At 44.2% G+C, this 144,179-nt stretch overlaps 1 long non-coding RNA gene across 2 annotated transcripts; it reads right to left on the reverse strand.

The window, feature by feature from the left end:
• Positions 1 to 4,425: 4,425 nt before the first annotated feature.
• On the reverse strand, positions 4,426 to 108,745 carry LOC138782997 (uncharacterized). 2 transcript variants are annotated; one of them, XR_011361610.1, is made up of 5 exons: positions 108,516 to 108,745; positions 78,913 to 79,019; positions 37,279 to 37,667; positions 7,709 to 7,872; positions 4,426 to 6,488 (listed from the first exon to the last, which is right to left on the reverse strand). It is a non-coding gene; the product is annotated as an uncharacterized lncRNA (long non-coding RNA). The 2 variants fall into 2 exon arrangements; XR_011361609.1 differs by having other exon boundaries at positions 7,739 to 7,872; positions 108,516 to 108,743.
• Positions 108,746 to 144,179: the final 35,434 nt, after the last annotated feature.

The raw sequence follows: 144,179 nt of genomic DNA on the forward strand, positions 1-144,179 counted from the left end.
GCACAATCCCTCCCTTGTGTTATAGACTTAGGAGGTCAATGCTCTGAGAATAAGAGGGATCTATACTATAGGGTAGAGATGGGGAACCGTCCACCCTCCAGCTGTTGCAAAACTACAATTCCCATCATGCTTGGACAGGCATGATGGGAATTGTAGTTTTGTAACAGCTGCAGGGCCGAAGGTTCCCAACCATGATAACGCTGGAGGCGTTATCATACTATTATAGTATAAGCATAAATAATGCCGCCATATAGTGTCTCTCCCAGAATTTCACATATTTGCTATATACAATGCTCATATATTAAAGGGGTACTCCGGTGAAAATCTTTTTTTTTTTTTTTTTTTTTTTTTTTTAAACAACTGGTTTCAGAAAGTTATATGGCTGCTTTATGTCCTGCAGGAAGTGGTGTATTCTTTCCAGTCTCTCTGCTGCCACCTCTGTCCATGTCAGGAACTATCCACAGCAGTAACAAATCCCCATGGAAAACCTCTCCTGCTCTGGACAGTTCCTGACATGGACAGAGGTGGCAGCAGAGAGCCTTGAGTCAGACTGAAAAGAATACAGCACTTCCTGCAGGACATGCAGCAGCTGATAAGTACTGGAAGACTGGAGATTTTTAAATAGAAGTAAAGTACAATTCTATATAACTTTCTGAAACCAGTTAAATTGAAAGAAAAATATTCTTGCCAGAGTACCCCCTTTAAACTATTATACATTAGGGGCCTTTTCCATTACTGTCCAGAGCAGGAGAGGTTTCCTATGGGGATTTGCTGCTGCTCTGGACAGTTCCTGACATGGACAGAGGTGGCAGCAGAGAGCACTGTGTCAGACTGCAGAGAATACACCATTTCCTGCAGAACATACAGCAGCTGATAAGTACTGGAATATTTTTTTTTTATAGAAGTAAATTACAAATCTATATAACTTTCTGAAACCAGTTGATTTGAAAGAAAAAGATTTGCCCCTTTAATGTTATGGCTGATCTCTGTATAGTCTATTTCCCTCATATAGAAGCATGTACACCCAGCCTAATACATACTGTGCGGGGTTTGCATTACACAGTATAGACAGTAAAGCCGTCTGCACTTATATCACCACCCAAAGTGAGGGAGATGTTAATAAAGTAACGCCCCCCCCTCCCCCTCCCCCGCTATGAATGCTACACTTTTCAACTTCATTAAAATATGATAAAGGGGCCACCTTGTGATTCTAATCCCTTCTGTCTGGGAACGTGAAGTTTAAGACGTCGACATGTAAAGGCCATTACATAATCTCTTCATTCAACAGTAAAAAGGCATTAAAAAGCAGCAGTAATCTGTACAGTAAATATTAAGGAGGAAGAATATCGCCAATTTCCCATCCCGCCACATAAAAGCCGCCTTTCATTCTCAGACTAAATAACAACTTTAATAAAGCGCTCTCTACCCTGACAGCCATTGCTGCTGGATGAACACGGAGCAGCCGGCAAAGACGAGATTGTATCAAGGTCGAGCAGTTACAAGGTTAGGAAACAGACGTTGTCCTCCGCCTCTCATGGATACCAGCGCCAAAGACCATGTCTACAGCGCTCCGAAAATGTACACGTGCTGTAGGTAATGGGAAGGGCAACCATGGACTCACATACTGGCTAAATACACTATACTATTATAGTGTAAGCATAAATAATGCCGCCATATAGTGCCTCTCCCAGACCTATACATATTTACTGTATACAATGCTCATATATTAAAGGGTTACTCCGGCAAAAATCTTTTTTTTTTATTTCAAATCAACTGGTTTTAGAAAGTCATATAGATTTGTAATTTACTTCTATATATATATAAAAAAAAAAAACTTCAGTCTTCCAGTACTTATCAGCTGCTGTATGTCCTGCAGGAAGTGGTGTATTCTTTCCAGTCTGACACAGTGCTCTCTGCTGCCACCTCTGTCCATGTCAGGAACTGTCCAGAGCAGCAGCAAATCCCCATAGAAAACCTCTCCTGCTCTGGACAGTCCCTGACATGGACAGAGGCGGCAGCAGCGAGCACTGTGTTAGACTGGAAGTAATACCAATAATAATGGAAGGAAAGTGAATACCATACAATATGGATAAATAATGCTACGACCTGGCACTTCTTATAGACTCACACATACAAGCTATATACAGTTTTGCCTCATGGGAAGGAGAATAAATGATACTACTACACTAAAAATAAAAAATATAGTCATGAACTGAACATGAACTGAACATGAACTGAATGAAATTATTTTTGGTTGAAATAACAGAATTCCGGAACTTTAGTGAGGACGGACACTGACACAGGCCGAGATGTGGCCGTTATTCTCCATATTAGGGGGCAGTATCATAGAGGTAGCAGCTGAAGGCAGCCCGTCATGGCGTCATTTACCAGAACTAGGGGCGACTATTGATATATTTAGTCTGAACACCTTCTAATCTGCAGCAGATGTCCGTCGCATCGATAGAGAAATCTGCTACAAGGCTGTGACTATAAGGTGTCATTTCCTCTATTAGTAATGAGAACTATGAGGAGGTGTAAAAATATAGTGCCAGGAGAGAGGAGGGTGACGGACTGGCCGTGCCCGGGTCACATGGCCAGACAAGGCTGCAGAAGTCATTAGGGTCTATATAATTTTTAAAGACATTATCCAGTATAGAAACTCTATTTCCATAGACCCATACACCTTATAAAGATTTAGTCCAGCATATGTTACAAAGAGTGTCTCTCTCCCTGGAGGACCTGTCCTGTCCGTCTCATCTTAGATAACAATTGATCTGAATGGACACTGTGTAATACCTAATTTGCCCTGTGTTGGCGCTGCAGGAAAAGTGAACACTTGCTGACAGGTTCCCTACAGGTTACTGGGGGGGCACATTGTGAGTAGATTGTTTTGGACTCTTTAAACAAGTAGATATTGTCCGTTGTGGAGATCTGCCTGATGATAGTCGATGACTTAGACTATGGGGTCTGAGCCCTGGAGCGCCCGTATATCTGACCCGTGACCACTCTTGTCCTTATAGTACTGCCTGGTAACACGGCTCGGCTCTGTGAGGTGTCAGCCACAGCAGTGAAGGGGTACAGATCCTTTCTTGTTCTGCTGAATCTTGAGGGTCTCGGGGTCACATATAGAGGGCTTATTCTAAAATAGTATTTGTATTAAAACGTAGGTACCCCCTCTACCTTGAACTTCTGTACAACTGGCTGATCAAAAAGTCCCCCTGCCCTCGCTATTATTGGGATTGGCAGGGGTCGTGGTAGTCGGACCACCAGCAATCACCTTCTTATCTCCCATCCTAGGGGGTAACAAGCTGAGATGTGAGTACCCCTTTAAGAAGCTCCTTTACTTCTTATATTACGTTTACATCATAAAACCAATTATGTTACATCATGTACTATACACCACTACCTACCTATAACCTATAAATCTTCCACTTATGTACCCAATGATTCTCTTATAGGGTGGAGTGACTTTCTAACACTTTTAACTCTTACCATTTCAGATCACAGAGATCCTACTACATCTCCTACCAACACTTCCTTCTTTGAAGGGGTAAAACATTATTTTTAAATCAACTGGTGTCAGAAAGTTATACATATGTGTAAATTACTTCTATTTAGAAATCTCCAGTCTTCCATTACTTATCAGCTGCTGTATGTTCTGCAGAAAGTGGTGTATCCTCTCCAGTCTGACACAGTGCTCTCTGCTGACACCTCTGTCCATGTCAGGAACTGTCCAGAGCAGTAACAATTCCCCATAGAAAACCTCTGCTTCTCTGGACAGTTCCTGACATGGACAGAGGTGGCAGCAGAGAGCACTGTGTTAGACTGGAAAGAAAACACCATTTCCTGCAGGACATACAGCAGCTGATAAGTACTGAAAGAATGGAGATGTTTTTTTTTAAATAGAAGCAATTTAAAAATCTATATAACTTTTTGACACCAGTCAATTTGAAAACATTTTTTTTTCACCACAGTACCCCTTTAATCTGACATACTCGCAAACTCAGCCTCACATTTAGGCTGCGTTTACACTACGTATATTTCAGTCAGTATATGTATATTTCAGTCAGTATTGCAATCAAAACCAGGAGTGGATTGAATACACAGAAAGGATCTGTTCACACAATGTTGAAATTGAGTGGATGGCCGCCATTTAATGGCAAATATTTGCTGTTATTTTAGAACAACGGCTGTTATATTGAAATAATGGCCGTTATTTACTGTTATATGGCGGCCATCCACTCAATTTCACCATTGTGTGAACAGATCCTTTCTGTGTTTTTAATCCACTCCTGGTTTTGGTTGCAATACTGACTGAAATATACATAGTGTGAACGCAGCCTAACAAGATTGTTTGGATAAGTTACAAGAAGGTGGAGATTAAAAAAAATAGACAAGAAATGATCCAGAATGAAGTGACTGGAGTGGAGCAGACACGTTTATTTTAGGCCTTTTAGAGGGATTAGCTTGGCAATGTTAGTAAACTTTGTAACCTGAGGTTTGAGGTCACAGGAACTGCCCTGATTTGCCCCTTATCTCGCTGGGTTCTTGTAAATGGGATGCGGACTGGCAGGTGTCCCATGTCACAGGAGACAGGAGATCCGGGAAGTTCATCCCCTCAGTAAGAGGATGAGTTCCTGGACGTGTCGGCTGTCATCTCCACCACCGCTCGCATACACCAGCTAGGCTGAAAGGTTTTCCGAGTGCAGCACCATCAAAGTGCACAGAGCGACCATGTTCTCCTGAACGTTGGTTTATTTTGTCTCCAGTTTCCAACAGTCCTTAAACAGTGGAAGGAAAGTATTTATACAATGCCCCGTGTTTATTTAACATCCAGCCGGAGCGCGTAATATCCCACACACCAAGAGCGCCGAGCGGGGGCTGGCCAGGCCCTCAACTTCTACACCTTGTAGTGCAAAACTTTGCAACCTCTGTTACAAGCTAAGACTAAAGATTCTTTTAGAGTCGGTGATCTTGTTGGTCAGTGCTCACTTAAAGTGCCTCTACAAGGCCCAATAGTGGTCCTGATGTCGCTGGGACATTTGTGCAGGACAAGCTGATTGTTGGGGGTCCAACCACGAGACACCCTCAATACTAAGATGTAATGAACGGAGCGCTAACTGTACTTGCACGGCCACTGTTTCATTTCTTGTCTATGTTGTCACTAAATGTTTCCGAGTATTTCATCAGGTTATCTCAACGGGGAACAAGATCGGATGTTGGGAAAATAGTCCAGCTCTTGGTGGAGAGGAGATAACATGTTGTTGGAATAGTCCAGCTCTTGGTGGTGAGGAGATAACATGTTATTGGAATAGTCCAGCTCTTGGTGGAGAGGAGATAACATGTTATTGGAATAGTCCAGCTCTTGGTGGTGAGGAGGTAAGACTTTGGAGGAATAGTCCAGCTCTTGGTGGTGAGGAGGTAAGACTTTGGAGGAATAGTCCAGCTCTTGGTGGTGAGGACGTCATACTTTGGAGGAATAGTCCAGCTCTTTGTGGTAAGGACGTCATACTTTGGAGGAATAGTCCATCTCTTTAGGGTGAGGAGGTCATACTTTGGAGGAATAGTCCAGCTCTTGGTGTTGAGGAGGTCATACTTTGGAGGAATAGTCCAGCTCTTGGTGGAGAGGTGGTCACACTATGGGGAAATAGTTCAGTTTTTGGTGGAGAGGGGGTCACATGTTGGGGGAATAGTCCAGCTCTTGGTGGAGAGGTCACATGTTGGGGGAATAGTCCAGCTCTTGGTGGAGAGGAGGTCACATGTTGGGGGAATAGTCTAGCTCCTGGTGGAGGGAAGGTCACATGTTGGGGGAATAGTCTAGCTCCTGGTGGAGGGAAGGTCACATGTTGGGGGAATAGTCTAGCTCCTGGTGGAGGGAAGGTCACATGTTGGGGGAATAGTCTAGCTCCTGGTGGAGGGAAGGTCACATGTTGGGGGAATAGATCAGCTCTCGGAGGGGAGGTCACACGTTGGGGGAATAGATCAGCTCTTGGTGGAGAGGGGGTCACACGTTGGGGAAATAATCCAGCTTTTGGTGGAGAAGAGGTCACATGCTGGGGGAATAGTTTAGATCTTGGTGGAAAGAAGGTCACACTTTGAAGGAATAGTCCAGCTCTTGGTGGAGAGGAGGTTACATTTTGTTGAAATAATCCAGCTCTTGGTGGTAAGGAGATCACATGTTGGGGGAATAGTCCAGCTCTTGGTGGAGAGAAGGTGACATGTTGGGGGAATAGTTTAGATCTTGGTGGAGAGAAGGTGACATGTTGGGGGAATAGATCAGCTCTTTGAGAATAGGAGGTCACACATTTGAGGAACATTCCAGCTTTTGGTGATGAGAAGGTCACACTTAAAATAAATAGTCCAGCTCTTGGTGGGGAGGAGGTCACACATTGAAAAAATAGTCCAGCGCTTGGTGAAGAGGAGGTCACACGCTGGAGGAATAGGCCAGCTTTTGGTGGAGGGGAGGTCACATGTGTTACTTTCCTTATCTGTTCAGGAACAATAACAAAGGACATAGTCAATGAACATGCTGCAAAACACAAGTGATCACTACTAGAAAGGATATCGCTTGTTGACACCTCTTGACTAGTGGTCATTGGTGGTGACAGATTGCTGAAGTCCTGGCTGTCCGCACGGGAAATCAAGTATTTTCTAGGTTGCCCAATGTGACATAGGAAACAGTAACACCAACTACTATGTTTCACTGATAATTCCACTGATCTGGAAAAAAAAACATTTAAATCTACCCCTAAAGAGTATCTCTCACTTTGGAGGACCCATCATCCCCTGCTTTACATAGACAAACCACCGATTTTAATAGAAAATGTGTAGATTGACCTCATTACTGAGTCCTGTATGCCAAGCTGTCAAGGCAGGAAGGCGGTAGGGGAGGGAGGAGGCATGCATACTGCAGCTTGGCAATGCCTCCATGACACTTGAGCTCTGAACATGATATAGATTTCACAGGATTCTTTTAGGACTGTTCTGTAACCACCAAGTTATTGTGCTACTTTATGGGGGACATTTATCAAGACTGGCATAGACATGCCTCCCCACCTTGCCCATCTGGTTATCTGGGGATATGGCTTGCATACGCCACAGAAAAGTGGCAATTCTGCCCCTTTTCCATGGCATAAACCAGGGGTGCATCTTGATAAATGCCTTCCCTTGTGTCTGCAACTATCAAGATTCTGTACCACTGAGTGAAATGAAAATCAGTCAAATCTTTTATGGTTCTGTAACCATCAAGCGTCTTATACTGCTCTTTGTGTCTGCAACTATCAATGTATGTGAAAAAGACAGTAAGGTAAGGTCCCTTAAGGCTGTTTTGCAAACACCAAGCCTATTGTGCCTCTCTTTGTATCTGCAACCATCAAGCTTTTGTACCACTGTAACAGAAAAGTATGTAAATTCATGTGAGGTGTGATTTATTCTTCCTCAGGATCCATAGAGAATGTATATAAGTGGAGCAGAGTAACAAGTGTCTGCCCGGGGGCCGCTGCGGTGCATTCCTGTGCATGAGAATAGTAGGAAATAGGTTACAACTGGTTAATCCTGATGGCGGCCTGTACTAACCAGCTGCTCTCTGGAGAAGGAGCCATTGTGCGCCACCACTAAAGAGAGATTTATGAATTGGGCCTGACAAAAAGAACGTCACATAAGACAAGTGAAAGTAGCTCGGCGGCTTCTCCCATCTCACTCCTCTCACCCATTCTAATTCCCCTTTCGCTCTGCATACTTCTCTTTTTCGGCAGACTCCTCCTCTCCGGTAGCCGGCTATTGTGCAAGCTTCTTTGTCTTCACATCTGTCCACCGGCGGCCATAGTGTATGATATCAGATCGCTGGGATATGATACATGGCCCTCCCTCAACCTGCAAGCAAAAAGTCCATTTATTAAAGGAAATGTCCACTTAAAGGGGTTGTCTGGGTTAGAGAATTCATGGTCAGGACTCGCGTTCAGTGGATGGAGCAGAGGACGGGGCACCTTCATACATTACAGCACAGTGATGTCAGTGCATGCCTATGAATTGGTTGTCTCATATTTTATCGAATCGTACTCATCATCCACCAAATCAGGGATGGCCATCATATCACATCCATCATTCAGTATTATCCATCATAACTTACCCATCATCCAGTATTATCCATCAGACCTTACCCATCATTCAGTATCATCCATCAGACCTTACCCATCATTCAGTATCATCCATCATATCACACCCATCATCCAGTATCACCCATCATATCTTACCCATCATCCAGTATCATCCATCATATCTTACCCATCATCTAATATCATCCATCATATCTTACCCATCATCCAATATCATCCATCATATCACACCCATCATCCAGTATCATCCAGTGTTATCCATCATATCTTACCCATCATCCACTATCACCCATCAGGTCTTACCTGTCATCCAGTATCATCATCAACTCTTACCCATCATCCAATATGATTCATCAAATTTTTCCCATGATCTAATATGATTCATCAAATCTTTCCCATCATCCATCAAATCTTACCCATCATCCAACATCATTCAACTGTTACCCATCATCCAATATGATCCATCATACAGTATCTTACTTTTCATCCATACTATCCATATAATCTTTCCTATTATCTGCCATCCTTGATCAACTCTGACCCATCATCCAATATCATTGATCAACTCTTACCCATCATCCAGTTGCATAACTTAAGAGCCAGGAAGTAGACTCATCCCATCACACAGCATGACACAGGGAACCAGGGGAGTTACGTCAATCTTATTCCATCATGAAGGGTGATCAGGTTACGGAGGGGTCTGTATGATGATTCTGTGTATGATCGGCTCTCTGTACGGCTGGAGATCATTTCTGCATATTACTCATCACTTATTGCTGGTAATGACATCTCCCCAGCATCTGCAAGGACCTGATTGTCCGCTCTAATTCTTACAATTATACAGAGATGCCTCATTGCCTTATGTCTGCAATATCACTATGTATGACTCAGCGCATAGATTTTATATATATATATATATATATAATAACAAAAAATCCGCAGCACTCGTGAAAAATAGTATAAGGTTGGTGCACACCGCGTACCCCGATCCAGGCGTACTCCAATATAAGTTCAAAGATGCAGCAGCACTCCGGCAATTCCAAATCAAAGTGAATTTATTAACACACCATGCAAATACAGCGACGTTTCTGACTGCACACCACAGTCTTTTTTCAAGCATAAGTGAACACACTACCATTGCTGGTTTAAATACGTGATACAAATCATGTGACCTCACTCAATTGTGAACAGGTGATATGATTGACATATCGGCATAAATGTCAAAAATAATCTAGGAAGGATATTCTCCTAAAAAGAATAACATCAAATACTGCTATATAATAAAAGTGTCATCAGTGTAATCAGAGTAATCAGTGTAGTATTAAAATAAATATAATCATTATCAATTTTTACACACATAAAGAAATCAGGATTGCTCGCTCACCACTACTATACAACAGCCATGTATTGGTAAGGGATGTGGAACGCACGCCTAAATGGAACGCAACCGTAGTGCGTGTACGTATAGGCTGCGCATGCGCAATAAGCATTGTATTGTGCCCACCCCTATGACGACAGAAACCGGTGGATGGGACTGCACCATAAGACATGAATATATATAACTCAATAGTAATAACAGGTATGACCATAAGCGCACGGTGTCTTCCCGATGCAAAAGTGGTTGATTCCCAAATTCACGGGGGGTGAGATAAAGGCAAAGTAACCTTCGACTAAATCACTCCACTATCTTGGCGGAAGATAGTGGAGTGATTTAGTCGAAGGTTACTTTGCCTTTATCTCACCCCCCGTGAATTTGGGAATCAACCACTTTTGCATCGGGAAGACACCGTGCGCTTATGGTCATACCTGTTATTACTATTGAGTTATATATATTCATGTCTTATGGGGCAGTCCCATCCACCGGTTTCTGTCGTCATAGGGGTGGGCACAATACAATGCTTATTGCGCATGCGCAGCCTATACGTACACGCACTACGGTTGCGTTCCATTTAGGCGTGCGTTCCACATCCCTTACCAATACATGGCTGTTGTATAGTAGTGGTGAGCGAGCAATCCTGATTTCTTTATGTGTGTAAAAATTGATAATGATTATATTTATTTTAATACTACACTGATTACTCTGATTACACTGATGACACTTTTATTATATAGCAGTATTTGATGTTATTCTTTTTAGGAGAATATCCTTCCTAGATTATTTTTGACATTTATGCCGATATGTCAATCATATCACCTGTTCACAATTGAGTGAGGTCACATGATTTGTATCACGTATTTAAACCAGCAATGGTAGTGTGTTCACTTATGCTTGAAAAAAGACTGTGGTGTGCAGTCAGAAACGTCGCTGTATTTGCATGGTGTGTTAATAAATTCACTTTGATTTGGAATTGCCGGAGTGCTGCCGCATCTTTGAACTTATATATATATATATATATATATATATATACTATGAGCAGGATCAAACTATGAGCAGGATCACTCAGCACATAGATTTTATATATATATATATATATATATATATATATATATATATTCACTATGAGCAGGATCACACTACTTACTTATGAGTTTAACTATTTTTGTGCTTTTTCCTCATTCTCTCTCTGTTATTATAGCATTATCTATTGTGTTATATATTGGAGCCGTATGCTTGGCGCTTCTTTCTCTGCTTTTCATCCACCATTCTATAATATTACTATGTATGACATAATAATTCTTGCTCGCCATCTGTTACAGCAGGAACAATGAGCCTGTAAACGTTATAAGATACAGACTACTTTATAGCTTTCACTGTCTTCTCAGCTTTTTTTTTTTTTTTTTTGTTATTAAGAAAAATAACTATGTACACTTGCGATCTTATTGCTCTGCTTATATAACACATTTATATTATATATTTATTCCAGATATAGATACCCAGTGGAGTCCCATTATTAGGACCACTTCCTACTTCCATCGTTGGCTGCTGATGGCAGTCAGGTGTGGTGGGCGACGTGGTGGCATATGAGGTGTGGTGAGTGGTCAGCACACATACCCCTCATTGCTGCTATTATAGCGGGATGATTATCGGCTGGGCCCGCCTCCAGTGCACCGATATCTCCTCCCATCAGTGACATGTCAGGCCAGGGACATCACTGGGCCCAACTCCAGTGCACCGATATCTCCTCCCCTCAATGATGCGTCTGGCCAGGGACAGCACTGGGCCCGCCTCCAGTGCACCCATATCTCCTCCCCTCAGTGATGCGTCAGGCCAGGGACAGCGCTGGGCCCAACTCCAGTGCACCGATATCTCCTCCCCTCAATGATGCGTCTGGCCAGGGACAGCACTGGGCCCGCCTCCAGTGCACCCATATCTCCTCCCCTCAGTGATGCGTCAGGCCAGGGACAGCACTGGGCCCGCCTCCAGTGCACCGATATCTCCTCCCATCAGTGACGTGTCAGGCCAGGGACAGTGCTGGGCCCGCCTCCAGTGCACCGATATCTCCTCCCCTCAGTGATGCATCAGGCCAGGGACAGCGCTGAGCCCGCCTCCAGTGCACCGATATCTCCTCCCTTCAGTGACGCGTCAGGCCAAGGACAGGGCTGGGCCCGCCTCTAGTGCACCAAATCGGACATCTGCCTAACAACAAACCGAAGAAGACCTCAGGAACCGGGTGGTGATTGGAGGAACAGACGGCACCATTACTTTAGCTTTGGCTGTCCAAGAATGATGGGATTTGTAGTTTTGCATTAGCTGGAGGGCTGAAGGTTCCCCATCCCTGCTTTATAAGAACACATTTGTCCTGTCCTTTATTTCTGTATATTTTACCTTCTTTCTGTGCTTTTGAGCAACTCTGCTGCCATTGAGTAAAATTCTGACTATCGAATGCGGTGAACACCCATCCCACCCGCCTCCTTTGTTTACGTCAGTCGATTTCCCCTCGGAGACCTGGACTGACCCGCTCAGCTATTACACAGTGTACTTTCAGCCTCCTCCATAAATAATCATATTTTATATTAAAGTTTTCACTTCTGCTTTTCACTAAACACTCATCCGCCAAACCTTACATTCATTTAGTTTACTTTTTTGTAAATTTATTGGAGTCAACGCGTCTAACACCTGAACCCAGCAGAGTCCTAACTAAAGTTACAAATCTACAACCCCCAACTACAGATACAGTGTGACACAGTTCTCTCTGCTGCCACCTCTGTCCATGTCAGGAACTGTCCAGATTAGCAGCAAATCCCCATAGAAAACCTTTCCTGCTCTGGACAGTTCCTGACATGGACAGAGGTGGCAGCAGAGAACACTGTGTCAGACTGGAAAGAATACCCCACTTCCTGCAAGACATACAGCAGCTGATAAGTACTGGAAGACTTGAGATTTTTTAATAGAAGTAAACTATAAATCTATATAACTTTAAGAAACCGGTTGATTTTAAAAGAACTGATTTTCCCCCTTAACTTAGCACTAAGCCGTTTACTCTGATCATACAGGGAAGGGAGGGGTGGTGGAGGGAGGAGGTGTGCATGCTGCTGCTCAGCCCTGGCCTCTATGACCTTTTGAGCTTAGAAGTAAAACCTGATTTTAAAACTTTGCAGTCAGGTAGTGGACACGTATCATTTCTTTAATCCCCCTTTCAGCTATCTGTCCACGTCTGCACCTCTCAGCATGATGCAGAGCTTATTCCCTTTAATAATAAGGTGCAGAGTTCTATCGCTTTTTTTCTCACACCCCTGCAAATTCTTTACATGTCAGATGCTTGGAGCAGCCCGAAGTTCCAGGAGCTCCACGTACGATGCCGCCAGATGACAATACAGAATGTGCTGCTCCACCATGTGCGGCCTCTCTCAATGACTTTTATCTGTGATACAGTAGTTAGATGGGGGCGGGGGGCTAGGATGGTAGCACAGACCCTCCGGACCATCTGAGCCGTCCCTCATCTTTACTTGATTAGGACTCATAGACACAAATTGCAGATGCATCGGTATTAATGGTTCCCGTCTGGTTTCGGCTCCGGAGATGCGGTGGGCGTGCTCAGGTGACATACAGGTATGCGCCACGTCCATTCCCTCTTGTGAATATTTTTCTCATGCTTCCTGCAGAGGAACATTCTCTCAGATCAAAGGACATTCCTATAGTTTTGACTCTTTTGTTTCCATTTAAAGGGACGGATACATAAATATAGAATAAATCACAGATTCACTTTAATAATATACAGCTCTATATTTTTCTTTTCTGTTTTTGTACTTTTTAATCTATTGTCTTAGAGGCGGTTGCCAAGCTGTGAAGAACGCTTTCAGAAGTTTGCTTTATAGAAGGCACCTGGACATAAGAAAACTAAGTGTAACTTCTACAGGAGAGTATTGTGGGCATGCTCTGTAACATATTTAATTGTCTGTAGACAGAGGGAAGAAGAAGGGGAGCCGAGGCAATTGCCATGGGGGAAGAGGAAGGAACTCTATTATTTTCATAACTCATTACTTGATGACCCTGCATTATTATTTATATGGGAGAGTGTTATGGGCATGCTCTGTAACATAGGAGGAGCAGGAGAAGGTAAAGCTAAACTGCTTCCATTAATCGGTGCTAGTGAAGAATCTTGCATTATTAACCTGGGAGTGTGATGTGGGCATGCTTTGTATCATATGCAGGGAGTGGGTAGAGGGGTGTGGGGTTGAATTATTTTCATTACTTATTCTCAGTGGTGAATCTTATTTTATTAACTTCTATGAAAAAGTGTTTTGGGCATGCTCTCTAATATATACAAGGAAGGGAGGGGGGGGTGATGGTGACTGTTTCCATTACTGGTGGATACTTTGTTATTCATTTCTAAGAGATAGTGTTGTGGTCATGCTCTGTAACATATACAGGGAGGGGGAAGTGGGAGGTGAAGCTGCACAGTTTCCATTACTCATTGTGAATATAATATCCTGCATTTTCTTTCCTCCTTACCCCAGTGAAGTGATTGCTGGATATAATGACTGGATAGTCACTGGGTTTCTATGTAGAGGATGCCCCGTCTGTCTGTACAATTGTATGGCCAATCCCTCAAATGCATCACATTGCGGAGGTGCAAGGTCATCATCTTGTACACATGGCGACACAATTGATACGTTTTATGATCTGCACATTACACATTTCATTACATAACGTCCATACAAACCCGGCAGTGACCTTTGACCTCTACGCGTGACCTTCCACTAAATATAGACGTAACCTCCTCCGATACACAAGGGATCCATGAAGTTGGATGATGGACGTGCTCAACCGTGTAAAAAAGCTTTCAAGAAAATTAAGTTGTGGAGAAAGGAGATGAAAGAGACAGAATCATGGATGGATCCGGAAACAACTGGCCCCTCATCACTGTATACACGCCTGTAACATCAGCATCTATGGGGGTATACAGCGTCCTCCATATACACTGGGGACCAGGATACAGCGCTGGGTACATGACAGCACAGAGAGAGAGAGAGAGAGAGAGAGAGAGAAGACAGACAGACAGACAGACAGATAGATAGATAGATAGATAGATAGATAGATAGATAGATAGATAGGAGACAGATAGATAGATAGATAGATAGATAGATAGATAGATAGATAGGAGATAGATAGATAGATAGATAGATAGATAGATAGATAGATAGATAGATAGGAGATAGATAGATAGATAGATAGATAGATAGGAGATAGATAGATAGATAGATAGATAGATAGGAGATAGATAGATAGATAGATAGATAGATAGATAGATAGATAGGAGATAGATAGATAGATAGGAGACAGATAGATAGATAGATAGATAGATAGATAGATAGATAGATAGATAGATAGATAGGAGATAGATAGATAGGAGATAGATAGATAGATAGATAGATAGATAAATAAGATAGATAGATAGATAGATAGATAGATAGATAGATAGATAGACAGATAGATAGATAGATTTTTGTGTATGGAAGCAAACCCAGAAACACAGGGACAACATACAATCTCTGGGCAGATTTGATCCCAGGGCTCCAGTGTTACAAGGTAATAGCGCCAACCACTGGGCAGCCATACGCGGCTATAATACCCCACCTAAGAAAAGAGTGTAATACGACAACATGACCCATTACAATCCTATTCCTCCTAATCCCTAACACCTCTCAGGCATCTGCCGCACAATGTACCCCCCAAAATCATCCAACCCCCCTGCCCCGGTCTCAGGTTCCCCTGAGCTCACACTGCGCCATTTGTCGGCCTGTTTGTGTTAAGTTCAGATCAAAGCGCAGCATTAAAAGACTCCACATAAAAGTCCCGGGAGGCGCAGGATTCCTGGAAGCAGCGCTTAGTGCCGTAAGCGTGCGAGCGACACAAAGAGTGAGACAGGTGATAGATGTTCCTGTTACCTGCCGGAGGAAACCCGAGACGCCATCATGGCTGAATTAACTACACAAGTGATATAAGTGGCGGCAATGAATGGACGGCTCCTGGGGGGGGGGGGGATAGGCCCGGACCGCCGCTCATCCAATACACAGTATGGGGACAAAACAAAAAAAAAATAACACACAAGACAAAAAGCTAAGAATGGCTTTGATATCCGAGATTAAAGAGTCGGGTTCGGAGTGGAGGAGTTTGTGGATAATGATCCCGGCTTTCATCAGTGAAACCCAAATTACCGACTCCACTCACAACCCTATCATATCCTCTGCGGCGGCGGTGGTGGCGCGGCACAAGTTACTTATTACAGAGCCCTCCATACCGTCATCTAACTTTCAGGGAAATGAGGGAAACCAGATCCTGGCTTTTCAATCTTTTTTTTTTTTTTTACTTTTCGCCTTTTTTTTTTCCCTCTTCTTCTTCTCCTGGGAGGGATCAGCTGTCGGAAACACATGCCTTGCCATAGACAAAAACAGAGAGCGCCATGAAGGCAGTGACCATCTGCTGTAGAACGCTGAGTAATAAGATCTAATGAAATCTTCAGCCCCGGCCCACCAGTCTGACGGTTTTCGACTTGGCCACAGCCGGGAAGTAGGAGCTGCCAAGAGCCAATTTAAAGGAGTGCTGTGTTTTGGAAGAACTCCGTCCAAGAAGAACACAAGCCGAGATTTAGAAACCACAGCTGATTTCCTCTAACCCCCCTCAAGGGCGCATTCCTTGTCTCCAGTCTATTGAACATGTCAATGAGGAAGTAGACAATGCTCGCTCATACTCACCGTATGGTTCCCATTTATATTAGTTGGCATCAGTTCCATCTCTCCAGCAGACTTCACCTACGAGTCACTTTACTTGCTTTCGAGAAGAGAAGAAGGAGGGGGGGGGGGGTTGTTACATATTGGAAAGGGAGAAGCAGTTTTTGGCCGGATGTGGATTCCTGAGAAAGTAACGGAGGAGCGAGGAGATTAAAAGAAACTTGTGAGATAACCATGGCTTGAATCATTTCCTTCTTCTGTGTGGTATTTGTGGGTGAAGAATTCTTGCTTGCATGGAGATACGCAGACATTCCTGGTCCTGTGGGATCCTGCACTGACCATAGTACATGAGGAACATTACAAATTGATGTGGTCACTCACTAAGTATAAATCCTAAGAGAGTCCTAATTGGTTTCATACAGAGAAAGTCAACTGTAAGTGGAATTTTAAGGAGATGAAGTGGCGGGTTATCTCCAATGAGCTTTATTACCATGCTGTAAGGAATTGGTGTAATTCTGTGGTTACTGTATAGAATGAATTGGAATGCCCCGCCCATGAGGAGCCTTTGATATTTCTATACTAGCTCATAAGAACATGCAACTTATAACATAGGTTATCTTCCATGATACTATATCACAAGTGCAACACTGTATACAATCCCAGACCTGTGGGATTCTACAAGGACTATGGTACACGACTTTACAAATTTATGTAATCAATGATTACATAAATTTGTAATGCTCCTAATGCATTATGGTCATTGTAGAATCCCACAGGACTGGGATTGTATACAGTGTTGCACTTGTAATATAGTATGTTATAAGTTGAGTGTTCCGATGAGCTAGAATAAAAATATCAAAGGCTCCTCATGGGCGGGGCATTCCAATTCCTTCTATAAAGGAACCACATAATTACACAAATTCATTCTATAAATATAAATCTTAAGAGATTCTTAATTGGCTTTGTAGAGAGAAAGCCAGACATAAGTGGGATTTCCTATAGATTTAGAGGGATATTCATGCCATCTTCTATACACTCTATTATCATACTACAAAGAATTTATACGACTCTGTGGTTCCAGTATAGAAGGGGAGGTCTGCATTGGATAGTCCCACCCATGAGGAGCACTTTCCACTCCTCTACTACCTCACTGGAACATACAACTTATCACATAGATTATCTTCCATAGTGCAATGTCATCAATGCAACACTATAAACATTCCTGGTCCTTCACTGACCACAGTATACTGAACAGTACAAACTGATGTGGTCACTAAACATTAAGAGGGTCTCTACTGGCTTCATAGAGAGCAAGCTATAAGTGGAATTTAAAGAAGATGAAGCCCCTTGTGGCCATTTCCAATGCATTGTATAAGCATCCTGTAAAGAATAAGTATGACTTTATGGTTGTTGTTTAGAAGGTTAGCTCTGCACCAGGTGATCCCACCCATGAGGATCCCTATCCACTTCTCTACTACCTAATAGGGATGTACAATTTACAATACCACTATTGCAACACTGTATACAATCTTTGTCCTGTGGGAATCTATACTGACCACAGTACATGAGAAACAGTGCAAATTGATGTTGTCACAAATCCTTAGAGAGTCTCAGGTTTTATAGAAAGCGAAAGTAGACCATAAGTAAAATCTCAAAAACTTGATGATGTCACTTTGATAAAAGTCGTTAATACCATCTCCAATGCACTTCATTGGCATCCTATAAAAGATCAGTATGACTTTGTGGTCTCTTTTTGAGAGGGAAGTTTTGCAACAAGTTGCCCCGCCCACGCGGATCCCTATCTACTAGAGATGAAGAAGTTGGATAAAGCCCTAGGGAGTCTGGGAAAACACGGATACAGCCATAGCCTGTAACAATCCTGCAGTCGTGTTACTTTACTCCACTTTAGTTCTCATACCGTTAACCTACAGACAGTAGAACGGGGGCAATTGGAAGAGAATAAAACTAGCCCCACATTTATATAGCTGTAGGTCTAACATTCTGACAGCTCTCTTTCCCGATCCCCCATGCACCTGTACACTCAGCTCAGCGGAGCATGCATGTATTCTGTAAGTGACATGTGCCCTTCTAGTACCATAAACCAGAACATTGTACTGAAACCTCATGCAGCCATTTATTGTTGCAGCTCCGCTATCATACAGTGATGGCAATGCTCTGAGAGGAGACGATGACTTGTGGCTAAGCCGCTGTTGGCAGGAGAAGGGGGGGACGGGGACATCAAATTCATTGTAATTCTTTATAACCCAGTCACAGATCCTTAATTCAACCTCAGTAGGATGCACATTCCTCTACGCTGAGGCACAGTTCAAGCCAGATATAAAAAAAAAATATATAAAAAATTCCTAACGTATCAACAGCAATATCCTAACTGAAGTGGAATTTCCCTTATTAGTCACTCGCAGCGAGCAGATCTGACTAAGAAAGCTGGATGCCGTTACTGTGTTATGGGAGGGGGGCGGCTACGCTTTACTAACATTGGTGTCATAGGGGTTGTCAAGGGCTGCCTGCCATGTGTTCTAGATAGCCAAGCTGCAAGGGGAGGCCTGTGGCTCTCCAGCTAGTGCAAAACTACTATTCCCATCATGCCCGGACAGCCGAAGGCTGTCAGGGCATGGTGGGAGTTGTAGTTTTGCAATGGCTGTCAAGGCAAGATGGGAGTTGTAGTTTTGCAGTGGCTGTTGGGGCATGATGAGAGTTGTTGTTTTGCAATGGCTGTCAGGGTATGAAGGGGTTGTAGTTTTGCAATGACTATCAGGGCACAATAGGAGTTGTAGTTTTGCAGATGCTGTCAGGGCATGATGGGAGTTGTAGTTTTGCAGTGGTTATCAGGGCACAAAGGGAGTTGTTGTTTTGCAATGGCTGTCAGGGCACGATAGGACTTGTAGTTTTGCAGATGCAGTCAGGGCATGATGGGAGTTGTAGTTTTGCAGATGCAGTCAGGGCATGATGGGAGTTGTAGTTTTGCAGATGCAGTCAGGGCATGATGTGAGTTGTAGTTTTGTGGTGGTTATCGGGGCATGATGGTAGTTGTAGCTTTAAATTGACTGTCAGGGCATGAGGGGAGTTGTAGTTTTGCAGTGGTTATCATGGCATGATGGGAGTTGTAGTATTGCATTGGCTGTCAGGGCAAAATGGTAGTTGTAGTTTTGCAACAGCTGTCAATGTGACACCTGTTTAATGCGTTGGATCCTCCAGACAGTATCCTGAATTCTGTAATAGGGTATCTAAAATCAGGTTTTCTAACGCAGACAATCCTTTAAAGTATTATGTACAAGCAAATCCCTATTAACCCGGTACCAGTCACTGGGTTAGGCCTAGTAAAGCCGGATTACAGGGCACAATTACATAGGCATGTCTGACCCCAAGGATCTTTAAGGGTGCGTTCACACCTACAGGATCTGCAGCAGATTTGATGCTGTGTTCAGTTATTTAAATGAAATCTGCTGCAGAAAATCAGCTGCAGATCCTGTAGGTGTGAACACAACATAAAGAAGAATTAGTAAAACTGGACAGAGAATACTCTCTCAGGACCAGGATACATTGTATCATTTAGTGACCTCAATTATTGACCATAAGGCTGCGTTCACACTTTCCCACCATGGATGTTACTTGAGTTTTGTGTTATTCAGACTTTTCTGTGGATTCATTGCAGATTTCACCCCCATACACTGAAGGGTATAAGTCTGCGGCATAAATTTACAGCATGCCAAAAAAAGATTCGGAAATCATGGGAGGGAAGGACCAGACATATTGGATTTCAACTGCCCAATCCTTTTGTTCTTAGGAAGATAAAAAAAGGAGTCTGGCAGCAGCTTAAACCCTCCCCCTTCCATTCATGTTTATGGAGGACACTCACCATCACTATTCCTGCAGTGTCATCTGCTTCATCCCTGCTCTGCTGCATCTATATATTTCATGACTGTATAAGGGTCATGTGATCTCTGATCATCCACCATCTAGACTTTCAGATCTCAAACTGCATCCTCTCCCTTTCAAATCTGTTATCAATCCCATGATGCATCAGCACAACATCACACAGGTAGCTTAAAGGGGTATTCTACTCTTAACTAACATAGTTATACTGGTAGGACTCGTCAATTTATATATTTTTGCAAATACATTCATTTAGCGAACGTTCCTCCTTCTCCGGATGTGCTGCTCTTGATCAGCCCTACAAGTTTAACTACATAAGTACATTAGGAATAGCCCTTTAAGCCGGTAACCAACTTTGTACCGGCTTCATCTCTGTTTTTATAACGAAGGTAAGAGAATATACGTATACAGTCAGGGAGGCGGAGAGTCTGTGCTGGTTGAGATGATGATCCCATCGAAGGCACAGAAACACATTTAATTTCCAGAGGGTCACCATGAGATCACATGACCCAAATGAGGGAAGGGAAATAATTCCACAAAATTTTAGATAAAAGGGAACAACTAATTTAGATAATGGTAGCTGAATTATATATATTGTAGTTCTTTAAAAGAGAACTCCGTTCTAGGAAGATTTTAGGCAGAGTGCTGGGGAGGGGGAGGAGGAAAGAAGTAACATGCTCTCAAATCCCCCGCTCCATCGCTGGTGCCGGTATCCTGCCGCTCCAGTCCCGAGTAAGGGCTTGGGATGTGACGTGTTAGGCCCGTTCAGCCAGTCAGCGACCGAGGAGAGACCCTGCCAAGGCCGCTGACTGGCTGAGCAGGCCTGGCACTACCCCACTCAGACCGAGAAGCATCCGGGACTGGGGGACTGGAGCGGCGGCGACTGAAACCGGCACCAGCGCTGAAGCGGGGGAGGTGAGAGCTTCTTTCATTCTCCTCTTTCCCAGCACCCTGCCAAAAAATACCCCAGACTGGAGTTCTCCTTTAAATTTGGCCACACCTTAAAATGGCTATGAGCATAATACACACAGAAATAGTCATGGCCGCGGCTGTTGTGTTGCTTACCCTCCAAAAATAAGGCTTGGTTTTTCTTTAAGTTTTTGTAGGATTTTTAAGATCTTTTTGCAGTTTGTTGCTTTTTTTCAGTTAAGTTTTTGAACTTTTTACTTTCAGTAGAACAGGGCGGAGCTTGAGCCAAGAAAATAACTTTACCACAATAGATGATTCCTGGGAAGAAGTCCACAGTAACGTAGAGAACCGCAAAGTTTCCAAGACATCTTTATTTTTTGGGGTTATTGAGTATATTGGAAGAATTTTTGAAAAAAGGGAAACTTTTTTGTGTAAACCTTTAGGATTCCAATTGTCTAAAACTTTTGATTGAATATGGGTTCTATCAACTTGAATGGATTCACATCTGCACCAATGAGCAGTGGCTTATAATGAACGCGGCCAAATGTGAAGAAGTTGTAGGAGAGTCTGGGAAAGTGGCATGGGGGGGGGGGGAGAATCCCTTGGTGTTTGATGCATTATTTCTTCTAGGGGCAGCTGGTAATCGGGAGCGCCAAGCACCGGGAGCCTCATCATTAGTATGATACACACTGCATATGGCGGGGGAAAGGTAACAGAGACTTACGCCTGAGGATACGATTGCTGGTGAATGTGATATGAGGCTGCGAGGAACAGAGGGAGATGCGCTAATTAAATGTTGATAGCTGAAGGAGAGATCTGATTGAGGATGGAAAGTTAAATCACTTCTGTGCATAGGAAAACCTGCCTGGGAAAATTAGCAAATCACCAGTGGCTGTCAGCGGAAAGCATCGTCTGCAAATAAATTAAACACTGGTATTAAAGAAAAATCAACAACGATGCATAATAAATTCTGAAGCCGTACGACAGACCTACCAGGAGATTCAGTGGAGCGGCTATGGGGGGGTGTGGGTATACGAGAGTGCCCAAAGGCTCCTCTTCCACATCACCGATACTGTAAATGTCATATGATGACTGAAGGGTCGGGAGTTAGCATCGGAACTGAGGACCTCAAGCTACGTCTCAAGGTTTTACGTGGGACTCATGGTTGGCATTACCCATCTCATCAGTGCTCATCCTCTATTGGCTATGCCCACCCTAATCAGATAGGTTTCAGGGTTGCAATTCTGGAGCTAGAGGAAGGAGAAGTGGGATGGAGGGTTAGGAAAGGTGTACAAGAACCAATTGCGAAATGCTTGGAAGTAGACATGATGATAACTGGTGACTTGAGATGGCTCTTTTCATGTCACTTCATATCTGGACCAGCATTGAACCTACAATGGTGCCTTCTGTGGTGTGGACAAGTGCTTTACTCCAGTCCTATAGTGATTCACTGTGAATGTCAGATGGGCTTTTGAGTTAGCATGGGACCCAAGAACTTCAAACCACATTTTAAGGTTTTACAGCAAAACCAGTGCCACCAATGCTCATCCTCTAATGGCCATTCCCAACCTAACCAGGTAGGTTGCAGTGTCATAACTCTGGAGTGAGAAGAGGCCTGAGTGGGATGGAGGGGGGGGGGGGGGGGTTAAGAAATAGTACGTAATTGTGAAATGCATAGGAGAAGAGTGGATCATAATTGGTGACTCGAAAGTTTATACAGCTCTTTTCATATCAGTTCATATCTGGACCAGCATTGAACCTACAATGGTTCCTTCAGTGGTGTGGACTGGTGCTATATTCCAGTCCTGTTGTGGCCCCACTGATGATGATTTACAGGTTGGGAGTTATTATGAGACCCAAGAACTTCAAGCTATGTTTAAAGGTTTTATGATGGAACTTATGGTTGGCATCACCCATCCCACCAACGCTCACTCTTCAATTGCCATTCCTATCCCAACCACACAGGTTGTAGGGTTGCAATACTGGAGCTTAAGGAAGAGCGAGTTTGGATTGAGGGAAAGTCATACAAGAACCAAATGTAAAATGCATGGGAGTAGACTGAATCATAACTGGTGACTCAAAAGTTGAGATGGCTCTGTCCATGCCAGTTCAAATCTGAAACATTGTGTCTAGAATGGTGCTTTATGTGGTGTGGACCGGTGCTATACTCCAGTCCTGTCCTGACTACATGACAGATACCCTACACTAGGTACCCAACAGCCTAAGCACAGTAAGGTGGAGAAGAACGCAACCTTTTGATAAATCGGGCATTGTCGGATAGCCAGAAAAAGGAGATAATGATGAACCCCTTTTTGGAGCCACCAGTACTGGAGGAATTAGGCAATACACAATGTCCATTCAGATTAATGTGTTGTCTATGAGGAGCAGGAAAAGGACAGGTCCTCCAAAGCAAGTGACACTCGTTGTAGCCACTCTCTGGCCAAGAGATGAGGATCCTGAACATAGAACCCCCCTCTACTAACTCAAAATTAACTAAGAGGGTGATGGAAAATTGCTCTTATAGTCAGGACGCCCGCTATAATGGAGCCAAGAGCGTTCTATAATTACTTGGAGTGGGGGGAATATGTGACACCTCTGATGGTGTTTCTCATAGAATAACTAGAGATATGCAATGTCTGACTATAACTAGGAGTCAGTCCCACACCCATAGTCGCTGACAGCCTGCGATTGCTGCTCGCCTGCCAAAATAACTGACATAACTCAGATACAATACAGACACTGAGGGGAAATGACTGCAAAAGACCGAGAACAATTCCGATAGCCGCAGGTGCTCAGCTGTAAGTGACCCTTCAGCTGCTGCAGGAAACCACACTGGTGGAAGGTTTTATATTTATATCATGTTTATACAGTAACTTAGAGCGAGAACTTGAGTATCATCTGTAGCAGAAGCTACCAAAACCTAACCATCCCTGAGTGGTCAATACAAGTAGCAGATGACCCGATTAGGTTAAGGGTCCATACCATTTCCATTTCATTAGGAGAATCCGAGAGGCCATAAGATCATCATTTCCCTAGAACTGTAACCAGTCATACTCCGCGGACAGTAGATTGTTGGGCTGTAAGGTCTATGGCTACTTTCAGCATGGGAAGAATCCAAAAGAGACACCACACAAACATGTGAAGAACATATAAACTTCATGCATGCATTGTACTAAACTACTAAAAGAGATGAGCGTAAATTGAACATGCTCGAGTCTAATCGCTCGGCATTGGAATACCAGTGCCTGAAAGAGCTGTAAGGAGTCCTGGAAAACATAGAAACCGCCCATGGCCTATGGCTGTATCCATGTTTTGATGGACTCCTTATTGCTACATCCAACTTCTTCAGCCACCGGTATTCAAATGCCGAATGATCGGACTCCAGCATGCTCGATTTACACTCATTCCTAATGACTAACCATGGAGACCACTTCTGGTTACTGAAACTCGCAAAAACATCATAGTTCAATAATGGCAACAACTCGAAATCACACCTTTTACCGCAACATCCTGCCATAGATTCTTATTAATACATAGACAAAAATCACCGTAAAAGTTTACCAACTGAGGTCATTTGAGATACAAAGGAATCCAGATATTTAGGGTGTGCACAAATATATGTTAGGGGCGATATGGGACCAACACCATTGCCGGTTGTCTTACTGCCATGGATTCCAATAACTTTTTTCCAAGTTGCCCCTCTGTTAAAATGTGTTGTCCCTGCATTGCTATACATTTGAAAGAACCCCCCCTCCCCCCTTTAGCCAGCTGACCTCACTGCGGTTAAAGCTCTCAGCCGGGCTGTTCCATCCGTGTGTGTCCGCACAGGGCACTAAAGGATTAACCGTTTTGTGAGATCAAGCTGTGAGTCAGTGTTGTAATGTGTCTGCAATGTGCCAACACGGTTTTTTCATGTTCACGCAATCATGTGTAATTCTGCACTGGCACACAGTCTCCCATATTGTTGTTGTAATCCTAAGATCAACTGTGCGCCTTTACAGCTCGCCGGGAAAAATACGTGAAAAAAAAAAAAGGTCTGCTTTATTAAAAACACAACGCCTCGCTCTCCTCAGGTCGCCTTTGACCTTCTTTTGTTGAACACCGGCCATGTAAAAACAATTCATGAGGGTCAGTGATTATGATAGGAGTTTGCTAACTTGCTGGGATGTAACAGCACTGGGTACAGAGGAGGCCCGGTATACACACATACAAGGGCATGCTGGGAGACACTGGTCAGTTAGTCATACCGATTGGTTTACGAGCCCTTATCCTTCTCTACTAATCATTGGGATCGGGTGCTCAGTTTTTCTTCTTCTGCTGGCTGATTCTGCTGATTGTGGCCAAGGGCAGAGGAAGACTTGGGCAGGAAAGGATCGGGCACGTTCCACTTTTATTACCATGGGTAGGCTTTCCTGCCACTTGGTGGTTTGGTTTACTTGCCCATTCCAATGACATGTTGGGTCAACACATGACTTCAGCCATCAACCACAAGCTTTAGTGGTTGCATGTGTGGATCCATCACTATTGGAGCTAAAAGTACAGAAGCTAGCTGGGGATCCAGTGTAAACAGCCTCCAAGCCAGGTAGGTATATATATTTTTTAATATCAACATTTCAACTGCTTCTTCCCCGCCCTTCTTACATCATTCACAGTAATCATTAGGCCCCATTAGTTGCTGGAACCCATAAAAGTTGCTATACTAGCTACACGGGCTGTTGCACCCAAGGGCCCAGATATGCCCATTCTTGGCATTGGTGAAGGACCTATCACTAAGAAAAACACTGAATGGATTGGATTTACTTTGGATCCAGGATATGGAAGAGTCTTGAAGACTTGAAAAATCTGTAAAAAGTTTTGGTGCCTTTGAACGTTTGTTTTGTGAAGACTTTGGAGCAGACACCAGCTCTTACACCTACCTAGAGCCAACTTTCCACTCGAAGCCCAAAGGACTACGATAAAACCAGTGCGCACTTATACTAACTTGTACTACAGAAGTAGACAGGCGACATAACCATAACATAACTTTTCACAGGAAATACAAAGGAATATGCTGAAAGTTTATGTCATCCTAGAAACTAGGCTGCACTCACGGAGGCCAATGAATATGTTGGTATATTGGTGTGTACCATGGTGCCCAACCAGTGTGCACCTACACTACCCTGAAAATTCCAATGGTGACCACAAAAACACACAGGCAAGCCATCACACCTCTGGCCATTGTGTCAACCTGGTCATTCGATATTCTGGAGCATCTCTTGGCCAACAATTACCATGTTTTGTGCCATGTGGCCAATGAAGCACGTTTTTTCTATAACTGGGCTAGTAAGCATTCCAGACACCCTCCTGCCATGGTGTCCATTTTGGGAAACTGGTATCTGTATTAAAAAAAAAAAAAAAAACATCCAACATGGTCAACCCCTCCTAACCAAATATCAAGCCAGCAAAAAAATGTAGATCATAGGAGGCTCTCAATCTTCTGTTCTCCATTTGTCTGGCATCTCTCTAGATATAAGACAGAGGGCTCGGGATCTGCTGCTCAGCCTGTACACAGGACAAACTATTTTGGGGAATAGAGACATCTATGAGTGACTGTTATACAATCTTGGCAGTGAATGGCCGGTGTTCCTACGGGTGTCTAGGAGCCACAGAATTAGTGAGAAGTAATCATGTCAGATGGAAGAGAGGTCATTCAGAGTATAATTTTTTTATTGCAACATTAACCACAAGCTGTTCGGGATGACCTTTTATTATACTATTAAATAAAAAAAAGACGACATTGATATTTCCATAGATGAGCATAGAATGAATGGCGAGGTGTCGTCCCTAAGGCCGGTTTTATTATTGTTTACATAAAAGTCCTTTATAATAAATGGAAAGGTGACGAGAATGGAAACCCACCAGTAACGGGACACCCCAGCACTGTAGGGGCCCTATAAGTTACATTTGTAAGCTGGCCCTATACATCCGTTTAGTGTTGGTCAACTCCACCAATTTCAACGGGAAAGGCCAACAGATTTTAACTACCCGATCCTTTTATCCTTTGGGATAAAATTTGCCTCATCGGGAGAGGCCAAGTAGGTTTTTGGTCGTCATATATCATATGTGTATACCCGGCTTGCATCACTATATAAAGTGTATGGGGGTCTCTCGAGACTCCACTGACAGCAGACGTCAGATTTTAACTACCTGACCCTTTTATCCTTTGGGAGAATATCGCATCTGAAGACATAAGCTGTTGACCAAGTAAGTTTTTGGTCATCAGATATAATGTGTAAATCCGGAATAAAGGTCCCCATATACACCACTTGAGTCAGTATAAAGTATATGGGGCCTCCCAAAACTCCATCCACAGATGATACAGGTGGAAATAGTGATTGGGTTTCACTGCCCGACCCTCTTTGTTCTTGAAGAGATAAGCCACCGCCAGAGCAGTTTGGCTGCAGCTTACCCTTCCCCATAGGGAATACAGAAATGTTTGGCCGTGCCATGTCTATGGGTACATTGGAGAGTGGTGGGGTGTCGAATTCTTGCAGTTTGCAGCGGTGGATGTAGATGAAACCTTGACAGGTGCTGGCCAACAGTAGATACTACTAAAAACACATTTATTTGTCTCAAGGGTCTCTTATGGGTACATTGGGGAAGATTATTTGGCTTACTGTAGATGTATGGTCACCTTAAGATATTAGATGCAACAATTCAACCTCAGCCAACTAGTTTAGGAGCCCATTATTTTCTGGATAAAAGTCAAAGAATACTGCACAATGGCATCCATAAATATGGATACATGACACATATACAATATCTGTACGGAACTTATACAGTAAAAGGATCATGAAAAATACACTACCATACGGGACTTCACCATAGAGACCCATGGTGATGAGGTCACGGGCAGCCATTGACTTCAATGGCTTTCCTTCAGAGTAATCATAGTTCTTGTGATCATCAAATTTGCCAATCGACCATACAGTATATAGGAGCGATGTCTTATATACTCCTCTAAAATCATACAGCTTTGATCCCCCCCCCTCCCTCGCGCTGATCTCGCCACAGTCATCCTCTTTCGATAAGCTGGGTGTTAACATCTAGTTGGATCCACCACAGGAAATGGAGCGCGACGTAACCCGAGACCGTGATAATTCTTTCCTCTTAATTTTCCTAGTTACAAATAAAAGGTGATAATAAGGTCTCGTCCTGAACCGTGATGGAAACGCATATTTGTGATCTAATAACACTGTACAAAGGCGACCTGGAATTACCTCCAACGCTCTCCGCTCCTGTGATCCGTGTCTGTCTGTGTTCAGATGCTGTTTATCGGCTTTAGCGGTCAGATGTATGGCACATTGGCATAAGACAATGACTGACAGGGACCTCAAAGGGTGACGGACATGTTATTGATCACAGCGGGGGTCACTGCTGAGACCCACTATGATCAGGGGATATAATCAGGGACAGAGCGTGATCCACTACAAGGCCGTCTATGTCACCTCATAGACTTACATTAATAGAATTAGCCAATCAGGAGATACAGCCGGGAAGCGGTAATTGACAGAAAAACGATAATCACCATAGCAACCAATGACTGCACAATTAGGAAAAATGCTGCACTGTTGCTATGGAAAACAACAACACAAATCTCCCCAACTGATTGAAAAAGGATTAATGGTGTCCATAGCAACCAATCAGAACCCAGCTTATAACTTTGGCAAAATGAAAGCTCTATTTTAATTGGCTGCTAAGGGTGACCGAATTGCTATTGGTTTTTTTTCTTCTTTCTTCTGGAGTCCTTCGCCGCTCGTTTTATTATCACATTATGTATCCAGTGTTACAAAAACATGGCCACTTTCTTCCAGAGACAGCACTAATCTTGTCTCCAGTTCAGGTGTGGTTTGCAATTAAAGGGATAGTTCACCCCCCAAAAAAAATTCTTTCGAATCAACTGGTGCCAGAAAGTGCCAGAGATTTATAATTTACTTTAAATAAAAAAAAAAACTCAAATCTTCCAGTACTTGTCAGCTGCTGTATGTCCTCTAGGAAGTGGTGCATTCTCTCAGTCCGGAGAGCAGGAGAGGTTTTCTATGTGGATTTTCTGCTGCTCTGCAATGTTCCTGACCTGGACAGAGGTGGCAGCAGAAAGCACTTTGTCAGACTGGAGAGAATACACCACTTCCTGTAGGACATACAGCAGCTGATAGGTACTGGAAGTCTGGAAATATCTTAATATACGTAAATTACAAATTTCTGGCACTTTCTGGAACCAGTTGATTTTAAAGAAAACCAATTTTTGTGAACAACCCCTTTAAGCTCCATTCACTACAATGCAACGGGCAAAATCCCATCCAAACCGGACACAAGAACGGTGCTCTCTCCCCCTTTAATTTTTTCCGTTTTGGAGACAACGGTAAAAACAAGAAGTCCTAGCTAAGACTACCAGAGAAGACGTTACCCTTCATGTATTATATCATTCTATCCATCTATTCGATGGAACCTCTGAGAATCCTTGCTGGGAGCGAGGAAATAAACTTCTGTAGACTCAGCTGTGTTGTCTCAAAGTTTTCTCTGACATCACTGGGGGCCATTTGTCGCTATTCCAGTGTCGGTTGGGGGGGGGGGGGTAGACAACCCTTTCATCATCTATATGCGATCCTTTAGGTCCTTGATGGCTAGCCACACACGTCAGATAGCTATCTCTTCCAAATCTCCTGAATACTTGCATGCTCTGCTCAGAGCAAGCAGGAAGAAAACTGCCGACAGACTCATTTAGCGGTGGCTTATGTCCCCGAGTACAGAGTAATTGGCCATATTGGAACTCACTGCACTGATTCCGCAGGTGTGGTCCTTTTTTCAATACGCCCCCTGGTTTCCGAAAATTGCACCATCTTTTAAATATGCAAATGAGGTTGCTCTGTGCACTGGGGGCGGGCCCAGCATCCCCAGTGCACCAATAACCCCTTCCCTGGGTGACATGCACATTCGCTTTAAAGTGTCACTGTCAAAAATTTTTTTTTGCTGAAATCAATAGTACAGGCGATTTTAGGAAACTTTGTAATTGGTTTTTTTTAGCCGAAAAATGAATTTTTGTCATGAAAAAGCAGTTTGAAGCTCTCTCCCCCTGTCTTCATGGTTTTCCTATGGAGAGAGTAGGATGAGGCACCAAAACAGGACAAGAAAGAGTTAAGTTACAGCTACATGACCAGGCTCTCTCCTCTGATGTCACCATCGACCTATCTGACCTCTAAATAGCTCCCCCGGGGTGTAATCCTTTGTTCTCTGCTGCCGACATTTCTCCTCCGTCTCTCCTCCCCCCTCCCCTCTCCATAGCACAGACATTCCTGATTTTGAGCAGTGGATGACAGAAAGGAGGGGGGGGGGGACCTGGGGAAAGTCTTTTTGAATGCAGATAATGGCATGTTTGCCTAATAAACCCAATTACAAAGTTTCTTAAAATTGTATTGATTTCTGCAAAAAAAAAATTTAATGACAGTGACACTTTAAGGCCCAAATTTAGGTTGAACTAGACAACTGTCTAATGTGGCCTCCAGCTCAAACAACCAAAGGACAGAAGGGATAGGCATGCTAAATATCAACTGCCCGATCATTTTGTTCTCAGAGAGATAAGCCACCAGCAAAGGAGTCTGACAGCAGCTTGCCTTCATCTCTCTAATTAGAACATGTGGCCTAGCCAAGCTGAGCATTCATATGTATAGAGGATCGGGAGAAATAGCTGACCCACATGTATGGCCCCCATTACACAGTAGATGATCCTCTGCTCCTGAGAACTTTAAAACATACGGGCAGATGTGACTAATTTTTCTTTTGCATCTTCTGGTGAAGTACTGAGATATTTTAACTGACAGAAGTTTTCATCTCTCACACTACAATCCCCAATCTCCCGATTCCCAGGTTATAATTCCGTGTTGTGGACGGCCATTACCACGGACCCAGGACACCAACCTGAAGAGCCTGACTGATCCTCTCACTTCTATCCATAAAGAACAGAAATCTCTATTTAGGAAACAGGTGAAACTTGAAGAAAACTTTTATAGAGAAGCAAAAAGAGTTCTGAAGCAGAGATAAAAGACTCCACCACATCCTGCTCTATAATCAACGCTACCTCGTAACCACCAGGAGGGTTCAGCTACACGCGAAAGTTTGGGTTTTAGTTTAAAATTCTTAGAAATTCTGCAGACTACTTTAACGGCAACAACAAAAATACGGTAGTATATGGACGTGGGGTGGCTATAAGGGACGACGTGGTAGCAGTTACAGCTGGGCCTTGGTTCCTAGGAGAACCCAAAGGTCCCTGTGCCACATAGGACACCAGTATTATACAGGATACATGGTAAGCAGGGCCCCTGCTGCATTGGTGCCTAAGAGCATCAAGTGCATGTCCCTATAGAAATAAATGTATAATTAGAGATTGGGCATGGAACTGGAGGCACACTCTATGATCTTCTAGAAGCAACAATACTGCATCGGTCAAATCTAATGCATGTGAACATAGCCTTAGCATGTGAAATATATTATTTGCCTCTGGTTACAGGAAGCATTGCGAACACTTAGAATAATTTCTAGTAGATGCCTTCTCGAAAGGATATCTCCATAGACTAGTAAAGGTCTCGTATTTGCATCTACTATGACATTTAACCATATGTGGGGTGTTTAGTTTTGTGGTGTCTATAGGAAGAGCACTGCATAGGTTTACACCACCAATGAGAAGGAGGTGACCACCCCTGAGGATGAGAGAGTGTTGAAGGGTTTCCCTATTGGTGTTCCATGGGATGGGGCAACAAGCCACGATATGTTAGCAGATAACTTCAAGTCCCTGGGCCAAAATAAAATATCAGCCATAACAGGGGTCTACCCTACTATGGGATATGTAAAATATTAGGTATGTTTCTGGATACCAAACCAAAATTTATAACACCTCACCCCCATCTACCATTACAATAGTACTAGGGAACTCTTATATGGCTGAGGGGCTTTAGGACCCTCATAGGCTCCAGACCAGGGTGCCACTGCTACCTCAGCACCTACTATAGCATCGTTCCCCAACCTATCTCTCAGGAGTCAGCCGAGCTCCATATAACACACAGGCGAGTCCCTCTTTGAACTTATGGACTTGCATTACATAATCTATTCTGCATAAAAAAAGGAACCACAATGGGAGGATAATGAGGGCTCCCGCACTGTGGGAACGCAGCCGCATCACCCAAACAAAGCTACGTACTTAATGTCATCCTCTCCCTGACGGTTGTGTAACAAGATTATTATCTATGATGACTTGGGAGGGTCAGATATATAATTATACCAATGTCTGTTCAGGCTACAGGCAATAAAGCTTACAATACGAGGACTACAGACAGAGGTGGAGACAGTCAGCAGACATCACGCAATAAGAGAGCAGCGTGAAGGTGCAAGCAAAGTCCATTCAAATAAACTACTTTCCATGACAGGTGCCTCCTATAGCGTAAGGCTATGTATAGTCACAGTATGTGTTTCCCTGTACGGTACAGAACACATTCTTAGCAGTTCCAGAGTACGTATCTTACTTTCTAAGAATATGTACTTTCCAGCTAAGGGTCTACACTTTGAGCTCTCAGCTGAGGGTCTATGTACATGTTCCAGTTGAAGGTCTAAGTGGACTTCCATGGATCTATCAGCTGAGGGTCTACATAGACTTTTAAACTAGGGGTCTATGTAGATCTTCCAGCTTAAGATTTAAGTGGACCTTCCATAAACTACTTAAACCCTCAACTGGCACATGTATGGAGACCCTTAGATAGAGGGTGTCCAGTGAAGATCTACTTAGACCTTTAAGGTGAAAGATCCTCAAAGACCTTTTGTTGGAAAGTCTATGTACTGAAGATCCTTAACCAGATTGTTTACACAGAACCATGGAAGTCAACATAGACCCTCAGCTGGCACAAAGATCTTCTAACCAATAGTCTAAGTGGACTTCCATGGATCTGCCAGCTGTGAGTCTAAATAGACCTTCAAACTAGGGGTCTATGTAGATCTTCCAGTTAGAGATCTTCATGGCCGTTTCAGCTAAGAGTCTATGAGCATCTCCCAGTTGAGGCTCTACATAGTCATAAACACTCAACTATAACATGTATGTAGAGACTTAGAGGATCTACATAGATTTTTAACTGGGAGATCAATCTAGACCTTACGCTGAAAGATCCTAGGAGACCATTATCTGGAAGGTTCCTTTACATCCCTAATGAAAGAGTAAGAAGATTGTCAACTGAGAGATCTATGAAGGTCAACTTGGATACTCAACTAACATGTCCATAGCTAGACGATCTAAATGGACTTGCATGGATCGACTAAGTGAGGGTCAACATAGATCTTCCAGTTGAAGATCAAAGTGGATCTTCCAGCTGCCAGTTTATATAGTTCTTCCAGCTGAGGGTCTACATAGCTGTTCCCTTTAAAGGTCTACATGGACCTTCAAGCTTAAGATCTAACAAACGGGAACCATTCTGTACACTGCTCATCTAGGCTTCATGTTGGGAGTTCAGCCAAGTCTGTATAGATCCCTCTCGTTTCCCGAACTCAATCCAAAACAATGTTCCTAGAAAGTCTGTCTAGAAGACATGGTTTATAAATCTATACATAAGGTGTCACAACAAGGGTGGAGTGGGGTGTGGATCAGGTGACACCAGCTGTGAGTGGGAAGGGCAGGTCCACGGCTTCATGACCTCTGGTGTCGCTGCCTGTTTAGTTTCCTGTATTTGCTTTTTAGTTTATTTTTGCTGTATTGTTCTTTTGTACCCAGCTGAGCTGCTTTATAAACATTATCGAAAACATATGTACTGTCACATTGTGCTTTTGTTCATCATAAAGACACATACATCACAGTCACCAGAAGAAAGAGTAGATCATGACTGTGTGGAGTCATTCACCAAACAGGGCAGCCATAGCGTTCACTTATCGGTTTCATCACTCCAGATGCCCCATAAACACCCTCACCCTCCCGAGCGTCCATGCCTTCTAAAGCCACCATCAGTCCCCTAGCCACAAGTCATGTCCCTGACAACAACAGAACCAGGTAGGTTGAAATCCAACATGTCTATCTGGTCTATCATCCAACATCCTCTGCCATCATATACATTCGGTAATTGGCCAATCACACCAAAACTTGCAGGTTTGGTCAACTGTAAATGTCTATGGCCAATTTTAGACGTCTTAGCAACAGGCAATGGGACTATGATGTCATAGACATGAAGTGGTCTACAAGGTCTGTAGGCAGCAGAACTACACCAGGCCTCCAGTCAACCTCCAATGCGGCCATTACAATCTAGGGCTCTGTTCACATCCACACTGGAACTATCAATGCAGATTCCATCATATTTAATGGGAAATACACAACAGGGTTCTTCCTGTCAAAATGAAGGACACAACAAACAACCCAATATACTGCGAGTCAATAAGGTCCATTGGGAGCTATTGGAGTCTACATCCACGCTCAAACACAGACAATGCAGGTGAATATAGCCTATAGGATATATATAGTCACATACATTACTATGGGTCCACCAATCCTAGAGGGCCCTGACATCACTGGCCCTGGTTCGCCTAGTACTGTTTTAGCCGTCTGATTTGCAATGACTATCTAGCGCAGGGATAGGGAACCTTCAGCCTTCCAGCTGTTGCAAAACTACAATTCCCATCATGCTTTGGCTGTCAAGGGCCGAAGGTTCCTCATCCCTGATCTAGCATGTAAAAAGCTGGCAGAAAACCAACTAAAATGCAAAAATTCTCTATGCAGCCACCTAGATCTCCGCTTCCTGAACCACCTTCACCATACAGTGCCCAGGGGTGGTGTTGAGTGCCCATTATTTCCAAGCCAGTCCATAGTTGTGATGGGTGATACGTCCTGGCTGGAGATGTTCTTCATAGAAGAGAGGTCTATGTATTTATTATTATGCAAACTATATTTTTTTTAATGCATTTTATGTTTTCGTGTTTTACTACAAACAGCTAGGAAGCTTTGCCAGTTTCTTCTCCGACAATCACGATGTTTATCTCCCGTAATGATTCTATATAAGACAGTAAAGTTTTTCTAAGGAAACGGTGCAGACATACCGCAACCTACCACCACCAGCCCCCGGTTTCGCTTACACGTTGCACAATGGTCCGGGACCTGTTACTCCATCTGAAAATGATTGTACAAACCTGCACAGATGACTCTCCACGTCTGCTGTTAGTTTTGCTATGATATAAGCCGTATGTATCATCCCTGTCTGCAACCACCGATATTACCGATAATCTAACGGTCTGGAAGATCTGGTAACTGAATGATCGGGTTCCACAACTATGTCATTCTGCTACGGAGTTTCCGTTACTGAAGAGGCGACTTATATGTAAGCGTTACAGATATGTGACCAACGCAGACCGGAAATCTCTATTTATTATCATGGAGGTTATTGTTCCATCTAGGAAGCCCAGGAGTTGCAGAGTCTGCAGAAGCACCTTATCCTTAAAGGGGAACTTTGGCAAATTATTATTAGTTTTTTTGTTTGTTTTTTCAAATTAACTGGTGGCAAAAAAATATAAACATTTGTATTTTTTTTTCTATTTAAAAATCTCCAGTCTTCCAGTACTTATCAGCTGCTGTATGTCCTGCAGGAAGTGGAGTATTCTTTCCAGTCTGACACAGTGCTCTCTGCTGCTACCTCTGTCCATGTCAGGAACTGTCCAGAGCAGGAGAGGTTTTCTATGGGGATTTGCTGCTGCTCTGGACAGTTCCTGACATGGACAGAGGTGGCAGCAGAGAGCACTGTGTCAGACTTGAAAGAATACATTACTTCCCGCAGGGCATACAGCAGCTGGTAGGTATTGGAAGACTGGAGATTTTGAAATAGAAGTTACAAATCTGTACCTGCCAGAAGTTGAATTAAAAATATTAACAAATATAATAATAATAATAATAATAATAATAATAATTCCCGCTGGAGTTCCCCTTTAAACAGCAAAAAAAAATAAATAAAATCAAAACGTTTGCAAAGCATCCCCCATAGGATGTTTCTTACCTAGTTCAATTGTGGATTCAGGGGAAATTCACACCCTGCAGATTTTCTGCATCTGAATCATAGCTAATCCGCAGTGCGTGCACGTCCTCTTAATGTTCAGAAAACTAACATGAGTAACCCACCCTGAGCAACTTTCTTTTTTTTATTGATCAGATACCTTATTACTGTCTGATCAATTACACTAGCTGATCAAGAAGTAGTTGTTATAACCAAAAGAACCACTAAAATCAATATAATTGAGCACTGTATACACACCATTGATCCTGGAGACAGAGAGACCCTCTTAATGGCTCTCTGCTTAGACTAATAAATCTAATCAAAACAACAGGTGTCAGAAAGTTACATAGATTTGTAATTTATTTCTATCTAAAAACATCAAGACTTATCAGCTGCTGTATGTCCTGCAGGAAGTGTTGTACTCTTTCCAGTCTGACACAGTGCTCTCTGCTGCCACCTCTGTCCATCTCAGGAACTGTCCAGTGCAGGAGATGTTTTCTATGGGGATTTAATACTGCTCTGGACACTTCCTGACATGGAGAGTGCTGTGTCAGACTGGAAAGAATATACCACTTCCTGCAGCAGCTGATAAGTACTGGAAGATTAGAAATTTTTTTTTTTTATAATCAAAGTAAGTAATAAATCTATATAACTTTCTGCCATCAGTTAATTTTAAAGAAAAAAGATTATTTTTTTGCAGGGGTTCCCCTTTAATTACCAGGCACAGCACCATACATCATGCAGTGGCCATATCTGGTACTGCAGCTTCTGAATGGGACAGAGGAGCAGCGCCAGGCCCCTCTAAAATTCAGGGAGAGAGCCTGGTAATCAATGCAGAGGCTGGAACAATCAGTCAGAAACCCTTTAACTCCATGTGACCTAATAAATCATATAAAGGAGGAATGAGTCAAATATGGACAAGCCCTTTAAGGCAACTCAAACTCTGTCAATGTCCCATCAATCACAGATAGGACACAAAACAGACATCTCTGCAATTCAAGACAGGTAAATCTTTATAAAAATATAACTTTAATTCTGTACAATAGGTTCGGTATATAGACGACGTATTTCCAATATACAGATATAGCGACTACGGTAAATGGGACAATTCCCCGTTACTATCTCCATATAAATACAGCAGACATGACATTTCTGGGATCAGAACTTGATCTATCATCGTCCATTGTAAAGTGAATGTATGAGCACCGTACCTGCGGGCTGCAGATCTGCGCACACGTGTCCAGTGAGACAAGAAACATTAGATTTATTGTGAACTATCCAGCAATTTATGAGTAAGGCAGAAGGGGAAAAAAAATAGTTTCCGGATGAGTGAATGCGGTTACTCGGCAAAACGTTTTCAATTCCAATCCTATTTATCCATGATGGAGGGGGGGTGGGGGAGGGGCAGGGGGAGGCGGGTTTGTAGCCGCTGTGAAGAGATACTCGCTCCAAATATATCCTCAGAACTCGAAGCCAAGATTCCAGTTTCTTCCCAAGACGATGACATCCACAGATGTTTATTATTGTCATATTGTAAATCCAGGGATACAAAAAAAAAAAATCCACAAGTGTCACCCGGGGAGCGTTGGTAAATAGAGTCCTGAAAAACAAAAAGAGACGACAGCTGATTGAAGGAATTCTGCATGATAAAAGCAACACTCATTGATGATTTGAGGAGGAGGAGACAGAAAATTTTGTTTAAAAAAATTGTTACATTGTATTTTAGGTTTAAAGTGTGCTCTGCAGGGGCGGAGCCTGAAAAGAAGAATCTCCATAGGCTTAGGGAGTGCTCTGCAGGGGCGGAGCCTGAAAAGAATCTCTATAGGCTTATTATCGGGCCCCCATCGACTGTAAACGAGCACCGTTTTGCTAGATCGGCGCTCTTTTACTGGGCCTATTACACGGCCCAATAATTGTTTAACAAAGGCTGCAGGGACATCGTTACTGATGTCGTTGCAGCCCTTGCTTTAACTCTATACATTACCTATCCAGGCTGCAGGGCTAATCTTACGGTCTTCTCCCGGTCCCACGTGCTGCAGCTCCAGAGCGGCCTGTCTCAGCTGACAGGCCGCTCAGCCAATCACTGGCCGCGACAGTCCCGGACAGTGATTGGCTGAGCGGCCTGTCAGTTCACACAGGCTATTCTGAAGCTGGAGCGTGCGGGACCTGGGGAGAAGCAGAGCGCAAGAGGAGCCCTGCAGCCTGGATAGGTAATGTATAGAGTTTGGAAATCATCAGCCGCGCACCACTATTACACATAGCGATGTGCGGTCAGCGCCCAATAATTATGGGTCCAAACCTATATCAACGATCTGCTGATGATCGTTGTCATCGGCTGATCGTTGTGTTTATTATACGGAGCGATAATCGGACGGATAGGGCCAATTTGACCGATTATTGTTCCGTGTAATGGTATCCTTAGGGTGTGCTCTGAAGGGGCGGAGCCTGAAAAGCAGGATCTCCATAGGCTTAGGGTGTGCTCTGCAGGGGCGGGGCCTTAAAAGAAGAATCTCCATAGGCTTAGGGTGTGCTCTGCAGGGGCGGGGCCTGAATAGGAGAATGTCTGGAATACTCTGCAGTTATAACGTTACTTCATCATGTCATAGACTTTGATTAGAGTAGTTGGGCACATGACAGCCGCTCCATTCAAGTTCCTCCTAGTCTGGGAGGAGCAGGGATCAGGTCCCTATTGTGGTGGTGTTCCCCACTCATCAAGCATTTATCTCCTATACAGAGTACAGAAAGGAATTGTTGCAGGCCAAAATAACCCTTAAAATAAAATTTAGATTGGCAAAATTCTCTTAAAGGGCCAGTCACACATATTTAAATGTAGAGACTCAAAAACTAAAAGTAGTCACTAAGGGGGGTATTCTGGACTCATTTATTCTTTGCACAGCCAACCATTCAATCTAGCATGATTGATAACAAAGAACAATACAACTTTAATGGTGCGTTCACACCTACAGGATCTGCAGCAGATTTTCTGCAGCAGATTTCATTTAAATAACTGAACACAGCATCAAATCTGCTGCAGATCTGCTGCAGATCCTGTAGGTGTGAACGCACCCTAAAGGGGAACTCCGGCTAAAAAAAATTCTTCCAAATCAATTGTTGTCAGAAAGTTATACAGATTTGTCATTTACTTTTATTTAAAAATCCCCAGTCTTCCAGTACTTATCAGCTGCTGTATTTCCTGCAGAAAGTGGTGTATGCTTGAGTCTGCCACAGCGCTCTCTGCTGCCACCTCTGTCCATGTCAGGAACTGTCCAGAGCAGCAGCAAATGCCCACAGAAAACCTCTCCTGCTCTGGACAGGTTCCGAAATGGACAGAGGTGGCAGCATATATTATACATATAGCTACAATGTATCTATGCTGAGACTGGATACAATACAAACAACAGCAACAAAGGTATACAGGTCCTTAGCCAGTGACGGGGAACAAGTCTGCTCCTATTCACTGACAGCAAGCAGAGATCTTAAAGCTACAGGGCTGTCATGCCACATATAGACATATATAGACATATATATATATATATATATATACATACACACACACACATCCTGGGCCCAGAGCGCACCCATCAGGACAAGGTCCTCTGTCACTAGGTTAGAAGACGTTTGGCCTCTGGCGGGATCGGATGTTTTTCTTAGGGGCATACATCCAACGTAAAGCTACAATAAAGAACCAAAGATGTTCGGGAAAAGACTATATATGGCAAGAAGTCTGAGAGGAGAAGGATAAATGGCTGTAAGGACGGAGACGCTTCCCCCGATAGACCAGAGGGAACGTCATTTTCATGAGAACGGCCACGGAAGATTTTATAGACAGATAATCTGTCGAGGACAAAATGAGGACAAACCGGACGGGAAGAAGTTAATTTTTCACTCGGCATGGTACAGATGCAGCAGAGCTGAGTGTGCGGTGTGGTACAGATGCAGCAGAGCTGAGTGTGCGGTGTGGTACAGATGCAGCAGAGCTGAGGGTGCGGTGTGGTACAGGTGCAGCAGAGCTTAGTGTGCGGTGTGGTACAGATGCAGCAGAGCTGAGTGTGCGGGGTGGTAGAGATGCAGCAGAGCTGAGTGTGCGGAGTGGTAGAGATGCAGCAGAGCTGAGTGTGCGGTGTGGTACAGATGCAGCAGAGCTGAGTGTGCGGTGTGGTACGGATGCAGCAGAGCTGAGTGTGCGGTGTGGTGCGGATGCAGCAGAGCTGAGTGTGCGGTGTGGTATGGGTGCAGCAGAGCTGAGTGTGCGGTGTGGTACGGATGCAGCAGAGCTGAGTGTGCGGTGTGGTACGGGTGCAGAAGAGCTGAGTGTGCGGTGTGGTACGGATGCAGCAGAGCTGAGTGTGCGGGGTGGTACGGATGCAGCACAGCTGAGTGTGGGGGGTAGTACGGGTGCAGCAGAGCTGAGTGTGCGGGGTGGTACAGATGCAGCAGAGATGAGTGTGCGGTGTGGTACAGATGCAGCAGAGCTGAGTGTACGGTGTGGTGAAGATGCAGCAGAGACGAGTAGGCGGTGTGGTACGGATGCAGCAGAGCTGAGTGTGCGGTGTGGTACGGGTGCAGCAGAGCTGAGTGTGCGGTGTGGTACGGATGCAGCAGAGCTGAGTGTGCGGTGTGGTACGGGTGCAGCAGAGCTGAGTGTGCGGTGTGGTACGGATGCAGCAGAGCTGAGTGTGCGGGGTGGTACGGATGCAGCAGAGCTGAGTGTGCGGGGTGGTACGGATGCAGCACAGCTGAGTGTGGGGGGTAGTACGGGTGCAGCAGAGCTGAGTGTGCGGGGTGGTACAGATGCAGCAGAGCTGAGTGTGCGGGGTGGTACAGATGCAGTAGAGCTGAGTGTGCAGGGTGGTACAGATGCAGCAGAGCTGAGGGTGCGGTGTGGTACAGGTGCAGCAGAGCTTAGTGTGCGGTGTGGTACAGATGCAGAAGAGCTGAGTGTGCGGGGTGGTAGAGATGCAGAAGAGCTGAGTGTGCGGGGTGGTAGAGATGCAGCAGAGACGAGTAGGCGGTGTGGTACGGATGCAGCAGAGCTGAGTGTGGGGGGTAGTACGGGTGCAGCAGAGCTGAGTGTGCGGGGTGGTACAGATGCAGCAGAGCTGAGTGTGCGGTGTGGTACAGATGCAGCAGAGCTGAGTGTGCGGGGTGGTACAGATGCAGCAGAGCTGAGGGTGCGGTGTGGTACAGGTGCAGCAGAGCTTAGTGTGCGGTGTGGTACAGATGCAGCAGAGCTGAGTGTGCGGGGTGGTAGAGATGCAGCAGAGCTGAGTGTGCGGAGTGGTAGAGATGCAGCAGAGCTGAGTGTGCGGTGTGGTACGGATGCAGCAGAGCTGAGTGTGCGGTATGGTACGGATGCAGCAGAGCTGAGTGTGCGGTGTGGTACGGATGCAGCAGAGCTGAGTGTGCGGTGTGGTACGGATGCAGCAGAGCTGAGTGTACGGTGTGGTACGGATGTAGCAGACCTGAGTGTGTGAAGTGGTAAAGCTCATGGTGAGAGGGCGGATGATAGGATATGAAAGTCAAATGTCAAACTCAGCTCTGCAGCATCTACATCTATGGTTCATGCAGGACTGTGGAGACCCTGAGAATAAATTCACTGCACTCACTGGAGAGCTAAACATATCCACCACAACAGGCAATACTACAACCCATACACACTGTGCAATGTGAAAAATGCTTCCCAGAGGTCAGCGGGGTCCAGGGCCTGTGCATGGTCATTCTCACGCCCCACAGTCCAGTGGCCAATTCTATTCTCAGTGGGTCATCAAGGGGCTCAATTACAGCTACAATATCCCAGAATTCCTACAAGACCTCTCACTTACAGGTCATGTCCACAGCGGGAATATCACAGTTATTACATTCTAATCCATAGGGGGCAGTATTATAGTAGTTATATTGTTGTATATAGGAGCAGTATTATAGTAGTTATATTGTTGTATATAGGAGCAGTATTATAGTAGTTATATTCTTGTATATAGGAGGCAGTATTATAGTAGTTATATTCTACATACGGGCAGTATTATAGTAGTTATATTCTTGTATATAGAGAGCAGTATTATAGTAGTTATATTCTTGTATATAGGAGCAGTATTATAGTAGTTATATTCTTGTATATAGGAGCAGTATATAGTAGTTATATTCTTGTATATATGAGCAGTATTATAGTAGTTATATTCCTGTATATAGGGGGCAGTATTATAGTAGTTATATTCCTGTATATAGGGGCAGTATTATAGTAGTTATATTCTTGTATATAGGAGCAGTATTATAGTAGTTATATTCTTGTATATAGGGAGCAGTATTATAGTAGTTATATTCTTGTATATAGGAGCAGTATTATAGTAGTTATATTCTTGTATATAGGGAGCAGTATTATAGTAGTTATATTCCAGTATATAGGAGCCGTATTATAGTAGTTATATTCTTGTATATAGGAGCAGTATTATAGTAGTTATATTCCTGTATATAGGAGCAGTATTATAGTAGTTATCACTAGTCAATAGTGAGATATAGAAGCCTGCACCGCTCCAGAACTGTGCACTGTCTAGATGAGCACCAGGGAACAGTCTTGAAGCCGAACTTAAGCTGTGAATATGGCTGCTGTAAAGGGGGTGCACACTACGGAGGTGAGAAGTACTTGAGTGGTAGAGGAGAAAAACGCAGTAGCACTCACCCTTAGACTATTCAGCTAGCGGCTTTATTTCAATTCACATGCTGTGGGGAGGGAGAGGGTTCAGGTGTGTACGCGTCCTCCCCACAGCATGTGAATTGAAATAAAGCCGCTAGCTGAATAGTCTAAGGGTGAGTGCTACTGCGTTTTTCTCCTCTACCATTATAGTAGTTATATTCTTGTATATAGGAGCAGTATTATAGTAGTTATATTCCTGTATATAGGAGCAGTATTATAGTAGTTATACGAACTGGAGAGAATGGAACGGCTGCACATCCCATCTATGGCTGATACTAATGCCGCTAGGCCTATATTAAAAATCAACACCAGAGTGTCTGTATATGAATTGATCAAGCCATATTGCCCCGTGTACCACCGCGCAGGTCCACTGGTCCACACGGGTCCCTACGCTAACTCCACACCGTGACGGTCAGCGACCGCCAACACCGCAAAGCGTGCACGTGCAGGGAAGGGAGGCCATGGAATGGCCCTGCAACCCCAATGTCACAGGACCAGACCCAAAAAGCCCCACCAAAACCCGGCCAGCACCACCGGCGGGGAAGGCTGCCCCCAAACGACACAAGTATGGATATGGTATTACACTTACCATTGCTGCTCTCACAGAATGGGGAAGACATAGGGTCCAGACATGTGAGCACAGGCATATCCTGCTAATTTTGGTCATGGAGCTCGCACTCCTTCATAAGACCAAAATGACCAAAATTAGCAGGATATGTCTGTGCTCACATGTCTGGACCCTATGTCTTCCCCATTCTGTGAGAGCAGCAATGGTAAGTGTAATACCATATCCATACTTGTGTCGTTTGGGGGCAGCCTTCCCCGCCGGTGGTGCTGGCCGGGTTTTGGTGGGGCTTTTTGGGTCTGGTCCTGTGACATTGGGGTTGCAGGGCCATTCCATGGCCTCCCTTCCCTGCACGTGCTCGCTTTGCGGTGTTGGCGGTCGCTGACCGTCACGGTGTGGAGTTAGCGTAGGGACCCGTGTTGACCAGAGGACCTGCGCGGTGGTACACGGGGCAATATGGCTTGATCAATTCATATACAGACACTCTGGTGTTGATTTTTAATATAGGCCTAGCGGCATTAGTGTCAGCCATGGATGGGATGTGCAGCCGTTCCATTCTCTCCAGTTCGTATTATAGTAGTTATATTCTTGTATATAGGAGCAGTATTATAGTAGTTATATTCTTGTATATAGGAGCAGTATTATAGTAGTTATATTCTTGTATATAGGAGCAGTATTATAGCAGTTAAATTCTTGTATATAGGAGCAGTATTATAGTAGTTATATTCCTGTATATAGGGGCAGTATTATAGTAGTTATATTCTTGTATATAGGGAGCAGTATTATAGTAGTTATATTCTTGTATATAGGAGCAGTATTATAGTAGTTATATTCTTGTATATAGGAGCAGTATTATAGTAGTTATATTCTTGTATATAGGGGCAGTATTATAGTAGTTATATTCTTGTATATAGGAGCAGTATTATAGTAGTTATATTCCTGTATATAGGAGCAGTATTATAGTAGTTATATTCTTGTATATAGGAGCAGTATTATAATACAGACATTAAATAGAAGCCGAGGGCCCAGATACTAGCAGTCCTGACCCTATCTGTCCAGCTCAGAAGTCTCTGTAGTAAATGACCATGGTTGTCCCTATGGCCGGGCCTGGGGGCTGAGCTGTATGTTATTATTGTGTCTGACAGCTGTTTGAGCAGAATCTCCTGTACCAGGAAGCAGATTGTAAGCACAATTCCCTGTGTAATGGGACTGGAATTGGTGACTCAGCGAGTGCAGCATTATCCACCTCATCTAACAATAGGCCAGGAAAAAAACATCAGGGCGACCCGGCCCTCGCATGTGCATGGACCATTTTCCCCCTGGAAATCAGTGCGATTCGTCCGTCCTCAAATCCTAATCCGAGGTTTATTTATGTATCCTACTGTCTAATAGCAGTGAACTGCAGAGCAGAATGTCACCGCCGCTTCCTGAACATCTGCCGGGCACACGACGGCGACCTAAAGAATGGCTCACCCCCCGGGTAACTTTCACTGCAGACTTCGGAGGAGACAGGGTCATGCCAACGGCGGAGCACAATGCCTCAGAGTCTTCCTATGCACAATCGGGACAATGCATTGCCAGAATTATATGGGAAATGCCCTTTACTCCATGGAGACAGTCAGTCTTAGTGAGCAAAGTAAACACAGAGCAATACAAAGACACCGCCATTGAACTAGTCCAAAAAATAAAGGAAAAACAACCTAGGAATCCCATGGACTACAATACAGAGAAAGTCAGTGCAGCAGGGATATGGCTTAAAGGAATATTTTATCCCAACTTTGTTAATTTAGAAGAACATAACTTTATTTTTCCAGTAACAGCGCCACCTTTCTCCTCAGTTTGTGTCAGGTATTGCAGCTCAGTTCCATTGAAATCAATAGGGGTTGCAATACCAAACACAAGCTGAGGACAGGGGGTAGGGCTTTTTTTTTGGACAAAAGCAGCTATGTTCTTTTAGCCCCTTTAAATCAAAGTAAATGGCTTAAAGTGACTCTGTACCGGCATGAAGCGGCCCCTCAACTGCCAGTAGCGCATTGTAGAGGTCCTCACGCCACGTCCAGTTTGGGAGTCGGACTTTATCCTGGCCGACAACAGTGGTCAGTATCGGCAGAATACGCCCGATAATCGCTTTGTGTAGCAGGGCCTTTATTCTGTAATCCCAAGCTGTACATTGGCTTTAATGACAATTTCCACTCTGCTACATCTGCAGTCTCATAGTTATACTGTAATAACAGCTCCTAGACACCAAGATAGTCCTAGCAACCAGTCAGCAGCGCTAAATGGGTCCTATCTTCCTCATCCTAAAAGGAGATTTTCCACGATAAAAAAAAAAACATAGTTTCATTCTTTGAGAAACAGCACCACCCCTGTCCTCAGGCTGTGTCTGGTATTGCAGCTTAGTTTGAGTAAAGTGAATAGAGTTGTAATACCACACGGAACCGGATGAGAGGAGAGTGGCTGCAAAAGGCGTCTCTTACTCTGGAGGACCTGTCCTGTATTACACAGGTGAATGGACAGAGTGTAATGCTTCTAATGTCCAGTGGTGGCGCTGCAGAGAAACGATCGCTGGGGGTCGCAGCAGCACAAAGCTTTGTAATCACTTTATTATTCAAAATGGAGAACCCCTCGAAGGATAAACACTTAATCATCTTCATTTTATTCTCTGGAGAGTTCCGGAAGCATCCAGTTCTCTCTCAGCTTCTTAAACTGGTGGAGTTGACTTCTTTTTCGCGCTGCAGCAGCCGCGGCCTTCGGGGCCACATACCGAGAGAACTGCTGACTGCTAGATGCCTTGTATCTTTGGACAATTTCCCAAATACGACACAACCCTCGCACCTGCCCCGGGGGAACGTCCAGGGGTCCAAGCACTTGATGGGATTAAAAAAATACCAAGCGATAGTGTATCTGTCAGTTACTGGCGACGTCGTACCTAGTGCTTAATGGTGGAGAGGACCATGGCGGCCCTCTAATCCTCTGTGATGGTATGACGGACTGGACGCTACCTGCCCTGGGGCTAGGAGTGGGGGGGGGGGGGGGGGGGGGGAGATTTGGATTCCATTCTGCAATTATGTCATTGCCGCCCCTAAGTGTCATGACTTTTCAGGAAATTCAACTGAAAAAAAAAGTGACAAAGCTTTGCGGGCTCTTGTCTCTTTAGGCTCAGGGACACAAGGTAATTTGGGTAATGTAGAGAGCACTTAAAGGGGTTGTCCACTTTTGAAAATCCCCATTTGTTAGAAGGGTCACTTAAGAAAAACCATGAAATCATCCCTCATAAAATTCAATGCAGCGCCACCACAGGAGGGACAAAGAATTACACAGTATCCATTCACATGAATAGGTTGTCTGTGTAACACAGGGCATTGAAAGACGCTCTTTGTAGCTGCTTCACTCTCTATTCAAGGGTCCTGGATACAGAGACCCCCTACTTACGTACTAGGATATATAAAATTGGGTTTAGAACCCTTTAAAAGGGAACTCCAGCAAAAAATGTTTTCTTATGCAGATTAGTAATTTACTTTTATTTAAAATCTCCAGTCTTCCAGTATTTATCAGCTGCTGTATGTCCTGCAAGAAGTGATGTATTCTTTACACTCTGACAAAGTGCTCACTGCTGCCACATCTGTCCATGTCAGGAACTGCCCAGATCAGTAGCAAATCCCTATAGAAAACCTCTCCTGCTCTGGACAGTTCCTGACATGGACAGAGGTGGCAGCAGAGAGCACTGTATCAAACTGGAAAGAATACACCACTTCCTGCAGGACACACAGCAGCTGATAAGTACTGGAAGACTGGAGATTTTTAAATAGTAGCAAACTACAGATTTGTATAACTTTCTGACACCAGTTGATATGAAAGAAAAATCTTTTTGCCGAAGTACCCCTTTAACCCTCGCAATGCAAAAGGGTCAGGTGCTTTAAGTCCAGTAAACCCGATGCTTCTCTCCTCTAATATCATCTGTTTGAAAGTCGGCAGGCCACTATATCCCTTAGAAAATTAAACCGATGTGAGTATAAAAAATTCTGTCCTACCAGACCCCAACGTAATCAACATTATGGAACGATTATAAACGGCAAGATCACCATGCAACTACCACACCTATCAGTCTTGGTATATGGAATTACCCATTTAAAGGGATAGTTTAACCCTTCAAAAATTCATTTAAATCAACTGGTGCCACTAATTTGTAATTTAACTTTATTAAAAAATCTCCAGTCTTCCAGTACTTATCAGCTGCTGTATGTCCTGCAGGAAGTGGTGTATCCTTTCCAGTCTGACACAGTGCTCTCTACTGCCACCTCTGTCCAGAACAGGACAGGTTTTCTATGGGGATTTGCTATTGCTCTGGACAGTTCCTGAAATGGACAGAGGTGGCTGCAGAGAGCATTGTGTCAGATTGGAAAGAATACACCACTTCCTGCAGGACATACAGCAGCTGATAAGTACTGGAAGACTAATAGAAGTAAATTACAATTCTCTGGCACTTGCTGGGCCAGGCTGATTTTTTTTGTGAACTACCCCTTTAAACAAGTATACAATCCCTTTAAGTGCGGATCACAAGAAACTGTGGCGTCATAACCCTACGAGTCGGTGATTTCAGCGATTTCCCTTTTATGAGCCGAGGCCAGAAAAACATGGATTTTAACAGTGACGGCCTCTCGGCGCTCTCACATGGATGGAATGTAATCGCTTGAGCTGGAAAACCATTAGTTACTGGAGAGAGCGCGGCGGCCGTGTGTAATGCATACATAGTAAGGGGGGGGGGGGCTGCCTATATATAACATGTACTGTACACACTGTAGTTCTGGGAATACAATGTACTGACATTCTCAGAACGCGTGCTTGTGAGCGCTGACTGAACAAAGGTCTCAGGCAATGGGCTGACAGGCCGGCACATTCATTCTCAGGATCCCGGCACACCTCCCGACCCCGAGACGTCTACAGACCTGCAGTCTTACCATTTTCTTAGAGAGTTTTTTTTTATATATCGCATAACTTCAGGATCAAACTTCATAGTAAATATAGAAGCGGGGGGAGGGGGGGGGGGCACATGTGCACATAGTAGTGAGAGGAAAACAGGATTTCTAGAAATACTTTAATAAAATATATAAGAGTCATCTAGGTTTCAGCAGTTACCAAGAGTGTCCTTCCCTTTGGAAGACCTGCCCTGTATTACCTAGACAAACCATTGAGTTGAATGAGCGCTGGGTATTGTTAAATTTCTCCTGCGGAGGCGCTGCTGGCAAATGAAACACTAATGGCGCGTTTACACAGAGAGATTTATCGGAAAGATCTTTGAAGACAAAGCCAGGAACAGACTATACACAAGGAACAGGTCATAAAGCACCTGGAGGGCGGGGGGAGGGCTGTGGTAAGAATCCTATTCTCCTGCATATTAGGAGAACGGCAAAGCAAATCCATTCTGGCTTTGGCTTAAAAATTAGGAGAACTAAGAAGCAAATCCATTCTGGCTTTGGCTTAAAAAATCTGTCGGATAAATCTTTCTGTGTAAACGCACAGTTACTGTTTTCCCACAAACTAAAGCTGGAAGACGCTTTGTGATTTCCTTAGGGGTTCTTAAAGGGAATCTGTCGCTAGGTGTATGGTGCCTTAAATGAGGGCAGCATAAACTAGTGACAGAAATGCTAAACAGATAGGTGTATTACTTACATCATTCTGTTCAGCCGTTCTCCTAATATGCAGGAGAATAGGATTGTTGCCACACACACCCTCCCCCCGCCCTCCAGCTGCTGATTGACAGGTGACTGCCTATACACAGCATGGATATATAACTGCCAATCAGCAGCTGGTGGGCGGAGTTTTCTGCTTCTCATGAATATCCAGGACTACTGAGCTCATGCACATAATGGAGAAGACTACATATTGTCCATGTTATCCAGGAGGAGATCTCTGGATCAGCTGCAGAGAACAATGTAAGTGATACATCATTCTGCTCAGCTTTTCCATCAATAGTTTATGCTACACTGAGATAGGACACCATAAACCTAGACCATCCCGTCCGTATTAAATATTAGGGAAGTTGGGAGCCCCCAATGGGGCCCTTTATCTGCCAGACTCATTGGATAGTGCTATACCAAGTGGCTCCTACTCTATAACCCTCAGCAGCGGCAAAGGTATAACGCAGTCACCCCACTAATTGAAGAGCACATCATGTAATATTACATTTGTGCAACACCATTTATAACACAGACTGGGAGGGTTAATCTGAGGTCAAGCTGCTAATGAACTCACTGTGATTATCCCTCCCAGCATTACAAAGAAGCTACAATGTTACAGATAAAGCCTGCCAGGTACTTGTTTACATCAGCCATCTAGGAAGGGAGGAGACAGAGAGAAAATCTCACACAAAGATTTTTGTGTTTTCAGCAGAAAGCAGCAGATCAGGACTGGGGGAAGGAGACTGAATAGATAATAACAAGTATGGAAGGACTTGTTAGACTCACCATGGGCAGCAACATATCAAAAGTTGTGTAACAGTAAAGGAAAAGAGTCAAGCACTCACCGGGTTTATTGTACAGACACCGAAGACATGAGGCGGGGAGGGGGAAGGTGTGGAGCAGGTGCGTTCACATGAGGAGCAACTAATGTTTCACGCCTACCACGGCGCTTCTTCTGGCTCGGAACGGTTTCGGTTCCAAGCCAGACGAAGCGCCGTGTAGTAAACCAGTACCGGCAGCTGTACAGGCGGCCATATTGGTTATCATTCAATGTTTTTCAAACCACAAAAACAGCCTGAAAGATTTTAGGATAGAAGACGAGTCAAGGACGTCTATTTACAGGCGACCTGAATAGAAATGAGACCGATCTACGTAAATAATAATATTACGAGGCACCGGGACTTGGCTCGCGTCTCCTTTGTTTTTGGAAAAGAGATAATGACAAAGCGTTGGTTTCATCGGAGCGGACTGACCTTACGGAGGCCATCCTCCGCACATGACGGCTCAGGTAAAGACAAACCCATTAATCATCTCCACCTCGGCGTAACGCAAGTTATCTCAACCTCTCAAATATCAGCAAAAAAATACAACCAAAGCAAAAAAAAAAAAGAAGACATTTATAGGGCTGAACTGTTCTCATCCTCTGGAAAGGTTATTCCACCTGCAAACCAACGCCGCCGTAATCCCAAAGAAATCCCCGCTGTTCGCTCTCCCTATAATTAGCATTAAAGACGCATTAACATTTCCAGATCCTCAGAGGGGAAAGCAATAAAAGGAGACAAGTCGCTGGTTTGTGATGTTATCAGGAGCGGCGAAATAAAACAAAAAGATTAAGAAAAAAGACAAAAAAAAAGGTAAAACAATGTAAAAAGGGGGATTTATTGGGTATAATTATAGTCAGAGTCATGACTGAGGGAGTCACGGATGATTAAGAAGAACAATTGGAGTTGCGCAATACAGGTAGGAATGTTCTGACGCGGAAATTCGGAGAAATCAAGAAGTCTGCCGTACAGGAGAGGCTTATCCGCACACCTTCTAGGAAAGGACGCCGAGGCGGCTCAGGGGTATAGGCGTACTAGGGTTATTACACAACGGTTGTCCGTCTTTGGACACTTTTGGTCAGTACTAACCACTACAAATTGGGAACACCCCACAAGACCGGCCACTCTGGAGATGTTCCGACCCCAACGTCTACACACGACTCTATAGCCCCTGTCACAGTCACTCAGATCCTGACATTTGTTAATTTTTCCTGCTTGAGGCTATGTTCACACTAAGTAAAAGTACGGCCGTTGTTGCCATCATTTCTATAGGATCCCGGCCGGAGCGTATACACATCGTATGCGCTCCAGCCGGGATCCTGTGCGGACCCGCAAATAACTGACATGTCAGTTTTCTGCGGCCGAAATTCAAGGAATTGCGGCCGTAGGAAACCCTGTCAGTTCACACAATGAAGTGAGCGGCTCCGGCCGCTTGCTTCATTGTGTGCTGTGGGAGGTCCTGATGTGGGCGCGCTGATGCGCCTGCATCAGAACCCTGCGGCCGGACAGGAGAAGTAAGCACAATGGCAAGGTTGCCTAGAACAAAGGGGCCAGGCCCCGTCAGTGTGCTTGCATCGCTTCAGGGCACAACAGCATATGCGCTGGATTCTGTTAGCACCCAAAATGTTGATCCTGCCCGATAGTAGGAGAGTAAGAACCAAGAGACAACGCAGGCCAAGTGCCCAGAAAATCTAGGCCCTGCCTCTTGGACACTGGGCTGCCAGAATAAAAGATGGCAAGAGACCGGTGACGTATAGATTCTGTATTATGTTCCCCACCCAGTGTCCTCCCGGGATCTTTTCCGATTTGACCAGAGTTCTCCTTTAACTTCATGGACTGACTGGTCCCCAATATATCCCACCACGTTGTGTGCCGCTATTACCACACATTCTACATTTTAATTTCACCTCTTAATGTTCCGCCTGATCGGTGTACATCAGATGAGATTTATCCAAACATTTTAGGCCTAGCCGCGTTGCCGAACCAAGACTCCTGGGGCTTGAGAGAATTGTGGTCCTACCAGGTGACGCTGGGTGACTTTCACTTGTCACTGCACTCCGTACTAGTCGCGGCAACACGTAATGAAGTCTATAGGTTGCGTCCGCCGAGACTGTCTTCAAGACATTGTTTAACCAAGCAAATAATTACAGAAGAAGAAGTGAACACGAGATGCTCCTTCAGGGTATACCGCTCAATGACACAATCTGATTGTCTTTCTACCTCATGACCTACTTTATGAATTGTGACTCACGCTTAAGTGTGTGAACGTTGTAAATCAAACATGTCCGCGAGTAACAGAGGACATTGTTCTCGGTGGTGCAGGCAGGGGACGGCCTCTCCCTTACTTGGCATACACTGTGTAACGGGAGATCACCATGTGCTACCACTGGCATCACCCAAAACACACGGAAGGTCAATGAATGACTCAATTCCCGCTGGTACACACAATAATTACTAAGGGAATGAGGGTGATAGGATTTAGGAACAACTTTTCTCTTAATGCCCAAAAATACTACGATACTCCCCAATCTCCGACATTACTAAATAGCTGGACAGGTTTACTATCCAGGTATATAAAAGTGCCCATGGACTGGCGGGTTTGGCCAACTGTTTAAAGTTTATGGCTAGTGCTGGGCAAACCTGTCAAAACCTGCTCAATTTATCAGCTGCTGTATGTCCTGCAGGAAGTGGTGTATTCCCTCCAGTCTGACACATTGCTCTCTGCTGCCACTTCTGTCCATGTCAGGAACTGTCCAGAGCAGGAGAGATTTTCTATAGGGATTTGCTGCTTCTCTGGACAGTTCCTGACATGGACAGAGGTGGCAGCAGAGAGCACTGTGTCAGACTGGAAAGAACAGATCACTTCCTGCAGAGCATACTGGAAGCCTTCAGTTTTTTTAACTAAAAGTAAATTACAAGTTTAAATAACTCTCTGACACCAGTTGATTTAAAAGAAAACAAAAAATTTGCAATTTTGCCCTTTAATATTAACTTAATATTACATTTTTTTTCAAGGTACACGTAAGCGGTAAAAGGGGTGTGGCTTATTGTGGGTGTGGTCTCGGTGGGGTGTGACCTATCATGGGTGTGGGTTTAAAATTTTACAGTTAGAATTTACAGTCAGAACAACACAAAAGGAGCAGTATTAGGTCCAGAGTATATTACACACCCAAGTTTCAGGTCTCCAGTATATTACACACCCCACTCAAAGCAGGCTGAGACTCAGAGATAGCATTCTACTGACTGACTGTATATACTGGTAAATTGTCCCCATAAGATGCAGCTGCACCCCATATCATCATACTACTACCCCCTTTATCCTCCTGCCCCTCCATCATCATACTACTACCTCCTTCATCCTCCTGCCCCTCCATCATCATACTACTACCCCCTTCATCCTCCTGCCCCTCCATCATCATACTACTACCCCATTCATCCTCCTGCCCCTCCATCTGTATTTAAAACAAAAAAAAGGTATACTTACCTCACCAGCATTGTTCCTCTAGTCCCCCAGGGACTCCTATCCCTGCTCTGCATAAGTGACATCACTCGCGCCGGAAGGGGCTTATCGAGGCGGGGGCGGAGCTTCCAGGACATACCCGAGACATGGTTTTGCCGGGGCTGTCTCCTCAGAATCGGGACAGTGCCCGCAAAACCAGGACTGTTGGCAACTATAGTATAGTAGTTCTATGACGAATTTACCTATGCACTGGTGGTAAATGTTAGGTAGGTGGGACCCCCATAAAATGCTAAATTGACTGACCCCCTACATTGTTCCCAACCGGCCCTTAATGTGTGTGTGTTTTTTTTTTTTTTTTACAGAAACACTTAAATTTGAAAAGCAGAATCTCCTGAACTATAGCACTTCTTTAGTTAAACTCCTCAGACATGAGTTAAGCGTCAGAGCGGGAGGTCACGGTGATCCCATGACGAGCTCTGTACGGTAAATATAATAGTATCACATGGTGTCCCGAGCAAGGAAAACAGCGCAGTGGCCTCTGTTGACTGGAAACAACGCTGTGTCACACAGACAGCTTCGCCTCTGTGATGGTTGCACCGTCATCCTCCGCCGATCACGCTCACGTGGGGCTTCTGGCCCTGAGCTGATACAAACATAATATTTATCTGGGAAAAATCCTTGGCTCTCACCTTCCCGTCCAGGGGCCTCACAACTCATGAAATATTCAGGCTAATGCGATGAGAGCTTATTACGCAGCCACCAGGCCCCTGGATGTCTTCTGGAGCCGCCGTATACCGGGCTTGGAAAGAAACACTCACTCAGTGAGCTCTCAGTTCTATCAGTGTTTGCTTTCTAGGAAAAGAAAATTACAAAAATCGCCATACAGCGAGATTACAAACATAAACAGAGTGTCGCCAACATGAATGGCGTCTTTGATGGAATGTGTTATGTTGTGGATAGGAAGGATGTGGCACAAAAAATAAAAAAAATTGTATCACTATGTAGGTAGTCAAGGTTGCAGCCGTATCCAGGCCTGAAGCCTGAGAGGAATACACATTAATCCAGTTCTAGAATGCAGAAGATGGTCCAACTACCCATGAGAAGAGTAAAGAAGATGCATGCACAGTGAAACAACCACTCCAACTCCACTTCCTCTCTAACAAGTAAAGATGCGCACGCACAGTAAAACAAGTGCCCATGATCTGCTTCCCCTCTGACAAGGAGAGAAGATGCACACACAGTAAAACAAGTGCCCATGATCTGCTTCCCCTCTGACAAGGAGAGAAGATGCACACACAGTAAAACAAGTGCCCATGATCTGCTTCCCCTCTGACAAGGAGAGAAGATGCACACACAGTAAAACAAGTGCCCATGATCTGCTTCCCCTCTGACAAGGAGAGAAGATGCACACACAGTAAAACAAGTGCCCATGATCTGCTTCCCCTCTGACAAGGAGAGAAGATGCACACACAGTAAAACAACTGCTCATGCGCCACTTCCCCTCTGACAAGGAGAGAAGACACATGGGCAGAATGACATTACACATGCACCACCTCCTCTATGCCAAGTAGAGAATCATATACACAGAACGCAATTGCATCTCTTTCACTTTCCAAGATGCAAATGCAGAACACAACGGAACATTCATTTCTCCTCTGACAAGTAGAGAAGACAATTAAAATATCGGATTAAGGCGGTACTCCCACCTCCACTTATATAGTTATACTTCTAGGAGTCGTCAAGTTAAATATTTTTGCAAATGCATTAATTTAGCAGACTTGTCTCCTCCTCCTGATATACCGCTCTATGCTTGTTGTCTAGGTCACCAACCACCACTCTGCTCTATAAAACAGTGAACTGGATGGTGTGTGTATATAAGCCCACTGGTATGCTTTTAGAGCAGAGTGATGGTTTATATCCTAGACAATGAGCTTTTAACAACGGGAGGTAAAGAGCAGCGATGAGACAAGTTCGCTAAACTAATGTATTTGCTAAATATATATATATATATATATATACACATACATACATTTGACGAGTCCTACATGTATAACTACATTAGTTGTTTCATGTACAGCACATACGAGTCCACTCCAGCTTTATATATTAGGTGGACACAATTTTCCTCAGAGGAGGAAAAAAGCAAAAACAAAACAAAAACTACCATTGCTATAGTATCTCCTATATAACCAGGTAGATATTCCATTCTGGAGTCTAGGAAAGCTGAATCCTAACCTCTGCAATGACAAATGTATCTGCAAACAGACAACTCAGGCATTTGGAACTTTTTGTATTTTTGTATTTTTTTTTTATTAAAAGGTAAACTTTTTGGATTTTTTTTTGAATAACAGATTATTTTGAACTGGTTGGGCGTCTGGTCGCAGGCTGCCTGATGGCTTCTGTCCGTCCGGCCATCATCACGTTCTCACTTAGGTGTAAGTGTGGCACATCCTGTTTGGGAGGCAGGAAGAGGAAGAGGTTTGTTGGGACAGTGGCCAGAAGAATGGCTGGCTTTCATCACTAGGATGTGACACCCCCTGATGGCAGCGGCAGAGCTGGAGGGCTTCTTTTTTTTGTTACTTTGTCACCTTCGTGTCACATGGCCTTGTTTTGATCCTGACTCTCTGTAATGGTTTTCTCTGCTAATAAAATATTGACAACCCCAAGCCCCGAATATAGGAGAATGACAATGAGCTGCAGGGAGTCCATAGATAATCTTTGGAGAGGGCTTGTGTTTGATCAGGGTCAGAGACCCCCTAATCCCCCCCGCTCTCAAACAATCTTCTAATCCTCTCTTGGAGCCTATAGGATTCAGTATAATTGAAATTTCTCAAATAAGGGCCCAGTCCAAACGGTCAATGGGGATTGGAAACTTTCCTATTACCCTGATCAATAGGGACACTTGTAAACCCAATAACAATGGCCGTCAATAGACCCGGAGCTCAGGGCTTTGTTCTAAGCTCAATAGGACGTCAACGTAGCCGATTAGCTTTTGTTTTGTTGCCATTTACTATTATCTAGATGAGTGGTCTCCAGGGGTAGCTGCCCGGCCGTCATGACTACAACTCCTAGCATTATCCTGATGGCCGTTAGGAGTTGTAGTTTTGCAGCAGCTGGAGACCACTCATCTACAGCATATTAGGGGGGTCTTGGCCTGAAAATGTCAAGATTTGTAGAAAAATTGAGAACACCGAATTCTTCTATGTGGCGATATAGCTCATCAGCTACTGTTTTTGAGGTGTAAACTATGGTAACGTGAACAAACGTAAGACATAGGGTCAATATAACAGTACCCAACTTAGAGGTACTAGGGTAGAGCCATGTATATTGCCAGTAACATCCCAAATGGGGTTATATATAAAAGCCAAAAATAGGACCACATATACTGTATAAAAAAAAAAAAATCATATATATATATATATATATATTTTTTTTTTTTTAATACCACCAAATTAGCCAGATGCAAAATGATATTTCTAGATCTAGTACTGATATGATAGTGTCTGCCAATTTCATGGTGCTAGACATAAAGCCGATGGATTACCATATCATAGTACTAAATATAATGCTATGCGTAAAGTAAATAGTACCAGACATATAGGTCAATACAACCGTAGCAAAAAAACAAGACCATCACAAAAGTACTGGACAAAACACCAATAGCATAGTGCCATATAATATCAATATAAAAGTAACGGGCTAGCAATATAATACTACCAGACATAACATCAATATAACTGTACCAGAATTAGACATAATACCAATATAATAGTACTTGACACAATGCCAATATAAAAGAACTAGAGTGTCAATATAATCGTTCCAGTAATAGCACAGATATATTAGAACGTGTTACAGAGGAGGCAAAAATCTATCACCAGCCAAAATAATACCAGATAGGGCCACTATGACAGTGCCAGATGTGCTGGTATAAAAGAAGCATTGCATTGGAGCCCAGGAACATGTATCTCTGCATCCACATACCTATTTATCAGGACTGTTCTAGAACAATGACTTTTACCTGTAAAACCAGGCTTAAAGGGGTACTCCGGTAAAAAAAAATACTGTCAAATCAACTGGTTTCAGAAAGTTAGATAGATTTTTAATTTACTTCTGTTTACAAAACTGAAATCTTCCAGTATTTATCAGCTGCTGTATGTCCTGCAGGAAGTGGTGTATTCTTTCCAGTCTGACACAGTGCTCTCTGCTGCCACCTCTGTCCATGTCAGGAACTGTCCAGAGCAGGAGAGGTTTTCTATGGGGATTTGCTGCTGCTCTGGACAATTCCTGACACGGACAGAGGTGGCAGCAGAGAGCACTGTGTCAGACTGGAGAGAATATCTCACTTTCTGCAGGACATACAGCAGCTGAAGACTTCAGTTTTTTTTAACTAGAATTAAATTACAAATCTATATAACTTTCTTTCTGGCACCAGTTGATTTAAAAGAAAACATTTTTTTTTGCTGGAGTGCCCCTTTAATACTAACATGTTAAATAGGAGTGCCCGGTTGCATACAGTATATCGATGACAAATGATGACAATCAATGGTTTCTCAACAACCAAAGATCCATTGAATCAATAAAAGAGAAATGTTGAGAAACATCCGGGCAGTAGCTGGTAGATGGCACTGGGCCGAAATGCTAAAAACAATTCATCCTTTGTGCTGGTGTATGTAAATAAACCAGCTACAACCCGATAACTGATCCAGATCCCGTGATGAGGAAGTATCTAAGTCGGAAAGAAGACGTCACCCTCTATATACTCCTCATCTGTGATGGCTTGGACGGCAGCCACATATCTCATTACTTATAAGTAATCAGAATATTGATTTTTTTGGGGGGTGGGGTGGGGGGTCCAAGGCTCTAGAGGTCAATCTGGTTGCCCCCATTAGCATGGGCGATGGAAACAACAACACCCAGATTAGACGAGAACGTCAATTAAGCATTTGTTGCAATTACAAAGCCAATGGTGGATTACAAAGAGAGACACAAAAAAAAAAATCCAAAAACTTCTTGACAACTGAAGGTTCTTGTCTTATCTGGTATTTTAAGTGTTTGCTTTATCAACACTGGGGAATAATAGATGCCTTGCCTGCAGGGGGTGGACGGATACCTGAAGGTTTGATAATGACCACTTAACCAGCTCACTGCCAGACAAGGCCAATAAACGCAATGCTCTGCAGGGGGCTTTCATTTGCTGATTCTAATTGTTGACACTGTTCTTTTGTAGTGTACATCGAATTGCTGAGATTCCTGTTGAATCATGGAATGTATTTCCTCCTTACAGATGATCCCGAAGGCAACGTGGACCTCAAGCAACTTAGTGAATGAGCTTCGGCAGTAAAAAAGTCATGTCAGGAATTCATCTAGAAGATGATTCATGTCATATGCGAAGAGTAGAGGACTGAAGCCAAGACGAGAACATACAGAGCAGATGAGGATGTTCAATCAAGAACAATTAAGGCCCTATTTCATGGAACGATTATCGTTAAATCGTTCGAATTTAAACGATTATCGTTTGTTTGAATATCAGTTAACAATTAACGACTGAACAAGAAATCGTTGACCTGGACCTATTTTTATTGTTGCTTGTTCGCAAATCGCTCGCATTTAATAAGATGTCGTTCACAGTAGTGACGAACGCAATAGCCACAACAAGACGACCGTAAGAACGATCATAAGTAACGATTATCGTTCCTTGTAAATGGGTGAACGATTTCAGGTCTTTCGCAATAGCGGTCGTTTGGATCGTTTATCGTTAACGATTATGCGAACGATAATCGTCCCGTGGAGTAGGGCCCTTAGATCGTGAGGTCTTGTGATTTCTGTAGGCTGGGGGACTGAAAGAAACAGGATGGATGTATCCGACTCTGGTCTGGTCAATTTTTGTAGAGTGTATCCAACCAGACTTCATGGTCTAAGGGTCGGATACAACAATCCTGTATCTTTTAATGGTCCCTCCAGAAAAAAATTGATTAGGCTAGGTTCACACTGCGTTTTCAGCATCCGTTTAACGGATCCGTTTTTTTTAACGTCCAGAAAAATAGGGTCAGCAACGTTTTTTGGTCCGTTTTGGTCCATCAAAAAAAACGGATCCGTTTTTTTTTATAATGGAAGTCAATGAAAAAACGGATGCACACAAATGAATCCGTTTTTTGCAATCCGTTTTTCATGCGTTTTTTGCAAAAAACGGATGCGTTAAACGGATGCTGAAAACGCAGTGTGAACCTAGCCTTAGGCTCCATGGTCTAAGGGGCCTATTCCACACAGCGATAATTGGCCCGATTCGGCCGATTATCGCTCGGTGGAATAGAGACAACGATCAGCCGATCGTTTATTTAGGTTCAAACCTAAAATTATCGGGCACCGACCGTGCATGGCTGCGTGGAATAGCGATGCGCGGCGGGCGACCGACGACTCCAAAAGCACCATACATTACCTAAACATCTTACAGGGCTTCTCCTGCGCTCCTTTTTCCTCCCGTTCCCGCGCGCAGCAGCAACTTCGGTGCGGCCTGTCTTAGCTGACAGACCGCTCAGCAAATCACTGGCCAGGATCACCGCGGACGTTGATTGGCTGAGCGGTCTGTCAGCTCAGACAGGCCGCACCGAAGCTGCTGCTGCGCGTGGGAACGGGAGGAAAAAGGAGCGCAGGAGAAGACCTGCAACAGGTTTAGGTAAAGTATGGTGTTTAAATAAGGGCTGCAAGGACATCGGTAACTATAATAAACGATTATTGGGCCGTGTAATTGGCCCAGTAAATGAGCGCCAATCTAGCAGATTGGCGCTCATTTACATTATTGATCGGGCCCCCATCGGCCTGTGGATTAGGACCCTAAGAGTTCATGATTGAGTTCATCTTCTCTGTATCTTCTTGACTTGGCTTCAGTCTTTTGTGCTTCAGATATAACATAAATCATATTCTGGATTAATTTTTCACGTTACTTTTTTCTTTTACTGAGGAAGCTCATTCACTACATTGCCTGAGGTCCATGTTGCCTTCAGGATCCCCTGTAAGGAGGGTGTCCGATGTTGGTTATAGGACTAGGTTAAGGATGATCCATAGGGAAAGAAAATTGGTGGAACCTCCAACAATTCACACAAGAACACCACCAAATCTTCTATTAACTCCACATATAATTAAGGTGGCTACGAATATGTGCTTGGCCACTTGATAAACAGGATCATCAAACAGCCACCTGGGAGGGTGGGTGGTGGAAGCCCCCCGGGCAAGAGCCCTCCCTGTAATCCCATTCTGGATCCATTACTGATTGTGACCATGTAACACATCACGGGTTTTCACTGGCTCTGAGATTTATTACAGTATTCTCCTGAGCTAAATAGAAGAAGTATCCCCTATGACTTTTGCGCTGATTTTTGAATCAAGTGAAAATCCAGTTATGAAACTGGCAAGAAAGTAAGTGTCCCCTCTCTTACATACAGTTGAGTATTCATAAATCTATTACACCTTCTGGTTTACTGTACCTGCTGCTCCCGGCGATCCCAAGAGATCACTAGGGTTTCTAAAGGCTGATACTCAGCAATCAGGTGATCACTAAGCTAGCTGAATTTATTTATTTATTTTTATTTCTTCTTTAATGAAACTTTTTGAAATTTTGGAAAAGCCCAAGAAGCAATAGTATCTGACCCCTATTGTCTGGTCCATAGTCTAGATAAAGGAATATCCATGCTATAAAAGTCATGATAAGCCAATTATACAAGGCCTGATCTTCACAGCAAGCAAGGCCGACCTGTCAGATCAGTGCTCGCTTGCTGCTCATTCCCCTGCCCGCTGTTGGCACTGGGACACGCACAGACAGCGAGTGGGAAAGAGCTACAGGGGGCTGCCCAGGCGATCGTTAGACATATCGGTGGTCTGCTGCCACCGTTCCTATTGCTCGGAGTGATGGGAGCAGATCGTCGCTATCCTGGTTGTCTTTCAATACGTTGAAAGACATTGATCAGCCGACATAGGGCATGCCGGCCGATCATTGTCTTTGTTATATAAAACGATTATTGGCTGTAATGGCCAATGGTTGTCCAAATACGGACGATAATTGCTTTGTGTACTAGGGCCTATAGTCACTAGGTGACCCAATAGATCAGGGCCCAGGAGTCAATCTTTTTAGGGTCAAACCCCCTCTCCTTAAAATTTAGCGACAATGCAAACAACCAAAAATGGGATTTCTCCACCAAAATGGGATCTACAAAGCATCCAATCTATACCTGGTCAGTCTCATTGACTTAGGACACCAAGGCCTGGACAGATATAGCAACGACTTGTTTGTTCGTCACATTTGCTTCTGGTGTTTGCACAACTTATTTTACATTTGAGCCCATAAAATCCTTACTTCACAACCAGCAGGGGTCAACTCACGCCCCAATGTTTTTGCAGAATGGAACAGTTGTGCTCTACTGGGGCCAATACGCAGCATTGAGGACAGCTGTAGAGTATCTGATGAGTTGTCTGTTCATGTCGTTAAGGTTCGGCTCTTGTTGATTCAGGCGGTGAAGAGGATTTAGGTCTTATCTTGGTGAAGGAATAACTAGTATTAGCAGTTGTCTTATAGAGGAGAGGGGGGGGGGGGTTCTGCCCTTTTAAATCCCCATCAGCTTTTCACACATTCCCACCTAATAAGAATCGGGCATTTAACTGCAAATTACTCAGAAGTTCTAGAAGTCTTCCAGTCTATTGTGACCCCCACCAGAAAGGAAAACCAGCCATGTGTGGTAGACTTAACTAATCCCTAGGCTCCTCGCATATAAAAGTGTTTGCATAGCTATGTTAATAGAACACAACACATTGCCGGGGTTTTAAAGAAAGTTATGTAACCTCTGTTGTGAAATGTCGCTCCCTATAGGATCTCAGGCCTTTGGAGGTGATCAGCTGTGAAACGGGACATCTTCCATTCCAGGTCATCTGAATCATCCTTTCAGCTTTCATTCATGAACTCTGACGTTAAAAACCAAAAAGCCAAATCCATTGTAGCATTACAGGTCGGTCAGTGGTCGGAACTGGAACTGGAAAAACGTTCAAATTTATTTCCAAGCTTAATGTGTGACCAAAAATGGTTGCGTTTAGGTTGGTGAAGGAGCCGAATTACGGAACCCCTCTTTTTTTCTAAAAGGTGTGGATCCCAAAGCAGTGCCTATATATTGTGACTGTCCAAAGATATAGCTGGGCAAAATACTGGGCTACTTAGAAAACTTTTGAAAGGGCCTAGAGATTAGCTGGTAGAGTAGAGCATATGCAAGTCCAATTGGTCGGCATTTAAATACTGGTGGCTCAAGTTGTTGGATGCAGCCTTAGGGGGTTCCGGGAAAACATGGATACAACCGTACGTAAAAGGCTGTGTGCCCATGCTTTCTCAGACTACCTAAGGGCTCTATCACACAGCTCTATCACACACGGCTCTATCACACGGATCGATAATCGCTCTGTGTAAGAGAAACAACGATTAGCCGAAGAAACAATCATGGGCTGATCGCTGGTTTAGGTTTGGACCTATGGAACTCAAGCATGCTCAAGTCCGATCGTTCTGCATTTGAATACCGGTGGCTGAAAAAGTTGGATACAGCCAAAGATTGATACAATCATAGTCCATAGGCTGTATCCATGTTTCCCAGGACTCCCTAGGGCGGCATCCAACTTCTTCAGCCACTGGTTTGAAGAACGATTAACAATAATTTTATGGTCAGCTCAAAAGATGCGATCAACGGCACAAACAAATTTTCATTAGTCGTTTGATCGTTGCCATTACAGAAAGATTATTGCTTAAATTCAAACAATATAACAATTTTTTGCACAATAATCTACAACATTCCCACGTGTGACATACACTCCCAGCCAGGGACTCCTTCGCAGAATGATCTAGACAAGGCAACAACAGAAGACCTGGAAATTTCTTGACATTCTTAGCATCCAAGTCCTTAAACAAAATTAACCAGATCAAAAAAAGGAGAAACAGTAAGTTGCATTGATTTTCTGGGGTGAAGTTTACTCAACTTGCTGCTGTGTGAGACGTGTCGTCTACGATGGTGACAGCTGCCAGACACCGGGACAAACATCAATTGGGAGGGTTTGTTTTTACACCAGGCAAGTAGTTCATTTGTCCACTGTCAAATTAGGATTCTGAAGAGAACTGTCATACTGTTACAAATCTAGAGAGAATGTCAAAAAGTAGTGGCCTATGTACCTTAGGGTCCTTTTGTGCAAAACGATTATAGGCCGTTCTTAGACGATAATCATTTCACGTAATAGCTCATGTTGAAAGGCAACAATCAGCCGGCATGCAGGATGTCGGCTGATCGTTATCTTTCAGCATGTTCTATAATTCTGACAACGATAGTGACGGCGTCGCTCCGTGTAATAGACCGCTGCTCTCTTCTATGGGCCACCCGGACAATCTAAAGATCGTGCAGGCAACCCCTACCGCAGCTCCCTGCTCTTCCTTGCTCGAGGTCTGTGCGTGTAATAGCACAGACAGTGAGTGGGGAATGAGGATGAAACGAGTGCTGACCTGACAGCTCGGCGTTTTCTTCCTCCTGTAGATCGCATTGTCTACTAGGACCCTTAGAAGTAGCCCAGAGGACAACTTTGGGACCACCTGCAAAGATTAGCACTCAACACTAATGAGTTCGTCAACTTGTCCGAACCTGAACACTCTTCATTTGATTCTTGGCGCCTGGAGATGTTGGTTGCTGCCCTAGGGGGTCTTGGAAAACATAAACCTGGCCTATGGCCATCTTCATGTTTTCCTGGCAGCCCTAGGGCAGCAATCAACATCTTCAGATGCCGGGAGTCAAATGCAGAATGTTTGGGTTCAAAGAATTTGCCAAACCCAGACAGTTTCCACTCAAGTCCACTCAACACTAGCGCTCACCATTATGGGACTTCTTTATCCCATAAGTATACACCAAAAACTAAGAAAAAGCATCAGTCACCATTACAGTGCTCCTAGAAGACCCATGAGATCCCTCGTGGATGACTAAGCCTGGAATCTGGTAAAAATCTGCTCACCCATGGGGCAGCATTCCACCATGTTACTGTCATTTGTCAAGATGTGCCCTGTAGATATGACAATGGTAACTTCCACAGAAGAACAGCTCAGTCTAAATAATTCTGAAAAGAATTATTTCCATTCACAAAGGGCGAGCGTGAATAAACACCAAAGATTTAAAACCGAAAGAACAAACATCTCCTAAGGCCTAACTCGGGGGTGCAAACATTTTTAGATTTATTAGTTGTAAGCTTATTATTGCTGGTTTACATTTTAAGAATTCACTTTAACTTAGAGAAATAACTTTCCTTGAATGGTAAATTTTCTTCGGTGTTGGTTTAAACCAGTGATGGCTAACCATGACACTCCAGCTGTTGCAAATCTACAATTCCCATCATGCCTGAACAACCAAAGATATGGCTTTGGCTGCCCAAGCATGATGGGAGTTGTAGTTTTGCAACAGCTGGAGTGTCAAGGTTAGCCATCACTGGTTTAAAGTGTCACAACCCAACCCTTAACCCAAGACTAAAAGTTCCCCATTACTCACTTGATAACATTACCCTGTGTAGCCCAAGTAACCTTGAACATATTCATGCTGATAGGGGGTCGACCAAAGTAGAAGTTGTTAGGCCTATCGCTGAGTTAACAACTATTCTTGTAAGGTGAGACCATGGAGAAGGTTTTTTTATTGCTTGTCTGGTAACACTACAAAGGCTTGTAGACCAAGGGATGTGGACATGTTCTTTCTAGCTATAAGTAGAGGGACAACCAAAGCAAAGACTGGAAGACCCCCCCCCAGTGTTGCATTCATTCACCTCATCTTGCTAATGAGATGTGGCCCTCAAGAACGTTCTTCCTCACTCATGGTAAAATTACATTAAGTGTTGGCCAGAAGACTTTAAAAATGTTCAAAGCGTCTATTAAGTAAATGGTCTAACAAAGTGGAGATTGGGGGACCCACTGGGCTAATGCCCACTTCCTCCCATTTATTCTAGAGAGCTGAGCCCATTGAGAAGTTTTTTGTGGACAAAAGAACCTAGAGGTGCCCATAGATTTATAAGCAAAGTAGGCCAAACCTGATGATTTTGGCAAGACCACCCAAGTATCCTATATGTATGGGATTGTCCCCTAATTCTCCAACGTTTGATTAAGTTGGGGGAGGGAAGGATTGGGTATGTCAAGGGATATAATCTGCCACCAATGGTGTCTGGCTAAATCTTATTCCTCTTTAGCCAAGCGAAGCATGCACGTTCATGTTGAGGATGGGAAGAATAGCTGTTGGCTGAACGAATGCATGAAAAGGTGATGGAACATGGAGAATGGGTGGGATAGCTGTCAGTTAAAAGAGCCTGTGGGGAAGATTGGAGGAATAGTCGTCACCTGAAAGTGTGGGCATGAGTATGTAGAGGACAGATGGAACAGCGTGCATGTGTACGTGGAGGGTAAGAGGTGTATGGTCTTCTAAGGTCATGGGTAAGGGGGCAACAAGTGCTGAAAACACGGGCACCATTGAAGCCACATGAGCTCCTCTACACTGTGCAGATATCCTGATTTCACCCCAGATCATCTGTTCCCGTAATCAGGTACAGACCTGCCATGTTATTACTGAAGAATGTCATCTCTCTTCTGGTGTAACGTAGTAGACTATAGTCATGTTTGCTTAGGAGTCTGAAATAAATACAAATAACCTCAAAAACAAAAGGAACCCTATAGGTCAATGCTCTATTGATCATCTGTCAGTGACCCCAACCCATGGTCTCCTGCCGCAAAGAAAAAGAAGAAAAAAAGCTCCGGCAGCCAGGACAGTTTGTTTTGTGATTTAGTGTGATCAGAGTCAATCAGGCTGTACACACACAGTGTGGCCTGTGATAACCTGCACAAGGCGGCCATTGACTTGTACACAGATCCCTTTCACTGCCCCTTACATCATTGCTATTTTGCAGCAGATTCCACTTAAGGAAAAAAGATCTGTGTGAATTCCAAAGACGTGTAATGCATACCGGCCGCCGAAATGTGGCAAAAAAATCCTCCATCTATTCCAAGCTTGACGCACTTCTGGATCCTGGGAGAAGCTTAAAATAGTAAGGGAGACCGCTTCATGGAAAGAGATAACTGGATAGTCTTCTTTCATAAGAAGCTTAGTATAAGGGAAGACGAGTCAAGGAGTTCACAATTCATGTAAAATCCTTTCCCGAGAAATGACCCGACCAAAAGGTCCCAGACGTGGGTCACCGGAGACTCTGTGTAAAGGCTTAGGCTATCATAACTCACCTACAGGACAGATTGATGACTAAAGCATCTACGGTACCTGATTATTTGTCTGCAGCCAATGAGGCACTGTTGTGTTGGTTGCACATTTATAGGACCGGATTTAAAAATAAAAATAAATTCCCATAATCTCAATAGAAATTTTTGATTTCCACCACAACTGGTAACAATGGCATGATAAAGGGGTTATTTAGGGTTAGAAAAAAAATACAGCACCACCCCCTGTCCCTTGGTTATATGTGGTATTATAATTCTCAATTCACTTCAATGGAACTGAGCTGCAGAACCTACACCCAGACTGGAGAGTAGCAGTTTTCAAACTTTCTGTTCTCTTTGTTCTCGCTCTCTCTCGCTATTCCCTTAACCACTGCAGAGGGCCAGTGCAAATAAGCAGTGGGACAGACAGCCCACTGACGGGCAATTTGGGCGGCTCATCAGGCATTTGCCGGTATACCAGATTGCCAGTCCGGGCCTGGTTCTGGTCTAAAGTTGACCATACCAACCGCCAGTGTATCATGTATGGCAGGCTCCCAACCTTCCAATGACCGATCAAAATGGCAAAGAAAAGGGTCAGATGACAAAAATCCAACACTACTGCCCCTGACATCATCTGTCTGTAGAAGGTCGGGAGGCTGCCATACACTGGCGGTGGATGAAGTCAACTTTTCTTTGAGGCATAAACCGCTGCCTGAGCTGTCTGGCTGCCACTTACCCCTCCACTTTCCACAGAGTACACAGCCAGGCTCAATGTTCATATACATGGAGAGGGTGTGAGAGATAACTGTCATCCAACAAGTAGGTTTTAACTGTCATCCAACAAGTAGGGGGAAACCGAATACAAAGTGTCCATTCAAACCAATGGACTATTCGAGCAATTCAGGACAGGGTAGGTCCTCCGAAACAATAGACCCTCTTTATAGCTCCCCTCCTCTATGACCAAGAGATGAGGATCCTGAATGGCAGACCCCTCCTATTCAAAGCAACCTAATAGGGTATAAAAAAATGTTTTTGTAAACTAGATAATCCCTTTAAGCTCATCTTCTCACCAAGCAACCACTCATTCTGCATCATCTATCAGCAAGCACTGACCCCCTGAGTATGGTCAGCCTTAGGGACCCCCGGAGTATGGCCCGCCTTAGGGACCTGAATACTTTTTCTGTTCTCTAGTTTCGCTTTTGATGACTTTTTCTTCTCTGTGATGTCATGAAACCAAATTCTGTAAGGAAAACATCAATGGACGCCAAGTGCGGAACCTTCCGAAAGAAAACAAAGGCCCCTCGGCCCACCTGTTGTGTCCATTTACATCCCTGCTCCCTGATAAATGACCCCCATGTTTTCTTTAATTCTTTTTTTTATTATTTTTTTCCTTTTTCCATGACCTGAGGAACTTTAGCTGAAGTGTCACCAGTGAGCTGTAAAGAGCAATCAGGAGGGTCCTTCCTGCCGCCATCACCTCTCCAGCCCCCCAGTCCATGCATGGTCACACTCCACCACAGAGAAGGTCCTGCTTCAATAGACCCTGTCTGTTTACATTACAGCAGAATAGAGGAAATTCCCTCCCTCCTCGGCCAAGCATCATTAACCTCAATGAGAGGAAATAACCTGCCTGATAGGGACCGGTCAGGGGGGCGATCATTCATTGGACGGGCGAGGAAGGATTATCTTTTTATTAGAATATATACTCCCTATACAGAAGCAGTCGTGCCGAGCAAGCGGGAATGCATCATGACCCCAATAAACCTTGTCTAGGGACAGGGTGATAAGGAATTCCTTTAATCTGACATCCAGTAGATTTGACACCTTTTTTTCTTAGCATAGGATGACAATAGAACCAATAGAGACCAAATACACTATATTATATGGCTATTCTCTTTCAGAAACAGCGCCCCTCTTGCATTCTGTTTGGGTGTGGTATCGAGCTCCTTCCCTATGATGGTAATCGAGCCAAGTTGTAATATCACAAGTAAGGCCGGGTTCACACTGACGTTTAACGGATCCATTTTTAACTGATTACTTTTAATGTATACAAAAATGTGGTCAACCACGTTTTTGTATATGCAAAAAAAAAAAAAAAAAAATGTGTTTAATTTCTTTTTTTTTTTTTTATAATGGAAGTCAATGGAAAAACGGATTCAGCTTTTTGTAGTTCTCCATAACCCCTTTAAAAGGGGAACTACCAGCAGGTTAGACTAATCTAACCTGCTGATAGCCCCCTAATGCATATGGGGGGCAGAGGAGGAAGGTCTACTACCTTCCTCCTCAGTGCTGTTCCTGTGTAGTTAGTAGTTGAATCCATGGCCTGGAGCACTGTTAGGAGCACTGCCGATCCGGCTCACCCGCTCTAGTGATTATCATTAGATGGAACAGGCCAGCTCTATACGCTATGGGCGGGGCAGTGCTCTTAACGGTGCTCCGGACCGCGGATTCAACTACTATCTGGATGGGAACTGCACCGAGGAGGAAGGTAAGAGACATATCTTCCTCCACGGCGATCGGTACACATTAAAGTGCTATCAGCAGAATAGATCGGTCTAACATGCTGATGATTACCCTTTAAGGATAGGTGACTATGGACCAGAGGATTACCAGTTAGTATTTCAAGAGTTATCTCCATTTGGCCGGCACCCAATCTCCAAAAGAACAATTATACAAATCCAAGGTGGCGGTCTAGGCCCTATCCAAAATATCAGCCAGCAAACGCCCTTAGAAGTGGCCAGGAACCAAAAGACCTCGTCGATCAGGCAAAGCATGGCGTTTATATAATGAGTCAGATATCATAGGCCTGCCCCTTTAAGATGTAGCAGCACTTGAGTGGCCTTCCCTATGGAGATATTGGCGGCGGTGAGACGTAGGGAGGTTATGATAATTCAATGGTATCCAGTATTACTCTCCTCTTACATCCAGGAGTGACAATATATTGGTGATAATAGTAACATGGAGCATCGGGATGGCCCAGGAGTCACAGACGCATCTAATAGGTCATTTATCTCCATCGTCTCCCAACAGGATGATTACGCCGGGACGCTCTAACAGGCCGGGCCGCGGCAATAAGCACAGTGTATCACGTCTCATTTAGAGGGTCAGCGCTTCTGCGAGTAATACACGCCACTGCTTAGACATGAAATATGTATTTCCCTCTCCCGCCTTTGCTCATCGACTGCTGAGAGTTAATAAATGGTCGTGTTTATGAAGGATACTACCGTTATTCTGTTCATCGTCATAGCCGAGCAGCCATAATACATAAGATTCAATGGGGTAACATAACGTTGGGGTTCGGCTTTACAAAGTTTAATGCCGAATGGGATTCCCATCACTTAAAGGGGTTATCCAGCGCTACAAAAACATGGCCACTTTCTTCCAGAGACAACCCCTCTCTTGTCTCCAGCTTGGGCGGGGTTTTGCTGCTCAGTTTCATTGAAGTGAATGGAGCTTAAAGGGGTTATCCAGCGTGGTGGCTGAAATAAAAGACGTCCACTTACCTCCCCGGTTCCAGCAGCGGGTCCCACATCACGGCGTTCCGGTGCCCGGTTCCCGGCCGCTTCCGGGTGTCTGACGCCGCCCGAGACGCTGTGTCTCAGGGCCGCTCAGCCACTCACTGAAGAAGGCGGGATCTGAGCGGACTTCAAACGGATCCCACCTCCTTCACTGAGTGGCTGAGCGGCCCTGAGACGTAGTGTCTCGGGCGGCGTCAGACACCCGGAAGCGGCCGGGAACCGGAGCGCCGTGATGCGGGACCCGCCGCTGGAACCGGGGAGGTAAGAGGTTGTCTTTTATTTTAGCCATCTCCTCCCCGGTCCCCCCAAAAAAGTGCCCCCACGCTGGAGCACCCCTTTAATTGCAAACCGCACCTGAACTGGAGACAAGAGTGGTGCTGTCTCTGAAAGAAAGTGGCCATGTTTTTGTAGCATTGGATAACCCCTTTAACCACTACAGACAGTGGTTACAAAGAGGGTCTCTCCCTCTGGAGGACCTGATCTGTCCTGTATTACACGAACAGTCCATTATTGTATATGGGCACTGTCATTCACCCTTTTTCCTGCGGTGGCACTACAGAATAATCACACTGTAATGTTCCCCTCAAATTATAGCTGATCGCTCCATTCACACCATGTGCATTGGCACAGATTAGCTTTAATTTTTGGACTACATTCCATAATATAGGACTGTCCACTGATAACAAGCAGCAGTGTTTACTTACCCTCCGTGGTGCTCATAATCCGGCACGTCTGCTCCAGTCCAGCTGTATCTTCAAGCCCCGCCTCCTCCAGAATAAGTTACAGCCAGAGGAGGCGGGGCCTGAGGATGCAGCAGACGGAAGACTGGAGGAGACATGCCGAATCACAAGCAGCGTGACTGGTAAGTATAGACTGCTGCTTGTCATCTATAATCTGACAGCACAGATATATACATACCCTATAAGTACAATATATTCCATATACATAGACGTGCTGTCAGTTTCCTAGGTTGTACTAAGAACACATGGATCAATTGTGCAGCCCGGGCCCCTCGATTTGTCGTACCATGTAAAGGCACTGCAAACAAGCACCAATCTGATCGGCGCTCGTCTGTGGCCACCGTGGCCCATCACCACATCTAAGAGGAGCCTTCACTCAAATGTCAAAAAGTTGAACAAAAAGCTGAATATATGTGCAGTCTAGATGCCACCTTGAGAACAAAAAAAGCCCGTCGTCTACTGGGACAATGGGAATACAAAATCTTAGAACGGAATATGGGCTGTACTCACAAGCTAGATGAGGGATGCAGCTGTTGCTAAACTACAATCACCACCATTCCTGCACAGCCAAAGCTTTCGCCATGATGGAAATTGTAGTTTTGCAACAGCTGGAGGGCCGAAGGTTCCCCATTCCGAACCTAGATGTAAACAGATACAACAATTTGCTTTGAGCATACATTTGACATGAAACATATCCAAAGGGGTCCCGATGCTACCAGCATATGTCAAAGGTCACCCTCGGCATGCACATTTTTGAAAGTAGAGAAAAGTGTGTCGGTTGTATTTTCCTATACACTGGAGTCAATGGCTGACGTATGTTACTGTACATGTTGTACCTGCCGCACTCTATTGGCCCTCGTGTCATCACTCTTCTTTTACCCAGTAGAGTCTGTCCGGAACAAAGTGTCAAAAAAAGGCAGAAGAGAACATCACCTAGTGAATCTATGACCTGGACTTATCAGGATAAAGCGGTGTGAGATTCCTCTATCTCTCTGGGTGATCAGATCTGACCCGACAGGACGCGGGTCACGGCATAATTCCAATGTCACTGCCCTATTGGCCTTCTTGGGAATGTTCAGCTGTATCAGTTTTTAGAATCCTGACCTCCTGATTCGGCGAAAGACCTGCCAAAAAAACTTATCGTGACGTTCTGCACTTCAAGGAATCAGACACCCTGTCGCCTCTATTTACCCCTGTGTACGCAGCTGCCTGTTTTCCAATAGGAGAAGGGGGGGGGGGAACAGCTCCATAAACAAGGTTTGTCATCGCCAAGCCATAAGGCAAAGGGAGAGATCAGCAGAACAGCAGCAATAAAGTCACAGCGGCCGCCTGTGAAGTTGTTGTTTTTTTTTTTTTTTTTGGAATATATATAATTATGATACAATGCAGAGGGATGGCACAAAGCTGCTCCACCGCCCGGCGTGCCCAAGTGGATTCATTTATGAGCGATGGTAGACGACGGCTTGTGTCACGCATTTCTGCAAAATGTCACCAGCTGCCTTTTTTGCTGCAGAGATTTACTGGAAAGGCAAATCTGGCATGTAGAACGGTTTAGGCTGGGTTTACACTGCATTTTTTAAATCAGTTTTTTTAAATCCATTTTGAGCAAAAAGCGGATGAAAAAACAGATGGATGAACACAAATGCATCCGTTTTGCATAAAATGAAATGAAAAAACAGATTGCAAAAACGCAGTGTGAACATAGCCTTAGAGGTATCATTTTAGAGCTACAGTGTTAGGAGTAACCCATTCGATGTATGCCCCAGGAAAGCTCTTTGTACAGTTGCTGGACATAGTCCTATGGCACAGACTGTGTCATTTTGGGTTATGCACAGCGACATACTGTGTAGAAAACACAGACAAGCGAAATTCTTACATAGTGGGTCATCACTTTGCTCCTCCACTCACCTCTATGGGGCTGAATCTGTACTCAGCTATCCTAATCGGGTCCATAAAGTTAAATTGAGCTACAGCAAACATGGAGGACCATTGTTTCATGCAATCAGATTGGCTTTGGTGGGGAACCCAACAGTCGGACCCCCAACAATAACACTGTAGATAAGTGATGAATGTTCTAAATAGGGAACCCCTTTTAAGGTGGCCCTGAGACTTGGGCACCAGATATGGTTTAGCAGAAAAAATCGGACTGAAGAGGAGTAGATAAAAGTATGGTTGTTATGAGCATTTTAGGTAAAAGGTCTTATAATGGTGGTCTAGTTAGTCTAGTAGAGTCAGCTATGAGTAGACAGACAAGCCAAGGATTTTGTATAGGAAGTCTAGCAGAGCCATATACAAGGGGTAATGTAGAAGATTATCACTGTAGTCTAGCAGAGCCTGGGTAGGTGATAGAACACGACATGCCCCACCAGTGTACATATTTAAGTGGCAACGCATAGCATCACCAGTTATGTCCTTTTGGGCCATAGAGTAAGTATTGATACATAAAGCAGGACTGCAAGGGCTCCTGTCTGTGTCGGCTCCTCTATGTAGTCTTTTAGGCACCCCACACTAGGGTAACATGGAAAGTACTGACCAGGAGGCAATACCTTATTTGTCCTGTTCTATGAAGACTAGATGGACCGGTCACAGAGTGCCAGACCCAGTGAGTATCGGAGGTGGCACACACATACTAGACAGGCCTGACCCTATGAGTATTGGAGGTGGCACACATATACTAGACAGGCCTGACCCAGTAATTATTGGAGGTAGCACACATATACTACACAGGGCCGGACCCAGTGAGTATTGGAGGTGGCACACATATACTGGGCTAGGCCTGACCCAGTGAGTATCGGAGTTGGTACACATATACTGGACAGGGCCTGACCCAGTGAGTATCAGAGGTGGCACACATATACTGGACAGGGCCTGACCCAGTGAGTATCAGAGGTGGCACACATATACTGGACAGGGCCTGACCCAGTGAGTATCAGAGGTGGTAGTGGCACACATATACTGGACAGGGCCTGACCCAGTGAGTATCAGAGGTGGCACACATATACTGGACAGGGCCTGACCCAGTGAGTATCAGAGGTGGCACACATATACTGGGTGGGGCCTGACCCAGTGAGTATCCGAGGTGGCACACATATACTAGACAGGGCCCGACCCAGTGAGCATTAGAGGTGGCACACATATACTAGACAGGCCTGACCCAGTGAGTATTGGAGGTAGCACACATATACTGGACAGGACCTGACCCAGTGAGTATCAGAGGTGGCACACATATACTAGACAGGCCTGACCCAGTGAGTATTTATTTATTTAAATATTCAGAACAAATTCTATTTGTTTCAGATCAATTTGCTCATCTGTATTAGGTAACTTACAGTCAGTATCCTACAAACCAGCTAGAAATCGTGAAACAATGGAGATATTGTTGAGCCGTCCATATGCCGCCGGAGCAGGTATTACCATCTACCATCAGACGCGGTAATCCTCCTCTCCCCAGCTAATACGTCCTGTCTATGTGCTGAAATGTAATTTAATTAATACAAGTAACACCTCGGGCGGCGGGGGACAATCCCCCGAGCGAGAACGTTTTCCAGTCACCGCACACAGAATCAGATGAGGATCAGTCACAGGGAAATCACATGGAGACAGTATGACAGGCCGGAGAAAACACCTCGGGGGACGCAGTCTCCGGTTTCAAATTCTTGACGTTCATTTCATATTTATTTACTGGAGTCATACCAAGGAAAACATGCAGATTATTGGAGTGGAGACCCGGTGTGTGTTCTGGCGGAGGAGACGCGGGGTAATGGGTCATTACGGGGAGGATTTGCAAGAAAAAAATGGTAATTGGCGGCTGACATTGAGTCTAATTGTAGAACACACAGGAGTGAATACATATAGACTCAGACTGGCTGAAAGTCTATGAGCCACCATGAAAACCCATAGTACAGTCCAGTACACACACATACACACACATACATACATATATAAATGGCTTTCAGTACCATTTCTCTACCCATTATATACCTCTTTTCCATTATTTATCAGAGGTGGCACACATATACTGGGCCAGGCCTGACCCAGTGAGTATCAGAGGTGGCACACACATACTGGTCGGAGCCCTACCCAGTGAGTATCAGAGGTGGCACACACATACTGGTCGGAGCCCTACCCAGTGAGTAGCAGAGGTGGCACACACATACTGGTCGGAGCCCTACCCAGTGAGTATCAGAGGTGGCACACACATACTGGTCGGAGCCCTACCCAGTGAGTATCAGAGGTGGCACACACATACTGGTCGGAGCCCTACCCAGTGAGTATCAGAGGTGGAACACACATACTGGGCTGGCCTGACCCAATGAGATCAGAGGTGGAACACATATACTGGGCCAGGCCAGATCCAGTGCGTATCAGAGGTGGCACACATCAGAGGTCAGGTCCCTAGATCTTCGAGCGATTTGGAGAAGGACCGGAAGGCTTAGCCAATCAGTAGCCACATGGGCCTCCCATCTTGGGCAGGTCCTGTTCCTGAGCACTCTTCTAAGACGCAGAAGGATGAGAGAAGAAGATCAGGGATCGGACAGAGTAGAACCGGTGATATGGGGTAAAAGCAGGGTCCAGAGCTAGGCAGGTATTTTTTTTTTTATCTGTTCTCCTCAGGAGAGAAGAAAAACCCTTGTGACAAATGCAAGAAATTTATTGCGCTGTCTTATAGTAAAATTTTCTTTGTTGCTTGTAGCAACCAATCACGGCTCAGCTTTCATTTCTTATATTGCTCTGGTAGGTTGAAAGCCGAGCTGTGATAGGTTGCTGTGACCAAAGAGGATATTACTATAAAATAGCTTCCGTATGTCACAGGGGGTTCTTGGGGGAATAGGAAAAAAATATACTTGCCTAGACCTGGACTGTTGCTGGTAGCCACCACTGAGCACCCCCTCCCCCTAGCTCCTGTTCTTCTTGGTCCAGTCCTCCGATTTTCTAAGATAGTGATTAGGAACCTTCGGCCCAGCAGCTGTTACAAAACTACAGTCCTCCCATCATGCCAGGTCAGCCAAGCCCAAAACGGTGGGTTTTTATAGCACATAACAAAGACCTCCACACTATTCCACATAGCGGCCTGAAGGTCTCACTATGAGCATCGTAAATGAGCGCTGATCTTGTAGATCAAGGCTTCTTTTTGGACCCTATAACTAGGCCTGACCAACATGTGGGAAGGGCTGCACGGACAATTGCTGGATTAACTGTGTGGCCCTTTATTTCCATCATTGACCAGCCGCAGATCCTCTGTTACACGAGGAGATGTGGGGTCAATAAGTCACTGTCATTAACCCCATTACCCATATTCAGCCAATACTCAATGGGTGTAATACTGCCCTAGGGTTAGACTGACATCTGTGTTACAGGTTCTAATAAGGCAGACCAAATAGCTCACCGTGGAACATTATTTTGCCTGGTAATATGGCGGACACCATGATAGAATCCCAATATAGACCAAAAAGGTCTCTTTTAGGCACCACGTATGACCAATGTCACCTTTGTTCTACTGAAGGTGCAAAACAAAGGCAATGTATGGTGGCATTGTAAGCCTATACTTGCGTACTATAGAGAGAAGAGTGGACAAGGCATGGGGTGAATCATTGTTCCATCAATGGCGGGTCATGGGGATGGGAGGGGGCTGTTCCTCAGGTTCTTACTCTTTGAAATATAAAAAGGAAGATGCTATTGTCCTCCTTTAATTAACAACTATAAGGAAACAGTAATACGAATGTGATATCAAAGTCGCTCCCGGCAAAAAAATTCCCATTCAGACAAAACAAGGCGCGGAGCCTTAGATGTAGCAGTGACAGATCACTGAACTGGAACAGGAATAAAGCCTGACCCAGGGCAATAGATCCAGACTGATTACCCATGATGCAGAGCTTCGCTGAACTTATAGGAACTCGATAGAACCAATAAGAAAAATCAACATGGGGGGAGTTCTGCCCAATGGGCGTCCATTACCACTGATTATGACAGCCCGGGCTCCTAACAGTCCTGAAGAGTCATATAAAATGATGCCAGTTTTATATATGCCACATGGTAGATGGGCCCCTTGTTCCAGATTGGCATTAGACCCCAGAATCTGGTTGCAGAGATAAACCCTGATTGAAGAATGAACAAGCACCGAGTCTTCTCGTGGCCAATTACTTAGGACAGAGCGATGACCCGGCTTATAAATCCTTTCCTGCTGCAGCTATGAATCAGCTCAGCACGAAAACAACATTAGTAAAATCTAATTACAGGAAGGTTTGCCATAGCAGAGATCTATTGAGAAGAGCATTACTTATCTTCCTGGCACCATTAATCATTACACAAGTACAATGCAGTCATCGCTAACTCATAGGTAGATGAGGTGGAAGGAACAATGAGAAAGATGGGAAAGGTCCAGTCTATTGTCCTGGAGGTGCTGATTAAATGGTGCAACATCCTATAGTAAAGGTGTAACCTGCAGCCCTAGGCCTATAACAGGGGCCCCACTTACCATGTACCATATTGGCCTTAAGGCTTCCGCAGGTACCAGAGCTTGGTTAGTTATGACCCTAAAGCCCAATACAGTCAGGATAGCTACCTGGGAAGCCATAGTGTTCATGGTTACTGTCTAATTCCTCAATATGCCCTTGTCTCTATGCACTTCCATTGGCAATGTATTGCTACGTGAATGTCTAGTTTCTGAGAAGCCACATCTACTGTTTTCTCTGACTTCTCAATGGCTCCCTTCCCAGATTTTCATGGCCCATGTTTTTTCCCGTTGATGTCTATCTTGTCATAACTTACTCCTCTTATCCCCCAGTAGTATCTGGTGGGCATCGATACCGGGCAGTTAGCTTCTTCTTTTTCCAATGTCCACCACCACTTTCCACCCCATTACTCTTGGTTCCACTATGACTTCTCAATCTTCCCCTTGCAGTCAGAGACTGACTTTAAGAGGGTTTCTTTACGCAACCCTTTTATGTTTATAATGTTGTTTATTACTAGAGATGAGGGCAACTGGAGTATGCTCGAGTCCGATCATTCGGTATTTGATTACCCAGGCTGAAAACGTTGGATGCAGCCCTAGGGGGTCATGGAAAACATGAATACAGTTGATGGCCTATGTATCAAGGTTTTCCCAGACTCCTTAGGGCAACATCCAGTATTCAAGTGCCGAATAAACAGACTCGAGCATGCTCTAGTTGGCGCTCATATCTATTGCCAGTTTTTTTTCCCTTTCAGCTTCTGGAATGGGAAGTAGCTGACGGACTACAACCACTCTCCACCAGATCACACATGGTTCCTCCACCATTCCATAGTGTTCCCCTTGCTTCTGCATACGTCCATTGATAATGTGTCTCTATATGAACATCTATCTAAAGGTCCCCGTACACCTTAGACTATAGACCGCCATTCCTGCCACTCGCGGTATACGGGGCTCTCCTGATTGACCACAAACCAATGAGGTCAGTGGAGATAGGGGTCGGGTGTGGTGGACAAATCAACTCTCAATCGACTCTCTTGTTTTTGGAGAGCTCTCTCGCTGCAGCTTATCCCTTACACAGGAGCGCTCGGTTGTGCCGAATGTTTCCGTGTATGGGATGGATGAGTGGCAGGCGGGAGAGAGAACTGATGGCCAGATGATCTATTAACAGTGCTGAAGAACTGAGGTACACAAGAGTTGTCATGGGGATACCGTCAACCAATACCTGAACAGAAGAGCACCAATCTGGAACCCAACATCATAAGCAAAAGCCAAGAGGCACCAAAAACAGGAGCAGAAATCCCCATATTGGGGGGGGGGGAGGGGAGTTACCAAAAGTAAACAATTCCTTTAAAACATGATCTATGCCTGAAACACTTAAAGGGAGTCTGTCACATTCAACACACAATCTGATCTATCAGCGCCATGTTATAGAGCAGGAGGAATGAGATGATTGATATATAGTTTTCCGTGAAAAGATATCCTGCTCCTTCTTGCTTAAGGGTCCGGTGGGCGGTCCTACTCACACTGGGAATGCTGTCAATCAGAGTAGGACCACCCCCAGTAAGCAGAGAAATAAATCATTACATTACAAGTTATACAGAATCTTTTCCCTCAAGATTATATATCAATCTGCTCAGCTTCTCCTACTTTACACCAAATCCAAAAATATGAATCCACTCACCTGAATGGAATTGTCCGTAAATTGTACACAGCATCTCTGCAACCATGTCCTGTTTTCGATCTTGCAAGCCTTCTATGTCCCAGGCTTCAAAGCATCATGTGCTATATCTAAAAGACAGAGCAAACATCAGGATGAACATGTTTGCTGTACTGCACATATTTGAATTTATAAATATTCTATATAAATATGTAATTTAAAGGGGAATTTCACTGGAAGAAATGTAGTACCTGCCCCAGGGGTCCTATAGGAGAATGATATATACGGATGTCCAGTTCACCTATAGTATGCCTCAGAGACCCCCAGTTTTGTAGGCAGGAAGGGAAAACATATACTTTTAAGAAGTTGTAAAACTGCCTGTATGCTTTATGGCAACTGCTATGGGTCAGTTTATGTTCAAGAGAACAGAAATATGTGCCTATAGGGTTACTATCCTGTCCTTTTTAGGCTGTACTGTTCTGTACTGATCTCTAATGATATTGAGATAACTCTGCTGACCCTGTCCTATTCTACACAGCAAAGCTGACATAAAAGCAGGAAAGGTCATGCTATAGTATTTGTTGAAGGGGCCAAAATGGGATATTTCGACATGTTTTTATTTCTTATTTTATTATATTTAAGGAAGACTATAAAAAAAATAGACATGCCAGAATTAGATTCAGTATACAGGATAGTTACTTTATGAACGCCTCAATCCACAGAGCTGTTATTGGTCAAGTAACACAAGACACACCCAGTCAGTATTAGCCAATATTATTATTGGGCAATATAACTGTTGTTACTGAGATGACTCTGCTAACCCAGTCTTATTCTACACACCAAAGCTGACAAAAGCCGTATACCACAGAAAATGTCATGTCATCTCATCAAAATGAGATATTGGTCATGTTTTTGAGGTTTTTATTTTAAGCAGACGTTACTTTATGGATGCCTCAATTCACAGAGCTGGTTTCAGTCAAGCAATACAGCACACACCTAGGCAGTATTAACCAATATTATTATTGGCCAATATACTGAGCTGACTCTGCTGACCCTGTCTTATTCTACCCAGCAAAGCTGACAAAAGCCATATAACATAGGAAATGTCATGTAATTGTGTTTTCATCACCAAAATTAGATACTGGGCATGTTTTCAAGGTTTTTAATTTAAGGCGGACTATTCCAAAAATAGAAAAGCCAGAATTAGATACATTATATGGGATAATATTAGTAATATTATGGATGCCTCAAGTCACAGGGCTGGTATCTGTCAAGTCACACAGGACACACCTAGTCAGCATAGGCCAATATTATTAGCTTCACAGCCAGGCAATTATGAGACATTGTTTTAAGAGGAAATACATAAGATGCTCCCTGTAACCTTTGCTAAAAAAGCAGCGAGCGTCGGGGTCACCCTTACAGCATGCGAGGCTTCCAGTGCCAGTTACTGCCAGGAATAAGGACGGGCGAGAACAAAAGGTTTTACCATCAGACCCCGCGCACTATATTGTTCCAATATCTGTGTGTGTTCCCTTTGGAATTGTTAAATGCTCTTTTATAGCCAGACTCTATTTTAAGCTTCCATTTGTTAACAAACATGATTAAATACCTCTCCTGAATCGCAGCGTGCTCGCCATAAAACGAGATCCTGCAGCCGGATTTCAGGACGACGACGGCGCTTATACCAATACGAATAGAAGGGAGGACCATAAATCTCTGCAATGTCACCTTCCTGGAGTATAGAGCAAATGCATTTTATAGAAGAAAAAAAATAATAATTAAAGGGGCACTCCGATGTGGAGCTATTAAATCTGTTTTCTAAGAATAGTCCATCAACATCTGATACACTGACGGAGGAGGCCCCCGAGTACACTGCTGCACATCACACCTATGGCTGACACTAATGCCTCTCGGCTATATTTAAAAACCAACGCCAGGATGTTAGTATATTATTTGATCAAACCATATTGCCCCATGTACCACATGCAGGTCTCCTGGTTCACACGAGTCCCTACACTAACTCAACACTGTGTCGGTCAGCGACCGATAACCCCGCAAAGCGTGCACATGCAGGGATATAGAATGGCCCTGCAACCCCAATGTCATAGCCCCATCGTTAACCTAATCGGCAGGGGTGTAAGGGGTCAAACCACCTGATGGAAGGGGGGCAGCCTGACTATAATATCCAATGACATCCCTGCTATTATTCATCCAACACAAGTTACAAATGATACCAGCGATGTGACCAGCTGCTGTAGGTCCCGGGTCCACATAATGCACTACTTCTATGGAATAGTTGGACAGATGATGATGATTTGGAACCATTAGCTTTAGGGTACGTTCACACTTACCGAATCCACAGCGTATTTTCTGCTGCGGATCTGCAGCAGATCCGCAGCAGATTCTTATTTAAATAACTGAACACAGCATCAAATCTGCACCATCAAATCTGCTGCAGATCTGCTGCGGATCCTGTAGGTGTGAACGCACCCTAAAACAGTTTCTGAGCTCCTGGAATGATTATAAATGATGATGCCGGGAGTGCCAAGGTCTGGTCCACAGTATATACAATCCGTGCATGGACCGTATATTGCAGACATGTGAATGGCCCCTTTATCTGCCTGGTTCTCTTCCTTCTTCCATCCTTCCTACTGCTCTTCGTCTTGTCCAACTCTTCTTCTATCCATCCTTTATCCTCTATCCGTCCTACCTCATTTCCTCCTGTTCTTCGCCTTGCTTACTCTTCTTCTATCCATCCTTGTTCCTCCATCTCCTTCTGTTCCCCGCTTTTTTCCTATGTATCTTCCATCCTCCTTATTGTGTCACTTCCTTTAGTCCTTCCTTCCCATCCACCCATCCTTCTTCATTCTAAATATTTCACGTCCTGCCTCTCTTCCTCTTCTATTCTTCCTCTTCTTTCTCTTCCACTTCCTTGTCTTTCCCATTCAACAACCCTTGCCAGTTTCCTATGAGGCCCACTATCTTATTACATCCCTGGTGACCCCTATAGGATCCCTTTGGGATAACGCAGATCACAAAGCCATTCGGCAATAGTACCCACTGAGGTGGTGACTCAAGAAGGGGGTCCTCTCTTTGGTCGAGCCAGTGACTCTCTTAAACCTAAATGGGTACTCCGATGAAAAAAGTACTTATCATCTGCTGTATGTCCTGCAGGAAGTGGTGTATTCTCTCCAGTCTGACACAGTGCTCTCTGCTGCCACCGCTGTCCATGTCAGGAACTGTCCAGAGCAGGAGAGGTTTTCTATGGGGATTTGCTGCTACTCTGGACAGTTCCTGACATGGACAGAGGTGGCAGCAGAGAGCACTGTGTCAGACTGGGGTGACTACACCACTTCCTGCAGGACATACAGCAGCTGCTAAGTACTGGAAGACTGTAGATTTTTAAATAGAAGTAATTTACAAATCTGTATAACTTTGAGACCAGTTGATTTGAAAATATTTTTTTTTTCCAGCAGAGTTCACCTTTAAAAAAATAGAATGCCTACATCTGTCTCCGCCTCCCTTAATAGGATTGCCATTATCCTAAGGCGACCCCCCCCCCCCTACACACACACACACACACACACCACCACAGACTTGTATTCTCCATACCTCTCACAGCCTTCAATGTAAAAGGCCACACACATCTAGCACCTGGGGTCAGGTGGGGTCATCCTTCCAATATTTAGCCCCCAGGCCTTCATTAACCTATGACCGGTGAGCAGCCCCTCACTGTACTCTATAACATGGGAGGAATGTATCCCTGACATCTCCCAGGCTTCCCCTTTTAGCACTGTATTCCACCATATGTTGCTCATTTTTCATGCATCAATAGGAAGCTGATCTTATTAGAACGTTGCGTCCGTTCATCTCCCCGTTAGAAGTGCATGGTCTTTGCCAGGCTGCACAATACGCCTTTGACTCCGCTGCAAACCTGGAGGTTGACATCATGGATCGCAGTCTGCCGCTATAAACTTAATTGACCTCGGAGCTTCAGCTGGAGCCTGGCGTGCCGAACATTCAGAACAGAGCTGCCAGTTTTCAAACGCTTGGAAGATGTTCAACATCTGACAGGGAAGTAGCTGCCGAGCTTTCCTGGAAAAAGCAGCCATCCAAAGAGGGTTCAGTAACCGGTTTCACAAGACGGCGCTCCAGCAGGGGAGGAGACGCTCGCCCCCAAATTAAAGGCTGCAAAAGACTCAAATCTCCCTTTCTCCGAAGCCAAATACTCATTTTTTTAAGCTGAATTTTGGTTTAGTTAAAGGGAAAAAAAAATATATAAAAAAAAAAAACGGTGCTTCTATTTAGAGAATTACCCAAGCCGAAGGATTACGTAACGTAGAATTAACTACTGCGCTGCTGTGGTCGGGGTAAGATACTAGAGATGGAAGGGGGGAGGGGGTCTATAGAGCAAATCTTACATGTGTGACTAAGAGGGGCACGAATACTGTAATGGCCCATACAGTGCACAAATAATACAAGTATATAGTGCCCGTAATATCATTGGTTCATGCCAAATAGACAGTATGCAAATATTTACATAATAAAGTACCAAAATAGTATAAATAAAATAATATCGCCATACTGTGCAAATGATAATAATAACAGCATGACAAAATACCACCACAATATTATGCTAACACCATAGCATACAAAATAATACCACCATATTGTGCTAATATATCACCATAGCATGCAAAATAATACCACCATATTGTTCTAATATATCACCATAGCATGCAAAATAATACCACCGCATTGTGTCACAATACCAACAGTGTGCCAAATTACCACCATAGTGTGCTTATATGTCACTATAACATGCAAAATTGTACCACGATATCTACTGCCAATACCAACATAGTGTGCCAAAATATTACCGCCATAGTTTGCTAAGATATCAACATAGAATACAAAATAATACCACCATATAGTGTCACAATACCAACAGGGTAAAAATATTACGGCCATGGTGAGCTAACATATCACCATAGAATGCAAAATAATACCACTATATCGTGTCACAATACCAACATAGTGTGCTAAAATATTACCGCCATAATGTACTGCAATAATATCACCATAGCATGCTAAAACACTGCTGCCATAGGAAAAGAAAATATTGCCATACTGTGTACAAAAAATAAAATACCATCAAAGCCTGCCAAAATAATCCCACCATGTTTTGCAAAAAAGAAAGCTGCCATAGAATGCCAAAATATTCCTATACTGTACAAAAAATAATACCACCATACTGGGCCAAAATAAGGCCATCATGCTATGCTGGCACAATGGCATTATAGTGGCATATACCACCCTACATGGTGGCTTTATCAGAGGTGGTAACATTATTAGGTACAGTCAGAAGGCATTACTGTGGCACAGCGTGGCGGTATGATTTTGTTACAATAGTCAAATAGTATTGAAATCGAGCTCACAAATATAGCCATAGCTTTGGTTGCCAAAGTACTGAAAAAGACACCATACCGTGCCAAAATAATACCAGCACGCAATGATAAAATAGTAATGAAACAGAGCTTCCAAACTATACCGCCATACTTAATGACTGTATAACAGCACCAAAACCAACCAACACATACTGGTGTCTGGCAGCGGCATAGTACCTTCTCATACATGTATGCTAGACCATAGCAAGCTTATTCAGTATAGGAGGAATAACATCTGGCTGACAACCATTGATGGTGCAAGCCCGACAGTTACACCCCCAATGGCGTTCCTATCCATGTACCAAACGGAAATGGCGAGCGACCCACAGACAGTGCGGCGCCTTTTATGAATGAAGGCCGCCATGTTTCCTAATCCTGCACAACCTCCTTCTGTCTTGTGAGCTAATTTTGCAGCAAATTACTAAGAAATTAAGCAAAGGGAAGAGCAAAAAAAAAAAAAAAGATGACCTTTTAACGATAAAAAGGAACGGGTGTTAGCTATGCTGAGTAAGCGCGCTGATAAATTGTCAGCGTGTCGCAAGAGGTGCACAGGGTTTAGCTTTGAAGAATGAATGATTGATAAGTGAAGTTTTTTTTTTTTTCTTTTAACCTGTCAAATTGGAGTCTCAGATATCCTCAAGAGACCGTGAAGTCATTAGTCACGCTCGGGAAAGACAAATTTTTGGGATTTTAGAGGATTTAAAAAAAAAAAAAATTTTAATTTTAGGTATGGAGTCATCTAATCATAGTCAATTAAAATTAATTGGGCACTTGACAAGTAATTCCAGGGCAATTTTGTATCAAAAAAGTGTTGGGGGGGGGGGGGGAATTGACATGTCAAAAGTTTTGATCAGTCGGGATCTGGGTGTTCAGACCCGTACCAATCGGTTAGGTCTGAACACCCAGATCCTGAATGATCAATATTGTCTCAGGCAGTTTGGAATACAAATTGCCTTCCGTTATGTGTTCACAGCCCCTATGTAAACCGATGTGCAAAAGGTACACGCAATGTTTGTTACAAAAAAACATATTGGCCTGCTAAGGGGTTAATAGACTATATCCATACAGTTCACTACTTCCTCATTTACCCACATAGCGTGAAACTTTTTAAAGGCATGCTCGCACATTGCAGATTTTTGGCCACTGATTTTTAAAACATTAGGAGAAATTTATTTTTAAAAAAATAAAAATTTGTGCAAAACGTTGGAAAAGTCAATTTTTTATATATATAAAAAAAAAAAAAAAAAAAAAAAAAAAAAAGATGACAGTTTATTAGGTTTCCTGCAACGGTCAGCTAGCGTTCCTCACCCATCGATATCTATATACAGTCAGTATCCGCTCAGTCTCCTTTATATAAACAGTGGGCAAAGCCTCATTGTTCGGCACATGCGGACTGACAGCAGACACCCTGGCGAGGACAATAGGTGGTAGTGGTACTATACCCATCAAAACACACAAAACCTGCTCCAAACAAAGGACTGACAAGAAACCTCATATCCATTGTATGGAGAGAAAAAAAGATGATGTCATCGGTTATTACAAAGTACAAAGCAAAATATACACTTGTCAGAATAAGAGCCGACGTGACAACTGCATCTTAAGTACCGAGAAAAGCGCAGGAGGATTAGCTGGGAACAGGTGGAACCTTCATGTCTGAAGTCTACCGGAGATAACCGAGGAATTTCTCCCACCAATGTTAGCCGATAAGTGGACCATCGCACAGGGTGGGATAGGGCGTACCCGTACCTGGATGGATGACATGAAGAACAATGACACTCATCTACAGGAACCTGGGGTCAAATCAGCAAAAGACCCATCAACATCAACAAAGAGGCCATACTACCTAAAGATGGACAGAAAACTAACTAGTTTTCCCCGAACTGATGAAATCCAAGTAAGAGGAACCTTTAAAGAGGTTCAGGTTCCAAAAGATTCCAAGTAGATTTGAGTCTATTGAGCTGCGAGAGGAGCCTACTGATCGGGCTTTGAGTTATAAAGGGTAATAAGGGGCAACAAGATTTTCTAGACTATTTAAAGTTTTACAACATAAAAAAATGTCGGAGGAATTTATGAGTCCCAGGGATATAATCTTCTCAAAGCCCATCAGAGGTCAACTGCATTGGTGGAGGTGGTGGAACAATGGAGTCTTGACAGGGTGTGTATGCGCTTCTCGGTCTCGGTTTCCTAGAAGCTCCCAAAAGCAAAATCATGGGTCATTATGGTTTCTTAAGAAGCAAAGCAGATTTTCCATATTTCCTTGGGCAGTAATGCCATAAATCAGATCATCAGGTTCAGGCGCCCTTTAACATGGGGCGATTATCGGTTAGCAGGAAGGTTCATTGGCAATAATGGGCCCCACGTAAGGCAGTCCTCGGGACGTTTCCCCCTCCTCCACGGAGTGGGCAGACAGTGAGATCCAAATTCCCGCAGTTCGGCTTTATATGAACCTTAAAGCAGTTGAATGAAAATAAAGGGCTGCACGAATGACCCAGTGATCATTCGGGTTGCCCAGCTGCACAACTGTTTGACCCTTGTGAAGGCTGCCCTCAAGCTGTCTAATAAAGACCCTTACCGTCAATATCTGCCCTGCTCTGTAAGCTGGGATAACCTAAACAAGTAATCGATCGATTGAGTGAAAATCCATAAAAAAAACACACAACGTATACTGTAAAAGGCGCCTACTAGAGATTAGCGCAAATGGACAATGCTCGAGTCCGATCGTTCAGCATTTGAATACTGGTGGCCGAATAAGGTGGATGCAGCACTAGGAAGTCCTAGAAAACATGGATACAGCTATTGGCCAAAGGCTGTATCCACCAGGACTCCCTAGGGCTGCATCCACCTTCTTCGGTCACCAGTATTCAAATGCAGAACAAGCATGCTCCAGTTGTGCTCCTCTCTAGAAATCACATTAGAAAATTAGTTAATATTCAGGATATTCAGCAGCTACAAAGACAGTCTTCCTCTCTGTAGGACCTTCCCCTCCTTTATTACACAGACAACACATTGATATGAATGGGCACTGTGTAATACTTCATCTCCCCTGGGGTGGCGCTGCAGGAAAACTTACCAGGTTTTCCCATGATTATTGTCCAGGGACTCTCCCAACCCACTGAGGACTCCCCATAGCTGTACAGTCCACGGGACCCGTCTACTTTCTATTAGGTAAAGGATTAGGGCTCTTCTCCTGTATTGATTTCAATGCATTAAGTAAAAAGCAACTAAAACCCTCAATTTGTGTAAAAGAAATTGGGGCCAATTACATTAAATGGCAGCCTGTGAGGTCTTTATTATATGCTATTGATTACCATTTAAAGAAGAAACACGTTTTTCTTATAAAACCTGTCCCCCCGGATACTTTTATAACAACTGTTACACCGCCCCCGCCCCCGAGGCCAAACATATGATTGCTTTATATGAGGGTATAATATTCACCATTTACCATATTAAAGGGATTATTTAACACTAGGTTGTACTTTCCATTTTAACTGGACGTGCACGTGTTGCCAGAGGCAGCGACATAGAAGAAAGTATTAGGTAAGACCATGTAATGTAGGTATGCTGACACCATAGACAAAGTGCTATTTATGACGGCCCCGAGCCATCCTACCAGAAGGACGAGCGCATTCTTCCTTTCAGAGCGCTGCTATGTAATAGACATGACACTTTGATGGGAAACCTTTGCCGCTGGCCCTTTACGAAGTTATAAAAGTCTCTCTAAAACATGTGGGACAAGCCGGTAACACAGGACCCTGTGGCTGCGAGAAGCGGAGGACGCCGTCCACCTATCGGAGGGCCATAAAACATTGGCTTTGGCCTCTGCACATGGGAAAAGAAAACAACGTCACGTGAGGAGTCGGTCAAGAAACGTGACAGGGTGCAATTACTTTAGAAGATCACTACTACTTCAAGAAGTTCTCTCTATGATCTGAGGTTGGGTTCACGCCACGTTTGGGTTGGTCGTCACTGGTATACTGGCAAAAATGTATACAAATGCAGGTCCATACAAATGACTACAACAGGTAGAAAGGACACTAAAGTGTTGAGTAAGTTCTGAAATTTCAAGTGAACAAGTCCTTTATTTTAATTCCTCTTTGCCAGTACCTTAACATATCCTGGCGACCTATAGTCTAAACATGGTGTGAACCCAACCTTACAAAGAAGCACGACACTTACTGACCAGAAGACAGAGCTTCTTCCCAGAGCTTTTTTACTAGAGACGTCCTATGCGGTGGTACTGTACAAGTACTTTGCAGGTACTGTGATGGTGGTGCATTGTTGTATGGGGGCATGCTGAATAGGACCAATGGGTTACAGAAAAATAAACTATATGTCAATATGGAACCATAACCAATGGGTCCATAAGAACCACAAAACGCTTGGTCCATTAAAAGTAAACAGGTCCTACATTGTAATTCGTTGGTAGTCCAACATATACTTGTAATGTATAGCCCAGACATGGAGTGAACCAAACCTTAGGAAGAAGAGCCATACCTACTGAACTTCTGGCTGAACCAGGGGACAAAGCTTCTTTCCAGAGTTATATTACGAGAAGTAGCCCCATGCGGTGGTACTTTAGGAGGGTACTGTGATGGTGTTGTATGGAGACCTTTTGGATTTAGAAGACCAATGGATTTAAGAAGAGAGCACTTTAGGTCAATATGGCAGCATGGCCGACTGTGAACCATATGGGTTTATAAGAAACATTATCCCACCATTACATTCCTGGATGCAAAGAGGTCAAGTCTACTGGACTTGTATTCTCCTCTAAAAGTTAAAGGGATCAGGCCACCACATATGAAGCCCCTAAATCACCACCACAGCACAGCCATATGTCGGCATAAAGTAAAAAATTTAATTATATAATAGTACATCTGTAGATGGTCATAGGGGCGGTCCTGGCCTTGGTAGCAGTCATGAAGTTCTGGCTTTTTAGCATGGTGGACAAGGTGTACTGACCCCTACTTAAGCTGTATGCTGTGCGTGTATTGGATACAGCTTGCTAAAAAAAAAAAAAAAAAGTGAAGTGGGGGGTCTACCTGTAAATAGTCAAAGGGGCGGTCCTAGTCTCATGAGCAGTCATGAAGGCCTGGCCTGCAAGCCAGCACTAGCGCTATCTAATGCATGCAGCACAGATGAAGCGGGGGTCAGTAGATGTTTTTTGCAATGTCCATGTACTGGATAGAGTCGGAGCTGGTCTGCAAGCCCAGACTGCATGACTATTCCTGAACCCAGGACCGCCCTCCTGACTCTTTACAGATAAAACACACTACTTTATAGCTTTATTTTTTCCTTTATGTTGATAGCAGCTTTCAGGGTCATCTTTACACACCTACTTACCTTCCTGTATAGCGCTATAGTGCTGGTTTCGGTGTTCCATTTTTCTGAAAGGTTCCCTGTAAACTCCCTCAAAGCCACATCTTGTATAATGCCTTCCATGCTATTGCTTACACAACCTTTGCTATATTCAGCTTTGAGGAAGTTATTTGGGCGGCGATAAAATCATAAAAAAATTCTTATCATAAAGGACTTCCTTAGAACCAAAATACTGGTAGTATTATCATCACAATATGTACATCAATTATTCTAGTAAGGCTGGGGGGTCCCCAGTGCAGGATCCGTATCTATCAGCCAGAGCAGAGAGAAGTTCTAGCGCTGGAGGAAAAGATTATTAATTAAAATGATGTAATACCTAATGTCCCCTGCGGGGGAGCTGCAGGGAGATAAAACACTTGTTACCAGGTTCCCTTTGTGATCGCCAGCAGCAGAATGCCCTACAAACAGCTAACAACAAGGTATTGTCTAACGTGAACAACCTTTCATGGGAAACGGTCACGTGACACATCGCTATGCGACGGCTAACACAGTCATAGTGATATTTAGAGAGTGCGTAACCGCGTCTTTATTATGTATCACCCTGGTGGCGAAATGTTACTAAAAACTTTTATTCGGCTGCCCAAAGTGCCATAGAGAGGTCACAGCTTCCTTAAAGGGTTTGTCCAGGAGTCTAAAAAAAACATGGCGGTACTCATTTAGGAACTGCACCGCACCTGTTCACAGGTTGTGTCTGGTATTGCGGGTCATCTTCACAAGCAACCTATCAAAAGATGAGGCCCCAATTCTTTAAAAAAGGCAACCATCTTTCTTTTTTGAATCCTGTACAACCTCCTTAAAGGGATGTTCCAGGTTAAAAATTATCTTTCTTTATTTAATTTAATACAACCTACAAATTCCAGGTTAAAATTACTCACACTCAACTGGGACCTCCCACAATCCACAGAACGAGGCCACGAGTCTTTGCTATGCTGCCTGAACGCTCTATTGATTGTCTATGGAACAGCCAAAGATAGCCAAGAACCCCTCAGAAGCTCCCATAGAGAATAAATGGCGTCTATAATAATTCGGAACCCCCAGGATCTTATACTTTCTCCCTATTCATTGAATAATAGAAAAATTATTTTACCTTGAACTATCCCTTTAAGCTTTTTTTTTTTCTTCCTTAGGACTGTTCTGCCTGAATAATTAAAATAAAATTTAGCAATAAAAAAATTTTGACAATTTTTGTCCAATGACATAATAGGTAAAAAAAAATTACAAATAGTTCAGACATCATGATGAATATCCCGAGGCGGACATATGCAATTTAAAGTGTCCTGCCCCACCAGGCCGGAAGGTTCTTGCCGGGCCGGCCTCCCGCTGAATGGTCCGATAAACACTTTGGCTTTTCAGCTCGGGCTCCTGACTGCTAAATACTCAGCATAACAATGCGGAGAATGTGAGAAAGCCGCTGAGAAATGTAAAGCTCGGGCTCCAATCCGCTTATAGCCGGACCTCGAGCCGCCCCACACACTTGGTTTTCACACGAAGGAAACTTATGGAATTTCACAAGTGGCAAAGTCTATGGAGGCCAGACGCGGATACCTCTCAGGTGATTGGCCGCTGTGGGTGTGTATGTAACAAACAGGTATGGGGAGGGGGGGGGGGCTGCTGTACCAAACCAAGGATGGAGTACTGGTGGGGGTGCTCCCGCTCTGGACAGTTCCTGACATGGACAGAGGTGGCAGCAGAGAGCACTGTGTCACACTGAAAAAATACACCACTTCCTGCAGGACATACAGCAGCTAATATGTACTGGAAGAGCAGAAATATTTAAATAGAAGTAAATTATAAATCTGTATAACTTTCTGACACCAGTTGATCTAAAAGGAAAAATATTTTATTAGAGTACCCCTTTAAGAGGGCCAAAAAGCCTACTTCATTACTTAAAGGAGGTTTTAAAAAAAAACAAAAAAAAAACAAAAAACACCCGTCTACAGGTTGCATGTAATATTACAATATAGCTCCATTCAATTCAATACAACTGATCTGCAAAACCTACTCCCCAAACTGAGAATAGGAGAGGTGCCGTTTCTGGAAGAAAATGAGCATGTTTTCTAAGCCTGGACAATCCCTTTAAGGTAGACACCAATATTAAAAATGGACCGTAGTACAAGGAGGGGCTCTACAACTTATTTTGCACCCTAAACTACAGATCCATAGATATTCAGAAGCCCAACAAGGAATAAATGGCTGCAATAGGGAATACATGGCTTAGTGGTTCCTTTAAATCTGAAAAAACTTTTGGCTCTATTCTTAGAATCGGTGGGGGTCCCAGTAGTCGGACCCCCACCAATTAGCATAATATCCCCTATGCAGCACTTTAATCACACTGGCTATTCGGATCCTGGGGTCTATCAAGCTCCGGTACATCGACGACACAATTTTTTACTGGTGTTTAAACTAAGACCCCATTCACACCAATTCAAATCTGCCCCCTGCCCCAAAACAGAGAAACCCCCCATACAGCACCCTAGACCCTATATAGCACAGAACTGCGTCTCCCACATTCCTATAGGGGCCAGTCACATCCGCCATGACAGTAACAACTATCTAGAACCCAGTGTGATGAATTCTTAGCCCAATCTGTTCTGCACCTATAAGAGGTGGTGAGCGACGTCCCTGAGGGGGTGAGCGACGTCCCTGAGGGGGTGATTTACAGCCGCACACATTGCTGCAGGGATAGGCTGGGACATTGTAGAGCGGAGGGTGTGGAGCCGCGTTCACACACAGATAGGTATCTCACACCGGCCTGGAATGTGAACTTTAATGAAAACTCAATGTTTCTTCCTTATCGAGCGCTATATAAACATTGTGCGCAGAGAGACGTTAAGAAAGATCGTTACATGGCGGCCGACGTCTCTGCCAAGCCGGTACTACAACTATGGGGGGAGCTGTCCATCAATTCAGCCAGTTTGATACTCCAACGCTATGTGCAAGTAATGGGGAAGCCAAAGGAACCGCAAAGCCGCATTTAAAGGGGAACTACATTTTTTTTTTCTTTCAAATAAACTGGTGTCAGAAGTAAAGTAGAAATCTTTATAACCTTTTATTTGAAAATTTCCAATCTTCCAGTACTTATCAGCTGCTGTATGTCCTGCAGGAAGTGGTGTATTCTCTCCAGTCTGACACAGTGCTCTCTGCTGCCACCTCTGTCCAAGTCAGCCAGTGTCCAGAGCACTGGACAGTTCCTGACATGGCCAGAGGTGGCAGCAGAGAGCACTGTGTCAGACTGGGAAGAATACACCACTTCCTGCAGGACATACAGCAGCTGATAAGTACAAGAAGATTGGAGATTTTTAAATAGAAGTAAATTCCAAATCTATATAACTTTCTGAAATGAAAAAGATTTGGGCTGAATTTAATCTTTAAGAATCTACATCAGTATTTACCCTTTAAGAAGTCAGTAAATACAGTAGATGAACATTTGGGAACCAAATTGCAAAATGCACTAGATTGTGAAATACAAAGCCTTGTGTTATTTCAGCTGTCCGGAGAACTCCTTTAACTATGCCCCTGCATGCAATGCTCATGTCATGTCAGGGAGGATTATGTAATAGATTGGATGGGGGCCCAATGACAGAGGCGGCCACCAGAGTTTAGTCAAGTTCTTAGGAAAGGAGGAGAACATCAGTTCCCATAAGACTTCTATGGCAGGGTTGTGTGTAATATATAAGGCACATAAAACGCAGCTGGCTGAAATACTCTGTGCTGCTGATGCTACTGTTCTACCCATTAGAAGTGCTTTTATATTCAACAATAATCTCACAGCTCATTGGTAAAGGGGGAGATCATCAAAAAGCCTCTAATAAGCTACATTCAGTAGAATATTAAAGTTTGTGATGTTGAATCAACTGGTTATACAACTATCAAGTCTTCCAGTACTTATCAGCTGCTGTATGTCCTGCAGGAAGGGGGTGTATTCTCTCCAGTCTGACATAGTGCTCTCTGCTGCCACCTCTGTCCATGTCAGGAACTGTCCAGAGCAGGAGAGGTTTTCTATGAGGATTTGCTACTACTCTGGACAGCAGCAGCAGAGAGCACTGTGTCAGACTGGAAAGAATACATCACTTCCTGCAGGACATACAGCAGCTGATAAGTACTGGAAGACTGGAGATTTTTTAACATAAGTAATTTACAGATTTGTATACTTTTCGGATACCAGCTGATTTAAAAACAATATTTTTTTTCTCCAGAGTACCCCTTTAAATCCTATAGTCAGGGGATTTCCATAAAAAACTTGAATGAAACTTTTCATTAGTTTTATTCTTAGGCCTAAATGTAGAAAAGAAAGAGAGTAGATGGCTACTATATAAAAGGTAGGGATGGTGTGATTACCGTAAATAATACTGCCAAACAGTCCTGATATAACGCCGCCATATAACACTTACTTAAAAGGGCTTTTCAGTTATCAACACTAACGGATATTGATAGAGGTTAGGGTCCATTTACACAGAAAGATTATCTGACAGATTTGAAGCCAAAGCCAGAAACAGACTATAAACAGAGATCAGGTCATAAAGGAAAGACTGAGATTTCTCCTCTTTTCAAATCCATTCCTGGCTTTGGCTTCAAATCTTTAGCAGATAATCTGTCAGATAATCTTTCTGTGTAAATGGACCCTTAGATTGAGTGGGGACCCACAACGACGACTAATACATGGGATCCAAGTCCCCTGTACCTCTTCACCAGCACGGTTGAGCAGTGGACGGCCTCCATAATGCAACTATCTAATGCAAAGATAATACCGCAATACAGTCCTTAGAAATATAGAGCCATAGTGATACACAGTGCTCAAATAATACTGCAATACAGTCCTAATTAATATAGCGCCCTAGTGATACCGCAATACAGTCCTTACTAATATAATACAGCTGATGCTATGATAGATGGATCCATCCATAGGACAGGGGGAAACAAGCCGAATGCGGGGAGACCCACCGGCGCTGAGTACAGAGATGGAATCACCCTGCAATGAATGGAGAGCTTGTACTGTCTGAGGGATAGACACTTATTAATCCCCCATATGCCCGCACTGTTTTGATGTTCTACTGTCAATGGTTATGACCCAAGTGGTCGCACATGCTCAGTTTAATTGCAATGTCCAGGAAGTACAGCCAGTTGGCCTCCACTGAGCCTACAAGCAAAGAGGCAGCGGTAGGATCACAATCCAGAGAGGAAATAGAGTAATCAGATTCATGGGGGAAAAACAACAGCGAAAGGATGTGGGAAAACAACGGCAAAGGGATGGGGGAAAACAACGGCAAAGGGATGGGGGAAAACAACGGCGAAGGGATGTGGGAAAACAACGGCAAAGGGATGTGGGAAAACAACGGCAAAGGGATGGGGGAAAAACAACAGCGAAGGGATGGGGGAAAACAACAGCGAAGGGATGGGGGAAAACAACAGCGAAGGGATGGGGGAAAACAACGGCAAAGGGATGGGGGAAAACAACGGCGAAGGGATGGGGGAAAACAACGGCGAAGGGATGGGGGAAAACAACGGCAAAGGGATGGGGGAAAACAACGGCAAAGGGATGGGGGAAAACAACGGCAAAGGGATGGGGGAAAACAACGGCGAAGGGATGGGGGAAAACAACGGCGAAGGGATGGGGGAAAACAACGGCGAAGGGATGGGGGAAAACAACGGCAAAGGGATGGGGGAAAACAACGGCAAAGGGATGGGGGAAAACAACGGCAAAGGGATGGGGGAAAAACAACAGCGAAGTGATGGGGGAGAACAACAGCGAAGTGATGGGGGAGAACAACAGCGAAGTGATGGGGGAGAACAACAGCGAAGTGATGGGGGAGAACAACAGCGAAGTGATGGGGGAGAACAACAGCGAAGTGATGGGGGAGAACAACAGCGAAGTGATGGGGGAGAACAACAGCGAAGTGATGGGGGAGAACAACAGCGAAGTGATAGGGGAGAACAACAGCGAAGTGATAGGGGAGAACAACAGCGAAGTGATGGGGGAGAACAACAGCGAAGTGATGGGGGAGAACAACAGCGAAGTGATGGGGGAGAACAACAGCGAAGTGATGGGGGAGAACAACAGCGAAGTGATGGGGGAGAACAACAGCGAAGTGATGGGGGAGAACAACAGCGAAGTGATGGGGGAGAACAACAGCGAAGTGATGGGGGAGAACAACAGCGAAGTGATGGGGGAGAACAACAGCGAAGTGATGGGGGAGAACAACAGCGAAGTGATGGGGGAGAACAACAGCGAAGTGATGGGGGAGAACAACAGCGAAGGGATGGGGGAGAACAACAGCGAAGTGATGGGGGAAAAACAACGGCAAAGGGATGGGGGAAAACGACGGCAAAGGGATGGGGGAAAACAACAGCGAAGTGATGGGGGAGAACAACAGCGAAGGGATGGTGGAAAACAACAGTGAAGTGATGTAAGTTATTTACTAAAAACATCCGTTTTCTATTCCTTTACATATATGTATGTGGTACACACCTGATTGAACCAACGTTTCATCACAGATAGATAAATAAATCAACACTACTAGATCACTAAGGCCCCTTTTACCCCCCAAAAATCCCTTTAAGTCATGAGCATATGGTTTCTGAGCGTCGATCCCCCAGACTGAAGGGGTATTGTCACCGGAGAGAATTCTAGGAATCATTGGGGTTGTGGCTCACCCACCGGTGTCTGCCCCTTTAAGGCCTCATTACCTATTCACGCCTCTCGGCCGGTGTTTTTCTAGCGATGCTGATTAATATTCTTAATATACGTCCTGACAATATTGCATTACTTTCTGATGTTTGGATAAAACATACTTGGAGAGAGCGCGGCGCAAAACAGCAAGCTTGGAATATTTTCCTCCACTACGGCAGCCCATAAAACACACAGCGAGCGCGGGGGATGCCAAGAATATCAGGCAGCCGGGAATGGAAGATTCCTGCTGCACCCACACAACACTCTGCTGTGATAAGTGCAAAGCCTCTGGCCCCGGGGCCCGCTGGCCGAGGTGGGCACCCACACATCGCAAGGTCGGGTTAAAGGAAGTGGGGGGGGGGGGTTGCCAGGAATTTCAGACAGCCGGAAAATAATTTGCATAGTTTGACCCTTTAAGTGATTTACAGTAAAACTTTAGTTACACTGATCAGTCACATTCATCTCCTGAAATACTCTGTGCTGCTGGCAACTCTGTTCTATCCACTCTATATGGTTATTATAATGTCATTGCCCCCCATGCTTAATGGCTCCCATAGAAGAGCAGTACATTCATCTCCTGAAGTACTCTGTGCTGCTGCATAACCCACTCCACACATGTCACTGACGCAAAGCATACTGTTCTCCGTAAAAAGGGGTTATATAGGGTTAGAAAAGCAGGGCTGCTTTCTTCCACACACAGCGCCACCCCTGTGTTCAGGTTGTGTGCGGTATTACAACTCAGCTCCATTCATTTCAATGGAACTAATCTACAATACCAAACCCAACCTGAGAACAAGAGTGGTGCTGTTTCTTCTGCAATCTTCTAATCCGGGATAACATTACCCAGTCAACCCATTCCTGAAATACTCTGTGCCACTATATATTCAACCATTCCAGTCCAGTTCCCTACATAACATAATGAGGACAATATCATAGACATAAGATGAGAATAATAAATTCCTGAAATACTCTGCACTGCCGTGAACTCTAGTGACACTCTCCACCCCGACTCCTTACATCACGTTCCTTCCATAGAAGATGAGTACATTCCTTTCCTGAAATACTCTGTGCTACTGGGCACTGTGCCATGAGCAATGAAACACTCCTTATATTATGCCACTGTATCACTGCCTGCTGTAATGGCATGTACACTTCTCCTGAAATACAATGTGCTGCTGTGCAATTCATACCCATCCATTCCCCTCTATATAACAGGATCTTGTACTCTCCTGAGCTATCTAGTAATGTAATGAGTGGGCACATCAATTCCAACCACTAGATCAGGACACTCCTCTCCTAAAATACTCTGTGCTGCTATGACAATCTTTTAATCTTTTTAATTTACTTCTATTTTAAAATTCTCCTTTCTTCCAGTACTTATCAGCTGCTGTATGTCCTGAAGGAAGTGATGTATTCTTTCCAGTCTGACACAGTTCTCTTTGATGCCACCTCTGTCCATGTCAGGAACTGTCCAGAGCAGCAGCAAATCCCCATAGAAAACCTCTCCTGCTCTGGACAATTCCAGATGGCAGCAGAGAGCACTGTGCCAGACTGGAAAGAATACACCACTTCCAGCAGGATATACAGCAGCTGATAAGTACTAGAAGACTGGAGATTTTTAAAGAGAAGTAAATTACAAATCTATATAACTTTCTGACACCAGCCGATTTAAAAAAACAAAAACAATCCCCTTTAAGGGATTGAACGTACAGCCGCCCCCATGTATATAGGTGCACATACTGCATCATGGTCCCAGGCTATGACCCAGTCCTTGACTGTGGGAAACCCTGTATAACTCTTTCATAAAATATGAGGAGGATTACGTCGGGTTATTGGATGACACATGCAATGTTATGTAATGGAGCACAATGTCCTTCTCCGGGTTCATTCGGTCACTGGTCCAACGTGTTTTACAACTACAGTAAAGGACAGCTGATCTCATCAGAGGAGATGCCAGGATCCATGGTAGGGATAGTCAGGTGTTAAGTGAGGTCATCACTGAGTATAATCTGTGGCTATCAGTCGCAGGTAGCACTTAGTCCAGTGATAGCCACCTGTACACAACGGCCGCACACGAGGAGGATAAGAGGCGGACGGAGCAGGGAGCGACCTGGAAGGAGAGGCCACTTCCCGTATAGATAATGTGTGTACTGACCAATAAAGCAGAGCAAACACTGACACCTATATTTACTGAGGAAGCCAGGCAAACAATGCTGGAAATACAGCCCGATAAGATTACAATCCTCTCTGACCGATTCCTGCATATATCCCACACCATGGATTATCAGAGATTCCGGATTACTGGAAGTACATGTCTGTATACAAAATCTGATCCATAGAGATATAAAGTAAAAGAATTATCCAGAATTAGAAAAAGCACAGCTGCTTTACTGCAAAAACAGCGCTACCTCTGTCCGTAGGTTGTGGGTAGCATAACAATTGACCTCTATTGACTTCAATAGAACTGAGCAGCAATGGCACACACACAAACTGAGGAGAGGAAAGGTGCTGTTTCTGAAAGAAAGCGGCCTTGTTTATCTAAGAGGATAATCCCTTGACACTGCTATGATAGCTCATTAGTACTCGGACGTTGTATGGCGCTGTCATAGACCGAGGTGCAAGAACCTTGAAGCTGTCGTCAAATGATTTTTCAGCTGTCAGATAGATATGCATGCTCACCTCAGCCGAATGTGCATGGATTCTAAAAGGAAAGAGGGGAGGCTAATGGGAGTGGACATGCTGGAATCTAGTATATGCAACCATTATCTCCCCCAATATCTGCTATCAGGGGTACAGTCCAGAGACACATCAGATGGTCAGCCCATCTCAAGTCAGCATGCTCAGCCAGCTTTATACATAACCTTTCATATGTTGCTGCCCATGGTCAGACTAACAATTCCTTCCATACTTGTTATTATCTATTCAGTCTCCTTCCTCCAGTTCTGAGCTGCTGCTTTCTGCTGAAGACACAAAAATCTGTGTGTGAGCTTTTCTCTCAGTCTCCCCCTTCTCCCCCCCCCTCCCTTCTGAGATGGCTGATGTAAACAAGTCCCTGGGAGGCTGTATCTGCAACATTGTAGTTGGTAATGCTGGGAGGGTTAACCACAGCGAGTTCATAAGCGACTTGACCTCAGTATGGAAGGAATTGTTAGTCTCACCATGAGCAATGTCTCCTCCATACAAGGAGATTTCCATGAAAAAAACCTGAAAAGTATTTAAGTATCACTGTTCTGGGTTATGAACTAAGGATTCTCTTTTCTATAGTAAAACATATAGAAGCGGCTCAGATAGATCCATGTCCATATCATAGAGCCCCGATCACCAAGCTGTGCCAAAACCACAACTCCCAGCATGCCCCGATAGCCGGAGGCAGCTCTGTAACAGCTGGAGGACCACAGGTTGGGGATCATGACGATAGACATACAAGAGGGGAGACGAGACCTTAACAGAAGGGGCCACACAGCATCCTGCACCTGTAGTCACTTGTATTACAGTGGACGGCCATGTCTCATCATGGCACTCACATATATATACATATATATTTTGACATTCAGTTAATATCCATCCATGTTAGGAACCATTCTTCATACTGGCTCACAAGGGGCTCAAACAGCTAATCCTTGTAATCCTATGTAATCCTGGGGGTGACAATCACTTTCATTGAGGATATCCTAGGACCTAACTGGGATCATATAGGAAGGAAGAAGACGAAAGAGGGCCAGAGGTCATCAGTCCTCAGGATAAGGCCACAATAGGCACAACTGGGTAGACCAAAGTGGAAAAAGATCAGATATTACCAAAAAGTAATATATACAGGGTGGTCCAAAAGTAGGTGGACAGTATGTGTAATATTCATAACCCTATTACACATACTGTCCACCGACCTTTGGACCACCCTGTATATTTTATTAATGGACATGGTTACCCAAATGAGCGTTCGGCCAACAGCTCTGTCTCCTGATCCCCTTTCAGCTCGGCCAAGCTTTTATGTGTTCTGATTGGAGAGAGGAGTAAGCCCCTGCCAGACTCCACTGCCAACAGATTATCTCACCGAGAACAAAAGCTACCATTGGGGTACAGTCGGGAGGCCCCTACACACCTATAATACGTGTTGGCAGATCGTTACCTCTCCCAGTCTCCCCATGCGCATAAATGTGAGTCACAACCAAGGTCGTTTGGCGCCACCTTATATCTCCAAAAACAAAAGGGTCATGCAGCTAAAATGAAGCAGGCCTAACCCTTCTGACCTCCTTTGTCGGCGCCCCCATACACCTTAGGGCCCTATTCCACCGGACGATTATCGTTCAGATTACCGTTAAATCGTTCGAATCTAAAGGATAATCGTTCGGTTTAAATGCAGTTAACGATTAACGACCAAACGAGAAATCGTTGATTGCTTTATAAGACCTGGACCTATTTTTATTCGCTTGCAAATTGTTCGCATTGAATAAGACGTCGTTGGTCGTTCGCAGTACATACGAACGCAATAGCGAAGAAAAAACGATCGCAAATACGATCATAAGTAACGATTATCGTTCCATGGAAGTGAGTGAACGTTTTCAGGTCTTTTGCAATAGCGGTCGCTTGAGATTGTTAATGGTTAACGATTGTACGAACGGTAATCGTCCGGTGGAATAGGGCCCTTAGACTGTTTGGTATTGGTTCAGCTGACTTTGGTATATAGGTCTCCATACAACTTATACCGCCACTCACTGGTATAAAGTGCATGTGGCTCTCCCAACCAACCACGGACAGATGATGTCAGTGGAGATAGAGTTTACTCGTAATGGAAAATCACTGCCCGACCCCCTTGTTCTGTGAGAGGTAAGCTGCAGGAATGCTCTGCCATGCCAAACGATCCTTTGTATGAGGAGGACAGGAGCGGGATGGGTGAGATTGGCGAAGGACGACTATAAGGTATATGGGCTCCTATAGATGGTTGACACTGACGGGTGCGGTCAACACACTTTTTGTTTATTGAAGGATTTAAGGAAGATTAAACCAGATGAAATTTACAAGATTCAGAACAGTTCCGATATAACATGGTTTGCATATGTAATTTTACGAGTGTGCGGATATGTGGATGTTTGCCACAACTATCTGCCAGTACTGGCTCGGTGCCAGCCCGGAAGAAACTAGAAGAGATGAAGACGACGATATGGGGGGGGGGGGGCAGCACATATCCTTAATATCCTTTAAGAGAACCAGCAACCACCCCCCCCCCCCCTCCCAAGGTACCGAGGTCCAAGATACCCAAGTTCTTCTAAGTCCAGGAAGGACACACCTGTGGCCCTCTAGCTGTTGCAAAACTACAGTTCCCATCATACCTGGACAGCCAAAGCTTCGCTTTGGCTGTCCAGGTATGATGGAAACTGTAGTTTTGCAATAGCTGGAGGGCCACAGGTTCCCCTTCCCATTTCTATATCCTCTCCGAGCTTTGATGAATACTTAGAACCAGCAGTGGACAGTAGCCTATTGTCCTTCCATAGACTTCATAGATGCAGCAAAGAAGAGCTGTCAATTACTCATCAGCTTCTGAGGCCCCGTGATGAAGTGTAGCGGCCTCGCGTCCAAGAAATCCCTCAGCCAAGGATCGTAAGATCTCTAAACCCACCGTCTATTCCAATAGTGTAGGATGAATGGAGGTAGAAAAGAAAGGTTCTGGCACTCGATCTGGAAAAGTAACAATACGTTATGCTATGGATCTCTGCCCAATCCTATATTCCCATAAACCTTCTCAATTGGAAATTCTTGACATATAAGGAACCAAGAATAGGGCCATATTATCACTCCTTTCCATTGCCTGGAAACCTTCAACCCTTCATTGTATGGAAAATACTTTTTCTTCACAAACGGGAAACCACTGGTTATTGTGGACCATAGTATAGCGGTCTATAGTGTCATACACATAGGGGTTGTAACTGAGAATGGGGCCCTTAAATTAAAGGGCCCATATGCTTCTCTCTCTCAGCAGGACCATAGGTGGGTGAGGAGGAGGTGGTGCAATGCTATTTGGCCATCAGTATATCGTATATCTAGTAGATTGGCAGTCACTGTGGGTCAGGACATGTGACCTTTACCCTTCCTCTCCCCCATAGGCATCACATGAAGGCTCCTCTTGGGGTTTATCTTCCCAAGAGCAAAAGCATAGGGAATGATAAAATCCAACAATCGCTGATTGTCCGGGCAGTCCATAGGATATAGCAGCGGTCTGCCGCCGCCGCTCCTATCCCACGGAGCGGCGGCAGCAGATCGCTGCTATATAAGTCGTTTGTCTTTCAACATGTTGAAAGACAAACGACTTTAATGATCAGCTGATGTCGGCTGATCGCTGCCTCCTATTCCACCGGATGATTATCGGCTGTAACGATAATCGTTCCGTGGAATAGACCCTTTAGTTCCATTGAAGTGAATGGAGCTTAAGTGCAAACCATACCTGACCTGGAGACAGAGTCGTGCTGTTTCTAGAAGAAAGTGGCCATGTCTTTGTAACACCCCTTTAAGTCCCACTAACATTTAAAAGCAGGCTAAATCCGCCTGTATGGTGGTCTCCTGACTCTCCTCTGACAGAACATGTTGAAGAGTGAAGGATGGTTCATATTGGACTTCATCTGCCCCATCGAGTTACCATCAGAGATGCATGTGGGGGTGGAACCAACTCTCAGACTGCTCAGCTGACAGGTATCTTATGTGTGCGGCCAGCCTATAGTCAGTTCTAATCAAGACAAAAATCAGGTAAACTCGGCATTGAGAACATATGTTCTTGCACCCTACTGGGTGACTGCAAAAATTACCCCATCATGGTTCAGACCATTTCTAGCTCCTAGTTTGCATAATTAAAGGGGTCTTCCCATGAAGGGCTAGGATACCTAGGATATCTACAAGTACAGGTGATGGGTGTCCTTTTAGTGAAGACCCAAGTGCACCATAACAAGACAATGTTGGTCAAAACATTGTATTAGCACTTGGCAAATAAAATTATTCTACTTTGGATGCTGTTGGACTTGGATTTTTTGGATGTGGACACTAGAGTGCATCCCCCTTATCTACTGAAGCCAACAGATCCATTGAGCCCATTGTGTTTGATACTCCAATTTTTGTGACTGGTGGGTCCCATTGGTTGGAGCTCCACTAGTCAGATACCCATGACCTATCATATGGATATCCTTAGTGATAAGTGTCATCAATGGAAAAACCTTCACACAGTGAGCAAACTGGCCGCCTCTTTACACCTCATAGACCATCTCAAGTCTCCACCATTAGGATGTTCCACAGTCCTATGAGGACATTCAGTATAAGACTATATGGTCACGAATACATAGAAATAACAGCTGTAAATTCATGGACAGTCTGTAAAAATAGAAGCAATTTTCCAGTGTCCGGGAAAAAAATTGAAAACCTCCATCGATATTCCTCGATGAGAATTATAATTTTTCAGCGTACAGTAAATGCCGATAGTGAGTTCCTGTCAGTATATTGAGTAATAGACATGTAGTACTTATAACCTCTATCATTATACTTTTCCAATTTGTCCATAAGAAATGTTGGCCGTCAATGACTTTTCAATAAATCATCCAGGAAAGGTAGGAGGAAAAAATAAAATAAAATCAGGTTGGCAACCCTATGTCTCTATTAGATTCAGAAATGTCAAAGCGGCATGAAGGTAAATACGAAGAGATCTGCCAAGAAGCATCAGATTGACAACCGCCATGAGACCCTCGGAGCTGTCAGCACTCTCTAAGCCTGCGGTTTCCTACCCAGAAAATTACAGCTTTCTACAACACAAGCCTGATACTACTCCAGGAAAGTTAAATTCAATTAAATCATTCTCGTAAAAAAAAAAAATTCATAAAAAATGGCAGGAAAAAAAGTCCATTGTAGTAAATAGATAACGCTAAAAACATAGAATTGCCTTAAAGGGGTATTCCAAGAAAATTGACTCCGACTTCTGTACCCCCCGCCGATCTCCGTATCGGGTCCCCAGCTTCTGTATTATAAATAGAGATGTGGGTACGGCACCTGACCCGCGGCCGTGTGGAGCGACAGAAAGAACAGATAACGCCAGAAGAGCACTGTACGCTTACCGTCAGCGCCATTGGAATGACTGGAGCCATGGGTCATGTGCTGTCATACAAAAGCCGGGGCCCAATACAGAGATCGCCGGAGGATACAGAGGTCGGACAAGGGTGCAAAGACCAAGTATGGCTGCTGACACTCCATTCACTAGGGGACAACTGACCCCTTCTCTTGATCAGTGATGGTTTGACACCCACCGGTCAGCTTGTTTTCATCTAATAGCTTTTAATCCTGGGATAATCCCTTTAAGGAGGCTCATGAATAGGGAACAAGAGATGAGCTTGAGTCTGATTGTTCGGCATTTGAATATTGGTGGCTGAAGGAGTTGGATGCATCCCTAGGGTGTCCATGAAACCATTAATACATCCTATGGCCATATCCATACTCCCTAGGGCTGCATCCAACTTCTTTAACCACTGGTATTCAAATGCCGAATGATCAAACTCCAGCATGCTCAAGTGATCACACAAGAATAAGCCATTTTTTCCCTTTAAACCTAATTTTAATCTGATCTCAGTCATACAAGATAGGTGGCACCAGTAGAGCTCCCAATGTAGAGAGTGTCATGCATGACGGAAGAAGATCCCGCCTCTTTGACACTTGCAGTAACCAGAGCATAGAGCGGCACCTGAGGTATGAATACTCTCCTCTCTGCAACATATTTATGGGGCTTTCAGCAGTTTTGGAAGGTCACATCTACTTCCTGCAGGCCGTACATTTATCGGCCAAATGCTCACTTCACCTGCAGCTATCGCTACCATACATAACCGATTCCGGCCCAGACAAGACTCATGGAAAGTAAGGTCTTCTTCACACTGAACTGGTTTCTTCCATTTACTGTATACACCAGGAACAGCTCCCAGCATGTAAGATAAGTGGAGGTGGTCATAGAGTTTCATCCGTCACTCATGGACCAATATCGGATTGCCTTAAAGGGGCAATATAAGGGATACCTAGCTGATTGCTGGGGTCAGTCCTCTGGGATCCCCTCTGATCACAAGAACTGAGGTCAGTTGTGCCCTGGGTAAGGGCCCTATTCCACTGGACGATTATCGTTCGCAAAATCGTTAACGATAAACGTTCCAAACAACCGCTATGACGAAAGACCTGAAATTGTTCGCCCATTTACATGGAAAATAATAATTGCTTATGATCATTCTTGCGGTTGTCTTGTCGTCGCTATTGCGAACGACCGAACGACTTCTTATTCAATGCAAACGATTTGCGAACGGGCAACGATAAAAATAGGTCCAGGTCTTATTAAACGATTAACGATTTCTCGTTTGGTCGTTAGTCGTTAACTGCTATTCAAACGAACGATAATCGTTTAGATTCAAAAGATTTAACGATAATCTGAACGATAATCATCCAAGGGAATAGGGCCCTAAGGGTATGTTCACACTGAGGAATAGGCAAGGAACTTCAAACAGAATGCACCTTTAATTTTTCATGTATTCCGCTTGAAATTCCGCCTGTAAAATATGTACAGAGCAATGTCCCATTGTGCTCAATGGAATTTCCGTTCTGTTGTTCACACGGCAGAATTTACACACAGAATATTCCACCGCGGATCCGCTTTCCGCCCAAAGGATTGACATGTCTATTCTTTGGATAGATTCCGCTAGAGAAATCCCATAGAAGTCATTGAGGGTTTGACTTCCCGCTTTCTGCTCCAATTCTGCCAGAGATGAAGAAGAAGAGGAAATTTCAAGCAGAAAATATTCCTCTTCAATTCCTCAGTGTGAACATACCCTATACGGAGTTGCAGGATACGTGCTTGGCCACTACTTCATTCACTCTCTATGCGGCTTCCAAACATTGCCCAACGCGAAAGTTCAGACGTCTCCGAGATGGCAAATGAAGCTGTAGCCGAGAATAAGCACTGCCGCTCCATCCAGTGTGAATAAAGACTTATCTTTCTTGTGATTCAGATCCCCACTGATCAGATAGTCACCCCCTCTCCTGTGGGTAGAGGACACCTTTAAGTTTTGGAACAACCCCTATTATACAATGTAATGTAAACTTTTTCTTAACCTATGAATTACATGGATGCCGTTATAGCCTATACGTGACAGAAGCGACTGTCAGACCCACCACAAGTTATAATGGCACCTGTTTAACGTATATGTGTAAAAAAAAAAAAAAAAATAGTACGCCGTGTCTATAGTCAGCTCTGGACACATGGTTTGGTGCACCTTTCATGTGGCGCTGGACGCTAGGTCATTGCTGTGTGAAGACCCTCATGACCGGAAAGAGTCCTATACCCATAATACACTGCTCCTGTCACATGCACCTCTGTTTTGCCTAAACAGACCAGCCAATGCTTCTCACAAGATCAGCACCCTCCTCTCCTGAAATACTCTGCACTGCTGTAGATATACGATTAGGAAGGAAAAGTCCCATATATCCTTATACGCCAAAAATATCCACAGCATGAACTCCGCAGACTATCCCACACATCTGCATATTGCATAGACTCATCAGCATAGGGTCACATGACATCTCAGAGTCCCTGGCAGCTCTATGTGACAGTGAGGCCTATGTCACTGCCACGAGGTAGAGGAAATAAGCAAGCTACCACCCGGACCGGATCCATACAGTAATCCCTTCTTACTGGATGTACGGACACTGTCAGGGGCGCAAGAATACTATCGCAGGATGAGGATTTTTCTAGGCTACGAAGCATTTTTGTTTTTGATTTCCTGGCTCAACCATGTGCTGGATATAAAGGAAGTGAGGCCTTGTTTTTGTGTCTGGATGCCTGCAAATTACACAGATTTTATATATATGCACACAAGCTATAGCCAAGTGTTCCAAACCTGATGCAAAACTACAACTCCCAGCATGCCTTTCTGCATTAAATCTGGTCGTGATCATTTATCTCGACCCTCTTCGTCAAAAACACCCTAGAAGACTGGGAAATTATAAAAAAAATATATATACCCCTATTGCACGTTCCCCAACCTAGGGCTCTCTAGCTTTTGCAAAAATACAACTCCCAAAGCATGCTGGGAGTTGTAGTTTTTGCAACACACGGAGAATCACAGGTTGGAAAACATTGCTATAGAGGAGAAATTGGGAACCTTCGGCCCTCCAGCTGTTGCAAAACTACAATTCCCATCATGCCTGGACAGCCGAAGGCTGTCCAGGCATGATGGGAGTTGTAGTTTTGCAACAGCTGGAGGTTCCCCATCTCTGGTATAGACACACAAACACACATAGTAGTTATACATACCTGTAAATATACATGCAAACACACATATAAACAACCATGCACACCTGTATTCTCCTACACCTGATATGTATAATACACTTGCATATACAATGTATACATATGACCTCAGAGTATATATATATATATATATATATATACATACACACACATTCCCAGGCAGATGCCCATAGATTACCTATACACAAGAACATCATGACACTGAATGTCAACCATAAAGCATAGCCAACCATTTCTATCCTGTCCAGCACAGTATACAGCAGTGTATACAGCCCCCCCCCCTTCCATGAGCCGTCAGTGTGCTCACCCCCCTGCCATGTGCTCACACATTAATGGCGCTCCCTCCCTCCTTCCCATACACAGACACCGCGGCCGTTATTTACAATCTCCGCCGAATATTTTGATACATTTTGTTACTTTTAAGTTTCTAAACAATAAACAACCAACCGTCAATTTATCAACGTCCGCAAAACCCAACGGCCAAATCCCTCCTAATCGGCTCCCCAGCTTTCTCACTACAAAGGGGAAAGGGTTAAACTTCCTGGGGGGGGGGGGTGTCAGTAAATACCCCAATATTCTATCCCTAATAACACGGATGAGAACTAGGCCCTGGCGGGGGGAGGGGCGGTTTAGTCCTATGGGGGTCTTTTTCCTTAAAGTGAAGCTATCGATAAGGGTCTGGGGGGCTGGCAAGTGATCGGTAAAAGTGACTTATGTCGTCATGAGGGCATCAGATGGGGGTTTGCTCTGTGCCCATCGCTATCTGGGAGGAGGAGGGGGGGATTTTAAGGGGATGAAGGAATTTTCCTTAAAGGGGGTCAATACTCACCCATCGTCTTTAACCCTTTCATGGCGGGATGAGGTAATCCTGAGGAGAAATGAGGCGCTGGAGGTGATAAATCCGCAGTGTGCTCGGCGCCGCCGTCCATGTGCTCATTGTAGCACGCGCTCAGCCGCTGTCGGCCGGGCCGTGACGTCACAGGCCTCCAGACAGGCGGACACGCCCCCTTCCCTGTGCAGTGACACACTGTGACGGCCGCCTGCTGTGATGCTGCAAGACTGTGACCAGAGCCAGGTGAGTGCACAGGTAAGACAAGCTGCTGCCAGTGTGCCCTGATGAAGCTGCACCATGTGCTGGGAGCTGTGAGAGTGGAGGGGGGGTGGGGAAGTCAGCTGAACCCTCTCATACACACTACTAGCTATGTGCTGAGGATGAGGAGGTAGCAAGGCTTCATTACTACCAGTGCAATGCCTAGGGGGAAGGTCTGCACAGATGTTATAGGGTACGTTCACACGCTGCAGAAAGTGCGCCGGAAATAAACCAATGTACTTATAATTAGTTGCAGATCTGCAGCGTCTGAACATACCCATAATGTCGGCCCTGCACGTTTGCTTTTTTTGTTTGACGCTGCGGCCAGATGTTACTGGAGAGTCAACAAAACGTCGTACCCACAGTTGTTTTTTTTTTTTGCAATGACGCTTTTTTAGGGCGGTTTTGTGTTTTTTTTTCAATGCACGCGCAGTTTTTATTGACTTTCAGCAGGGCCTCCGTTTTACATATTTTTTTACAGAAACATTGGCGGTTTTCACCAATATACTTCTATAGAGGGGTAAGAGCGCCAGGAAAAAAAAAGTAATGTCTATAGGCATATTAGCATTTTTTCTCCACTTCTTTAATAGAAAACTTGGAATCACATGAAAAAAAAATTGCATGGGATAAAACATTCAAACTAATAATAATAATTTACACTAAAATGAGAAAACGCCAGGGAAAAAAAATGCCGGAATGTTGTAAAATTTCCTTTATTATGGTGCGTTCACACCTACAGGATCTGCAGCTGATTTTCTGCAGCAGATTTCATTTAAATAACTGAACACAGCATCAAATCTGCTGCATATCCTGTAGGTGTGAACGCACCCTTACAATGCAATATGCAGTATTCTATGGCGATGCTTCCCTGGTGCTCCGCCCACCGAGCCGCAGTCACTGCTTCTCTGCCGCAGCTTAGCTTGGTTCTACTCATCATCAATGGGGGCCGGGAATCAGAGATTGGTGGGATACATTGTCACAGACGTGTCAGAGACAGGTGAGTATACGGGATTTTGCGCAATATGTAAATCCATGAACCTTGAGAGAAAATGAGTTATGTCGCTGGATATAGGGATGAGAACCATGGAGAAGGGGCACTTTGTAGAACATATTCTAAGCCCGGAAGAGGATGGAAGCCAAATTGTTTTACATTGTCTACATAACTCCTATAGAGATTTAGTGTTGCATAAGTAGCACCAGCTCAGGAGTTACAGAAACAGCATGATTACCAGTGAATCTTCCATTTACGTCAATAGGTTCCCAACCACCATTTGCCCATAGAATCCTTAAAGGGACTGTACCATCAGGCCTGGGCTGGAGCACTGGAGGCGGGCTGACCCACCCCCAGTGGGAGGAAACTTCTGCCCATCTATGACCGTGCTCCATTAGACTCAATGGAGCCGTATCATAGAGGGGTGGGGGTTTCCTCCCACTGGGGGAGGGTCAGCCCGCCTCCAGTGCTCCAGCCTAGGCCTGATGGTATAGTCCCTTTAAAGTGTTAATATTGTAAAATTTATTTATATTTTTTATGCAGAAATCAATAGTCCAGGCGATTTTATGAAACTTTGTATTTGAGTTTATTAGGCAAATCTGCCATTATCTGCATTCAAAAAGACTTTCCCCAGGTCCCCCCCTCCCTCCTCTCTCATCCACTGCTCATTATCAGGAAATCTTGACTCTTTTACATCAGTCGGGCCCTGTGTAACCTATGGAGAGGGGAGGGGAAAGGAAGGGTAGGAGGGAGATTGTCTACAGCAGATAACAAAGGATTACACTGCAGGACCTGTGTGAAAGCCGGTATTCAGAGGTCAGTGCTGACATCAGAGGAGATAGCCCGGTGATGTAGCTGTAAATTAACTCTTTGTTGTCCTGTTTTGGTGCCTCATCTCCCTCCACCCCTCCCCTCTCCATAAGAGAACCATGAAGACAGGGGGGAGAGGTTCAAACTGCTTTTTCATGATGAAAATGCATTTTTCGGCTAATAAGCCCAATTACAAAATTTCTTAAATTTGCCTCTACTATTGATTTCTGCAAAATAAATGTAAACGACAGTGACACTTTAAGATTTATCTTCCAGTAACCAAGTATAGTTTATGCTTTGACTATATGACTTGTGTCCCTCAGTGTATAGTGGGGTGGATATGGTGTATGGGGGTCACATAGACATCTATGCAGCGTAGGGTTAGATACACTTACAATGCATTGGGGCTTGTTGGCCATCCATGAAGCCCACCACACTTCACATGTGCACTGTTCTTCTTCCTCATGGCTTTCCCAGCCCATTCTTCCTACCAGCAGTGCAGCCGCTACATGTCATCACTTTGACAGATCTTACCGGAATCCTATAATAGGAACAGAAATGCTTCTGTATACTTCTTCACATGCTTCCTATTTCATTCACAGATACGGTGCAGGGACTTCCCTAAAACGTTTGCACTTCTCTCTTATCTGCATGAAGAGGCTCGGCCTATAGATAAATCATAGAGAAGTCCTGACAGTCTTGTGTCCCAACATGGTGATCACACCCGGTTACTATCTGGTAGGATGGGAGAACTGATACCTGACAGCGTGAGTGGGAGGTGTATGAAGATACAGGGTAGCAGGTTCATGGTCATAGGGGCAGGAGCCGAGGAGCTTCAGGACCAGGTCAAGGACTGGGATTAGTTTAAGGGGTTATCAAGCGCGTCAAAAACATGGCCACTTTCTTCCAGAGACAGCACCGCTCTTGTCTCCAGGTCAGGTGTGGTTTGCAATTAAGCTCCATTCACTTCAATGGAACTGAGTTACAAAACCTGCACCCAAACTAGAGACAAGAGGGCTGCTGTCTCTTGAAGAAAGTGGCCATGTTTTTGGATAACTCATTTAAAGGGGTTATCCAGCGCTACAAAAACATGGTCAGTTTTGCCCTGCTCTTGTCAGATCTGGTGGGGTTTGCAATGGGTTCCATTTACTTCAATGGAACTGAGTTTCAAACCTCACCCAATCTGGAGACAAGAGTGGTGCAAAAGTGGCCATGTTTTTTTAGCACTGGATAACCCCTTTAAGTTTGCAAGTTGATGGTGGATGGCGGAGGCACTGGGGGCAATAAGCTTCAGCCATAAGAAACACTTGGCTCATGTACATTATAGGGTCTCTATAATTATATATGATACTTGGGGGCCAGGATATATATATTGTGCATTGTTCCTAGGAGCTTCCTACTTTTAAGATCAATTAATTATAATTATAGAAACATAGAAGATTGTCGGCAGAGAAAGACCACTGGGTCCATCTAGTCTGCCCTTTTAGTATTCCCCTTCTTATTACCTTTGGATAGATATATGTATATACCAGGCAGGTTTACATTCTGTTATTGTAGATTTACCTACAACATCTGCTGGAGGTTTGTTCCAAGTATCTACTACTCTTTCAATAAAGTAATATTTTCTCAAATTGCTTTTGATCTTTCCCCCAACTAACCTCTCACTGTGAGCTCAGTTTTTTTCTAAAAACACTTCCCTCCTGAACCTTATTTAGTATTTTTAGATAACGAATAGTAAACTTCTAGTAGAATTCTAAAACCAAAGAAGAGCGTTCAATAGGGGGAAAAAAGTCTTAAAGGGGTCAGAAAAACAAGTCTTCTATCTTCCATATACAGCACCACTATTGTCGTCAGGTTGTGTGCTGTATTACAACTAGGCTCCATTCACTTCAATGGAACTGAGCTGCAATACCAGACCCAAACTAAGGACAAGAGTGGCGCTGATTACAGGATAAGCTCCTTAATGGTCGGTCCCACATCAGCTGGACTGCAGATTACACTGTATCACACTTATAGCAAGACATTTGCCACGTGTTGTGAACTCACATGTGGGGTCGGTGTGAACCTTAGCAGCTGTCTACACTGCGGCGGCACAAATAACGAAGCGATATCTTATAACGTCATGTGTGATCTGGAAGTAGCACATATGGACTGTCCCATAGACTACAGGCTGCGCTATATGTGCACTAACTGATATATAAGACCAGGAAGCCTAATGCTATGAGGCCCCCCATTACACCCAATGACCACTTTATTTGGATATACTGCTATAGCTGGGGGTGGTCACGTGATGCAATGGCTGGACAAAAAAGAGAAGGGAAAAAGTTGCAGAAGAACTTTTTAAAGGCATACTTCACCCAAAATAGAGATTCTCTTAAAATGACTCGGTTTCAGAAAGTTAAATAGATTTGTAGTTTACTTCTATTTAAAAATATAAATCTTCCAATACCTATCAGCTGCTGTATGCCCTGCAGGTAGTGATGTATACTTTCCAGTATGACACAGTGCCCTCTGCTGCCACCTCTGTCCATGTCAGGAACTGTCCAGAGCAGGAGAGGTTTTCTATGAGGATTTTCTACTACTCTGGACAGTTGCTGACATGGACAGAGGCGGCAGCAGAGAGTAATGTGTCAGACTGGAAAGAATCCACCACTTCCTGCAGGACATACAGCAGCTGATGAAGACTGGAGATTTTTAAATAGAATTTACTAAAAAAAAAATTATATTAAAAATCTCCAGTCTTTATCAGCTGCTGTATGTCCTGCAGGAAGTGGTGTATTCTCTCCAGTCTGACACAGTGCTCTCTGCTGCCACCTCTGTCCATGTCAGGAACTCTCCAGAGCAGCAGCAAATCCCCATAGAAACCTTTTCTGCTCTGGACAGTTCCTGACATGGACAGAGGTGGCAGCAGAGAGCACTGTGTCAGACTGGAAAGAATACACCACTTCCTGCAGGACATACAGCAGCTGATAAGTACTGGAAAATTGATATTTTTAAATAGGAGTAAACTAGAGAGCTATTTTAATTAGAAGTAAATTAAAAATCTAGATAACTTTCTTACAAAATGTAATTTATGTACCCCCCCCCCCTTATATACAGTATTAATTGACATAATGAACTCTAGAGCAGGAAGGGTTAAAGGGTGAAATTTATTTGTCAGTATTAAACACATTGAAGCGAAGTTGCCAGGAAAATCCAGGTCATTTTGCCCTCCTCTTCTGTGAACATGACCCAATCTTTCATCTGTATTTATTTATATATAAGGGCTGCCTTGAAGTGCCGCAGCGCCCGCGGCCTCTTTATTTTCCATATTTAGACAACCTTGGCTGTGGCGCACTGGCTGGGGATACCTAGATAAGAGCGGGAGCCAGGAGCGGGCCGATGTGCTCGGCATTAGGCTACTATTACAACCTCTTTCATCAGTTCTATTGTATTGGTGAGAACAATCCTGGTCAGGTGCAGAGGAGGGATGGAGATGGATCTGGGATGGGGAATCTTCGGCCCTCCAGCTGTTGCAAAACTACAATTCCCATCATGCCTGGACAGCCAAAGCTACGCTTTGGCTGTCCAGGCATGATGGGAATTGTAGTTTTGCAACAGCTGGAGGGCCGAAGGTTCCCATCCCTGCTATAGGTGGCCCTGCTATATTGGTGTCCAATGATGATTGATACTGCAGAAAAGTTTACAATAGCAGAGATAAGATTGAGCTGTAGTCATGATGGACAACCACCTAGGTGCATCTGACTAAGGGCCCTATTCCACCGGACGATTATCGTTCGCATAATCGTTAACGATTAACAATCTCAAACGACCGCTATTGCGAAAGACCTGACAACGTTCACTCATTTCCATGGAACGATAATCGTTACTTATGATCGTATTTGCGATCGTTTTTTATTCGGATCTACTGCAAACGAACGAACGACGTCTTATTCAATGCGAACGATTTGCGAACGAGCAACGATAAAAATAGGTCCAGGTCTTATAAAACGATCAACGATTTCTTGTTCGGTCGTTAATCGTCAACTGCATTTCAACCGAACGATTATCGTTTAGATTCGAACAATTTAACGATAATCTGAACGATAATCGCCCGGTGGAATAGGGCCCTAAGGAGAAGTTTATGGCAGATACTTATGGCTTTCTGTATAGTGCCCATATGGCTGATAACAGAGTTAGGGTAATATTACACAGAACGATAATCGGTCAAATTGGGCGATTATTGTTCTGTGTAATAAACACAACGATCAGCCGATGATAACGATCATCGGCTGATCGTTAATATAAGTTTGGACCTATAATTGTCGGGCACCGACCGTGCATCGCTACATGTATTACCGGTGCGCGGCCGGCGGCTGACGATTTGCAAAGTGCATACATTAACTATCCATGGTCCAGGGCTCCTCCTGCGCTCTGCTTCTCACTGGGTCCCACACGCTGCAGCTTTAGAGCGGCCTGTGTTAGCTGACAGGCTGCTCAGCCAATCCCAGTCCGGGACCGGCGCTGCCAGTGATTGGCTGAGCGACCTGTCAGCTAAGACAGGCCGCTCTGAAGCTGGAGTGCCCGGGACCCAGGGAGAAGCGGATCGCAAGAGAAGCCCTGGACCATGGATAGGTAATGTATGCAGTTTAAGCAAGGGCTGCAAGGACATCGGTAACAATGTCCATGCAGCCCTTGTTAAACAATTATCGGGCTGTGTAATAGGTCTAGTAAACAAGCGCCGATCTAGCGCTCGTTAACAGTTATCATCGGGCCATGTAATAGGACCCTTACACACAATAACTGTTCACAACTCATGACCTCTATAAAGGTCACTGAGCATGCCCAGAAACCTTTCTCGTTCATTTCAATGGGGAGCTTGATGGGAGTTGTAGGAGCCAAGGTTCCTACCCCTGATATAATTGATGGGGTATCAGGGCAGGTCTCCTACTATGGTGGCTGAGTAGAGGTTGTATTGGGAATCTGCAGCTTATACTGAGTTTTAGGACTCTTCACGCTGTGACCTAAAATAGTCCCGGATGGCAGGCTGACTCACCGCCCGGCAGAGGCGTGCTGACACGGTGTTACGCTCCCAAGTTCACCGTGTTAGTTTCTCAAAAAAGCCGTCAATCATTAATGACAGGAGGCAGAGAGAGAGAGGAGAGCGGGGAATCCGGGGACAGAGAACCATCCAGAAATCACAAGCCGCTCCGTCCAATGTGATAGCCCACAGGATATATAAAGGCACCAGTCATCATGGGGTGGCGTCATTTTTTATTTTGAGTAGCGCTGGTTATGGGAATTCTTGAAGACGACCTCAATACTTCTCCAATGTAACTAAGAATCCTCACAGTGCAGATTTATGAGTTTTATGTTTTAAGGGGAACTCCAGTGAAGTTTTATTCTTTTAAATTAACAGTGTCAAAGAAAGTTATTTAGATTTGTAACTTCTATTAAAAAAATCTCAATCTTCCAGTACTTATCAGCTGCTGTATGTCCTGCAGGAAGTGGTGTATTCTCCCCAGTCTTACATAGTGCTCTCTGTTGCCACCTCTGTCCATGTCAGGAATTGTCCAGAGCAGTAGCAAATCCCCATAGTAAACCTCTCCTGCTCTGGCCAGTTCCTGACATGGACAGAGGTGGCAGCAGAGAGCACTATGTCAGACTGGGGAGAAAACACCACTTCCTGCAGGACATACAGCAGCTGATAAGTACTGAAAGACTGGAAATTTTTAAATAGAAGTAAATTACAAATCTGAAAGAATATACCACCTCCTGCAGGACATACAACAGTTGACAAGTACTGGAAGTTTTGAGACCTCTAAATAGACGTAAATTACAAATCTTTTTGGCACCAAATGATTTGAAAGATTTTTTATTTTTTATTTTTTCCGCCAGAGTACCCCTTTAACCCCATGATTGGCTCCTCATAATAAAGAGCAGTACCCGATAATGAATTTGATAACTAGACATCTGAATAGGATTCTCATTGTGTTTGTATAAGAATGATAGATTTGACATTTAAAGTATTAGAACTTTATTCCCCACCTGGCCATCACTATAATACTGCCCCCTAATGGCCAAAAATATGGGCTTAAACCGGTAAAAACGGCGGGCATGTATCGGATCGCCTTGGTCCTCCGCAGTTTTTACTGCGTTCACTTGGCACATGAAGTGAACGGGAGCCTGTCTAACCAGTCTACCAGCGACATGTTGACACCCGGCCGTGCCAAATGTTAATCATCACCATCTTGTAGCCGCCGGCCGTGACTTAATAAACCAAAAAAACAACCGATCCAGCAATTTTATATTTTATTACAAACAGAACAACAACACAGAGGGCGGACCGGCAATTATCAGGTAGGCACCAAGGAGGCTCGGGGAGCCGTAATAAAGGATGGCGGTGAGGTCATGTGACCCCACCCGAGTCACATACAGGTCAGGCTTACACCTTATCGTCTGAACTCTGCACTTGTTCAGCACAGAGATCATAGAACTAGAATTATAAAATACTTGTCTGGACTTTTCAATCTGTGACACTCTCTTCTTTCTATGTCTATGTAGGATGCTTCCTCCAGAGGTCATGACCCTGCAGCTGGGATGGAATTAGCTGCTGTTTTTTCTGCTATTTTGGGGTTCCAAAGCATCTTCTATAAGGAGGAGGAAAGAGGAAGCTGCCCTAAAGCCTTTGGGTCTCTATCATTCAGCTTTGTCATTTTTTTCTTTTCAGCCTTATGTTACCCAACCCTATTTACCTCCAACAATTTGGATTTGGCCCAGTCTGCTATGTCTGATGTTATTCGGCAGCATATTGAATAAACTACGCAAGGATGAACCAATGACCAAGTGGACTGACTGTAATCCATATAGAACTGCGAAATGTATAATGTATAATCCGCACCATCCTGCAAAGCTTAAAAGTACATATTATGATATATAATGCCCACCACATTGCAAAGCATAAATGTACATAGTATAATATATAATCTGCACCATACTGCACAGCTTAAATGCACATATTATAATATATAATTACCACCACACTGCAAAGCATAAATGTGCATTGTATAAAATATAATCCGCACCATACTGCACAGCTCAAATGCACATATTATAATATATAATTACCACCACACTGCAAAGCATAAATGTACATTGTATAAAATGTAATCCGCACCATACTGCAAAACTCAAGTGTGCAAATTATAATATATAATTTCTACCACACTGCCAGGCATAAGTGCACATAGTATAATATACAATCTACACCATACTGCAAAACTCAAATGCACATATAATAATATATAATTACCACCCACTGCAAAGCATAAATGTACATATTATTAAAGATAATCTGCACCATACTGCAAAGCTCGAATGCGCAAATTATAATATATAATGTCTACCACACTGCAAAGCATAAATGTACATTGTATTAAATATAAACTGCACCATACTGCAAAGCTCTAATGTACAAATTATAATATATAATTTTCAACTACACTGCTAAGCATTAATGCACATATTATAATATATAATTCCCACCACACTGCAAAGCTCAAATGTACATATAATAATATATTATTACCACCGCTTTGCAAGGCATAAATGCACATGGCATAAAATATAATCCGCACCATACTGCAAGAAAGGAATATTTAGGGAATTCCTTTGGTATCAAGAACTTGTACTCCAAACAAGCTCTGAGATAAGGAGTCATGATCAGCTGATCCAGAGCAATGGATCAGCAGTGAGGCAGTTGAATATCCTCTGCCCAAGACAAACTGTGCTGGACTCTGAAGGGTACGAGAAAATCAATAAAAATAGCAAAAAACTCGAGAGAACGGCTTCCAGGAAGACTCCGGGGTTTAGATATCGAGCAGTGTGGATAAGGAACCTCTGGCTTTTACATCATGTAAACATAGGACGTGAGTTCTGTTCCCCGGGTCCGGTACTTGTGTAAGGAAACCGGGTGTTTCCTGACCTCCGGCACTGTCCGAAGTGTTATAATCCCTTTATGGTACAAACCGCAGGCTCCAGGCTTGTCAGCGTCTTCCTGGCATATTCAGGGGGTAGATAGCTGCAAACTGGTAAAGTAAAGAGAAAAATCTGCTTAATGGAATCATGCTTAAAGGGGTACTCCACAGATTTTTTTTTTTTTTTTTGTCAACTTAACTGTAGTCAAAAAGTTATATAGATTTGTAAATTACTAATATTTAAAATTCTCCAGTTTTCCAGTACTTATCAGCTGCTGTATGTCCTGCAGGAAGGGGTGTATTCTTTCCAGTCTGACACAGTGTTCTCTGCTGCCACCTCTGTCCATGTCAGGAACTGTCCAGAGCAGCAGCCAATCCCCAGAGAAACCTCTCCTGCTCTGGACAGTTCCTGACATGGACAGAGGTGGCAGCAGAGAGCACTGTGTCAGACTGGAGAGAATACACCACTTCCTGCAGGACATACAGCAGCTGATAAGTACTGGAAGGTTGGAGATTTTTAAATATGAAGTAAATTACAAATTGATATAACTTTCGGACACCAGTTGATTTGAAAAAAAAAAAAATAATAATAATAATAATTTTGCGCCAAAGAACTCCTTTAAGTAAGCAAAAAATTTGCAGGGTCGCTTTAGGTAATTGCTGTTTGGGCTCTTTTCTAATAACAAATCGGCTTCTTAGGTGAAGTTTCACTTTAATATAAAGTTTATATCTGGGTGGACATGCTAGTTATAATAAAGTGGCTTCTCTCCCAGATCAGGACTGGATACAGATTATCAAACAAGCAATTAAAGTGTAATTATATGGAGGCCTCTCCAGGCTGCCGGCGTGCGTCCTCACTGTCTGTGAACCTGCCAGTAAGCAGAAGGCGCTGCTCGCTCCTCGGATAGTCAGTGTATGTTCTCATCCCACACTGTATAATTATACGGCAGGGTGACTGACGCTGACTGATCGCTGTACAATAGGAATCTAGTACATCTCAGTATAATGTCACAACATGCTGCTGCTGCCTATAATTATAGGAGGGATGGATGCAGCCTGCGACTAATCTTTACGAGCAACGGGCGGAAAACCGAATCCGTGTGCGCTGGGATACATAATCCATAGTCAGCATTACACTCCGGGGTTATTCAGCAAATTCAGGTCGGCCATGTCTCCGTTCTCAGAGGTGTTTTCCCTGCACCAGTTAAAGGAATTGTTCGCCACACTGATCAACTGATACTAAAAAGTGCCGGAGATTTGTATTTTACTTCTATTAAAAAATCTCCACTCTTCCAGTACTTATCAGCTGCTTTATGTCCTGCAGGAAGTGGTGTATTCTTTCCAGTCTGACACAGTGCTCTCTGCTGCCACCTCTGTCCATGTCAGGAACTGTCCAGAGCAGCAAAACCCTATAGAAAACCTCTCCTGCTTTCCAGAGTGGAAAGAATACACCACCTCCTGCAGGACAAACAGCAGCTGATAAGTACTGGAAGATTAATGGAAGTAAATTACAAATCGCTAGCACTTTCTAGCACCAGTTGTTTTGTTTTTTTTATGAACTATCCCTTTAATCTCTGCTACAGCCTGATCTCCTGGTCATCTTCTCTGTGCCATTACATCAGCGGTGGTTCCTGCACATATGTTAGGCCGGGTTCCCATTTTGCGTTTTTGTTTTGATAGGGGAACCTTCATCTTTCAGTGTGAATTCACCCATACATGCATGTAATAACACAACCCCACAGTCACCCAGTTTTCATGAGATCTCCTGGTCATCTTCTCACTTTCCATGTCTGTGCACTTACATTATCTAGTTCCCTCAATGAGAGTTCTCCAGAGGTGTGTGCTCTATAATACCTCCTAATCTCTCCTACAGTCTGGTCACCTTCTCTGCTTCTGCGTAATTATATGTTTCTTAAATGAAAGTGGTTTCACGCTATACGTGTTAGAGGGGAACTCCGGTAAAATGTTGTTGTTTTTTTCATTTAAATAAACTGGTGTGAGAAGTTAAAAGTTTTGTGATATACTTCTATTTAAAAATCTCCATTCTTCCAGTACTTATTAGCTGCTGTATGTCCTGCATGAAGTGGTGTATTATTTCCAGTCTGACACAGTGCTCTCTGCTGCCACCTCTGTCCATGTCAGGAATTGTCCAGAGCAGGAGAGGTTTTCTCTGGGGATTTGCTACTGCTCTGGACAGTTCCTGACATGGACAAAGGTGGCAGCAGAGAGCACTGTGTCAGACTGGAGAGAATACACCACTTCCTGCAGGACATACAGAAGATGTTAAAGGAGAAGTATGGCGAAATTTTTTATTAAAGTATTGTATTGCCCCCAAATGTTACACAAATTTCCATTATACACTTATTACAGGAAATGCTTATGAAGTGTTTTTTTCCCTGCACTTACTACTGCATCAAGGCTTCACTTCCTGGCTAACATGGTGATGTCACTTCCTGGATAACATGGTGATGTCACTTCCTGGATAACATGGTGATGCCACTTCCTGGATAACTTGGTGATGTCACTTCCTGGATAACATGGTGATGTCACTTCCTGGATAACATGGTGATGTCACTTCCTGGATAACATGGTGATGTCACTTCCTGGATAATATGGTGATGCCACTTCCTGGATAACTTGGTGATGCCACTTCCTGGATAATATGGTGATGTCACTTCCTGGATAACATGGTGATGTCACTTCCTGGATAACTTGGTGATGTCACTTCCTGGATAACATGGTGATGTCACGACCCGACTCCTGAGCTGTGCGGGCTGTGGCTCCTGGAGAGGATGATGGCAGGGGGACACTGAGGGACACAGAGCACTGGAGGGACACTGAGCATCCCTCTGCCATCATCCTCTCCAGCAGCCACAGCCCGCACAGCTCTGGGAGTTGGCTTGTGACATCACCTTTTTATCCAGGAAGTGACATCACCATTTTATCCAGGAAGTGACATCACCATCTTATCCAGGAGTAAAAATTTTTATTAGACTTCTTCTTTAAGTACTGGAAGACTGGAGATTTTTTCAAAAAGAAAACTTTATGACCCCAGTTGATTTCAAAGAAAAAACTACAAGAGTACCCCTTTAATATCCCACAGAGCTGTCTATTTCTGCCTGATCACTCTACAGGTCCGTGTGATCCTATCATATTGCCATTGGAATATCCCTTCATTTCAACCTCCCAAATTATAAAAATATTTTTACATATGTTTTTTCTTAATTCCTTGAATATATTACATAGCTACAGACGCAGCCAGTTGTGCATTGTGGGACCCGCCCCCTAGTTGGGACCCACCCCCCCCCTTCCCCGCTCTCATGATCCATTGGTATCCCAGTGGTGAGACCCGCAGTGATCACCTGTTCTGCACATAGATTATAAGTAGCCCTAATGGAAAACTACAGTCCCTTTTTTAGGAAGCAACCCCTTTTAAAGTGTCACTGTTTCATTTTTATTTATTTTTTTCCCAGAAATCAATAGTCCAGGCGGTTTTAAGAAACTTTGTAATTGGGTTTTATAGGTATATATGCCATTATCTGCATTCAAAAAGACTTTCCCCGGGTCCCCTCCATCCTCTCTCTCATTCACTGCTCATTATCAGGAAATCTCGATTCTTTTACATCAGTCGGGCCCTGTGTAATCTATGGAGAGGGGAGGAGGGAGCAGTCAGTAGCAGAGAGCAGAGAACAAAGGATTACATAGCGGGACCTGTGTGAAAGCTGGTATTCAGAGGTCAGAGAGGTCAGTGCTGACTTCAGAGGAGATAGCCCGGTGATGTAGCTGTAAATTAACTCTTTGTTGTCCTGTTTTGGTGCCTCATCTCCCTCCACCCCTCCCCTCTCCATAGAGGTCCATGGAGACAGGGGGGGGGGAGCTTCAAACTGATTTTTTTATGATAAAAATGCATTTTTCGGCTAATAAACCCAATGACAAAGTTTCTTAAAATCGTATGGACTATTGATTTCTGCAAAAAAAAATTAAACGACAGTGACACTTTAAGCAAAATATAAAAGACTTTTCACCTCCCAAATAATTATATTAGAGAAAATCAAAGTAAAATGATTCATCCAGAAGACGTCACCGACTGCAGATGATCCTATAGCATCTCTGCTGACGCTTCGCGTTGAATAACAGGTGCTTTGTGTCTTCACATTAAAGTGACCCCATTGCATCATCATCATCCTACAAGAGACACTTATTTACAAATGATTCTTTTCAGTACTTTTAAAAGAGCCGGCGGAGGCACGAGGGTCCAATCCGGAGCGATGGAGGAGGCTGAAGTGTTCTTGGCAGCCTTTCCTGAAGTGCATTACGCCAGCGAGAAGACTTGATGAAGAGATGGGAGCAGCCCAGCCATCTCTGCTCTGTTTCATCCTACAAGTGGTCCCTTACATGGTCTGACATCTCTCCGGCCTCCGCACTTCCTTATAAACAAGACCATCTGCTGCCAGCTTGTGACCTCGCTAAGCAAAGCCATCCACTCTGGCAATGAAGAGGTTAAAGTACAAAATACAATCCTAGTGGTATTCATTTATCGGGAAATCTGTGAAACTGAAGTTCTACAGTGGTACCCCCTCGAACTTAAAGGGGTTATCCAGCGCTACAAAAACATGGCCACTTTTCCCCCTCTCTTGTCTCCAAATTGGGTGGGGTTTCAACGTCAGTTCCTTTGAAGTAAATGGAGCTTAAAGGAGAAGTCCAGCAAAAATGTTTAGAAAAGTATTGCATTGCAAGTTATACAAATCCCCAATATACACTTATTATGGGAAATGCTTATGAAGTGCTTTTTTCCCTGCACTTACTACTGCATCAAGGCTTCACTTTCTGGATAACATGGTGATGTCACTTACTGGATAAACATGGTGATGTCACTGCCTGGATAACATGGTGATGTCACTTCCTGGATAACATGGTGATGTCACTTCCTGGATAACATGGTGACGTCACTTCCTGGATAGCATGGTGATGTCACTTCCTGGATAACATGGTGATGTCACTTCCTGGACATGGTGATGTCACTTCCTGGATAACATGGTGATGTCACTTCCTGGACATGGTGATGTCCAGGAAGTGACACCACCAGATACCGAGCAAAGTTTGAATTCTGAACGTTACTTCCAGGTAAATTTTTGTTTGAATACTACTAAATTTTCCTCGAAAATCCTCTTTGCGTTGCGAGCAGTTTGAGAAGCGAGGTCGCACTGTATTGGTTTTCCGCATAGAATCTTTCTATACACCACATGTAAATATTTATCAGAATTCCCATTTGTTGCCAGTTGCTTCTCTGGATGAGATCTGTTACATTGTATCCTCTTCCTGTTACTGGAATCCACTGCAGTCCGTACCTGGAAATCCGCAGCTCTTCTGTCCCATGTGAATTCACATCTGCTTGCCAAGTATTTATACATCATTCCAAGGATGCTGCGCAGCTACTACATGGAGACTTGGTGGCTGCCTTGATAAATTGCACCTAAGTATCACATTACATTTGCCACAATACATTGTGCACTAAAGAAATTGGGCCACCTCTTCCTTGTGCTTGCTATTTTTAGGCAGCACATTATATCCCACATAATACTGCCACATGGTGATTACATAATATTTAGTATTCCCTTCAGTGCCAGCCATATATTGCCAATTAAGGTTTAAAACAATACGCTGTATCCAAATTATAACTTTCTTTATTTATATAATACTTCAATATTGATCCCACATAATACTGCCATATAGATCCCACATATTACTGCCAAATAGATTCCACATAATACTGCCATATAGATCCTACATAATACTGCCATTTGGTGTTAAAACAATATCCAGTTTCCATATCATATTTTCATACCCCTAAAAGCCACATAATGCTGCCATATGGTGCTCAAATAAAATTTAGCATCCAAATCATAATTTGCTAAAATGACAGCATAAGACTGCCATATAGATTCCACTTAACACTGCCATATAGATCCCACATAATACGGCCATATAGAAACCACATAATACTGCCATATAGATCCCACTTAATACTGCCATATAGATCCCACATAATACGGCCATATAGAAACCACATAATACTGCCATATAGATCCCACTTAATACTGCCATATAGATCCTACATAATACTGCCATATAGATCCTGCATAAGGCCATGTTCACATGGCATAAGAGATCGGCCGTTCCGTGACCCGGCCGGGTCACGGAACGGAAGGTCTCTGAAAAGATCAGAACTCCCTACAATACATAATCCAGTGTGCAGCCGGAGCCGCTTGCTCTATTGTGTGAACTGACAGGGTTTTCTGCAGCCGCTATTCACTGAATTGCGGCCACAGAAAACTGACATGTCAGTTCTCTACGGCGCAGCATGGGATCCTGGACGGATTGTATACCAAGTGTATACACTCCGGTCGGGATTCCTTTAGGCTGCAGCATTACATAAGTGCAGCGGCACTTACGTACTGTGAACATAGCCTAATACTGCAATATAGATCCCACATAAGACTGCCATATGGTGTTCAAATAATATCAAGTGTCCACATTGTACTTTACTGAAACCAACATAATACTGCCATACAGATCCCACATAATACTGCCATACAGATCCCACATAATATTGCCATACAGATCCCGCATAATACTGCCATACAGATCCCACATAATACTGCCATACAGATCCCACATAATACTGCCATACAGATCCCACATAATACTGCCATACAGATCCCACATAATACTGCCATACAGATCCCACATAATACTGCCATACAGATCCCGCATAATACTGCCATACAGATCCCGCATAATACTGCCATACAGATCCCACATAATACTGCCATACAGATCCTATATAATACTGCCATACAGATCCCATATAATACTGCCATACAGATCCTGCATATTGTACTCTCCTGAAACCAACCTAATACTGCCATACAGAGCCCACATATTACTGCCATATGGTGCTAAAATAATATTTTGTATCTACCTCGTATTTTCCTTAAAGCTAACGTAATCCTACCATAAGGTTCCCAAATCATATTCAGTAGGCAAATCATACTTCAATAAAATGTCAAAATACTACTGCCATATGGATACTACATAATAGGGCCATATGGTTTTCAAAGAATATTTAGTATTATTGCCTTACAGTATGTCCCTTATATGAGGGCACATGTATGTTACCTTGTATACATAGCCCCCCCACCACCCTGTCCCATATATGAGGGGGGCACATGTATGTTACCGTGTATACATAGCCCCCCCTGTCCCATATATGAGGGGGGCACATGTATGTTACCTTGTATACATAGGCCTAGACATGTGTGCTGTGTATTCCATATGGTCCCCATATCTGCCCTCCCCCCCTCTCCTCCATTCCATCTAATCATCATAGATAAGTGATTATAGATAAAGTCTTATCAACAAACAAGAGAAGGTGGGGGGGGGGCACAACTTACGCCATCTTGAATATTCGGCCTATCACTTCTTCATCTCCCTGCGCATTTCTCAGCAGTGAAATCCCTGTATAAACAAGAGCCGGATTATCAAACGTCCAGATTATCGGACAGATATAGAGGCCATAGCGTTGTGTCTGGTCCAGCTATGCACATCAACACTTGTAGTTCTGAAACTTCTCATACTTCTAGTTCCAGTTCCTAAGACCTCTGCTTGCTGCAATGAATTGGATCTACAAACTGGATTAAGAACTCTACAGATCTAGTATACTCCTCGCAGCTGAGAGTTTGTTACAATTGTATCTACCCATCAGCTGGACATAGAGCGGAGGTAGTTCTGTATGGGGAGTGAGAGATTACACAGTATCAGGTCAGGAGGAGATTACTGTAGAAGAGGTTAATAGTAGGAAGGAAGGTGGGTTCTACTGGTCCTACTGGGACCACCAGAGGAGATGATTCTATACAAGACATGTACACCTCCCCTATAGATACATTACACAGGACATGTACACCTCCCCTATAGATACATTATACAGGACATATACACCTCCCCTACAGATGCATTATACAGGACATGTACACCTCCCCAATAGATACATTACACAGGACATGTACACCTCCCCTATCGATACATTATACAGGACATGTACACCTCCCCTATAGATACATTATACAGGACATGTACACCTCCCCAATAGATACATTATACAGGACATGTACACCTCCCCTATAGATACATTATACAGGACATGTACACCTCCCCTATAGATACATTACACAGGACATGTACACCTCCCCTATAGATACATTATACAGGACATATACACCTCCCCTATAGATACATTATACAGGACATGTACACCTTCCCTATAGATACATTATATAGGACATGTACACCTCCCCTATAGATATATTACACAGGACATGTACACCTCCCCTATAGATACATTATACAGGACATATACACCTCCCCTATAGATACATTATACAGGACATGTACACCTTCCCTATAGATACATTACACAGGACATGTACACCTCCCCTATAGATACATTATACAGGACATGTACACCTCCCCTATAGATACATTACACAGGACATGTACACCTCCCCTATAGATACATTATACAGGACATGTACACCTCCCCTATAGATACATTATACAGGACATGACCTCAGCTATAAATACATTATACAGGACATATACACCTCCCCTATAGATACATTATACAGGACATGACCTCAGCTATAAATACATTATACAGGACATATACACCTCCCCTATAGATACATTATACAGGACATGTACACCTCCCCTATAGATACATTACACAGGACATGTACACCTCCCCTATAGATACATTACACAGGACATGTACACCTCCCCTATAGATACATTACACAGGACATGTACACCTCCCCTATAGATACATTATACAGGACATATACACCTCCCCTACAGATGCATTATACAGGACATGTACACCTCCCCAATAGATACATTACACAGGACATGTACACCTCCCCTATCGATACATTATACAGGACATGTACACCTCCCCTATAGATACATTATACAGGACATGTACACCTCCCCAATAGATACATTACACAGGACATGTACACCTCCCCTATAGATACATTATACAGGACATGTACACCTCCCCTATAGATACATTACACAGGACATGTACACCTCCCCTATAGATACATTATACAGGACATATACACCTCCCCTATAGATACATTATACAGGACATGTACACCTTCCCTATAGATACATTATATAGGACATGTACACCTCCCCTATAGATATATTACACAGGACATGTACACCTCCCCTATAGATACATTATACAGGACATGTACACCTCCCCTATAGATACATTACACAGGACATGTACACCTCCCCTATAGATACATTATACAGGACATATACACCTCCCCTATAGATACATTATACAGGACATGTACACCTTCCCTATAGATACATTATATAGGACATGTACACCTCCCCTATAGATATATTACACAGGACATGTACACCTCCCCTATAGATACATTATACAGGACATATACACCTCCCCTATAGATACATTATACAGGACATGTACACCTCCCCTATAGATACATTATACAGGACATGTACACCTCCCCTATAGATACATTACACAGGACATGTACACCTCCCCTATAGATACATTATACAGGACATGTACACCTCCCCTATAGATACATTATACAGGACATGACCTCAGCTATAAATACATTATACAGGACATATACACCTCCCCTATAGATACATTATACAGGACATGACCTCAGCTATAAATACATTATACAGGACATATACACCTCCCCTATAGATACATTATACAGGACATGTACACCTCCCCTATAGATACATTACACAGGACATGTACACCTCCCCTATAGATACATTATACAGGACATGACCTCAGCTATAAATACATTATACAGGACATATACACCTGGCCTAAAGATGCATTATACAGGACATGTACACCTCCCCTATAGGTACATTACACAGCACATGTACACCTCCCCTATAGATATATTACACAGGACATGTACACCTCCCCTATAGATACATTATACAGGACATGTACACCTTCCCTATAGATACATTATATAGGACATGTACACCTCCCCTATAGATATATTACACAGGACATGTACACCTCCCCTATAGATACATTATACAGGACATATACACCTCCCCTATAGATACATTATACAGGACATGTACACCTTCCCTATAGATACATTACACAGGACATGTACACCTCCCCTATAGATACATTATACAGGACATGTACACCTCCCCTATAGATACATTATACAGGACATGTACACCTCCCCTATAGATACATTATACAGGACATGTACACCTCCCCTATAGATATATTATACAGGACATGACCTCAGCTATAAATACATTATACAGGACATATACACCTCCCCTATAGATACATTATACAGGACATGACCTCAGCTATAAATACATTATACAGGACATATACACCTCCCCTATAGATACATTATACAGGACATGTACACCTCCCCTATAGATACATTACACAGGACATGTACACCTCCCCTATAGATACATTATACAGGACATGACCTCAGCTATAAATACATTATACAGGACATATACACCTGGCCTAAAGATGCATTATACAGGACATGTACACCTCCCCTATAGATACATTATACAGGACATGTACACCTCCCCTATAGATACATTATACAGGACATGTACACCTCCCCAATAGATATATTACACAGGACATGTACACCTCCCCTATAGACACATTATACAGGACATATACACCTCCCCTACAGATGCATTATACAGGACATGTACACCTCCCCTATAGATACATTATACAGGACATGTACACATCCCCTATAGATACATTATACAGGACATTTATACCTCCCCTATAGATATATTACACAGGACATGTACACCTCCCCTATAGATACATTATACAGGACATGTACACCTCCCCTATAGATATATTACACAGGACATGTACACATCCCCTATAGTTACAATTTAATCTTTATTACTATGATGGCACATAGGACAGATCGGCAATATGATGTAATCGGTTACTTGGGGTCACGCCATAGGTATTATACCCTAGAAGTAAGTGATCGGCTCCAATACCACTGCCAAGTGTTCTCTACCAGACCCCGCCCCAACCAGTAGATCCTCTAGGATTCTGATGGGCCAGTTGACCTTGGTGATATAGTAGAACAACCCCCTATTGGCACCATTGGTTTGCATCCTATATGTACCTCTGCTTAAATTGGTACTTAAAGTGCTTAAAGTGACAGTGTACACTTTATAGTATTATGATGAATATTAGGATTGATCAATGATCTTTAATTCAGCTTCTGCCATGAATGAAGATTTCCATCCGAATCCCATTGTCTGATCCTTCGCTGATGACTGAGGACGATGTAAATCAATGACATTTATAGAGCCCGGTCAGAGATTGTTGCTATAGTCTCTTGGCTCCCGTCCAGGGCTTGTCCTGAACTTCCAGCTGGGACCCTGATAAGCACATGTAGAAAGCAGAGTGTTTATGTGCCCGCCCGGCCGGTGATGTCATATTTACCAGAAGAACAAATGTTTGAATTTTTACATAGATAAGAAAGCTGTAAATGTCAGTGATTGCTGGCAGTGCCCTATGGCAGCCCGGAGCCCCTGACACAGTGCGGCCGCTGTACAATGATCGCTGCCTATTCCAATGGCCGTCATATCACTTCTCAGTACACACAGATTTCTCCCATATTAGAAATTTCCAAATATGTTTACATTTTACATTTTCATAACAATTTTGAAATCTTAAAGTGTCACTGCTGTTTAATTTTTTTTTGCACAAATCAATAGTTCAGGCGACTTTGTAATTGGGTTTATTAGACAAAAAATGTATTTTTATCATGAAAAAGCAGTTTGAAGCTCCCCCCCCCCGTCTTCATGGTTCTCTTATGGAGAGGGGAGGGGTTGAGGGAGATGAGGCACCAAAACAGGACAACAAAGAGTTAATTTACAGCTACATCACCGGGCTATCTCCTCTGAAGTCAGCACTGACCTCTCTGACCTCTGAATACCGGCTTTCACACAGCTGCCGCTGTCCGCCGTCCCCCATCTTGTGCCAATGATGTCATCTTGGGACGGACGGCCGAACCGCTCCGACCGTCCCTAGTGCCGGCCGCCCTCTGTCGCATCATCAGCTGCTCAGCCGCGATTGGCTGAGCACAGTTATGCTTAGCCAATCACGGCTGAGCAGCTGATGATGCAACAGAGGGCGGCCGGCACTAGGGACGGTCGGAGTGGTTCGGCAGTCCGTACCAAGATGACACGGGGAAGGGGGCAATTCACTAACATAACATACATTACAAAGTTGGATAACATTGTAATGTGTGTTATTTAGTAAATAATTGTTTAGCGCCGCACTACCCCTTTAAGAGTATTTCACAAGAGGAGTATGCTGACTTTGCAGGGGGCAGTGATGCAACGATGTAAGTACGGGATGTTCTGTAGATATCTGGGGGATAAGAGAAGACGAGTATAAGTTCCTCAGCTGCATAGAGTGTTTCAGAAGATGATTGTGTTGACCTTGTGACCTGTCTACTCTGTTCAAAGAGAATAAGCCTTAAGGGTGCCTTCACACCTACCGACTCGCAGCGTTAATAAAGATTTACATACACGCAGCGTTCGTTCGTGTATGTACTGACAGTGATCTGCCAGGACCTAGCCGACTCGCAGCGTTATTAACGCTGCGAGTCGGTAGGTGTGAAAGCACCCTAAAGGAGAACTCTGGCGAAGAATTATTATTTTCAGATCAGCTGGTACCAGAAAGTTATATAGATTTGTATATTACTTCTATTTAAAAATCTCCAGTCGTCCAGTACTTATCAGCTGCTGTATGTCCTACAGGAAGTGGTGTATTCTTTCCAGTCTTACACAGTTCTCTCTGCTGCCACCTCTGTCCATGCAGCAAATCCCCATAGAAAACCTCTCCTGCTCTGGACAGGTCCTGACATGGACAGAGGTGGCAGCAGAGAGCACTGTATAAGACTGGAAAGAATACACCACTTCCTGAAGGACATACAGCAGCTGATAAGTACGGGAAGACTGGAGATTTTAAAACAAAAGTAAATGACAAATCTCTATAACTCTCTGATTATAATTGATATGAAAAAAATTAATTTTCAACAATGTTCCCCTTAAAAAGCCAGACCCTGTCCTATATGACTACTGGGGCGATAGAGTAAAAGTACTAGTCAGGGGGCTGTAACCTCTCCAACACTCTGTTGTCTTGGAAGTTGAGTGTGTGACAATTATTAGTAACACTGGATGGGTAAAGCTGGGTATAAATGGCTGAGACAAATAATCAGCAGCTTCTCCTCTGGACTATACAGGGGTGTAGCTATAGGGACACTGATATTATGGAATATACAGGGGTGTAGCTATAGGGACACTGATATTATGGAATATACAGGGGTGTAGCTATAGGGACACTGATATTATGGAATATACAGGGGTTTAGCTATAGGGACACTAAGTTTATGGATTATACAGGGGTTTAGCTATAGGGACACTAACTTTATGGATTATACAGGGGTGTAGCTATAGGGACGCAGAGCTTGGCCCCAATGGACAATTTTTCACCTAAGTCACCAGTGTTATAAATGGAATATGCTAGGTGAAAGGCCTGTTCCAGATTTTGCCTTGATACCCAAGAGCTTTAAGTTACACCCCTGGGACCTTAGGTTACTTAGATAAGTCTCTGACATCTCTTTGATAAGTTGGGCATTTAGAACTGTTAGGGCCCTATTACATGAGACGATTATTGTGCAAAAAATCGTTAAATCGTATAAATTTAAACGATCGTTCTGTGTAATTGCAGGCATTGATCAAAAAATAGTACGTATGTCGTTGATCGTTGATTTAGATCTGATCCTAAAATTATTGCTAATTTCACATTTGTTTAATCTCACATTTGTTCCAGGAAATTTGGAGCCAGGTGGAGGTAAGGTAAGGGCCCTTAAAGGGACACACCTCTGAAAAAAGTAAGTACATAAAAGTAAACATACTATATAATATCAATAAACTTTATTATTATAGAAGACATACTATTATTCCCATTCTTCCTTACCCTCCATTCTGCGGATTCTGACACCATCTTGTCTTGGGTCCATTAATACAAAAACACAAGGGTCAAAAAGCAAAGTTTAGAACAAGCCGCTAAATGGCGTCTTCGTGTCACGTTCCTCTCAGGTTGTTGTCGTCCCTGAATTTCAATGTGTGAAACTCATTAGCATCCCTCACTTGCAGGTGTGTGTTGGCCGGAGGCGATGAGATCCTGCTGTAATTGTTACATCCGTCATTGATCCCTTCAATTAAAAGGCTCCGCTACCTTATAGGAGAAATGGATTTTCACGTAATTGCTTGAGATTAAATGATTCATGAGCCCTTGTTCTGCTGCGGTTCTCCATAATCCAAGATTTAAAGGGTTTCTATGGTCTGAACTTTAAGTGTTCTGCAACTTTGTAAAAAAAAAAAAAAAAAAAGATATTTGTGGCTGAAACCACTATGCACTATGGGTAGCGGACATACTATGTAGGTGCAGTTCACAGTCACCCTTATAGTGTTGGCCCAGTGGCTGTTTAGCTCCCAAATGCCCAAATAATATTGCCATAAGGTACTCAAATAACACTGCCAGACAGATGCCTAGATACCATTGCCCAAAGATGCATAGGGACCCAATATAGACAAAGATTTGGGCAACAAGGGGGGCATTTATGTATGCTTCTTGGTAAAACCGTCCAGACCTACATAACAAATCTACACCTGCTACCAGGCGAGCAGGGGGTACGACAGATATACATATATCCGTTTCCAGATCACACAGCAGTACATACTTACCTTGAGCGCTGCTGCTGTAACCCGGCATCCTGTTCTCCTTCTTTCCCATGCAGCCACTCAATCTTCAGACTGCCCCCTCCTCCAGAATGATTGACAGCCAGAGGGGGTAGGGCCTGAAGATAGAGCGGCTGGATGAGGGAGCAAGAGAACAGGATGCCGGATCACAGCGGCAGCGCACTAGGTAAGTATGTATTGCTGTGTCATCTGGAAACTGACAGCACAAATATTTGTATATCTGTCTTGTCAGTTTCCATGGCTGCACGAGCCGCTAAAAACAAGCGCTGATCGGTGCCTGTTTGCCACAACTGGTCATACACATTAGATATACAGCTATCTCTGATCCCTACTTGCACACCTATGCAGAGAGTTCAAGCTTTGGCTGTCCAGGCATGATGAGAATTGTAGTTTTACAACAGCTGGAGGGCCGAAGGTTCCCCATCCATGCATTAGATGGTCGGCCGGCCTACTAGATTTGATGGGTTTAGCCAGAACATTTTTTCTCTGGAAAACAAAAGGATCAGCCAGTTGAAATGTAATCTGCCTGATCCTTCTCTCCATTGACATCCTCTGTCAGTAGCGAGCTGGAAGACCCCATATATATTTGTACGGTTATCTAATGTGAATGGGGGCCTTTAGGACTTGGCTCTGGACAAAGGAATTGGGCTACGAATGAGAACCTAATGTAACCTCCACATATATTCTAATCTAATATTCCCACGTGACTGTAGCTTTAAAGGGGGAATTCAGCGCTACAAAAACATGGCCACTTTCTTTCAGAGACAGCCCGCTCTTGTCTCCAGCTTGGGCAGGGTTTTTGCTGCTCAGTGCCATTGAAGTGAATGGAGCTTAATTGCAAACCGCACCTGAACTGGAGACAAAAGCAGTGTTGTCTCTGAAAGAAAGTGGCCATGTTTTTGTAGCACTGGATAACCCCTTTAAACAGGTTATCCAGTGCTACAAAAACATGGCCACTTTCCCCCCTCTCTCTACAGTTCAGGTGTGGTTTGCAATTAAGCTCCATTCACTTCAATGGAACTAAGTTTGAAACCCCACCCAATCTGGAGACAAGAGAGGGGGAAAAGTGGCCATGTTTTTGTAGCGCTGGATAACCCCTTTAAGCTCAGTTCTCCAATCCTGGCAGTCCATGCATGGAAATGAACGTGGCATCATTCTGAGGGTTGTACTGGTTGTACAAGTTATTATGCAGCCGAAGGCATCCAAATCCTTGGATCCCGAACCTACTTAGCGTAGCCACAATGGCTCCACATGACAACGCTCCGAGCCAATTATCCCTGCACTGTAATTAGCTGGAACGTATATTCAGGACGTGTAGAGACGAACATGTTTATAATTGTCAGAATCCGGCTACCCCTCCGTGTGAAAACCCTCAACGCTCTTGTGCAACTCGCCGGCTGTTAAGGGAAAGTAGGACAGCATCGGGGAGCCGCCGGGTCGGCTTCCAGACCGGGAGAAGATGGAGAGCGGTTTTTGAAAATCTAATAAAGATTACGTGGAAACAGGTTGGGGCTTTGTCTGGAGTTCTTCATTGTTATGATGCAAATGAGAGCTGTCACGGCGGAATACACACAGCTGGAGCCCAGTGCTGCGCAGAAGAGGAAGCGCTTATTTATAGGGAGAGCTCACCTAAGCCCAGGCTTAATATCAACTATAACTGAGGATAGGAATAGCGCAATTAAAGGGGGTCTCTACTTTTAGCACTAGTGAGTAGAGTCTTTTAACAATAAGCAAGTGGAATCCCCCTCTAACTAGGTTCTGTAGAAAAAACCTGGCAAGTCAGTTTACTATAGCACCCCCACAGGAAGAATAAAGAATTACATGGTGTCCGAATTCATCGATGTCTGTGTAATGAAGGACACAGCAGGTCCACCCGGGCGAGAGACACTCTTTGCTGTTGTAGAATATCTCACTTCACTGGAGACTGTTACACAATCAGTTATTCTGCAGCACCTGCTGCATTCACTCCTTTTCTGTAGCATTGTTTAAGGGAGCCGGCTATAATCACACCTAACTCTCCCTATATCCCAATAAAGATATATATATATATATATATATATCAGGAAGACGGGGATGTAGGCTGGAAGGACTGGTCAGAGATGGTGTCATCACTCAGGGGTGGGGCTCAGAAACAAGATCCAGACACGCCTCCTGTGACATCATTGAATGACGCATTGTCTCAGGAGAGACGGAGGAGCTGGAGACAATACACATTTTGCAGTTCTGTTGTCAATTTCCTTTCACGGGTAAATTACCCAAAACCACGGTGAAGCCAGTACTATTAGGGATGACACTATATTAGTTAAGCCCCTATTACACCGGACGACTGTTATTGGCTGTAACGGACGATATCTGCCGAATACGGACGATAATCGTTCCGTGTAATAGAGCCTTAGGGCCCTATTACACCAACAGAATATCTGATAGATTTTTGTAAGCCAAATCTCAGTCTTTCCTTTATGACCTGATCTCCGTATATAGTCCATTCCTGGCTTTGGCTCAAAAAAATCTGTCAGATAATCTGTTGGTGTAATAGTACCCTTAAGTTATAGGTCTTGGGCTGAGTTTAATTTAGATAATTTTTTTTAAAATTAGAATACCCCTTTAACGGGAATCCGTCAGCTCCCGGGCACTACCTAAGGTGCTGTCAGTGTGCTGTAGCTGGCAGCCCCCCAGTAAGCATGGTGCCTTTTTGGTAATTTTCCGTGCAGTGGATTATGTACAATCTTATGTCTCCTACTGTCACAGAGCAGTTGTTCGTGCCACACTTGTCATGCATCCTCCTCCCTCTTCATGAATAATCAATGCTGCCCGGCCTCCTGCTCGCTCAGCTGTCAGATTGCAGATCAGTCCTCTGTAGGAAGGATATCTCTGAAAAAATCTCTCCTCCCTAATGTGTTGGAGCTGTGGTCTAGGGGTAACTCACCTGTGTAGAGACCTGCCAGCAGTTCATTCTTTGGTTCGAATGCCCTGATGAAAATTAAATAGATGTGGTTTTTTTCTCTCATTATTGTATCATTTTAAGGCTATGTTCACACACAGTATTTTTGCTCAGTATTTTGGTCAGTATTTTGCAACCAAAACCAGTAGTGGATTGAGAACACAGAAAGGCTATGTTCTCACACTGTTGAAATTCTGCAGATGGCCGTCATTTAATGGCAAATATCGGACGTTTTTTTTTTTGTTTTGTTTTTTAGTAATTATTTGCCATTAAATGACAGCCATCCACTCAATTTTAACAGTGTGTGAACATAGCCTTTCAGTGTTTTCAATCCACTTCTGGTTTTGGTTGCAAAATACTGACCAAAATACTGAGCAAAAATACAGTGTGTGTGAACATAGCCTTAAAAACGATACAATAATGAGGAAAAAAAAGACATTTATTTAATTTCCATGAGGGGATTCGAACCAGAGAATGAACTGCTGGCAGGTCTCTAGACAGGTGAGTTACCCCTAAACCACAGCTCCAACACTTTAAGGAGAGATTCTTTGAGACATAACCTTCCTACAGAGGACTGATCTGCAATCTGACAGCTGAGCGAGCAGGAGGCCGGGCAGCATTGATTATTCATGAAGAGGGAGGAGGATGCATGACAAGTGTGGCACGAACAACTGCTCTGTGACAGTAGGAGACATAAGATTGTACATAATCCACTGCACGGAAAATTACCAAAAAGGCACCATGCTTACTGGGGGGCTGCCAGCTACAGCACACTGTCGGCACCTTAGATAGTGCCTGGGAAGGGGCGGATTATACATGGGCAGGGACGGACTATACATGGGCAGGGGCGGACTATACATGGGCAGGGATGGACTATACATGAGCAGGGGCTGGACTGTACATGGGCAGGGGCGGATTATACATGGGCAGGGGCGGACTATACATGGGCAGGGGCGGATTATACATGGGCAGGGACGGACTATACATGGGCAGGGGCGGACTATACGTGGGCAGGGGCGGACTATACATAGGCAGTGGCGGGCTGTGTTGTCTGGAGAAACCCAATGACCCCTCTATATGGCCTGTAATGTATGCAAAGCTCTATTACAGATATTTTATCAGGCCAAAGGACCTGAAGATGCTACAAGGGACTGTAGGGGGATGCATAGAAGAGCTGGACCTGGCTAAGAGAGTAGTGTTGGGAACTTACAAGAAGGGTCCCCAATGATGAAGTTGTCTATAGGGTCCCCTTTCTGTTGTAAGTTCCTAGACCAAAGCGGACTCCAATCTGTGACTCCTATCTGAAGGCTCCTGCCATAGACATATATAGTAGCTAAAGAATGTAAACTATGTGCATAGTGATGTTATGGGGTCTTCATTGGTGGAACAGCATGAATGGACCCTCTCATTGACTACATAGACACAGGCCGACTGATAAAGTGATCCCTGGTGAGTGTTGCCTTTAGCAAAAAGAAACAGGAATGGCAGGGCGAAAAGATATCTGGAGATGTGACTCTTAGATTGGAGGTCGCCATTCACTGGCCCTTTGTTGTCCTCCGCAGACGGTATTATTACACAAATGCAGCTCCGTCACTGACTCCGTGACCCATTGATCCCACATCATTAGGTATATCAACACATTAGTCATTTCCAGGCCTTATTGTATGTGGATGCGCGGCCTCCTAATAGAGGCTGACAAAGGAAGCCGCCATCAATGATTCATGTGCTCTCCCTGCGGAGGCCCATGTGGGAATTGGAGGCCGGGGAGTATCCTAAGTTCTCGCTGTGTTGACTTTGGCTCGCGTCTCGGTGTCCTCTGCTGACATTTATGTAATAAGTTGTTGGCTGTGAACTTTACGCTGTGTAGAGATGTGTTTTCCTTATGTTTTATGTTATTCTTTCTATTATTACATTACATAGAGTCACGTGGGATAAGAAGCCGTGTCTCAACCATCTCTAAGATTCTGTATAGGGTCTTAAAGTAAACCAGTAGTTAGAATTCTGGTGAATGGGAGGTCAAGCCAATACTCCCAGTAACACACTGCTGCCGTGCCTATACCCCCAGTCCTCCCCATCACCGTGCCTATACTCCCAGTCCTCCCTATCACTGTGCCTATACTCCCAGTCCTCCCTATCACTGTGCCTATACTCCCAGTCCTCCCCATCACCGTGCCTATACTCCCAGTCCTCCCCATCACCGTGCCTATACTCCCAGTCCTCCCCATCACCGTGCCTATACTCCCAGTCCACCCCATCACTGTGCCTATACTCCCAGTCCTCCCCATCACCATGCCTATACTCCCAGTCCTCCACAGCCGCCGTGCCTATACTCCCAGTCCTCCCCATCACCGTGCCTATACTCCCAGTCCTCCCTATCACTGTGCCTATACTCCCAGTCCTCCCCATCACCGTGCCTATACTCCCAGTAACACACTGCTGCCGTGCCTTTACCCCCAGTCCTCCCCATCACCGTGCCTATACTCCCAGTCCTCCCCATCACCGTGCCTATACTCCCAGTCCTCCCCATCACCGTGCCTATACTCCCAGTCCTCCCCATCACCGTGCCTATACTCCCAGTCCTCCCCATCACCTGCCTATACTCCCAGTCCTCCCCATCACCTGCCTATACTCCCAGTCCTCCCCATCACTGTGCCTATACTCCCAGTCCTCCACAGCCGCCGTGCCTATACTCCCAGTCCTCCCCATCACTGTGCCTATACACCCAGTCCCCCGCAGCTATCGTGCCTATACTCCACATCTCTCCACATCTCTGACCACAACCTCCTAACTTTCTCGTTTCTCCTCTCTTCATCTGCCCCCCCCCCCAGTCCAGAAACTTGCCCACCCTGGCAGGAACCTCAGAAACCTCAACACTCAAACACTCTCTGACTCCCTTCTGCCTCTCTCCACCATACACTCTCTGAACGACACTGACACAGCCGCAACCTTCTACAATTCCACAATAACCTCAGCCCTCGACTCTGTTGCCCCTCTCACGAAAAAGAAAACATGAAGCACGAACAGACAGCCCTGGCACACCGACCTAACCAAACAACTAAGGCGAGTGTCCAGAGCTGCTGAGCGGCGCTGGAAGAAGACTGACTCTGAGGAACACTTCCAAACATACAGGAGAGCACTCCTTGAGTTCAAATCTGCCCTCACCTCTGCTAAACAGGACTACTTTTCTTCCCTCATATCTTCCTTATCTCATAACCCTAGGCAACTGTTTAACACCTTCAACTCTCTTCTCCGCCCCCCACTGCCACCCCCACATCTCTCATCTCTGCTGAGGACTTTGCCACATTCTTCAAGCAGAAAATCGATGACATCAGAGGAAGCTTCAACTCACAGTCCCCTCAGCCCCCCCTCATGCCTGTCTACTGCCCGTCCCCACTAACTCGCCTCTCCACCATCACAGAAGAACATCTCTCCAAACTACTCTCCACATCGCACCTCACCACCTGCGCACTTGACCCTATTCCATCCCACCTTATCCCCAACCTCTCCTCAGCACTTGTCCCAGCACTTACCCATCTCTTCAATCTATCACTAACTTCTGGCATCTTCCCATCTCCATACAAACATGCAACCATCACACCCATCCTCAAAAAGCCATCCCTTGACCCTACCTCCTTATCCAGCTACCGCCCCATCTCGCTTCTCCCCTTTGCCTCAAAACTCCTGGAACAACATGTCTACCATGAACTTTCCTCACATTTTTCATCCAACTCGCTTTTTGACTCCCTGCAATCCGGTTTCCGCCCCCACCTCTCCACAGAAACTGCCCTCACCAAAGTGGCTAATGACCTGCTGACTGCCAAAACCTCGCGCCACTACTCTGTGCTCCTTCTCCTTGACCTATCTTCTGCCTTCGACACAGTTGACCATTTTCTCCTCTTACAAATCCTCTCATCCCTTAGTGTCACTAGCCTAGCTCTCTCCTGGATCTCCTCTTACCTCTCCAACCGCACTTTTAGTGTCTCCCACTCCCACACCACCTCTTCTCCTCATCCCCTCACTGTTGGTGTTCCCCAAGGCTCTGTCCTCTCCTCGTCCCCTTACTGTTGGTGTTCCCCAAGGCTCTGTACTCGGGCCTCTTCTCTTCTCCATCTACACCTCTGGCCTGGGACATATCATAGAATCCCATGGCTTCAGGTACCATCTTTATGCCGATGACACTCAGATCTACCTCTCTGGTCCGGATGTCACCTCTTTGCTATCCAGGATTTCAGAGTGTCTATCGGCCATATCCTCCTTCTTCTCCTCCCGCTTTCTAAAACTCAACATGGACAAAACAGAACTTATCATCGTTCCCCCATCTCGCTCCACCCCGCCTTCTAATCTGTCAATCACTATCAATGGCTGTCCTCTGTCCCCTGTCCCCCAAGTCCGCTGCCTTGGGGTCACCTTTGACTCTGCCCTGTCCTTTAAACCACATATTCAGGCCCTGACCACCTCCTGCCGCCTTCACCTCAAAAACATTTCCAGAATCCGCTCTTTCCTCACCCCTGACTCCACCAAACTGCTGGTCCATGCTCTCATCATCTCTCGCTTGGACTACTGTAACATCCTCCTCTCTGGCCTTCCAGCTAACTCCCTTGATCCCCTCCAGTCTATCCTAAACTCTGCTGCCCGACTAATCCACCTTTCCCCTTGCTTTGCCTCAGCCTCTCCCCTCTGCCAATCCCTCCACTGGCTCCCCATTGCCCAACGTAATCACTTTAAATTGTTGACCATGACATATAAGGCAATCCACAACCTGTCCCCTCCGTACATCTCCGACCTAATATCCCGCTACCGTCCCTCACGCAACCTTCGATCCTCCAGTGACCTCCGTCTCCGCTCCCCCCTTGTTCGTACCTCGCACAACCGCCTCCAAGACTTTGCCCGAGCCTCCCCCATACTCTATAAATCACTACCCCGACACATCCGGCTCTCATCCACCATCAAGTCCTTCAAAAGTGACCTGAAAACCCATCTCTTCAAACAAGGCTACAACCTACACTCACCGGCCACTTTATTAGGTACACCATGCTAGTAACGGGTTGGACCCCCTTTTGGCTTCAGAACTGCCTCAATTTTTCGTGCCATAGATACAACAAGGTGCTGGAAGCATTCCTCAGAGATTTTGGTCCATATTGACATGATGGCATCACACAGTTGCCGCAGATTTGTCGGCTGCACATCCATGATGCGAATCTCCCGTTCCACCACATCCCAAAGATGCTCTATTGGATTGAGATCTGGTGACTGTGGAGGCCATTGGAGTACAGTGAACTCATTGTCATGTTCAAGAAACCAGTCTGAGATGATTCTAGCTTTATGACACGGCGCATTATCCTGCTGAAAGTAGCCATCAGATGTTGGGTACATTGTGGTCATAAAGGGATGGACATGGTCAGCAACAATACTCAGGTAGGCTGTGGCGTTGCAACGATGCTCAATTGGTACCAAGGGGCCCAAAGAGTGCCAAGAAAATATTCCCCACACCATGACACCACCACCACCAGCCTGAACCGTTGATACAAGGCAGGATGGATCCATGCTTACATGTTGTTGACGCCAAATTCTGACCCTACCATCCGAATGTCGCAGCAGAAATCGAGACTCATCAGACCAGGCAACGTTTTTCCAATCTTCTACTGTCCAATTTCGATGAGCTTGTGCAATTGTAGCCTCAGTTTCCTGTTCTTAGCTGAAAGGAGTGGCACCCAGTGTGGTCTTCTGCTGCTGTAGCCCATCTGCCTCAAAGTTGGACGTACTGTGCGTTCAGAGATGCTCTTCTGCCTACCTTGGTTGTAACGGTTGGCTATTTGAGTCACTGTTGCCTTTCTATCAGCTCGAACCAGTCTGCCCATTCTCCTCTGACCTCTGGCATCAACAAGGCATTTCCGCCCACAGAACTGCCGCTCACTGGATGTTTTTTCTTTTTCGGACCATTCTCTGTAAACCCTAGAGATGGTTGTGCGTGAAAATCCCAGTAGATCAGCAGTTTCTGAAATACTCAGACCAGCCCTTCTGGCACCAACAACCATGCCATGTTCAAAGGCACTCAAATCACCTTTCTTCCCCATACTGATGCTCGGTTTGAACTGCGGGAGATTGCCGCCATGTGATTGGCTGATTAGAAATTAAGTGGTAACGTGCAGTTGGACAGGTGTACCTAATAAAGTGGCCGGTGAGTGTATAATAACTCTGCATCACACTTGAATGGCTGCACTTTACCTCCTGTTTCTCTCCCTATACCCCATAGATTGTGAGCCCTCGCGGGCAGGGTCCTCTTCGCCCATGTACCAGTCTGTCTTTTGCCTTCATGTAATGTTTTCTGATCTTGTATTGTTCCTGCCTGTTGCCTATCTATTGTATAGCGCTCTGGAACTAAGGGCGCTTTATAAATAAATAATATTAATAATAATAATACTCCCAGTCCTCCCCATCACCGTGCCTATACACCCAGTCCTCCCCATCACCATGCCTATACTCCCAGTCCTCCCCATCACCGTGCCTATACTCCCAGTCCTCCCCATCACCGTGCCTATACTCCCAGTCCTCCCCATCACCGTGCCTATACTCCCAGTCCTCCCCATCACCGTGCCTATACTCACAGTCCTCCTCATCACTGTGCCTATACTCCCAGTCCTCCCCATCACCGTGCCTATACTCCCAGTCCTCCCCATCACCGTGCCTATACTCCCAGTCCTCCCCATCACTGTGCCTACACTCCCAGTCCTCCCCATCACCGTGCCTATACTCCCAGTCTTCCCCATCACCGTGCCTATACTCCCAGTCCTCCCCATCACCGTGCCTATACTCCCAGTCCTCCCCATCACCGTGCCTATACACCCAGTCCTCCCCATCACCGTGCCTATACTCCCAGTCCTCCCCATCACCGTGCCTATACTCACAGTCCTCCTCATCACCGTGCCTATACTCCCAGTCCTCCCCATCACCGTGCCTATACTCCCAGTCCTCCCCATCACCGTGCCTATACTCCCAGTCCTCCCCATCACCGTGCCTATACTCCCAGTCCTCCCCATCACCGTGCCTATACTCCCAGTCCTCCCCATCACCGTGCCTATACTCCCAGTCCTCCCCATCACTGTGCCTATACTCCCAGTCCTCCCCATCACTGTGCCTATACTCCCAGTCCTCCCCATCACCGTGCCTACACTCCCAGTCCTCTTCTGATTTCTCCTCTTACGAGGTTCTGTGCTTTCTTGCTTTTCCAAAGCCACATGACCCGCCCACATGGCAATCAATGGCCTCAAAGGTGTCCCACCTCTTCCTCTGATTGGCCAAGCAAGGGGGCAGAGTCCAGCAGAAGTATGGCCGTATCCGTGCAGCAGCTGTGGAGGACTGGAAAAGGTGAGTATAGTTTATTACTTTTAAACAAACCTTAGCCCGGGAGCAAATTATTCTTCTGCCCCAACAACCCCTTTATCTAAATGTTTCACTACCAGTGATGTCTGCAATTAATTTCTTCACTACCCTAACCCACCAGGATTACTACTATAAAATTATTTGTCATCATAGACCATACTATGCCACTCTAGCCCACTGAGGATATTAGTATTATTATTATTATTATTATTATTATTATTATTATTTATAATCTTAGTGTATTTAAAGTTTTTAACAAGTTTAAAACATATATTATTATTATTATTATTATTATTATTATTATTATTATTATCCAACTTTGAAATTGTGTAGGGGAAATTGTGTAGGGGAGGCCTATTACTATTATTACTGAGAGGATATGAGTAGCA

Source organism: Dendropsophus ebraccatus, chromosome 2 (genome assembly GCF_027789765.1).
Source record: "Dendropsophus ebraccatus isolate aDenEbr1 chromosome 2, aDenEbr1.pat, whole genome shotgun sequence".
NCBI classification, from domain to species: Eukaryota; Metazoa; Chordata; class Amphibia; order Anura; family Hylidae; genus Dendropsophus; species Dendropsophus ebraccatus.